This window comes from Ursus arctos, unplaced genomic scaffold (genome assembly GCF_023065955.2).
Source record: "Ursus arctos isolate Adak ecotype North America unplaced genomic scaffold, UrsArc2.0 scaffold_11, whole genome shotgun sequence".
Lineage (NCBI taxonomy): Eukaryota > Metazoa > Chordata > Mammalia > Carnivora > Ursidae > Ursus > Ursus arctos.
The window spans coordinates 7,687,207-7,831,385 of NW_026622775.1; the positions used below are offsets into that span (position 1 = coordinate 7,687,207).

The window sequence follows — 144,179 nt, forward strand, 5'->3', positions numbered from 1 at the left end:
AGCCTGCTCCTTCCTCCCCCACTCACCCTGCTTGTGTTCCCTCTCTCGCTGGCTGTCTCTCTCCCTGTCAAATAAATAAATAAAATCTTAAAAAAAAAAAAAAGAAGTAAAACTGTCTCTGTTGCATATGACATGATATATAGAAATTCTAAAGACAAAAAAGACCTGTTTGATATAATCAATAAATTCAGTAAAGCTGCAGAATACAAAATTAACATACAAAAATCAGTAGTGTTTCTATACACTAATACTAAATTTTCTGAAAAAAGAAACAAAGAAATTGATCTCACTTATTATAGCATCAAAAACAATGAAATACTTAGAAATAAATTTAACAAAGGAGGTAAAAGATCTCTACTCTAAAAAGTACAAGACATTGATGAAAGAAATCAAAGAACAAATAAATGGAAAGGCATCCTTTGTTCATAGGTTGGAAAAATTAATATCATCAAAATGTCAAGACCTACCTAAAGCCATCTATAGATTCAATGCAATCCCTATCAAGATTCCAATGGCATTTTTTTTATCAAAGTAGAAAAAACACTCCTACAATTTATATGGAACCACAAAAGACCCCAAATAGCCAAGGAATTCCTGAGAAAGAATGAAGCAGGAGGCATCACACTTCTAATTTCAAGCTATACTATAAAGCTGTGGCCACTGAAACAGTATGGTACTGGCATAAAAACAGACAAATGGGCCAATGGAACAGAATCAAGAGCCCAGAAATAAACCCAAGCATATACAGTCAATAACTGACAAGGGAGCAAAGAATACTGATAGAGAAGAGACAATCTCTTCAATAAATCGTGCTGGAATAACTGGATATTCACATATGAAAGAAGGAAACTGGACCCATATCTTACAACACTCACAAAAATTAATCCAAGATGGATTAAAGACTTAAATGTAAGACCTGAAATCAAAAAATCCTAGAAGAAAACATAGGAATAAAGTTCCTTGACATGGACTTCGGTAATGATTTTTTGGCTATAATGCCTAAAGCACAAGCAAGAAAATAAAAAACGAGTGGGACTACAACAAACTAAAAAGCTTCTGCACAGCAAAGGAACCAACAACAAAGTGAAAAGAATACTCACAGAATGGGAAACAATATTTGCAACTCATACATCTGATAAAGAGTTAACATCCGAAATGTATAAAAAACTCATGCAACTCAGTAACCACCAAACAAATAACCCAGTTAAAAAAACAGGCAAAAGACCCGAATAGACATTTCTTCAAAGACTTATGAAAGGCCAAGAGGTACATGAGAAGATGTTCAACATCACTAGTCATTAGGAAAATGCAAATTAAAACCACAATGAGATGTCACCTCATGCCTGTTAGAATGGCCATCATTAAAAAAAAAACAAATGCCAGTGGGAATGTGGAGAAAAGAAAACCTTTGTGCACTATTGTTGGTAGGATTGAAAATTGGTACAACCACTATGGAAAACAGTATGGAGTTTCCTCAAAAACTTAAAAAAATAGAACTACCATATGATCCAGCCATTATACTTCTGGAAATATATCCAAAGGAAATGAAAACTCTAACTCAAAAAGGTATCTGCACCCCCACATTCATAGCAGCATTATTTACAATAGTTTAGACATGGAAACAACTTAAGTGTCCATTGATGGATGAATGGATAAGGAAGTTATGGTATAGCTACTGTCTGGCTCAGCCAGGGGAGCATGCAACTCTTGATCTTGGGGTCATGAGTTCAAATCCCACATTGGACGTAGGGCATACTTTAAAAAATAGAAGTCGTGATCGATCTATCTATCTATCTATCTATCTATCTACTATTTATCTTATTCAGCCATAAAAAATGAGAAAACCCTCCCATTCATGACAACATGGTTGGACCCTGAAGGCATAATGCTAAGTAAAATAAGTCAGAGAAAGACAAATACTGTATGAGCTCACTTATATGTGGCCTATTTTTTTCAAGACTTTTTAAAATTTATTTGAGAAAGAGAGTGAGAGCATGAGCAGGGGGAGGGGCAGAGGGAGAGGGAGAAGCAGACTTCCTGCTGATCAGGGAGCCCATCATAGGACTCGATCCCAGGACCCTGGGATCATGACCTGAGCCGAAGACAGACACTTAACCAGCTGAGCCACCCAGGTACCCCTATATGTGACATATTAAAAACCAAAAAACCAATCTCCTAGAAAAAGAGATTGAACTTGTGATTACCAGAAGTGGAGGGTAGAGAGAGAGGAGGAATCGGAGGGAGGTGATAAAAAGGTACAGAGTTCCAGTGATATCATAAATAAGTATTAGGGATGTAATGTACAACACGATGACCATAGCTAACAGTGCTGAATGATATACAGGAAAGTTGTTAAGATAATAAATCCTAAGAGTTTTCATCGCAAGGAAAATGTTTTCCTTTTTTTCCTTTCTTTTTATTGTATGTATATGAAAAGATGGACATTAGCTGAACTTACTGTGGTAATTCATTTCACAATATATGTAAATCAAAGCAACATGCTGTGTGCCTTAAACTTATGCAGTGATGTATGTCAATTATTTCTCAGTAAAACTGGGGGAAAAAGAGTAGTATACATAAGTGAATTGTAGGGCACCTGGGTGGCTCAGGCAATTAAGCGCATGCCTTCAGCTCAGGTTGTGATCCTGGGGTCCTGGGATCAAGTACCGCATCTGGCTCCCTGCTCCGTGGGGAGTCTGCTTCTCCCTCTACCCCTTCCCCAGCTGGTGCGCTGTCTTCCCCCTGCCTCTCTTGCAAAAATAAATAAATAAAATATTTTAAAAAAGAAAAGATAAATGAACTGTAGTTATATTTAGAGTGGAATATCAAACAGGAATGAGATTAAAAACTACCAATATTCAAAACATGTGGATGAATCTCATGAGAATATTTAATAAATCAGATGTAAAAGCATAATGTGATTCCATTTATATAAAGTTGAAAAGTCTGCACATGATGACACACATTACAATTTTCTATGTTTTCAGAAGTTAGGATAACCTGAGGATGACAGTGTAGTAGCAGTGAGGGGACACGAAGGGGGTTCCTCGAAGTTGAAAATAGAGCTACTCTATGACCCAGCAATTGCACTACTGCGTATTTATCCCAAAGATACAAATGTAGTGATCTAAATGGGCACCTGCACCCCAATGTTTATAACAGCAATGTCCACAATAGCCGAACTATGGAAAGAGCCCAGATGGCCATGGACAGATAAATGAATAAAGAAGATGTGGTAAATATATACAATGGAATATTACACATTTAATTTAAAAAATTAAAATCTTGCCATTTGCAAAGATGCAGATGGAACTAGAGGGTATTATGCTAAGGAAATAAGTCAATCAGAGAAAGATAATTATCATATGATCTCATTGATAATGTGGAATTTAAGAAACAAGGCAGAGGATCATAAGGGAAGAGAGGGAAAAATGAAACAAGATGAAACGAGAGAGGGAGACAAACCATAACAGACTCTTAATCATAGGAAATAAACTGAGGGTTGCTGGAGGGGAGGGATGAGGTAACTGGGTGATGGACATTGGGGAGGGTATGTGTTGTAATAAGCACTGGGTATTATATAAGACTGATGAATCACAGACCTATACCCCTGAAACAAATAATACGTTATATGTTAAAAAAAAAATAGTAAAAAAAATTTAAAAATAAACTAAAAAAAAAAAGATTCTGATAGAGCTATGGTTCAGAAAGCAGTGCACTGATATCACTGTAACCATGTTCTAATAGATGAGTTTTTGAGATATTTACTTATTTTTGAAGTAACACTCATATTCCCCAGGAAGCCTTTTCCATGCCCTTTGTAAAATTTATTCCTTTAGCAAACAGAAGCCATAATTTTTAGAGAAAAATTTATTTTTATTAGTAAGATTTTATATTACCTTCAACATCTGCCTATCTAAACATAAGTATGTATATTTTTTTGAAGAGCAAAATTTTTATATGTGGTTATTTAATGTTATTTAAATACTTTAAAGGTTTTTTGGATAACAAGGTTTTAGGATAATTAAAAAATATAAAAAATGTATAGTGTAAAATGAATTTGAATTTATATAAATACAAATTATCTATACCATGTCTTTTTGTGAATGAGATTTATCTTTAGATTTATCTTTTTCATTCTTTCTCTTCTGTTTTTCTTCTGCTTGTTTTTCAAAATAATCTTTAAGAAGATGGTTCAGCTGTGGTTCATACTGGCTTGCATGTTGTAATCCATCTTCCCTTCCTTAAAAAGATACAAAATGAGACAACAATATTTCATAGTGGTCCCCTACTATTTCAGTCATCTCCCACAGTGGCAAATCCAGAACTGTTCCCACCTGAACCATTCCAAGCACCAACTCAAAAGTCAGTTTTAATTCAAAATGCTTGAATTAAACATATTTTTATTTTACCTTCACAGTGTTGGATTACACGTCCCCAGAGCTGATTTTTCCGCAAACAGGCTAAATTTCCCACGATCAATAAATGCCTCCTTCCTCTGGTCAGTGCAACATTCATTCTTTTTTCTGAATCAATAAATCCTACTTGTCTTGTCCTTACACAGGACAGAATAATGATCTCCTTTTCAGCTCCCTGAAAAGCGTCTACTGTGGATACCTGCACAGCTTTAATATCAGGATGGTCAAAGTCCACAGCACCGAGTAAATGACAAAGCTACGGAGGAAAGAAAAGAGATCATACAGGGCAGGGACTATGAAGAACTTAAGACCTGAACCTATTCACAGCAGCCATTTTTATTTAACTGGTGGTGGATAATTTTCATTTTCTTTCTTTATGACTCACAAAGATTTGGTAGATAATTTCTAAAATGATACAAAAATAACTAGAGGACAATATAAATTAGGAAACAAAATCAAAAGTGATGATTTATCTATTGCTATGGAATTCATCTGGATATGCTAATTCAGAGTTGATAAAGAAACAGATGAAAAATATTTTTTAAAAAAAGCAAAAACTAGTTAGAAGTAATTGGCTTATGTGTACGTTAATATCTGGCATCTATCTTTGATTAATAAAATGAAATGATAATGAAAGAACATTTTGGAAAACAAAGATTGAATCCCATCTGTTCCAAAACACAAAGCATACACAGTATTTTCTTCCCTCTAATTTGTTTATTTGCATTTTTGCCCCAACAGCTGTAAACTGAATTTAATTAAACCTTGTTAGGTTTACATTTAATTATACAGAAAAAAAGCCAGACCAGACAAAAATCAGAATTTTTTTAACATGTTAACTATACTCCCAAAGTTTTTTAAGCACCAAATCAAACCACTGCAAATGTAATATCAAATATTGTAACATGAAATTATAATATTTAAGTATCATAATATGTAATACAAACCTTGTACATCTGGGATTTGTATAATGTTATCACCCCAATCATAGAGCCTGCTATTCCACTTGCAATCAGTGATTGAATCAGCTTGAGTGTAAAAGCAGCTTCTGCCACATTATGAAAGCTGTTATCTCTTTCAATCTGGAATAAGAAACAGATCCTAAATTATATTTCCCAGAAAGGCTATGGAAAGACCAAGAAAACCATATAAAAAACAACAGTAAAATTAAACCAGGAAACTAAACCATGTTGACTCTCATTAACATTAATGTCATTTACCTGTTCCAGTCCTTTAACGTTATAGAAACACAGGGTTGGGAGCCATTCCAATAAAGGGCTCCTCTCTGTTTCTGAAATGCCATTCATGAGGTTTCCTTCATAAAACAGATCATTAGAGATAGCACTGATTGCAGGGTGACAACGGTATTGGGTTCTCAACAGAACTGGCTTATGCCCCTAAGAAATTTAAATGCAGAAAAATAAAAAATTGAAGCATTTTGGAATTTAAAAGTATCACCATATTGTATTCTTAGTAAGTGAATTACAACCATGATGAAATAGACTATAAATAAAATTTTTTTTAATTACTAAAAATATTTTCATGGTAAACTATTATTACATCACAAAATTATAAACTACAAGACATGTCAAATCTTCAAATTATTATCTAATAAGTTTGGCACCTAACATTATGCTTTCATAATCTATGCAGAGTTGGCCTGACACTAAATTGAAAAGGAATCTTCAAAAAAAATTAGAAAGTATTGTTGATAACTCATTTCTTAATATTCCTCCTTGGGTACAAGGCATCTTTCATTTTGAATCTTCAAAGAAGTTTCCAGTTTTGTTAGTGCATCATAAAATCCACATTCCATCTACTTTAGGGCCCTTCTGGAGCACATTCTTTCTTTGCAAAATGTTCTGTAGCACTGTTTGAACATTTTGAATAACTACGAGGTACTCTAATAACAAAAACAAAGTAAAAGGGAAGATTAATGATCACATAGACAAGGTATTTTTTATGGGAGAAAAACAATAAGTAAAAAAAACCAATCCTCAGTACTATTTAGGGCATAAGATTGTGGATGAGTCTAAGTCAGTGGGCATATGAAATCTCTGACAAAAATACACAATATGCTCAAGGTATAAAAATGCTCAAAAGCGGGGCGCCTGGGTGGCACAGCGGTTGGGCGTCTGCCTTTGGCTCAGGGCGTGGTCCCGGCGTTGTGGGATCGAGCCCCACATCAGGCTCCTCCGCTGTGGGCCTGCTTCTACCTCTCCCACCCCCCCTGCTTGTGTTCCCTCTCTCGCTGGCTGTCTCTCTCTCTGTCGAATAAATAAATAAAATCTAAAAAAAAAAAAAAAAAAAATGCTCAAAGGATCTAGGGCACCAGGCTGGCTCAGTGAGTACAGCATGCAAATCTTGATCTCGGGGTTGTGAGTTCAAGCCCCAGGCTGGTCATGGGGCCTCCTTTAAAAAAAAAAATGCTCAGGGGCGCCTGGGTGGCACGGCGGTTGAGCGTCTGCCTTCGGCTCGGGGCGTGGTCCCGGCGTTCTGGGATCGAGCCCCACATCGGGCTCCTCTGCTGGGAGCCTGCTTCTTCCTCTCCCACTCCCCTGCTTGTGTTCCCTCTCTCGCTGGCTGTCTCTATCTCTGTCAAATAAATAAATAAAATCTTTAAAAAAAAAAAAAAAAAAAAAAAAAAAAAATGCTCAAAGGATCATGCTTGAGTACTAGAAACGGCTAAATTATGGTATATCCACATTACGTATTGGTGATTAAACATATTTATGACAACAGTGACGATTACAAAGCTAGTTAGTAACACAGGGAAATGGATTATTATAATGCAAAGTTTAAAAAAGGCAGGATAGAAACTATATAGTATGGTCTCAATTATGTAAAAAGTATGTATTTTTTCCAGCCTTATTGTGGTATAATTGACACAAAAAATTGTTTAAGTTGAAGGTATACCAGGAGTTGATTTGATACACTTATATATTAAAAACTGATTACCCCCATAGCATTAGCTAATAGCTCCACCACAACACATAATTACCATTTCTTTTTTTTATAGTGAGAATATTTAACATATACTCTCTGGGCAATTTTCAAGTATGAAATATAGTATTATTAACTATAATCACCATGCTCTTAATTAGATCCCCAGAACTTATTCGTCCTATAACTGAAAATTTGTACCCTTTAACCAACAACTCCCTTTTCCTACCTCTCTACCTCCCAGTTCCTGGTAACCACCATTCTACTCTTTGTTTGTACAAGATCAGCTTTTTTAGATTCCATATACAAGTGAAAACATATACTATTTGTCTCTGATTTATTTCACTTAGCATAATGCTCTCCAGATACATTCACGTTGTTGCAAATGGCAGGATTTCCTCTTTTTTTTTTTTAAGATTTTATTTATTTGTTTGAAAGAGAGAGAGCAAGTGAGACAGCATGAGCAGGGGGAGGGGTAGAAGCAGACTCCCCTGCTGAGCAGGGAGCCCGACTGTGGGACTGAGATCATGACCCAAGCAGAAGGCAGTCACTTGACTGACTGAGCCGCCCAGGCACCCCAGATTTCCTTCTTTTTTTATGGCTGCATGATACTCCATTGTGTGTGTGAGTGCATGTGCGTATGTGCACATATCAAATACACGTATTTTTATAGTTTGTATATATACACATATATTTGATATAAGCATATACGCCAAAGATAAAGGCTGGAAGGGACAATACTAAAATGTTACCAAGGATTTTCTCTTGGGGGCAGTCAGGTTATGACAGATTTTTTTTTTTTACCTTTTAGTTTTCTGTAGTTTCCACAATCCCTATCATGAGTAGTAGATATTATTATTTCTTTTAATTAATTCTGAACTAGTTCAAATATACAGAAAAGCAAAGAAAATATAATACTCATGTATGTACCACACAGATCTGACACTAGTATTTAGACATTGCTGCTTCAAATCTCTCTTTTGTTAAGACATAAAATGTGATATATATAGCTAAAGCTCCCGCTTCATCTATTTCCTCTACCACCTGCTCCAGAAATAGCCCCAAACTAAATTTTCTTATGGCATTCCCATGCAAGTTATATGTTTACTACATAGGCATGCATCTATGATTAATACATATTATTTGTTATGCTTCTGAAATTCACATAAATTGTATTTTACACTATATATCCCTTTGCTCTTGCTTCTCTCAATATCCACTATGTTTATAAGAACTATCTATATGGATCAAGTTAATTCACCTTAACTGTTTTATATATTCCATTTTGTAAATTCTATTCCATTTTATTCTGTAAATAAATCACTTTTACGTCCTTTATTTGCCCTTTTAAAATTCCCTCTAAAAATCTACTTCATATTTTAAAAGTCATCAACAACAAATAAGTGAAAGAGCAGAGAGCATTAACAGCATGCATAGATGCTAGCATTTGTTAAGAAAGGGGGGAAATATTTTATGTATTTGCTTACACTGGCATAAATTGTCAGTAGAAGGATACAAGAAAAAGACGACAGGTGCTTTGGGGGAGAGAAACTGAGTGGTTGGGGGACAGGAGTGGAAGTCTTCATTCTTCTTTTTAGTTCCTCTTAAATTCAAATTCTGAATCCTCTATGTTACCTCTTCAAAAATGTTTTAAGAATCTAAATAATTTTTTTAATTAAGATTTTTTAAAAAGCCACTGGAAAGGTCTGATTCAAAAGAATCTGGACACTGACATTATGGAAGGGATAGAAAGTTATGCAATTTAATTCACTTACAATTAAAAGCTCAAGATAATTGAAAGCTTGAGTCGTCACAAAATTGAGAACAACTCAACTCAAAACTCAAATCAATTTGAAACTCAGTGTAAGGGGAAACTTCTGAAGAAAGGAAAATAGAACTGTCTTGCAGAATCCATTCTCTGATATCTAAAGGAACAAGAAAATACTAAAATAACAAAATACTAAAAACAACGGGAAAGAAAAAATTCAATAGCCACGCAACAAAGAAAGGTTTATAGCCAATCCAATGTCAAACTTTAAAAAGTACTTATCAAGAAAGAAACAAAATTTTAAGTGGAAGGGAGAAATACAGTACAGATCTTCCTTGACTTATGATGGGGAAACATCCTAATAAACCCATCATAAGTTGAAAAAATCATAAGTCAAAATGCGTTTAATACATCTACTGTATGAAACATCATACCTTAGCCTAGCCTACTTTAAACATGCTCAGAATACTTACATTAGCATGCAGTTGGGCTAAATCATCTAACACAAAGTTTAATTTATAATAGAGTGTTGAATATTTCATTCAATTTACTTAACACTGTACTGAAAGTGAAAAACCGAATGGTTGTTAAGTGTATCAGTTGTTTATTCTTATGATCATGTGGCTGATTGGGAGCTGTGGCCTAGCATCATGAGAGAGGAGGCTACCACATATCGTTAGCCTGGGAAAAGACCAAAACTCAAGATGCAAAGTATAATTTCTACTAAATGTATTACTTTCACACCATTACAAAGTTGAAATTGTTAGGTCAAAACATTGTAAGTCAGGGACCATTTTATATTGAGATTCCTACCTTCTCTGCAAGTCATAAAGTAGAAATGGCTCCTAAGAATAATAATGAAATAGAGAAAGTGAACTGGGCAGTTTTTAATAGAAGTGAAGGCTCTGAGGATGAAACATCAAACAGAGAGGACGCTTGAAATCCAAGAATATTCCTCATCTGGAAAAGGGACAATACCTCCAACCATGTGGAGTGAATCCTGGTACAGAATATTTCACAAAACTTTAGAATTGAGAGAGTGCATGTAAGCTAAAAAAGATAGCACACATTCTTAATTTAGTTCTATTCCAGTCCCACCCCTACCCCACTCCCCTACCATCATATTTTCAGGGTACTAAGAAAATAGAGAATACAGAATACAAATATGAGATGGCTACCCAAGCATGAACATAAAGAAATCAAGTAGGAATGGCAACTATGTAAACATACTACAGCCTCTCCCCCCAAATTAACAAAATAAAGGAAGACAATGCAAACGATATGCATAGAGTCCAGCCTAGACAAAATACAACCAAAAAACAGAAGAAAAGTTTCCTCAAGTATTTAAGCTTTAGGATATAATCAGAATATAATTGAGTGAAACAAAATCTCAAGGTGAGATGATAAAAAGATGAGATTAAAAGGGAAATTTCAGTCCTAAAGAAACAGACTAATTTTTTAAAGAGTAACATTAAAGAACAAATAAACTAAAAGCAGCAAAGAACAAATAGGATTTCTTCATAAAACTTGCTATAACCCAACTCAAAACTCAATGCAACTTCAAACTCAATGCAAGGGAAACAGACATAGTAGAAAGGTTTCACAGATAATGAAGATGAAATTAAAGTAACATAAATGGAAGACAGATAAAGACACCCAATACAAGAATAACTGGGGACCTCTGTGTTTTAGACTGAATGTGTCCCCCACCCCAATTCCTATGTTGCAGCCCTAAACCCCAAAGTGATGGTATTTGGAGGTGGGGCCTATGGAAGTTAATTAGTCTTAGATGAGGTCATAAGGATGAGGTCCTCATGAGAAGATTAGTCTCCTTCTAAGAAGAGGAAGAGGCCAGAAATTTCTCTCTTTCTACCATGTGAGGATACAGCTGAGAAGAGAGTTCTTATCAGGAACCAAATCTGCAGGTACCTTGACCTTGGCCTTCAAGCCTCCAGAATTGTGAGAAATAAATCTGTTGGTTAAGCCACCCAGTATATGGTATTTTGTTATAGCAGGCTGCACAGACAAGCTACTGATAGAGAATTCAACAGGTGGAATAAAAACCTTTCCTAAAAAGAGAAAAGAATCTCCACTTTGAGAGGACTTATATTACAGAATGATTAGTTAAGGAAAGCTCCACACAGATATACTGTAATAAATTTATCAACTTTAAGGTTATAAAAAAGAGTTCTTATATCCAGTTAGACAACATAAATCATTACAAGGGGAAAATAATCAGGCTGGCCCTAAAATTCACAGTAATAGCAACAATTCAATAAGCCAATGTGCCCTTTACACTTAAAGGCAATGGACTCTTGAAACAAAAAGAACTCAGTAAAGTAGGCATCTATGAGTCACTTTTTTTTTTTTAATATTTTTTTAATTTATTCATGAAAGACAGAGAAAGAGAGAGAGAGAGAGAGAGAGACAGAGGCAGAGGGAGAAGCAGACTCCCCGCTGAGCAAGGAGCCTGACGTGGGAATCGATAACAAGACCCTGGGATCATGACCTGAGCTGAAGGCAGACACTTAACTGACTGAGCCAATCAGGCACCCTCTATGAGCCATTCTTGAAAAAAAAAAAAAAATGATGATGAAGCCCAAGGCACCCAGATGAATGAAGAAGTACTGAATCTTATAAATACAGAACTGATTCTAAATAGTTGTACAAATTATGATTGTAGAACAAAAAGAATAATGGTGTAACTAACAAAAATAGGAACATGGGAAGGGATTAGAAAAGGGGAGAAAGCATAAGAGCACTAATATCTCTACTTTTAGAGCAAAGAAATCAATCCATCTGTCTAAAATCTGTTAGAGGATCTCAGGAAAAAATATCTATTATGGGTGAAGAAATATTTATTTGAGATTTAATCATTTCTAGTTTCATTTCAGTTTTTCTTCCTCTGTTAAGAAAGTACAGATTGCTGAAAGCTCAAACAGCAAAATAACCCCTTAAATGCAATTTAACCTGGCAAGAATGGGGGTGCCTGGGTGGCTTAGTTGGTTAACCGTTTGCCTTCAGCTCAAGTCATGATCTCGGGGTCTTGGTCTTGTGTCCTATATTGGGCTCCCTGCTCAGTGGGGAGTCTGCTTCTCCCTCTGCCCCTCCCCTGGCTTGTGGTCTCTCTCTTTCTCACTCACTCTCTCAAATAAATAAAATCTTTAAAAAAGAATAAACTAGCAACAATGAAAAAATAAATAATTTAATTAATAATAAACTAGTAACAATGATAAAATTTTTCTTTTGGCAATACATTCTCTATAATTCTTTTGGCTGTAATATTTTAATCTTCTGCTTGTAAAACTAGCTTGATTTAGATTATTGCCTCAAAACAATAGTAATAATAAATAGGTAAGCAAATTGTGGTATATACATACAATGAAGTATTATTTGGCCATAAAAAAGTAATTAAATCATACAGACCAATAGAGGAGGGCTCAGAAATAAACCCGTACATAGTCAACTGATTTTTGACAAGGGTGCCAAAACCATTCAATGGGGAAAGGACAGTTTTTTCAACAAATTGTGCTGGGAAAACAGGATATCTGCATGGAAAAGAAAAAAGTTGGTCCGTACCTTATACCATATATAAAAATTAACTTCAAATGGATCAAATAATTAAATGTAAGAGCCAAAACTATAAAATTCTTAGAAGAAAACATTGGGGGAAATCTGTATGACACTGGACTGGGCAACAATTTCATGGCTATGAAACCAAAAGCACAAGCAACATAAGAAAAAAATAGATAAGTTGGACTTCATCAAAAATACGAACTTTTGTGCATCTAAAGATAGTGTCAAGGGGCGCCTGGGTGGCTCAGTTGGTTAAGCGTCCAACTCTTGCGTTTGGCTCAGGTTATGATCTCAGGGTCGTGAGACTGTGCCTCATGTCAAGCTCCACACTGGCCTGGAGGCTGCTTAAGATTCTCTCTCTGCCCACCCCTCAACTTGCTTGTGAGAGCTCTCTCTGTCTCTCTCTCTCTCAAAAAAAAAAAAAAAAAAAGGATACTGTCAAGAAAACAAAAGACAGCCTAAGAATGGAAGAAAGTATTTGCAAACAATGTATCTGATCAGGGTTTAATATCCAGAAAATATAAAGAACACATACAACTCAACATCAAAAAAACAAACATCCCGATTCAAAATTGGGCAAAACACTTGAATAAGCATTTTTCCAAAGATAAGAGCATGGGAAAATGCCCAATGTCATTAGTCACTAGGGAAACGACAATGAGATACCTACTTCACACCCATTAGGAGACCTATTATTTAAAAAACCCAAAAAACATAAAACAAAAAAAAACAAATATTGGTGAAGATGTGGAAAAACTGGAACATTTTGTTGGGAAATTGCTGTTGGGAATGTAAATGGTGCAGCTGATATGGAAAACAGTTTGGTAGTTCCTCAAAAAGTTAAAAAAAATCATCAAGGATGTGGAGAGAGGGGAACCCTCTTGCACTGTTAATGGGAATGCAAACTGGTGTAGCCACCCTGAAAAACCATATGGAGGTTCCTCAAAAAGTTAAAAATAGAACTACCCTATGATCCAGGGTATTTTGCATTTCTGAGTATCTATCCCTAAAATACAAAAACACTAATTCAAGGGCATATATGCACCCCGATGTCTGCAGCAGCATTATCTACAATAACCAAATTATGGAAACAGCCCAAGTGTCCACTGACTGATGAATGGATAAAGAAAATGTTGTGTGTGTGTGTGTGTGTGTGTGTATATATATATATATATATAGAATGGAATATTATTACTTATTTGCAATGACATGGATGGAGCTAGAGAGCATAATGCTAAGCAAAATCAGTCAGAGAAAGACAAATACCATTATTTCATTCATATGTGGAATTTAAGAAACAAAACAAATGAGCAAAGGGAAAAAAGAGAGAGAGAGGCAAACCAAGAAACAGCCTCTTAACTACAGAGAACTGATGGCTACTAGAGGGGAGATGGGTAAGGGGCTGGGTTAAACAGGTGATGGGGATTAAGGAGAAGCACTCAGTGTTGTATGGAAGGGCTGAACTACTGTATTGTACACCCGAATTTTAACTAACTGAATTTGAATAAAACTTAAAAACAAAAAAGAGAATGGATTTTAAAAAACCATAAAATTATTACATGACCCAGTAGTAGCACTTCTGGGTGTATAATCAAAAGCACTGAAAGTAAAGACTTGAACAAGTATTTGTATACCAATGTTCATAGCAGCATTATTCACAATAGCTGAAAGATAGAAACAACCCAAATATCCATCCATAGATGAGTGGATAAAATGTGGTATTACACACAATGGAATATTATTTGGCCTTAATAAGGAATGAAATTCTGACACATACAACATGGATGAACCCTGAAGGTATTATGCTAAATAAGCCAAACACAAAAGGACAAATATTGTATGATCCTATTTATATAAAGCACCTAGAGTACGCAAATTCATAGAGGCAAAAAGTAGAATAGAGGTTATTAGCTCAGGAAAGAAGCATATTAAACAATGGGTACAAAGTTCCTGTTGGGATGATGAAAAAGTTCTAGAAATGAGTAGGGTGGTGGCTGCACTACATTGTGAATGTACTTATAAAAAAATGTAATATAGTACTGACATATGCTCAGTGTGGATGAACCTCAAAAACATTGTGCTAAGTGACAGAAGCCAGGCACAAAGGGCACATGTTGTATAGAGTCCAAGTTGTATGACATGAAAGTTGTACGACTGTACGATATAAAATCTGCTGAATAAGTAAACCTATGCAGACTGAAAACAAGCTTGTGGTTGCCAGGGCTGGAGGAAGGAAGGAATGGAGAGTACATGCTAAATGGGTTTGGGGTTTATTTTAGGGTGAAAAAAATGTTTTGAAACTAGAGAGAGGTTGTTACACAGTATTGTGAATGTACTAAATGCCACTGACTTACTTTAAAATGGTTAATTTCATGTTATGTGAATGTCACCTCAACTTAAAAATATATTAATAATTAACTTAAAAAATTCTTTTAAATGTGAAGCAACACTCTACAAGAGATCTACAATAGGGGGCAGAGATAATAGAGACATTATAGAGTTTTCTTAAACTTTAGAGCAAAAGCAATGTATTTACTACCCACTACTAAAGTACATGGGGAAAAGATTCATTTTATAAAAGGGCACTTAAATTACAGGGTTTTACTTATCTTTAAGAGGGGTATTTACTAAACAATTTCACTTAAAATTATTTTAGGGCATGGAGTAGTTCTAATATTTTCATTTTCTATCAATCTACACAGTGTATAATCAATAAATGATAATTCTGAATGAATTTAGCAGTAGTACCATTAAGCAAAGCCGATCAAAAAGAGTTTGTTCTAGTCCATTTTCATGAGCAGCATCAGAACCCTGAATAGTAGGAGGAAGCTGTTTGGGATCTCCAACAAGAATCAGCTTTTCACACTCAAACCTAAAAACAGAATTCCAAAAGTTAATCTCAGCAACAACAACAAAGCATACATTGACATCACTTGTACTATTTTCTTTTTTCTTATTTTTTTAAGATTTATTTACTTATTTATTTGAGAGACAGAGAAAGAGAGAAAGAGAAAGGGTGGGAGCTGGAGGACAGAGGCAGAGCAAGAGGGTGAGAGAAACTTAAGCAGACTCCTCACTGAGTCTGGGGCTCAATAGGGCTCAACAGAGCTCAACAGGGCTCAACGGGGCTCCATCTCACAACCCTGAGCCTAAACCAAGAGTCAGAGGCTTAACCAACTGTGCCACCCAAGTACCCCTTGTTGCACTATTTTCTAACATGTATTTCAAAAAACTAGAATACCACAAAGAGTTCTGGAAACTGGGGTGCCTGTTTAGCTCAGTCGGTAGAACATGTGACTCTTGATCTCAGGGTTCTGAGTTCGAGCTCCACATTGGGTGTAGAAATTACTTGAAAATAAAAAATCTTTAAAAAAAAGAGTTCTAGGAACTAACAAGGCTTAATAATGCTAATAAATGTACTAAAAGAATTTGAAGTTATTCAGTAAAAAATTCTTTATAACTTTTTTCCACATAAAGCTTGCTAAATGTCCCCTGCCTGTGCATAGAATTAGCATTTTGCCGAACACATTTTGAGAAAAAATGACTTTTAAATTCTGTAAACTGAGAGACTTTCTTAGAATTCATCTGGCTTAAACTCTTGTTTTAGAGATGAAGTAAATTAGGCTCCTGGGGCTAAATGTCTTTTTTTTTTTTTTTTTTTTTTTTAAGATTTTATCCACTTATTTGACAGAGAGAGAGACATCAAGAGAGGGAACACAGCAGGGGGAGTGGGAGAGGGAGAAGCAGGATCCCTGCGAGGCAGGGAGCCTGATGCGGGGCTCAATCCCAGGACCCCGGGATCATGATCCAAGCCAATGACAGACGCTCAATGACTGAGCCACCCAGGCACCCACTAAATGTCTTTCTAAATAGGTGGGATATCATGGGAAAATGTCCAGTTTTTGTAGAAAAATCTATATCCAAATCTCAGCTCTATTATACTCTATGGACAAGTTATTCAACTTCTCCAAGCTTCAGTACTCTTACCAGTAACCTGGATGTGTTAATACCTTACATAACTGTTGTAAGGACTTAGTAAAGTATATAATGTGTTTAGTATATAGTAGGTGCTCCAAAGTATTACTCCTCTATCCTCTATGCAGGGCCTTAATGTTCCTCCATTCCTGGTTCCTGAGTAGGGTGACCAACTCATCCTGGTTTGCCCAGGATTGTCCGAGTTTAAACTAAAATTCCCATGATGCAGGACCTCCCGAGTTCCAGGCAAATCATGACAGTTGGTACCCTACTCCCTCATTAGCTGGGGATAGAGCAAGGACTAGAACTCAGGCCTAATGAGTCCAAGTCTAGCACTTTTTCCCCCTCCTTTAGGATCCCTCAATTAGAAATGCTTTAAAAGCATAATGTTACAAATAGCTGATACAGCTTAGAAGATGTCATAGTCTTCTAAATTTTATTAGACAAATTTTCAACTTATTTTTCTTTATATATTTTATATCCTTTCCTAATTTTAATATTTTCAGAACCTAAAAACTGGAATTTTATCAAGTAAGCAACTGAAGAACATTCTTCAGTAGGCTTACGTTCTCAAAGTCAGACTAAACTGGAACCTTTAATCTAGTTGAGAAATCTGCAAAGTCCTAGTAGAATCCTAGCACTAGAGCTATCAAGGCTTTAAAAATTATGTAATCTAGGGTGCCGGGTGGCTCAGTCAGAAAAGCATCTGACTCTTGATTTTGGCTCAGGTCCTCATCTCCAGGTCCTGGGATCGAGCCCTGCACTGGGCTCGATGCTCAACAGGGAGTCTGCTCTCTTCCTCTTCTTTCCCTACTCTCACTTGTGTTCTCTCTCTCCCTCTCTCTCTCAAATAAATAAATCTTTTTAAAAAATGTGATCTATCATTAGGGAAATAAAAACCAAAACTATAATGAGATACCACCTCATTCCTGTTAGAATGGCTAAAATCAACAACACAAGAAACAATGGGATTGGTGAGGATGTGGAGAAAGAGGAACCCTCATGCACTGTTTGTGGGAATGCAAACTAGAACAGCCACTGTGGAAAACAATATGGAGGCTCCTCAAAAAATTAAAAATAGAACTACCCTATGATCTAGAAATTGCACTACTGGGTATTTACCCAAAGAATACAAAAACACTAATTCAAAGGGATAATGCACCCTTATGTTTATAGCAGCATTATTTATAATAGCCAAGATATGGAAGCAGCCCAAGTGTCAATCGACTGATGAATGGATAAAGAAGTGGTATATATATATATATACACACAATGGAATATTATTCAGCCATAAAAAAAGAATGAAATCTTGCCAATTGCAATGATATAGATGGAGCTAGCGAGTAAAATGCTAAGAAAAGTAAATCAGTCAGAGAGAGACAAATACCAAATGATTTCACTCATACGTGGAATTTAAGAAATAAAATAAAGGGAAAAAATAAGAAAGAGACAAATCAAGAAACAGACTTTTAATTATAGAGAACAAACTAATGGTTACCAGAGGGGAGGCTGGTGGGGGCCAGGGGGTTAAATAGGTGATGGGGATTAAGAAAGGCACCTGTGATGAGCACACGGTGATGTGTGGAAATGCTGAATCACTGTATTGTACACCTGAAACTAATATAACACTGTATGTTAACTGGAATTAAAATTAAAACTTCAAAAAAAAAGAATTATGTGATCCAAATGTCTCAACTGTGATCTAACAAAATTTTGACATATTAACCAACCCCCCCCCAAAATGTTCCTCTGCATTCTTTTAAATAATCAGTTTAGTACTTAAATTACTAAGAATTTTCACAAAGTTTGGTAAGAGTTTAAAGTGTGAAATTATTTGAAATAATTGTGATATCTGAGTGCTTTTTGGAAAAGAAATTTTTAGATTACCTTGCAATAGGAAGGAGAGAGGCCGGTTCAGTTATTTGACTACATTCATCCAGCACAACTATAGGAAATTTAAGATCATTCATGCAGGTGAATGGGCAGGCTGCACAGGTAATTCCAACTACTCGCACCTTTATTACAACAAGAATAGTATTAATTAACAACTTTTTTAGAAAATAAGATAGTGTTTTTACCAAAGAACTCGTAAAGCTAAAATTAGAAAAGAGCTGTCCTAATTTAATTATTGGCAATCAGGAATCACAGGTCACTTTATCTTCACATTTTTATTAGTCCCACATAGGAAATGGAAATCACAGAACATAGGCTACTTAAGCCACAAGGCCCTTAAAAAGAACAAATAAAAGACACACTTTGATATTCACAAGGAAGGTATTATATTATCAAGGATTTAAAAAATATTAAGGAGGACATAATTTATTCTTCTAGATGAAGCTGGATAAACACAACATGCATTATTATCAACACAGGCCAAATTCTCCACAAAGAGCACTGAACATGCTAATGAACTATACTTTGCCTAACCGTCAAGCACACTAGGATTTTGACTTACTTAAGAAAGTAAAGATGGCTATTTCTAAACAGTGAATTTTAGTGTACTTGTGGCCTGTAAGCATATTTGAATTTTATAATTCTCAAATATTATAGCAGAATACCATTATTCTCAAGGCAAAAAGCCTGATAAAAAAGCTAATATTTAATCTCCGTAACTAAATATAAACAAGAGGAAAATCACTGAATTTTCCAATTAGATGTGGCCAATTGCCCTAGTCGTCTAATAGATACACACAAGCACACACACACACACACACACACTCGTGCACATATATAAACACACATACAAACATGCATATATAATTTTTTTTCTCTCCTAACAATCTAAAGTATAATTCCACTTCTTGGTAGCAAGGGCAATCCACACAAATGGACCATACTTTTTGTCAATAAATGTAACTGACAAAAAATACGCCTTAGAAATTAAATACTGCCTCCACAGATCTTGTGAGACAGGAAATATTATATACATTAATAATAACATTCATCACGTATAACAGCCCTCTGTCAGATTTTCCTTTTGTTAAAAAAAAACAAAAACAAAAATCTCAAAGCCACTTTTATATTAGAAACTCCACACTTTTTAAATATTCAGGTCTTTTAAAATGATCCAGCAGAAGACACCACTGTAGCAATATACACTGCTCATGGTACCATTCCTAAATATTGTTCATTATTTAATTTCCAGAAACTATACCTGATGAAGACAACCTTAGAATGAGAACCCGAAAGTTGTGAACCAGGAAGCAATTTTTTTAAAAAGAAATATCTAATACAAAAAACCTAAAGAACTAAGATTTCTTTAAAATGTTATATGATTTGTATCTTCTAACTTGTCATCATATTGCTAAGATTCTAACCACAGAAGACATTTTATTATTGATCTAGGAAACAGCAATTAACTTTGAAGCATTTTTAAAATTTAATTTTATTGTAAAGACATGTCACTTTAAAAATGTGTTCGCTCTGAATGCCTAATTGGACCCTGTAGACAAGACTTTTTAAAAAATGTTCCCTTTAAAAGAGTTTTCATTTGGGGCACCTGGGTGGCTCAGTCAGTTGAGCATCTGACCCTTGGTTTCAGCTCAGGTCATGATCTGATGGGTCATGAGATCGAGCCCTGCATCCAGCTCTGAGCTCTGCGGGGAGTCTGCTTGAAGATTCTCTCTCTCTACCTCTCCCCTCACACATGTGTGCATGCGCACACGCACACACGCTCACTTTCGCTCTCTCTTTAAAATAAGTAAATAAATCTTTAAAAATAAATAAATAAAAAAGCTTTCATTTATGAACAGATAATACCAATGAGCAAGAGATTATGCTATCTGGCCTTTCACTTAGAAAATTATCAAAGAAAAAAAAGAAAATTATCAAAGAAATCATTAACAATTATTCTTACATATCAATATTACGTTGGATAAGTGAGTAAAATAATAAGCAATTTACATAAATGACTAATTTGCATTAATTGAACACAGTCAAACTAAGTCCTTCTGGATTTAATTGGGGAAAAGGAAGTAGAGTTAACTCTATAACTCAAAATAATAGAAAGCTAGTCTGAAGCCCTCTGAGGACTTCTGTAACCAAAACTTGTTGTAACTTATTATTTCCCATTTCTCCCTCCCTCCCTGTGAGAGTATTACACATCCACACCCTTTGCCATGGGACTTTGTAGTGCTTCTCCCCAGAGAGGTAGGGGGAGTATATTTCCCTGTCCCACTAAAGGTTAGGCTTGGCCATATGACTTGTTGCAACAAATGCAATATTAGCAGACATGATAGGAACAAAAGCTTTAAATGTATTTGTGTGATCTAGGCTGCCTTCTTGCACTTCTGCCATCTGTCAGGAGAAGACCATCATGCCCTAGACAACTGTTTTCAGAATGAGAGACCTGAACCATAGCCTCAAGCTGGGCCATGCCAACTGACCTTTAGAGTCATAAGTTTGTTGTCTTAGAGTACTGAGATTTTGTTTGTTAAGCAGCATTATTTCTGAAATAGCTACACAATATGGGGTTGATTTTTCCAAATCTCTTGCAGAAAGTAACCAATGTCCACGTGGTCCAAGAAGTCAACAACCCTCTTTTCTTCCCTTCCTCTTTCTTTTCCTCATGCTCTCCTATCATTGGAGGAAGTTACTAATTGACTTATTTCTCATCAGCTACTGACTGAAGGAAGCTGCCCTGGATCAGAAGCTAATAGAGGGGATGCTGCTACTTGTTACAGCTTGGGATCCTGTATGTCCAGTCTTGGCTTCCAATACTTAGAAGCAAGTATCTGGGCCTCCTAGAGTCTCAGATATAGATAGACCCTAAAAGTCTTGGCTTTCTAGGAAGGCATTAAAGACAAATTTCACTTGGGTATTTTGTCCGGGGTCAGACCTTCTTTTCCTACACCATTTCACCTAGAAAAAAAACCAAGTTTCATTTAACTTGCCAGGAAATCTATTCCCACCTCTTCTTTTTCTTCGTTAAGCTTATAGAAAGATATACAAATATGGAAAAGGAGAAAGGATAACTCAGTCATGGTAAGTTGGATCTGTTCACAAATTTGAAGAATGTTTTGCGATAAGATAAAAACATGCACTGGATAGACATACACACACCTTATTTGAATCTAAGCTATCACAGTCATTTGTTTTATTTAAAGGGAATATTCTCCATTGACAGGAATAAAAGAATTCTGAGTAGTATACATAAATTAAGAAACAAACTTACCTGCTTCAGCAGGGTTTTATTGGTCCCCAGTTTATGCTGTTCAATACTTTTTCTGACATAGACCCTTTCCAGAGGAGTCAAGTCTTCTTTCATTAGTGCATGTAGTTCTTTTAGTTGTTCATTTTCATTTTCTGAGCCAGCATGCAAACTAAAAAAAGAATTACATAAAAAATTACATTTTTACAACATTATAAAAAGTAAAATACAGATTTTCTAAGTTAATAACAACAAGAAAAAAAGATACAGCTTCCGCCATTCTTCTTTAAAAAACAAATTTAAAATTACATAAAATTATTATACTTATTTGAGCACTGTGACTTTTGGACTTCAGTGTTCTTACCTATAAGGTAAAATTGGCTTGGCAATCTTCCTGACACTCCCAACTCTGACAAACTTTTCAAATCCAAGGCTGAGAAGCCTTTAAAGAAAACAAGGTAAAATAGATTCTGATTATTTAGAAGAATTTCTAAAGCAAAGTTTCACCTAATATTTATGTTATTAAGATTAATTTTGTGCAACAGTGTATTTTATAGTTATAGAATTCAATCTGATATGCCTAAGCTCAGTAAATGCAATGTAGCTAAAAGACTTTTTTATATAATTCATTTTATAGAGAATATTTAAATTATATTGAAGGTTCATTAAATGTTTATAAAATATTGATATTAGTATTTATCACAAATAAAATTGTCTCTAATGACTTAATAATATGGAAAACAATAGTTACCATACACTTAGCATCAGGATTTATTAGGAATGCATGCCTTATCTTTACATACATTATCTCATTTATTACTCATTACAGCTCTGCATGGTAGTATCTCATCTTAGAGATGAGGATTCCAAAAGTGAGGTATTTTGCTGAGGCCACAGAGCTAATAAGTAGAGTCAGCCATGATTCAACCTAGGCAAGTCTGTCTACCTCCAAAGACTATGGTTATTCTTCTACATACATCACCCCCAGTTAGGGCTTTGTGAAGAAGCAACTCTCTCACCTACCTTTCCCTCTCATGTATCTTACAGCTCTGGCTCTAGGCTAGGAACAGAACAGGGAGCTCAATGAATATCCAGTGCTCTCCAACATCTTCTGTCACCTCAAATGGGAATTTAAAGAGCTAGAAAACTAAATAAACTATAGCTTTCCACAAACAGTTTTCCTAAATAATTTTGAAGCAGTTTGTTTAATGTCAATATATGGATAGAATTCAACTTCTGCATATTTCATAGTCCTCATCTTGGAGACAGTCAGCTACTTTTCAGTCTCAAAACATAGATTACAATTTTTCAATGCAATTTTATGTTCATTCTATGATAATAGAGAGTGCAATATCCTCATCATACCACTAAAATAGGGTAAAAAGTATGTTTTGGGGCACCTGGGTGGCTTGGTCAGTGAAGGGTCCTCTTGCTTTGGGCTCAGGTCATGATCTCAAGGTCATGAGATGAGCCTCACGTCGGGCTCCACACTTAGGGTAAAGTCTGCTTGTTCCTCTCCCCCTGCTCCTCCCCCCACCTCATGCACTCTCTTTCTAAAATAAGTAAAATCCTTTTTTAAAAAAGTACATTTCAGGGGTCAGAAAAAGATGGCGGAGGAGTAGGGGACCTTTTTATACTGGTCTGCTGAATCGAGCTGGATATCTACCAGATCATCCTGAACACCCATGAAATCAGCCTGAGACATAGGAAGACACATCTGGATCTCTACAAACGAACATCTCCAGCACTGAGTATTGAGGTACGAAGTGGGGAGCCGTGAATCCGCGCACAGACATCAGAAGATAAATGGTAGGGGGAGGGAGCCTCCATGCTCGGGCACCGGGAAGCAGTGGCCACCTGTGCTGGGGAGCGGGCCAGACTTGTGGACCGGCACCCGTGAGAAAGCAGACTGAGACCGTGAGCCCGGGAATGCGTGCGTGACCAGACTGAAAATCGGAGCTCCGGAGTGCATACTCAAACCACACTGAAACAGGGAGGTCAGGAGTGCGTGCGGGAACCAGGGACAGCTGGCAGTGTTAGAAGCACAAAGGACAGAGACATGCCAGCCCTGGAAGTGAGGGCTGGGAGAGTGGCTGTAGGGCGCACAACCCAGGACGCTGCGGGGTTTTTAGCAAAACTGACAGAAGCAGAGTTAAAGTGGCCAGGAAAGCTCAGTGGAGAGCAGACTGCGATCTCTCTGTTCTGAGAGGGTAGGATACGGCCACTGCTGCTCTCTCAGAAGAGTCACAGAAAACCGCCAGAGAAAGTCACCAGAGAACAAGAGCCCGGAAATACCAGTTCACATTGCGCCCATCCCCACCCCCCCCCTTGCAGGGGACAGGGCAACTCTACCCAAACAGGGTTGCCTGAGTATCAGCGCGGCAGGCCCCTGCCCCCAGAAGGCGGGCTGAAAAGTCAAGTAGCCCACATCCCTAAGGTCCCTATAAAACAAGTGCATATTGCTTGGGTCCCGGTCAATAATTTGGCCTCTGTACATCCCTGCAAACTCTCCTCATCAGAATGACAAGGAGAAGGAACCCCCACCACAACAAAGAAAGGATACAGAGTCTGTGGCCTCTGCCCCAAAACTAATGGATATGGATATAACCAAATTGTCAGAAATGGAGTTCAGAGTAATTATGGTCAAGATGATGTGCAGGCTTGAAAAAGATATTAACAAAAATATTAACGGGAATATAGAATCTCTAAGGGTGGAAATGAGAGTGAATCTGGCAGAAATTAAAAATGCTATGAATCAAATGCATTCTAAACTAGATGCTCTGACGGCCAGAGTAAATGAGGCAGAAGAACAAATTAGTGAAGTGGAAGATGGGATGATAGAAAAGAAGGAAAAAACAGAAACTCGGCTCAAAAAAACCCAATCTCAAGAATGTAGATTATGGGAGATTACTGACTCAATGAAATGTTCCAATGTCAGAATCATCAGCATCCCCGAGGGGGTGGAGAAAGAAAGAGGTCTAGAAGAGATATTTGAACAAACTGTAGCTAAGAACTTCCCTAATCTGGCAAAGGAAACAAGCATTCGTTTCAAAGAAGCAGAGAGGACCCCCCCACCAAGATCAATGAGAACAGACCTACACCACGTCACGTCATAGTGCAATTTGCAAATATTAGATCCAAGGATACAATCTTGAAAGCGGCCAGGGGGAAGAGAATCCTCACGTACAGAGGGAGGAATATCAGAATAATGTCAGACCTGTCTACAGAAACCTGGCAAGGTATATTCAGAGCTCTAGGAAAGGCTGGCAAGGTATATTCAGAGCTCTAACTGAGAAGAATATGCAGCCAAGGATCCTTTATCCAGCAAGGCTGTCATTCAGAATTGATGGAGAGACAAGGACCTTCCAAGATTGGCAGAAACTGAAAGAATATGTGACCACCAAGCCAGCCCTACAAGAAATATTAAGGGGGGTTCTATAAAAGTAAAAAGGCCCCAAGAGTGATACAGAACAGAAATTTACAATCTATAGAAACAAAGACTTCACAGGCAACATGACATCATTAAAATCATATCTCTCAATAATCACTCTCAATGTGAATGGCCTAAATGCTCCCATAAATGCCACAGGGTTGCAGATTGGATAAAAAGACATGACCCATCCATTTGCTGTCTACACGAGGCTCATTTTGAACCTAAAGTTACATCCAGACTGAAAGTGAAGGGATGGAAAACCATTTTTCATGCCAATGGATCTCAAAAGAAAGCTGGGATAGCAGTTCTCATATCAGACAGATTAGATTTTAGACTAAAGACTGTAGTTAGAGATACAGAAGGACACTATATTATTCTTAAAGGATGTATCCAATAAGTGGATATGACAATTATAAATATCTATGTCCCCAACAGAGGAGCAGCTAGATACATAAGCCAACTCTTAACCAGAATAAAGAGACATATAGATAATAACATGTTAATAGTAGGGGACCTCGACACTCCACTCTCAGCAATAGACAGATCACCTAAACAGAAAATCAACAAAGAAACAAGAGCTTTGAATGACATACTGGACCAGATGGACCTCATAGATATACACAGAACACTACACCCCAGAACAACAGAATACGCATTCTTTTCGAATGCCCATGGAACTTTCTCCAGAATAGACCATATACTGGGTCACAAAACAGGTCTCAACCAATACCAAAAGACTGAGATTATTCCCTGCATATTCTCAGACCACAGTGCTTTGACACTGGAACTCAATCACAAGGAAAAATTTGGAAGAAACTCAAACACTTGGAAACTAAGAACCATCCTGCTCAAGAATGATTGGGTAAACCAGGAAATTAAAAATCAGTTTAAACAATTTCTGGAGACCAATGAGAATGAAAACACATTGGTCCAAAACCTTTGGGACCCTGCAAAGGCAGTCCTAAGGGGAAAATACATAGACATCCAAGCCTCACTCAAAAGAACAGAAAAATCTAAAATGCAGTTTTATATTCTCACCTCAAGAAGCTGGAACTGGAACAGAAGAACAGGCCTAACCCACACACCAGAAGGCAGCTGATCAAGATTAGAGCAGAGATCAATGAATTAGAAACCAGGAACACAATAGAGCAGATCAACAGAACTAGAAGCTGGTTCTTTGAAAGAATAAATAAGATTGATAAGACACTGGCCAGACTTATTCAAAAGAATAGAGAAAGGACCCAAATTAATAAAATTATGAATGAAAGGGGAGAGATCACAACCAACAGCAATGAAATAGGAAGGATCATTAGAAACTTTAATCAACAACTTTATGCCAATAAATTAAACAACCTGGAAGAAATGGATGCCTTCCTGGAAACCTATAAACTACTAAGACTGAAACAGGAAGAAATTGATTATTTAAACAGACTGATTAATTATGAAGAGATTGAAGCAGCGATCAAAAACCTTCCCAAAAATAAGAGTCCAGGGCCTGACAGATTCCCCAGGGAATTCTACCAAACATTCAAAGAAGAAATAATACCTATTCTCCTGAAGATGTTTCAAAAAATAGAAACAGAAGGAAAACTACCAAACTCATTCTATGAGGCCAGTATTACCTTGATCCCCAAACCAGGCAAAGACCCCATCAAAAAGGAGAATTACAGACCTATATCCCTGATGAATATGGACACCAAAATTCTCAACAAGATCCTAGCTAATAGGACAGCACATTAAAAGGATTATCCATCATGACCAAGTGGGATTCATCCCTGGGATGCAAGGGTGGTTCAACATTCGCAAATCTATCAGTGTGATAGATCATATCAACAAGAAAAGAGTCAAGAACCATATGATCCTCTCAATTGATGCAGAAAAAGCATTTGACAAAATACAGCATCCTTTTCTGATTAAAACCCTTTAGAGTGTAGGGATAGAGGGTACATTCCTCAGTTTCATAAAAAACATCTATGAAAAGCCTACGGCGAATATCATTCTCAATGGGGAAAAGCTGGAAGCCTTTCCGTTAAGATCAGGAACACGACAAGGATGCCCATTCTCGCCATTATTATTCAACATAGTACTAGAAGTCCTTGCAACTGCAATCAGACAACAAAAAGGGATAAAAAGTATTCAAATAGACAAAGAAGAAGTCAAACGGTCTCTCTTCACAGATGACATGATACTCTATATGGAAAACCCAAAAGACTCCACCCCCAAATTACTAGAACTTATAAAGCAATTCAGTAATGTGGCAGGATACAAAATCAATGCTCAGAAATCAGTTGCATTTCTATACACAATGAGACTGAAGAAAGAGAAATTAGGGAATCCATTCCATTTACGATAGCACCCAAAATCATACGATATCTCGGAATTAACTTAACCAGAGAGGTAAAGGATCTATATTCTAGAAACTACAGATCACTCTTGAAAGACATGGAAGAAGACACAAAAAGATGGAAGAACATTCCATGCTCATGGATCGGAAGAATAAACATAGTTAAAATGTCTATGCTACCCAGAGCAATCTACACTTTCAATGCTATCCCGATCAAAATACCAATGACATTTTTCAAAGAACTGGAACAAACAGCCCTTAAATTTGTGTGGAACCTGAAAAGGCCCCGAATCACCAAGGAATTATTGAAAAGGAAAAACAAAGTTAGGGGCATCACGTTGCCCGATTTCAAGCTATACTACAAAGCTGTAATCACAAAGACAGCATGGTACTGGCACAAAAACAGACACATAGACCAATGGAACAGAATAGAGAACCCAGAAATGGACCCTCGGCTCTATGGGCAACTAATCTTTGACAAAGCAGGAAAAACATTCAGTGGAAAAAAGTCTTTTCAATAAATGGTGCCGGGGAAATTGGACAGCTATATGCAAAAGAATGAAACTTGACCACTCTCTCACACCATACACAAAGATAAACTCCAAATGGATGAAAGACTTCAGTGTGAGACAGGAATCCATCAAAATCATAGAGAAGAACATAGGCTGTAACCCCTTTGACATCAGCCACAACAACTTTTTTCATGACACATCTCCAAAGGCAAGAGAAACAAAAGAAAGAATGAACTTGTGGGACTTCATCAAAATAAAAAGCTTCTGCACAGCCAAGGAAACAGTAAAAAAAAATTAAGAGGCAGCCCACGGAATGGGAGAAGATATTTGCAAATGACACTACAGATAAAAGACTGGTATCCAAGATCTACAAAGAACTTCTCAAACTCAATACACGAGAAACAAATAATCAAATCAAAAAAATGGGCAGAGGATATGAACAGACATTTTTCCAATGAAGACATACAACATGAAAAAATGTTCAAAATCATTAGCCATCAGGGAAATTCAAATCAAAACCACACTGAGATACCACCTTACGCCAATCAGAACGGCAATAATTGATAAGACAAGAACAACAAATGTTGGAGAGGATGTGGAGAAAGGGGATCCTTCTTACACTGTTGGTGGGAATGCAGGTTGGTACAGCCGCTTTGGAAAACAGTGTGGAGGTCCCTTAAAAAGTTAAAAATTGGGGCGCCTGGGTGGCACAGCGGTTAAGCGTCTGCCTTCGGTTCAGGGCGTGATCCTAGCGTTATGGGATCGAGCCCCACATCAGGCTCCTCCGCTATGAGCCTGCTTCTTCCTCTCCCACTCCCCCTGCTTGTGTTCCCTCTCTCGCTGGCTGTCTCTATCTCTGTCGAATAAATAAAATCTTTAAAAAAAAAAAAAAAAGTTAAAAATTGAGCTACCCTATGACCCAGCCATTGCACTACTGGGTATTTACCCCAAAGATACAGACGTAGTGAAGGGCCATATGCACCCCAATGTTCATAGCAGCATTGTCCACAATAGCTAAACCATGGAAGGAAACAAGATGCCCTTCAACAGATGACTGGATTAAGAAGTTGTGGTCCATATATACAATGGAATATTACTCAGCTATCAGAAAGAACACATTCTCAACATTTGCTGCAACATAGACAGCACTAGAGGAAATAATGCTAAGTGAAATAAGTCAAGCAGAGAAAGACAATTATCATATGGTTTCTCTCATCTATGGAACATAAGAACTAGGAAGATCAGTAGGAGAAGAAAGGGATAAAGAAAGGGGGGTAATCAGAAGGGGGAATGAAGCATGAGAGACTATGGACTCTGAGAAACAAACTGAGGGCTTCAGAGGGGAGGGGGATGGAGGAATGGGATAGGCTGGTGATGGGTAGTAAGGAGGGCACGTATTGCATGGTGCACCGGGTGTTATACACAACTAATGAATCATCGAACTTTACATCAAAAACCAGGGATGTACTGTATGGTGAATAACATAATATAATAAAAATACTATTATGGAAAAAAAAATTAAAAAAAAAAAACCCAAAGCAAAGACTGAATGGGAAAAAAAAAAAGATGTGGTCCACATATACAATGGAATATTACTCAGCCATCAGAATGATTACACAACATTTGCAGCAACATGGACTGGACTGGAGGAGATTATGCTAAGTGAAATAAGTCAAGCAGAGAAAAACAATTATCATATGGTTTCACTCATTTATGGAACGTAAGAAATAGCAGGAAGATCAGTAGGAGAAGGAAGGAAAGAATGAAGGGGGGGTAAACAGAACAGGGTATGAACCACGAGAGACTATGGACTCTGGGAAATAAACGGAGGGCTTCAAAGGGGAGGGGGGTGGGGGATTGGGATAGGCTGGTGATGGGTATTAAGGAGGGCACATATTGCATGGAGTAGTGTTATACGCAAATAATGAGTCATGGAACACTACATCAAAAACTAAGGATGTACTGTATGGTGACTAACATAACATAATAAAAATAATTATTAAAAAAATAAATAAAAATAAAAAAATAAAAAAGTACATTTCATTTCTACTCAAGAAACGCCCTGTACCATCCTGTCCATTACAGTCAGAGTACAGTGTCCAAAAGCACTGCTAAATGTTATTTTAATGTGAAGAAATGTGAGTCTAGCCTATATGAGGTTGAGGTATATATCCTAATTATAGATCCATATTTCTCAGGTCCTTATCAGAGGCTTAAACACTGAAGAATTTCTCCTAAATGTTTTAGTATTCAGTACTTAACTTCCTTCTTCATTCTAACTTTATGATTTTTCTAACTTTTCTAACAGGCTACAGTTAAATTTTCATCTCAAGCTGAGCAATCTAAAGCTTTTTCCTGTTTAGCCCCCAAGTTACTCCTCATTGTCTTGAATCGAGAAATATATTCAGTTTCTGTTTTAGATTACTTAGAAGAGTGTACACTGGCAGATCCTTTCTGAAGGACAATTTTGAAAAATATATTAGGAAGCTTAAAAATATTTATATCTTGGGGTGCCTGTCTGGCTCTATTGTAAGCATGCAACTCTTGATCTCAGGGTTATGAGTTATGCCCACACTGGTCACAGAGCTTACTTAAAAAAAAAAAAAAAAAAGTTTAGGGGCTCTTGGATGGCTCAGTCAGTTAAGCGCTGACTGTTGATTTCGGCTCAGGTCATGATCTCAGGGTCATGGGATTGACCTTGAACTGGCTCTTCATTCATTGCTCAGTGTGGAGCCTGCTTAAGATTCATTCTCTCCCTCTTCCTCTGACCCTCCCCTACCCTCACGCACACAAACATGTGTATGCTCTTTCTCACTCTCTCAAGTAAATAAATAAATCTTAAAAAAAAATGTTTATATCTTTTATTCTAGGCTTAAGATTTTTTCCTAAGGAAACAAGCAGAAATGGACAGATTTATATTTTAGGATTTTTATCACAATATTATTTATAATGACAAAAATGTGAAAAAAGTTTACTGATCAAAAATTGCTTAATTAGGAGTGTCTGGCTGGCTTAGTTGGAGAAACGTGGGACTCTTGATCTCACAGTCCTAAGTTCAAGCCCCATGTTTGGTGTAGAGATTATTTAAGTAAATAAAACTTTTAAAAAATTGCTTAAAGTATAAGCAGATCATTGAATATGACAGAGCTAAGAAAATTATATTTTCTAAGAAGATTTGATACAATAATTTAAGATTTTATTCATTTTAGAGAGAGCGAGAGTAGGGCAGAGGGAGAGGGAGAAAGTATCTGAAGCAGAATCCACACTGAGCGCAGAGCCCCATGTGGGGCTGGTTCCCACAACCCTGAGATCGTGACCTGAGCCGAAACCAAGAGTCAGATGTTCAACCAACTGTGCCACCAAGGCGCCCCAATACTTAATCTTTATGTGAAAAAAACAGGACACAAAATAGTACATTATGTTGAATGCTAAGTTTGGAAAATAAATGAGTATGTGTGTATGCATAAAAAATCTGTAAAGAAATATATTATCTGTAGAGTCTGCATATTTTCCACCTTACGCATTCATTTATGTAATTATAAAAGTCAACTTTTTAAAAGCCGACACATTTTGGGGGCGCCTGGGTGGCTAAGTCATTAAGCGTCTGCCTTCAGCTCAGGGCATGATCCCGGCGTTCTGGGATCGAGCCCCGCATCAGGCTCGTCCACTGGGAGCCTGCTTCTTCCTCCCTCACTCCCCCTGCTTGTGTTCCCTCTCTCGCTGGCTGTCTCTCTCTCTCTGTCAAATAAATAAATAAAATCTTAAAAAAAAAAAAAGCCTACACATTTTGAAATAATGAGTTATTTTTCCTAATCAAACTTTGTCATTTATGTCAAAATTCAGATCATTAAACATTGGGATATTGGTAAAATATGTAATATTTTCTTTGCATTTAAAAAATTATTTTAAGATTTATTCATTTTATTTTAGAGAGAGAGAGAAAGAGAGAGAGGGCGAGCTAGTGGGGAGAGGGGCAGAGGGAGAGGAACAAGCAGACTCCACATTGAGGGCAGAGCCCAAGGCAGGGCTTGATCTCATGACCCCGAGATCACGACTTGAGCGGAAACTAAGAGTCAGACACTTAACTGCTTAATTGAGCCATACAGTTGCCCCATTCTTTGCATTTTTAATAAAGTTTTATGGTCACAAAAATTTTATACCTGCAGGACAGACTGTGATTGCATTCCTTGGATCCCTCTTATTAAAGTAAAAAATTTAATTTGACTAAACTGATCAGCTCTTTTACTAGTACATGTTCATACAGACAGGTATATAAGAGAATGACCTGTAAGTTCTGCAATTTGAGCCTGCTTCTAAGGTTTTTGAGTCAGAGACAAAGGACTTTTGTTCATGGCACGGGAAACAGCATAGGCATCCACAAATATGCACTCATTTCCCTTGGTCCTCAAGTCCAGTGGAAAGACACAGAAGGTCCAGATGGATGCCTGCACATGCAATGTGTTGAGCTGCAGAAAAGGAACACTGAACTTGGAGAGCCACTATTCTTATAATGATCAGTAAACAAACCTGATCTTTGTCCTGGAGGGAGACACTACCGTCCGTCAAGGTTGCCTGCTGCAAATATAACACTGAGAAATGCCTTGGGTAACAGTGGCCAGGGCCCTGCCTCCTTAGCATCCCAGTAGGGATGCTCAGGGTCCCAAAGCAGATTGCCTTCCTCAACAATATATCTTTTAACCCTATATGTTCTTCACTGAACTTAATTTTAATGTGAGTATCCTATCTTTGTGCCAAAATTGTCAGGTTTGGTATTTGATTTTATCCTACTTACAACCTAATATGTTAGTTTATTATTGTTTCATTAATGCTGGCTCTTGAGTCAGAGATCAAGGCCCTGAACTTTTGACATACCCAGCAAAAATGTGCATAGACACTCAGGGCCTATGATGGATTGCCTCTCTCAACAAAAAACCTAAAATATTAACCACTTAGGGGTGCCCACTTGGCTCCATCAGAGGAGCATGTGACTCTTGATCTTGGGGTCCCGAGTTTGAGCCCCATGTTGGGGGTAGAGATTACTTAAATAAAACTTTTTTAAAAATGAAAAATAAAATAAAATAATAAAATAGTAGCTACTTAAACACACTAGTCATACCTACCCAAGAAGTACTCTGTCCACAGCTACATTAGTGGAAGAAGAAATGAGAAGTTTCCATGGTCTTGCATTTCCAACGGTAGGAACTTCACTCTTTTCAAATAGCTGTACAAAAAACAAAATCACCACTGCCAGCAAATAACTCTTTCCTGCTCCAAAAACACCTAATTATTTTGAAGGAAGGGGAAAAAAATAAAGGCAATATCATAAATAAATTTCTGAAAGCACAAGAAACATTTCATCCATTTGCCTTCCTCTCTCCTTTGTTTAATTTATGCAAAAAACATTCATTGAGTGACAACTATGCCCTTAGCACAAGGGATAAGTAAATAGATAACCAAAGACCTCCACATTTAATGAGACCCTAGTCTACTTAGGAAAATAGATAAAGTAGAGGAACAATGATAAAATAATATGGTAAGTAACACTGTTCTGGTATCAAAAAAAGAACATTCCTTTCTGCTTTGGTGGAGATGCGAATGTTTCCTAAAAATAGGAAGTAGCAGAACTAAGTCTTCTGGCATAAGATATCCAGACTGCTTAAAGAAAGGGTCATTCTAGGCAAAGCCATGACAAAGTATGTAGATGTTAGCTATTTCTATACAGCCTATAGCAAATAGGCAAGAGACGAGGCTGACAAGATAGGCAAAAAGAAAAATCGTGTAAGAGTTCTGCACGGTACGGCTAAAAAGTTTAAGTTTTGTCTTGTAGGCCAGGGACAGTCACTGAAGGATTTTAAGCAATAGAACTGACTTAGGCGGATTATATTTTGTAAAAACTACTTGAGTGAAAATATTAAGAAAGGTAAAACTAAAGGTAGATCAATTAGAAAGTGGTATGACAATGATTGTTACAGTACTGTTATAATACTCTAATACATGCTAAATTTCCTGAGTGCCTCCCATGTGCCAGGCACTGTTCTAAGGCCTTTACCAACCAGTTAACTCATTTAATCTTCCAATCCTAAGAGACAGATGCTATTAGCAACTCCATGTTACAAGGCAAGAAATTAAAGACATAAGTAACCTGCTCAAGATCATACAGCTAATAAATACAAGAGCCAGGATATATATCTAGGATTATAGCTTGAGAGCCTACCCTCTCACCGGTAGTTATATGAAGATCTGTCGAAGGCTTGGATTGAAGGATGCTAGTGGTGTGGAGAGGAGAAAACTGATATGAAAGAAAGGTAGACACTAGAAAGGAAATATCTCAGTGACTGATCTGATGAGGGAAGATAAACAGAGAGTAGGAGGAGGATTAAGAGAGTTACTTCATTTAGGGAGAAAGAGTAATCAAGGATGACTCCCAGATATCTAGCTTGGTCAACAGGGTGGATGTGATGTAAATCCTCAAAGTAGCACAAAACAGCTCTGGAGTGGAGGTCTGTGAGGGGAAATGAGCTAAAGGGGTGACAGAATCCAGATAGAATTATTAGCTCTAAGAGGGGAAAGTAAAGCTCCCTTATGGGACAGAACCAAACGAGGTTAAAAACAGATTCAAACTTGGGTACATTGGAGGAGGGCAGGATGTTAAGAGGAGTTTCTGTTACAAGCTCCATTTCCTGTTTTAGAGGCAAGATCAGTTTCAGAGAGAGTGGGGCAGGGGCCAGGAGAGGTTATGAGAATGAAGGTTTGGAAGAGCTGCTGGGGGAGGATGAGAGAGCGAGCTAAGAATTAATAAAAGGCTCTGCTGCTCAGAGTTGACGTTCACTGTGATAGTGCAACACGTGGATACCTAGATCACATCTGGATGCTGTGAATGAGTGTAATGCTACTCACTCATCAGATCTGCTGCCTATTCTCCCTTTCAGGGGGGCCAGGTCTGCTCTCATCTAACAGTTTACTAAAGTAGGTTCAGATTCAAAATAATCTATGTAGAGCTTTTCTGGAATCTTTTCTGACTAGGAAATTACAAGCAGACTGAGTTCAAAAGCTTATATAACAGTATATTTACCAGAACTTTCTTACTTCTTACCGTGTATGATCGTGATAGGGAGGGTATGGATTTGCAGTTTCATTTCTTCAACATTTTCATGGGATGCCATCATTTGAGCTATCTGAATTAAAGCTGTAGCTTGATCCTTATTTAACTTGTGAGCCTGAATTAATTCACTAGCTAACTGCAATGTTGCTTCTAGGCTGAGAAGTTCAAATTTTGTGTTGGTATTTGAGAAGGCTGGTGGGATGAATTTTCTCTTATTGACTCTCTTGTTGCTAACTATAGTTGATGAAGACCTAGTAGGAAGGCAGCAAAAAAAATCAAAGGAAAAAGAGGGGTTTTTGAAATAGGTAAATAAACCTATTCATAACTTAGCCTTCACTTCATACACATCACAGAGAACATTTTTTTTTAAAGGCACAAATGGATATATGCCCAATTTGAAGGAGGGGGAGAGAAAAGAGAACTAACATTTGTTGACCACCGACTATGTGCGGGCACTATGCTAAGCATTTTACATATTATTTAATGTGATCTTAAAAACAACACTAGGAAGTAATCACCCCAAATAGAGATACAGAAATATTAATTTTTTCCCCAAAGAGCACACAGATAATAAGTGGTGTACTGACTTTAAAGCCCATGTTCTACTATACAAGGCTGACTTAGATAATTATTATAGCCTCTATTTCAGGTAATAGTGCAATAAATAAATTGGTTATATTTCTATTTCTATAAAGAATGAATTCATTTCAAAATTAAATAACATTGTCATTTGCAAATATCTTTTCCCATTCTGTCGGTTTCTTTTGGTTCTGTTGACTGTTTCTTTTGCTTGCAAAAGCTTTTTATCTTGATGAAGTCCCAACAGTTCGTTTTTGCCCTTGCTTCCCTTGCCTTTGGCGACGTGTCTAGGAAGAAGGTGCTGCAGCCGAGGTCAAAGAGGTTGCTGCCTGTGTTCTCCTCCAAGATTTTGATGGGTTCCTGTCTTACATTTAGGTCTTTCATTCATTTTGAGTCTATTTTTGTGTATGGTATAAGGAAACAGCCCAGTTTCATTTTTCTGCATGTGGCTGTCCAATTTCCCAACACCATTTATTAAAGAGACTGTCTTTTTTCCGTTAGATATTCTTCCCTGCTTTGTCATAGATTAGTTGACCATAGAATTGAAGGTCCATTTTTGAGTTCTCTATTCTGTTCCATCGATCTATGTGTCTGTTTTTGTGCCAGTACTATAGTCTTGATGATTACAGCTTTGTAATGGAGCTTAAAGTCTGGTATTGTGATGCCATCCGTTTTGGTTTTCTTTTTCAACATTCCTCTGGCTATTTGGGGTCTATTCTGGTTCCAAATAAATTTTAGGATTATTTGTTCCATTTCTGTGAAAAACAGTTGATGGTATTTTGATAGGGATTGCACTGAATGTGTACATGGCTCCAGGTAGCATAGACACTTAAACAATATTTGTTCTTTCAATCCGTGAGCATGAAACATTTTTCTATTTCTTTGTGTCTTCCTCAATTTCTTTCATGAGTATTCTTTAGTCTTCTGAGTACAAATTCTTTGCCTCTTTGGTTAGGTTTATTCCTAGGTATCTTAAGATTTTGGGTGCAATTTTAAATGGGATCGACTCCTTAATTTCTCTTTCTTCTGTCTCATTATCGGTGTATAGAAATGCAGCTGATTTCCGTGCATTGATTTTATATCCTGTCACTTTACTAAATTCCTGTATGAGTTCTAGCAGTTTTGGGGTGGAGTCTTTTAGGTTTTCCACCTAAAGTATCTTATCATCTGCAAAGAGTTTGAGTTTGACTTCTTCTTTACCAATTCGGATGCTTTTTATTTATTTTTGTTGTCTGATTGCTGAGGCTAGGACTTCTAGTACTATGCTGAATAGCAGCGGTGATAGTAGATATCCCTGCTTGTGTTCTGATCTTAGGGGAAAAGTTCTCAGCTTTCTCCATTGAGAATGATATTCAGTGTGGATTTTTTCATCGGATTTTTTGATATTGAGGTATGTACCCTCTATCCCTACACTGTGAAGAGTTTTAATCAAGAAAGGATGCTGTATTTTGTCAAATGCTTTTTCTGCATCTATTGAAAATATCACATTGATCTTGTCCCTTCTTTTATTAATGTAGTATATCACATTCCTTGATTTGTGGGTGTTGAACCAACCTTGCAGCCCAGGAATAAATCCCACTTGGTCGTGGTAAATAATCCTTTTAATGTACTGCTGGATCCTATTGGTTAGTATTTTGGTGAGAATTTTTGCATCCATGTTCATCAGGGATATTGGTCTGTAATTCTGCTTTTTGGTGGGGTCTTTGTCTGGTTTTGGGATCAAGGTAATGTTGGCCTCATAAAATGAGCTTGGAAGTTTTCCTTACATTTCATTTTTTGGGATAGTTTCAGAAGAACAGGTATTAATTCTTCTTTAAATGTTTGGTAGAATTCCCCTGGGAAGCCATCAGGCCCTGGGCTCTTGTTTGTTGGGAGATTTTTGATTACTGCTTCAATTTCCTTGCAGGTTTTCTATTTCTTCCTGGTTCAGTTTTGGTAGTTTATACATCTCAAGGAATGCATCCATTTCTTCCAGATTGTCTAATTTGTTGGCATATAGTTGCTCCTATGTTCTTATAATTGTATTTCTTCAGTGTTGGTTGTGAACTCTCCTCTTTCATTCATGATTTTATTTATTTGGGTACGTTCTCTTTTCTTTTTGATAAGTCTGGCCAGGGGTTTATCAATCTTATTAATTCTTTCAAAGAACCAGCTCCTAGTTTCATTGATCTGTTCTACTGTTCTTTTGGTGTCTATTTCATTGATTTTTGCTCTGATCTTTATTATTTCTCTTCTCTTGCTGGGTTTAGGCTTTATTTGCTGTTCTCCAGCTCCTTTCAGTGTAGGGTTAGGTTGCGTATTTGAGACCTTTCTTGTTTCTTGAGAGAGGCTTGTATTGCTATATACTTCCCTCTTAGGATCACCTTTGCTGCATCCCAAAGATTTTGAACAGTTGTGTTTTCATTTTCATTTGTTTCCATGAAGTTTTTTCAATTCTTTAATTTCCTGGTTGACCCATTCATTCTTTAGTAGGATGCTCTTTAGCCTCCATCTATTTGAGCTCTTTCCAACTTTCCTCTTGTGATTGAGTTCAAGTTTCAAAGCATTGTGGTCCGAAAATATGCAGGGAATGATCCCAATCTTTTGGTACAGGTTGAGACCTGATTTGTGACCCAGGATGTGATCTATTCTAGAGAATGTTCCATGTGCACTAGAGAAGATGTGTATTCTGTTGCTTTGGGATGGAATGTCCTGAATATATCTGTGAAGTCCATCTGGTCTAGTGTGCCATTCAAAGCCCTTATTTCCTTCTTGATCTTTTGCTTAGATGATCTGTCCATTTCAGTGAGGGGTGTGTTAAAGTCCCCTACTATTTTTGTATTATTGTTGATATGTTGCTTTGATTTTGTTATTAATTGGCTTATATAATTGGCTGCTCCCATGTTAGGGGCATAAATATTTACAATTGTTAGATCTTCTTGTTGGATAGACCCTTTAATAGTGTCTTTCCTCATCTCTTATTACAGTCTTTGGTTTAAAATCTAATTTGTCTGATATAAGGATTGCCACCCCAGCTTTCTTTTGATGTCCATTAGCATGGTAAATGGTTTTCCACCCCCTCACTTTAACTCTGGAGGTGTCTTTGTATCTAAAATGAGTCTCTTGCAGACAGCATATCAACGGGTATTGCTTTTTTATCCAATCTGATACCCTGTGTCTTTTGATTGGGGCATTTAGCCCATTTACATTCAGGGTAACTACTGAAAGATATGAATTTAGTGCCATTATATTGCCTGTAAGGTGACTGTTACTATATATTGTCTCTGTTCCTTTCTGGTCTATGTTACTTTTGGGCTGTCTCTTTGGAGGACCCCTTTCAATATTTCTTGTAGGGCTGGTTTGTTGATCACAAATACTTTTAGTTTCTGTTTGTTCTGGAAGCTTTTTATCTCTCCTTCTATTTTCAATGACAGCCTAGCTAGATAAAGTATTCTTGTCTATATATTTTTCCTTTTAGTACCCTGACTACATCATGCCAGTCCTTTCTTGCCTGCCAGGTCTCTGTGGATAGGGCTTCTGCCAGTCTAATGTTTCTACCATTGTAGGTTACAGACCTCAAAACTAGACTTTTTCTACCATTTTAGTGACTTTAATAGAATATCACTTCCAATATTTTAAAAAGGGGTATGGTACTTGAAAAATTAAAAGTTCTAAGAATAAAGTTAGTATCAATATACATTACTGAATTCAACCTGTAAAAGGATTCTTTTAGATATTAAATAATTTGTGGCATAAAAATACAAATGAATAAAAAAAGTCAATACTCAAAAGATCCTTAAAATATTATTCCTTGACAAACGGAAAAAATTTACAGTAATCATCCTTTTAACTACTGACAAACAGTAATCTCTTCATCTCTGAAAGATAATAAAAATATTGTTGGCAAAAATTCATGTAATGTACTTTGATTGCATTTTCATATTCACATTTAGTCACATTTTGGAATACCAATGATCCAAAGGTAAATAATGACTTACATTGTTAACAAGTACTGTGTTAGAGGTAGAGTAGCTGGATTAAAGTTGTCCTGAATGTTTTTCAAAGTGGTCAGCTCTGTGCTAGCATTACAAACCAACAATGCATGGACCACTACTGTAGAGAGAATGCAGAAAATGAACACTTAATGTAAAGAAAAACAGATCATAAAAAAACTATTAAAAATGTTCAGTTGGGTGGCTCAGTTGGTTAAGCATCTGACTCTTGATTTCAGCTCTGGTTGTGATCTCAGGGTTATGGGATCGAGCCCCATGTTGGGCTCTATGCTGGGTGTGGAGCTTGCTTAGGATTTTCTCTCTCTCCCTCTCTCTCTGCCCCTCCCGTCCCAAATGTTCATATAACTCAGAGCTCAGCTACTGAATTAATCACATAACATAAAATAAACCCTTAAGCACATGTGGAGTTTTATCCATTAAACTACTATACTACCTGCTTATGCATATTTTTTATATTGGTATCCATAAATTGCATAACTTAATTCAAATTTGGACTTCTATATATCAGCTAATGAGCAAGAACAATTGTTCTTTTTTTTTTTTTAAGATTTTATTTTTTTGACAGAGAGAGGGAACACAAGCAGAGGGAAAACAAGCAGGGGGAGTGGGAGAGGGAGAAGCAGGCTTCCCACTGAGAAGGGAACCCGATGCAGGGCTCGATCCCAGGACCCTGGGATCATGACCTGAGCTGAAGGCAGATGCTTAATGACTGAGCCACCCAGGCGCCCAAGAACAACTGCTCTGAGTTAGTGCATGGAGATACTGCTCAACAGTTCCAACTAATTAGCATACCATCTTGTACTGCACAGTAAATTTGTGTCATTTCTGAACACTTTCTTTCATTTCTTCAACTCTTTCATAGAAATATATGGAAAACATAAGGTTAGAATGCTGATATGTAGAAAACAACTGCAACAAATATGAAAATATCCATATGAAAGTGACAAGTAACAAATGTTTATGTAATTAGGCTTTTACTAGACCAAATTCAACCATCAGGAATTATTCCAGAGATCAAGATGTATAGAGAAATCTATAGATTTTTAGAACTGGATAGGGATTCAGCCTACTAAAACTTCCTTTATTAAAATAATAATAATAATAAGGCTGCTAGTCTACTATCTTATTAAAAATTTCTCAAAATAAAAATCATTCCATTCTGTTCCTCTGCTGGCAAAATCCCTGCAAAATCTAAAAGACCTTCTCAATTAAAAATAAATGATGTGTTTACTAAACATACCCTATTAGAAAAATAAACCAAAAGAATTAAAAAACCAAGAGAATCAGAACTTGATGTAAGAAATTATTTGAGAAAATTCTTATTTACACTTTTAATGTTTATATTTTAAAAATCAGTTATATAAAAATCAACTTTAGGGCCGCCTGTGTGGCACAGTCGGTTAAGCGTCTGACTCTTGGGTTTGGCTCAGGTTGTGGTCTTGGGGTCGTGAGTTCCAGCCCCCCATCGGGCTCCATGCCAGCAGAATCTGCTTGAGAGTCTCTCTTCCCTCTTCCTATGCCCCTCCCCCACCCCCTCCTTTCTCTCTCTCTCTCAAAAAAATGGATGGATATTAAAAAAAAAATCAACTTTAACAAAATACTTAAGTGAGGGTTCAAGATTTTATTATATTTTTAGCCCTCTGAGACTTGAACTGCAGAAATATTTATATATTCAACTTTTATACATATTTTCAGGAACACATTGCATACAATAGTAGGAAGTACAGATGGATTTTTTTTTTTTTTTTTTTTGAAAGAGAGTGTGTGTGAGCTGGGGACGGTGGTAGCAGGGAGGAACAAAGGGAGAGGGAGAGAGAGAATCTTAAGCAGGATCCAAGCCCAGCATGGAACGCCAGGTGGGGCTCAATCTCACGAAGCTGAGATCATGGTCTGAACTGAAATCAAGAGTCAGACACTTAACCAACTGAACCACCCAGGCACCTGGTGGTGGCTGGCTTTTTGTTGGCCTTAATCAAATAATCCCACACACAGTTAGCATCCTTGCTCACAAAGCATCTTATGTCTATCATTCTTCTTTTAATGTAAATTAATATGGGCATGATAACACTTACCATTAGTGGGCCAGTTAGAAGGGAAATAACCTTTCAAAGGTAGTAGCTCTACCTCATTGATAGATGATGGTCCAAAGAAAGCACTACATGCAATAAAAGTATCCAATTCAAAGTCCAGGGTTTTTGAAACTACCCAAAGATCATCTGAAGAGACAAACATTTTTTAAAGAACTCAGAACTATGCTCAATTCAAAACTACTTTGGATTTCTTACATGCTTAGTTATATATTATTTCTCAAAAACCAAAATTAGTTCTTATGTACTAGATTCCACCCAAACTAAGACCTAAATAAGTAACACTTTATTTTCATGTTTTAATGCAATTACTTTTATGTTTTTGAAGTTATTTTATGATTATATTAAAAAACAACATAAATAGGGACACTTGGGTGGCTCAGTCAGTTGAGCAACTTCCTTTGGCTCAGATCATGATCTCTGGGTCCGGGGATCCAGCCCCACATCAGGCTCAGTGGAGAGTCTGCTTCTCTCTCTCTCCCCCTACCCCTTCTCCCTGCTCATTCTCTCTCTTCAAATAAATAAAATCTTAAAAAAAAAAAAACAGTGTAAATAAAGCAACATATCATCTAACTCATCTTTCTTATAAAACAACTTTATAGCTATATCAAACTTTCCCAAGGTAGAGCATCAGTCTAAAAAGATGCTCTGCCATATAATGGTTTTCATGCTCAAATAAAGTTGGCAATCTGTAGATAGAATACAAGTTCTCTTAACAGACTTCTACTTAACTGATGCTCTAGATTAATTAATGTTCTTCTTCCTGTATAACACACCATCTCCACAGCATATTGAGTACTCACAGCTAGTAGGCTATTTCCACAATACCTGTACACCATTTCTACCACCAGCTGAGCTGACACAAAGAGTCAACTGTATCTGTTCTAAAACTTTTTTATACCAGTCAGGTTAGTTACAATTATATAACTTAATCAAGTATTATTTGAACCATTATGAGGATGAAGAAAAATAATTGCTGTTTTAAGAAAATTAAATAATTTAGAAAGACTTAATTAAGATTTGCTTTAAAAAGCCACACACAAAAAATTGTTTTTGACTCAAGTATAGATAAGATAAATGTAAAAGATTAGAAAAGAGATTGAAAAAACTTAAATCACTCTCCACTTAGATTGTTTCACAAGTTCTTACTCCATGTTTAAGAATTCAGTATGGTAAATCTTTATGGGTGGAGTATTTGTGGGTATGGTTCATACAAGATAAAAAAAGATTTCCAATCAAAAAACTCATATTCTAAGCAAAAGCCTTAATTCTTTTTTTTTTTTTTAAAGATTTTATTTATTTATTGGACAGAGATAGAGACAGCCAGCGAGAGAGGGAACACAAGCAGGGGGAGTGGGAGAGGAAGAAGCAGGCTCATAGCAGAGGAGCCTGATGTGGGGCTCGATCCCATAATGCCGGGATCACGCCCTGAGCCGAAGGCAGACGCTTAACCGCTGTGCCACCCAGGCGCCCCAAAAGCCTTAATTCTTCATCAAAAGATCATTAAATAAAAACATATTCAAATATTTTAAGTTTAAATGTTTAATGTTCATATGCATTATTTATTATATTCCCTAACTTAAACCAACTTTGAAAATTAACTGACAAGTCACAAGTCTCAACTGCATCAGAAAAGATCATTTACTGGGCTACATTCCCATCTTGGAAAGTCCAATGCATATCAGCACATTTAAGGTTCTGAAAAATCTTAGATTAAACTTATTTGCTTAACACAGCACTTCCCAAATTTATTTAGCCACAGAATCTATTTTTTTACATTGACTTTTATCAATACCCCTATAGAACTATTATTTTAGAAAATGTTTACGCTTTAGAAAAAGCTGATTTATATTATAGTATTATTATATATCTAATTTCAAAAAAAATATTTGCCGGGCTCCTGGGTGGCTCAGGTGGTTAAGCATCTGACACTGGATTTCAGCTCAGGCCATGATCTCAGGGTCTTGAGATGGAGCCCCACCTGGGGCTCCATGCTGGGCTTGGAGCCTGCTTACGATTCTCACTCTCTCTCTCCTTCTGCCTGTCTCCTGTTCTCTGTCTGTCTCTCAAAAAAAAAAAAAAAAAAGCCAACTGAGGAAACATATAAACAATTTATTCATTCTTTGCTAATATTTATTTAATACAACCATCGCCACAATTATTAAAAAGATCTCCAATTCAAGATAGTTGACAGAAAAAAAAATTGTTCACCTTTCCTTTCTCTATCCCACCGAAATGACAGGAAAACTTTAAAATACAAATCCAACACAATGTTAGAAAACAGCTAGTGGGAAAGGGAAAGGCACGTCTACTTCAGAGCAGTGATATTCTTACAGAAGCCACAAAGAGAATGCGAAAGGATGATGATAAAAATTTTACAAAGCTCAGAAACTCCTAATCCTTTATAGATGATAGAAAGGAATTCTGAGAATGGGGAAGAGAGGAAGAATTTTCCCAGCAGATTCCCAGGATAACCCCAACCTCACCAATCAAGGGGACAAAGAGGAATTTTAAGTGTCGAAGGTCAACTGGAATATTAACTAATGGATGATGGAATAATCCTATCACTCTTGGAGCAGTTGACTCCAGGATTTGTTTTGAAGCTAATTTCATCTTTGGCTAAAACAAACACTACCAGGAGGACCTTAAGATAGAGAAACAAGGCAGCAACTCACATAACTACTGCCACCAGGGATAGATAAATAGATCAGAATCTATTGGCAGGTCATGTATCTATGGGAATTTTTTTTTTTTTTTTTATAAAACACAATTAACCAGGGGCGCCTGGCTGGTGGAGCCTATGACTCTTGATCTCAGGGTTTTATGTTTGAGTCTCACGTGCTGAGATGACTTAAAAAGTAAAATCTTAAGGGGCGCCTGAGTGGCTCAGTCATTAAGCGTCTGCCTTCGGCTCAGGGCGTGGTCCCAGAGTCCTGGGATCGAGCCCCGCATCGGGCTCCTCCACTGGGAGCCTGCTTCTTCCTCTCCCACCCCCCCCCCCGCTTGTGTTCCCTCTCTTGCTGGCTGTCTCTCTCTCTCTGTCAAATGAATAAATAAATAAAATCTTAAAAAAAAAAAAAAAAAAACCCACACAGTAACATATATTATATTCTGGGTCAATAGACATTTTACATGTCAGATAGATGTTATTACTATCACCATTTTATTGATGAAGGAAGACTGAGGCCCAAAGAAGTTAAATAAATTATCCATAGATATAAGGCCAGTAAATGGCAGATCTGGGACTGAACCCAACTCCCTGACCTCATTGGCGCTGACTAGACTTGGGTCAGCCTTCACCCATATGCATTGCCAGAAAGAGCAGCTGAAACCACCAGGGGAAAATTAGTTTACAGGCCAAAATAATGAGACATTTAAGGAGAACAAAGACTTCAAAGAAAAACGTACTGGATTACAGAGTCCTACAGAAAAGGAAATACCAGAACAGATGGACAAATAATTTAAATTTAGCCTGAAAAGAGATTTTTTATAACAGATAAGAGATGATAGTAGCAATGCAAAATAAGACCAAGAAAATAATGAAAAAGAAATCAACAAAAAAATTAGGTTTAAAAATATATGGTAGTTGAAATAAAGTTATAATTGATGGGATAAATAGCAGAATGGACACATCTGAGGAATAACTAAGCAATTTAGAAGACCATATTGAGGATATTTCCCAGAAAGAAGAAAGGACAAAAGCCCAGACAATATAAAAGAAATGTTAAGAGAGTCAGAGAGGCTAATATTGGAATAATAAAAGTCCTAGAGAGAGAAATAAAAATAAAGTGAAGATTATTTGAAGAAATAATGATAATCAATTTCCCAGAATTAAAAAAAAAATAGAAAAAATAAGACTTTAATATTCATTTACTTTTTTTTTTAAAAGATTTTATTTATTTATGTGAGGGAGGGAGAGAGTGAGAGAGAGCACAAGCAAGGGAGAGGGGAAGAGGGAGAAGCAGGCTCCCCACTGAGAAGGGAGCCCCAGCAGGGCTTGATCCCAGGACCCTGGGAATGAGACATGAGCTGAAGGCAGATGCTTAAGCAACTGGGCCACGCAGGTGCCCTGACTTTAGTATTTTAAAAATAAATAAATAAATAAATAAATAAATAAATAAATAAATAAATAAAATAAACCTTATGGAAATATGACTGACATACAAAAAGCTATACATATTTAATGCATATGCTGGATGAGTTTGGAGATAGAAGACTTTAGATTTAAAAGGCCAATGGTGGGGCACTTGGGTAGCGCAGTCGTTAAAAAATCTGACTTTGGCTCAGGGCGTGATCCCGGCGTTTGGGGATTGAGTCCCACATCGGGCTCCTCTGCTGGGAGCCTGCTTCTTCCTCTCCCACTCCCCGCTGTGTTCCCTCTCTCGCTGGCTGTCTCTCTATCACATAAATAAATAAAATCTTTTAAAAAAATAAAAAATACAAAAATAAAAGGCCAATGGTGTGCCCAAGAGGAGAAAAAGGAAAAACTCATATTTAGACACATTATAGGGAAATATAAGACTATAAAATTCAGAGAGAAAAATAAAATTCTAAAGCTTCCAGACAGAAAGAGCAAATAACCTATAAAGGAGTAAGAATCGTAATGCCATCAGATTTTTCAACAGCTAGAACATAACCAAGTATATTAATATTTGTTTAAAACATATAAAATTGCTGCTTCTGTAGGTCAAAAGTATTAAATGAAAAGAATTTAAAACCTAGAATTCTAAATGTAGTAAAACTATCATTCAAATATGAATGTACAGTAAAAATATTCTCAAGTATTCAAGGCTCAGGTGGTTTACCATACAAAGACCTCCATTCAAAACAGTTTTTGATGAAATACAATAAGAGAGAAAAATCCAGAAGATGCTAAAAGGGAAACATGAAATAAATGTAACTAAATTACCTTGGACAAGTTTGCAGTCATCTTTTAAAAAGTAGTTATGCTCAAAGATAGGAAATAACACCATACTAACCTAAAATTTATGCTATTCAAAGCAGCCTGTCTTAAATAGTTTTGTTATTGGTCTGCAACATGAAGTTTGTGCTAGAATGCAATCAACAAGTCAACATGCTTCCTTCATTCAGAAAGTTTTAGTACAGACAAAATAAAGCAACACACAACTAAACTAGTCTGTTTATTAACAAAGGGTATTTACACTCTAGAGCAGCCCCACACCCCTCTTTGGGAACCAGTAACAGTTTGTGTACTAGAACCAGTCTGCCAACAATACTTTGCGTAGCACTATTCTAGATAAGATCAACAAGATGTGAGGGAGGGGAGAGTGAAAGAAAAAGTAAAGAGGAAGAAACAAGCCATGTGAGTTCCTGTCTTACTGGAGGGTAAGATCTTAAGTATCAATTTTTTTTAAAGCAAGAAAGGATTAAAAAGAGCACAGATAAAGTGGGATAAACAGAAATAACTTAAGACTGTAAAAATATACCCAAGCATATCAATTATTATAATTAATTTAACCACTGGGCTTACTCCATTTACAAGTCAAATTTTAAAAATTCAGACATACGCTAATTTTATTTTTATTTTTTTTAAAGATTTTTTATTTATTTATGTGACAGAGAGACAGCCAGCGAGAAAGGGAACACAGCAGGGGAGTGGGAAAGGAAGAAGCAGGCTCCCAGCGGAGGAGCCCGATGTGGGACTCGATCGGGGAATGCTGGGATCACGCCCTGAGCCTAAGGCAGACGCTTAATGACTGCGCTACCCAGGCACCCCCAGACATATGCTAATTTTAAAAAAGACTTTATTATTTGAGAGAGAGAGACAGAGAGAGCACGAGATGAGGGAGAGGGGAGAGTCATAGGGAGAAGCAGACTCCCTGCTGAGCAGAGAGCCCAAAGCAGGCTGGATCCCAGGGACTACAGGATCGCCACCTGGGCCAAAGGCAGACGCTTAATGGCCTGAGCCACCCAGGCGCCCCAAACATATGCTAATTATGAGGGACACACCTATAATGTAGGAACACACAAAGGTGGAACAAAAAGATTAGAAGACTTATTGAACAAATATTAGTCAAAATAAAACACAGCTATATTGATAACTGGATTTTAAGAAAAAAGTATTATTAGAGATGAAGAGAGCCTCTACATAATAATAGAAGTTCAATTTACCAAGAAGATAACTGTAATTTAAAATATAAACTGAAAATGCACCTAATAAAATAACCTCAATGTATAAGATCCAAAAGTAATAAGAGCGCCTGGGTGGTTCGGTGGATTAAGCGTCTGGCTCTTGGTTTTGACTCAGGTCATGATCTCATGGGTGGTGGGATTAAACACCTTGTTGTCGAGTTCGGGGAGTCTGCTTCCCCACTCGTGCACTCTCTCTCTTTCTCAAATAAATAAAATCTTAGATCTGTTTCTGGGCTCCCTATTTTATACTACTCTTCAATTTGTATATCATTGTGTCCGTTCCATACTGTCTTAATTATTGTAGCTTCATCTATGATATACTTTCATCCTGCTATCTCATTACTCCATATTTTTAAAGATTTTATTTATTTATTAGACAGAGAGAGAGCACAAGCAGGGGGAGCAGCAAGTAGAGCGAGCAGGGAGCCCGATGCAGGGCTAGATCCCAGAACGCTGGGATCATGACCTGAGCCGAAGGCACACGCTTAACGACTGAGCCACCCAGGCGCCCCAATATATGCTACTATTAAGCAGTATTTTATAAAGCCTCTTTAATACAAAGAATTTACAGTTACGTAACTGAGATACAAGGCTAGACTTAGTCACCAACATGATCAATCAACTTACTTTTGCTGTAAGTTGAAGAACTTTCCTTCCGACTCAGCTTAAGATAAAGTTTGCTTTTAGGTTCACTATAAAATTCAGGATTTACAGTAGTAAACTTCTTTAGTTTGCCATACTGTTTTCTTTGAAAATCAAATCTTCTTCTGAAAAATGAGTAAAAAATAAAAATGAGTTTAAATATTAAGGTACAAATTTTTAACTGAGATATAATTGTCATATAACATTATAGCAGTTTCAGGTGTACAATAAAATGGTTTGCTATATGTATATATTGTGAAATGATCACCACAGTAAGTCTAGTTAACATCAGTCACCACAGAGTTACAAATTGCTCTCCTTGTGATGAGCACTGTTTTTTAAAGATTTATTTACATATTTGAGGGGGGGAGTGGCAGAGGGAGAGAGAGAATCTCAAGCAGGCTCCCCGCTGATTGCAGAGCCAAATGTGGGGCTCGATCCCATGACCCCAAGATCAAGACCTGAGCCAAAATCAAGAGCTCGATGCTTAACTGACTGAGTCGCCCAGGTGCCCAAGATGAACGCTTTTAAGATATCCTCTCTTACCAACTTTTAAATATATTATACAGTATTATTAACTACAGTTATCATACTGTACATTATAATCCCAGGACTTACTTTATAAGTGGAAGTTTGAAGGTACAAATCTTTTTCTTTTCATCTTTAAAATACAATATTAAAAGGAAAGAACCAGGGTGAGTGTATCTTTATATACTTTCATACATGTACACAAAATAAAAAAAATACTGTGTCAAAGGAAGATAATAGCAACCATTACAGAATTATCATTAGTTTTAAAAGAGACTGAGATAGGAAAAGTATCTAAGAAGTATATAAAAGATAGAGTACCTCAGTTTCAATAACTATAATAAATTATCCCCATTATTTCCATATTTTCTAGGTTATTATGATTAAATGAAATAATACATGCAAAGTGCTTAGAAGAGTGCACAGCATGTATAAACTCCCCATAGATGTTATTAAATTACCATGCAAATATTCATTATAGCTACTTTTTGGATAATCCCACTTTTATAAAACATGTTTTCAAAATGTAGCATTTTATTACCTAGTTCAGGCTTGTGAATGACCACTCTTATCCTGCACTGATAAAAATTATTCTTGTGGTTTGTTCAGCAGGGTTTCCCTTAGGATTGTGACCATATATAAAAGTGATTAGAAAAATAGCGTGCCTGCCAATCATTGCTTGATGCTTAGAAGGGGCCAAAAATAGCTTTAATAATTATTCCCATTTTACAGTTAGAAAAACTGAGGTTTTAGATACTTTTAGATATTTTTCCTATCTCAATCTTTCTTAAAACTGATGACAATCAGGGCCCCCGGGGTGGTTATTGGTTAAGCATCTGACTCTTGATTTCAGCTCAGGTCCTGATCTCAGAGTCATGGGATTGAGCCCCACAATGGAATCCATACTCAGTGGTGAGTCTGCTTGAGATTCCCTCTCCCTCTCCCTCTCCCTCTGCCCCACCCCCAACTCTTTGTCTCTCTCTCTCTCTAAAATAAATAAATAAATCTTAAAAAAAAAAAAAAACTGACGACAGTCATGTGAGGTTATTATTTTCTGATATAATTAATATAATTACAGGCATTATTTGGTACCAAGAAACGTACCTCACCAAAAGCTGGCATTCCTCAAAGAGGGGTATCTTTTGACTTCTTAAATACAGGCCAATACTCTTTATATCACTTAAAACCATGCTAGGTCGAGAGTCTTCCTGTGTTAAATATCCTGGGGTCACTTCTTCAAGCCACTTGAAAAATTTACATCGGTCAGCTTTGGGTCCATCACAGGTATAAAAGAGACGACCCTAAGAGGAAAAAGATAGTACAATTTAGTAAGAAAAATTTTATATTTTACTGTTTTTGTATTATGTTTGTCAAGACATATAAAAAGCTGGGGCGCCTGGGTGGCACAGCGGTTGAGCATCTGCCTTCGGCTCAGGGCTTGATCCCAGCGTTATGGGATCGAGCCTCACATCAGGCTCCTCCGCTATAAGCCTGCTTCTTCCTCTCCCACTCCCCCTGCTTGTGTTCCCTCTCTTGCTGGCTGTCTCTATCTCTGTCAAATAAATAAATAAAATCTTTAAAAAAAAAAAAGATATAAAAAGCTGTTTGGCATTAATGTACTGCAATCAATTATTCATTATTCAAGTTAATCTTTTTATTAATATCAATTAAACAACACATTAAAATTAAAACCACCTACTTTTCCATTTATTTTCTCCTTATCAAAAAATTACATTATTCTGAGCATATAAGCTTAATTGAAAAATAAAATTTATTGTTTTCCCAATTTAAAATGTTTACTATAAAAAATCAGAAAGCTACCCAGAAACAACTACAAGAAATATCTTCTGCATTTCTCTTTGGCCTTTTTTGTCACTCACATAAGTGTGTGCACATGCACACGAAGATACACATACGTATACTGATTTTTAAACAAAAATAAAACTCAGATAATGTTTTCTACTCCATAACCTAACCTTCATATACAACATACTGTACACATGACAACAATGTCATCAAATTATCTTAAAAAGAAAAAGACTTTTGATGGTTCTATAATATTTTATTCTATGGTTATATTATTTATGAATTCTTTTGACAACTGAACTTACATTTAATTTTATATATGCAATACATAAACATTTTACTAACTTGACTTCTTCCATAATAACACATTATCAGCAATGTAAATTAAATCACTATGCTTTTATATTCCTAGGCCTTATCTGTTAACTCATACTGGGGATCACATAATAGACTACTTCAGCTTTCACTTCTTTCAGGCTCATCTCTGCATTCTCTAAGACCTCAGGATGGGACATATCCCTTTCTCAGTGTTCTAACTGTAACTTGGGCATATCCATCCTGCTGTATCAATTACAGTTTTATGCAAAATTTCCTTTGATGTTTCTTCCTCCATCCACCACTATGTAATAAGTTCCTAAGCAATTTAAAGGATGATCTTAACTCACAGAACACAGATAATCTTTCAATAAAAATTTCCTGGGAATTTACTGTATGTTAGTTACTAACACCTCAAGTGACTCCTAATCAAGACTTTAACTAAGCTTGTCATAAAGCATAAACTTTTTACAAGTATTTGGTGGGCAACAGGCAAGGAAGAGGGAACAATACCTTATTTGGACCTTCCTTTTTAACCGTGACAAGTTTTGCAGGTTGATGATGATGGCAGGACGGCACATTACTTTCTACATTTTTCAGTTTTTCTCCCTTTAATGATGTGTAAAATGATATGTCAACTTTTGAAAGAGCTTTTTGCAACCTCTGTGCCAACCCAAACAGCAATATATTTAGATGCTCTACAAAATAAAAAAGATAAGTACAAATGAAAATTAAATACGAACTAATTGTGTTTGTATCATGTGTACTGTTAGCTAAATTTTAAAAAAGCCTTTTAACAGAGTAATCTATAACCTAATGCTAATATCCATTTTTAAAGGCAAGTTTTGTTCTTGTATAACAAAAAGAACGATCAAAACTAATCATGCATCATGTTTAGAATTTCTTAACAGGGGCGCCTGGGTGGCTCAGTCGTTAAGCGTCTGCCTTCGGCTCAGGGTGTGATCCCAGAGTCCTGGGATTGAGTCCCACATCAGGCTCCTTCGCTGGGAGCCTGCTTCTTCCTTCACTCCCCCTGCTTGTGTTCCCTCTCTCGCTGGCTGTCTCTCTCTGTGTCAAATAAATAAATAAAATCTTTAAAAAAAAATTTTTCTTAACCATTAAACCACTTCTAGTTTAAAAAAAATGAAAAATTATAACCAGAAAAAGATAATACTGTCATTTCCCACTTATGAAACTCAATTTGACCTGAAATTTGAATATAAGTTATTGTTGAAAGCTGGAGGAAACATATGGAAAATAACAAATCTCAAGTAGAGAATTTAATATAAAAATTCTCAGTATACAATGCTTTCTCATAGCTATACTACTTACATTAAGCAGTCGATCATAATAAAATAGAAAGATAACAGTCATACCTATAAGACAAGATGTAAAAATCTGCTTATAATGAGCAGGAGACTGAAAAACAGCTGGTATATGAATCTGCCTTTGGGGAAGATAAGCAGATTTTATTTTCTGCCCACTTGGGAAGCATAGCTCAGAGCCATTTATCTCCTGAAATGGAGAAATTCAAGTTATTATAACAATGCCAGAAACATACTGTTTACTAATGAGTAAATTATTTTCTATAGATATGTTTAACAAACACATTTTTCTTTTAATTTTCAGGATTCTTAAAAATCATTTGCTAATTTTAAATGAGACAGTGAATATAGCAAGAATGGCTTTGCATGGCACTTTTAATCATATAAATAAGACTAACTGTTTTTTGTCTGTCCCTTAATCAGTTTTTAGTTTTTGCTAGGAAAAACTTAGCTGATAAGAACAACATTATGTGTTTCAGTTCCTGGTTGTAATTACAATAATTGTCCACAACCAATGCATAATTAGATGTCACTTTACCTCAACAATGATCGATTGGCAAAACTGAACTGATAGTGAAAAATGAGAACAATCACAGAAATAGTAGTAGTGGAAGTGGAAATAGTTGGAACTATAATTTATTAAGTACTTATGTGCCAGATACTGCACCAGACACTTTTGAATATATAATTTTGTTTAATGCTCACAACTACTAGGAAAGATTTTAAGTCAAAGAAGGTATGACTATACCTAGAGTTCTGGAAAACTCAAAAAAGGAAAAAAAAAAAGAAAGCCATCAGCTCCAAGAGTAAAATCATTGCTCTTATATGATCTTGGTAATTCTTTTGTTAAAATCCGGACAATAACTATTGCAAAAAATGCACCAAGACACGTTGGTACATTTCCTCACCTGTAATTCTCCTGTTACACTGTAGATGTAGCAGGCTGACTCTCCTAACATGTTTTGAATTATTTCAGTCTTGGAAGTCTGCTTTAAATTCAAAGAGAGTGTTTTCTTCCTGGAAACCAAATCTTGACTGCTAAAATCCTGCTGCTGTTGATGGAGCATGCCTTTTAACATTTGCAAATGCATAGAGTCTAAAGAGCTTTCATTTACAACATCATTCTGTCTTTCACCTGTGTCACTAAAATGTGTCCCAGAAATAACCTTAGCAGAGAAGCCATCTGTTACTTTCTTATCGACTCTGTTTGGAGTAGTCAAGTTGCACTGGGGTATGTTCTGATATTTCAGCCACTTGCTTTGAGTAGATACATTATTGAGAAGTAAAACGTCCCCTGGAGTCACTTCTCTAGATTCTTTACAGAAGGAAGTTTCACTTTGGTCCTCAAGCCCAAAGCTAAAAGAAAGAACTCCTGATTCTTCACACAAGTTGAATATGGGGGTGGAACCAGAAGATTCTTGCCTATCACAGTTGACCACGTATGAACAAGACTCTAAATCAGGTGACTTTTCAGCAGGTGGCAAGGTAATAAGTGGAACTCGGGTTCTACTTACTAATGGAAGCCTTTGAAAGTTACTCTCCAGAGAACTGGATTTTTTGATAACTGGAAAAAAAAAAGGGGCTGATTTAATAAAAAATGTATTACAGTCATTACCTAGGCTCTAAAAGCCAGGAGCTTACAAAAAAAGACAGGTACCAACTTGCCTTGAAAAAAAATTAGATAATTTTCTTTCCTTTTTCATAATAAAATTTTTAATAATTTTAGTCTCAAAAAATAAAGATTTCAAAGCTTAAAAGACTCAAACTTTAAGGTTAATGAACTTGCAATCCTTCTCTTTTTCTTTTCCCCCTTAGCTAAGGACTTCCCCCCACCACCAATCACTAGATTATATTTACATAGTGCTTAAGTTTTCAGAGCACTTTTCAGCCAAGAAGGGATTTATTATTTTCATTTTACAGATGAGATTACCAAGACCTAGAGTAACATGAATACTGATTGGCAGAGTCGGGACAAAAACTCAGAATAGTTGTTTGTTCTCAACTTTACATTCCAACTCCAGAGACTAAATTTTATGGTTTATTTATCTAACTATGTGACTGTAACTTCCTTTATATTTACTATACTTATGAATTAATATGTTAACCTTCAGGGTAGAGAAGATATTTAGCTGTATTCTGATCTTTTGGTATGTGATAACAGTTCAATTCTCATAAACTCAGGTTATGGCAGATTTTGGCTCAGTTTTAGAATTCCTTTTGTCAGCAGTATTAGTAACAGATATATTCCTGAAAATGTAAAAAGCAATAATAAATATTTGTTGAATAAATAAATGAATGAATAATGCTACATGGGAAGTATATAAGCTTAAAATTTTTATCTGACGGGCGCCTAGGTGGTGCTGTCGTTAAGTGTCTGTCTTTGGCTAGGGTGTGATCCCAGCGTTATGGGATCGAGCCCCACATCGGGCTTCTCAGCTGGGAGCCTACTTCTTCCTCTCCCACTCCCCCTGCTTGTGTTCCCTCTCTCACTGGCTGTCTCTCTCTGTCAAATAAATAAATAAAATCTTTAAAAAAAAATTTATCTGACAATGTTATGGTTTCCTATTTTATAATAATGTACCTTCTTGACAGACTTACTATTTGTTGGAAATAAACTGTGGGGATCACTTGGGAAAGTAGTAGAACAGTAGGTGAGCCATGATATTCTTCTGTAGTGTTAGATTATAATTCTAACAAGTCAATCGAGCAACACTGACAGAAAAGTTAAAACCTCATTAAAGAGTAAAAGATCGTCACAGAAATGGACATATAGATCAATGCAAGAGAATAATAGGGAGTCCAAAAATAAGCCCACACTTATATGGTCAATTTATCTATAGCAAAGGAGGCAAGAATATACAATGGGGAAAATCTCTTCAACAACTGGTGCTGGGAAAACCAGACAGCTACACGCAAAAGAATAAAACTGGACCACTTTCTTACACCATAAACAAAAATTAACTCAAAATGGATTAAAGACCTAAATGTGAGACCTAAAATCATAAAACTCCTAAAAAACAACATAGGCAGTAATTTCTTTGATATTTGCCATAGAAGCATTTTTCTACATATGTCTTTTCTGGTTAGAGAAACAAAAACAAAATTAAAAACTATTGGGACTACACCAAAATAGAAAGCTTTTGGACAGCAAAGGAAACCATCCACAAAGGAAAAAGGCAATCTACAGAACGGAAGAAGATATTTGCAAATAATATATCAGATAAGGGATTAATATCCAAAATATATAAAGAACTTCTACAACTCAACAAAACAAAACAAACGAACAAAGAAAAAGGAGATAAACAGGGGCGCCTGGGTGGCTCAGTCGTTAAGCGTCTGCCTTTGGCTCAGGGCGTGATCCCGGCGTTCTGGGGCCGAGCCCCACATCAGGCTCCTCCACTGGGAACCTGCTTCTTCCTCTCCCACTCCCCCTGCTTGTGTTCCCTCTCTCGCTGGCTGTCTCTATCTCTGTCAAATAAATAAATCAAATCTTTAAAAAAAAAAAAAAGGAGATAAACAAAAAACAGACTCTTAAATGCAGAGAACAGACTGGTGGTTGCCAGAGGGGAGGTGGGTGGGGGGAGGAGTGAAATAGATAAAGGGGATTAAGAGCACACTTATCTCAATAAGCTCTGAGAAATGTATAAAATTGTTGAGTCATTCTATTATACACCTGAAACTAATATAACATTACATGTTAATTATACTTGAATAAAAATAAATAAATAATTTTAAAAATAAAGAGTGAAAGACTCACGGTCTAAGAAAATCATCTATTATTCCATTGTCACTTCACTTGTTTAGATACCCACTCCTCCCACACTGACTCTTCCCTACCTTGTTTTCTCTACCAACCACACCCACTAAACCTTTTCCAAACCAACTACTTATTCATTACAAAGTTTTTCTTTTCTGTATCATCCACCTGTGACCAAAAAAATCACCTACGACTTCACCCCTTACCCAACATAGCTTCGGAATCAGAAGATCCATTGGTGAAATTATAAGAAAAGAGAGAGAAAAAGAAAAGTTAGTGTAAAGAATCCTACAGAATATACTGTACTTATCAAGAAGCAGGAAATTACTCACAGGGAAGAGTCAAAACGTATGAACAAACGGAGACCTGAAAATGCAACTGTGGAAGCAGCAGTTGAAAAGCCCCCTGAGCAAAAACAGAGGAAAGGAAGAGGTTAGACCAAAGTCAACCAAGGGTGTAGATGAGACGTTCCCCTGGGAGGGGGAGTGGGCAATAGGGGGTCCTGGCTCTGGAGATACAGCTGTGAGAAGAACTGTAATGACAGAAGACACTTTCAGAGGTCCATGCTGAGAATCTAACAGGAGAAGAAACAAGGAACCTGTGAGTACGAAGAGAATATGGCATTTGGAAGTAAGAGCCATCTGAAATAGAAAGAGGGTATGGGAAAGCTTGAGGGGTATGACATTGAATCTGGTCCCAAGATACTTTTAGCTTAGTAACAATTGCTCAAATAAAAAACTTCATTTTACACAGAGAGATATTAGAGTACTCTGATAGTAACGAAGTTGAGGAAGTGAAGATCACCAGGTAAAGTTCTTTCTTTCAGGGACTCCTCAGAGAATTCTAGCACAAAGTCGTCATCTCTTGAGTTCAAAGAAAAAGTAGAAACAGGGTTTACTGTAGAGATCTTTTGTTCTGGTAATTTCACCTATTCAGAAAGAAAAAACAAAACTATTGACCAAAATGTTATTACATTTTTTTCCCTATAGCTTGAATGAATTCTAGTAAACTACATTATAAAAATAATGCTTTCAAGCACATTATGTAGAGCTACGGTAGGGCAAAGATTCTTCCCAAAGGGGCAGGATAGAATCTGGGGCACCTGGGTGGCTCAGTTGTTAAGCGTCTGCCTTTGGCTCAGGGCGTGATCCCGGCGGTCTGGGATCGAGCCCCACATCAGGCTCCCCAGCTGGGAGCCTGCTTCTTTCTCTCCCACTCCCCCTGCTTGTGTTCCCTCTCTCGCTGGCTGTCTCTCTTTGTCAAATAAATAAATAAAATCTTTAAAAAAAAAAAAAAGAATAAACTCACTAAAGTCAATAATAATAATAAAAAGTAAAATACAGAGCATAAAAACTATTGGATTTATGGGGCTCGGTCAGCGGGTGGCTCAGTTGGTTAGTGTCTGTCTTGGGCTCAGGTCATGATCCTGGGGTCCTGGGATTGAGTCCCGCATCGGGCTCCCTGCTCAGCAGGGAACCTGCTTCTCCGTCTACCCCTTCCCCTGCTTGTGATGTCTCTCTGTCAAGCTCTCTCTCTCTCAAATGAATAAATAAAATCTTAAAAAATAAATAAATAAAAAACTATTGGATTTATTTGAAATGGGTCAGATTCTTATTTAGATTGATCTGGGTTATGGGGATTTGGTTCTGAAGATGAATTTCCAGTTGATGGGGCTTAAGATTAACTCAGACCTCATGGTTTAGAGCTGTCAAAGTAAAACTTCCTACAGACTCAAGGATGAACAGCTTTCTCTTATGTCCTCAGGTCTAGGATTTATCTACAGTTGACATAAATTGCAAAATATTGCCCCAAATGGAGTAAACTTTTTTGATATATTCCAGACCTGAATAGTCATATTATTCATTATATTATTCTTCTTATAACAGTATTTAATTTTCTTGCTGCTTCCAGAAATTAATCACCTTAAAAATCTAATATGATGATCACATTTTATATATTTGTATAACAATAGAATAAAAGAATAAAAGTTTGGAAGAATGCATACCAAACTGTTAAGAATGGCTGGTTTCTAATGGAGGTGGAATTAGGGGAAAGGGTTCTTCTAACTTTATATATTTCTGAATGATTTAATCTTATTAGAATGCAACCGTGTATTTTTTTAAGTAAATTACAATAAAGATAAAAATTTATATTTAAATTTTAAAACACTTTGTTGTTTTTTTTTTTTAAGATTTTATTTATTTATTTGACAGAGATAGAGACAGCCAGCGAGAGAGGGAACACAAGCAGGGGGAGTGGGAGACAAAGAAGCAGGCTCATAGCAGAGGAGCCTGATGTGGGGCTCGATCCCATAACACCAGGATCACGCCCTGAGCCGAAGGCAGACGCTTAACCGCTGTGCCACCCAGGCGCCCCTAAAACACTTTCTTGATTAGCCACTTGGTTCTAGGTGCTGTGCTAGGAAATAAGGATGTGAAGGTGAATACTCATGATCCCTACACTCAAGGAATTCAGTCTAGCAGAAGAAACGAACTAATGAGAAATTACATTCAATCATCACCATAGTAATAGTCTTCTGTATTTATGAATCCTTACTGTGTGCCAGGACTATCTTAAGCACCTTATATTTTTAACTCATTTGATCCTTACCACACCATATGAGATTGGTACTACCATTTTTCTTATTTTACCACTGAGAGAACTGAGAAAAAGAGTAGTTAAACAATTAAACCTGTTTAAATTACCCAGCTTATTAGCAGCAGAGTTGGCATTCAAACTTAGGCAGTCTCCATTATATTGTAGCTTCAACAAAAGTAAAAATAATAGGCAGTACTTACGGAGTATTACACACTGAGTATTACACCCACAGTGCATTCTCTACACACCAGCCACAGAGTTCTTTCTAAACATAAGTTCAACAATTTCCTTCCTCTCATTAAAACTCTAAGGGTTTCCAAACTCTCTCAAAGTACAAGAAGGTTCTGAAAATGTCCTATGCAGCTGCCCTGGAAGATCAGGCCCCTTACTTCCTCTTTGACCTCACTTCTACCACTCTCATTCATTCATTCATTCATTCATTCATTCATTCATTCATTCCAGGGCTATCTCCTTGCTGTTCTACAAATTGGCCAGCAGTCCCCTGCCTCAAAACCTCTACACTTGCTATTCCTTGTGCCTGGAATGCTCTTCCTCCAGATATCTGTATGGCATGTGTGTGCCCTCCCTCCCTCTCTCTCCTTCTAGATCTTTACTCTGGTGTCATTTTATTAGAGGCCCTATTTTACCTATAAAATAGAACTCTAGCCCCTGAACACAGCTTTATTGTTCTCCACAGCACTTAAAATCCTCTGAAGTACTATATACTTGCTTACTGTCTGTTTCCTTTCATTAGAGTGCAAGTTCCAGGAGAGCAGATCTTTGCCTGTTTTATTCACAGGCCTATCACTAGCACTTACAACAGTGTAACACACAATAGTTGCTCAAATATTTTAAGAATGAGTGACTGATTTGCTAAATATGCTAATCTTTTAAGGAGTTTTCCACATCTACAGTCACTACTTATCACCTCTCATTTACTATTTAATACACTCTTAATTGGTTTCTACCCTCACTATTTCACTGAAACTGCTCTTGCCAAAGTCACTGATGACCTCCACATTGCCAAATGAACATGTTTCTTTCATTTTACAACAATAACTGACATAACTAACCCTCTCACCTCCCAATTCTAGAGAATGAGATGTTAACACGTTCTCCTTTCTCTACACATTCTTGAAATGAACTCCTCCATTCTCAGTGCTTTAAACTTTGCTAGTGCGAATGACCACACAAACTTCACCGAACCAGACCCAGGTCACCAGCTTCTAACTTCACATCTCTACTTGACTGACTCACGGGCATTCCTTGTCTGTGTCTGTATATTCACCAAACATGCTCCTTCCTGCTGTGGACTGAACCGTGTCCCCCACAAATTCATATGTTGAAGTCCTAACCCCCAGTGTAACTGTATTTGGAAATAGGGCCTCTAAGAGGTAACACAGTGTAAATGATAAATGAAGTCATCATAAGAGTGGGGCCCAGATCTGACAGAATCGGTGTCCTTATAAAGAGAGCTTGCATTCACTTGCTCTCTTTCTCTCCATGTGTACACACCAAGGAAAGGGCATGTCTCAACATAATGAGAAGGTAGCCATCATAAAGAGAGTCCTCACCAGAAACCAAATTAGCCAAAGCCTTGATCTTGAACTTCTAGCCTCCAGAACCATGACAAAATTAATTTCTGTTGTTTACGAGACCCATCCCATGGTATTTTGTTATGGCAATGCCAGCAGACTGATACACTCCTCCATCTTACTCCACCAGTGAAAACCACCTCAGTCCACACAATGGTTAAGTCAGAGAGCCAGGAATCTTTCTTCTCCCTTTTCCTTCAGCTGACTCTCTACATTCAATCCAGCAACATCCATGCTTCTAACTCCTTTCACTGCCACAATCCCTATGTTCAAGTCCTTATTAATCAAGGCTTCTCTTAACTGGTTTCCACCACAGCACCACTAAACCAATCTTCCATAGAGCAGCCAGGAAAACCTTTTAAAAATGTAAACTGTAAACTAAGTCATGTAACTTTCTGCTGAAAATGCTTCATGGAAATCCCAGTGGAAACAGAGTACTATCAAAATTCTTAATCTTGTCTGCAAGACTGTGTTTGGTTCTGCTGACTTTTACAATCTCTAATTACCACTTTCCCTTTCACTCACTGAAATCCCATTACTTTGGCTTTCTTCCACTTTCTCTAGCCCACTCAATTTTTTAATCTCACTGTATTTACACTTGCAGTTTCTTTGCAAGGTATGTTCTTCCCCTCACTGCTGCCATAGCTGGAGAAACCTTCCTAATTACCCATAGATTCCCCTATAATTTCAGAGGACTTTGACAGCTTTCCTACATAGCAATCATCTCAATTTATTTGTTTGCTTGTTCTCTTGATTAACATCCCTTTCCCTCCTTTAAACATCTCAACTTTTGAAGAAGGGATCAGAGGCACCTGGGTGGATCAGTCGGTTGAGCATCCAACTCTTAATTTCGGCTCTGGTCATGATCTCAGGGTCATGAGATTGAGCCTAGCATCAGCTCTGCACTTAGCAAGCAGGCTGCTTGACATTCTCTCCCTCTCCCTCTGCTCCTCCCCCTACTCACTTGTTCTAAATAAATTAATATATAAAATCTTAAAAAAAAAAAGACAGAGATCATACCTGTTTTGTCCATCACTCTATACCCAAGTCTTACAAGTTCTGACCTACACAGAGCATGAAGTATTGTTGAGTTGCTATTTATTCATGAATTTTATATTTCACAGTAAAATTTCATAGTCTATTTCACACATGTTCCACACATTTCCAATTAAGATTATGCCTAGGCATATCTTATCTTACATAACAAATATCATTTGTTACTATTGTTGGGATTCTTAATCTATTATATTTTCTAATTGACATAAGAAGGCATTTAACATTTCAAGTTTATCTTGTCTTCAGCTCCCTTACAAAATTCTTAAATTTCTCATTTTTAATTGATTCTTCTAATTTTATTTCTTCCTCTCTAATTATGTCTACCTCTCTTATCATGTCATATTAGAAAATTCAAAATACCTTTGAGTAATAAGATAGCAGTCATCCACATTTTGTTATTTATTCTAACAAATTATGCTGCTGTTTTATCACTAAAATAATGTTGGTTGGTTATTAATAAACTTTCTTGATCATGTTAAAAAAATTCAAAGATTTTTATCTTTTTAGTTTTTGCTGGATTCATTTCTTCTAAAATTACCAAGATTTGTTTTTAAAGATTTATTTATTTATTTGAGAGAGAAAGAGAGAGCATGCATGAGCAGGGGGAGAGGCGGTAGGAGAGGAGAGAATCGCTAGCAGACTCCCTGCCAAGTGCAGAGCCTGACTCAGGCCAGATCCCAGGACCCTGAGATCATGACCTAAGCCAAAATCAAGAGGCGACCACTTAACTCACTGAGCCACCCAGCCATCCCAAAATTACCAAGATTTTTTACTCTCAAGCATTAAAATTTTCTTTACATTATACCTTATTTGCTTCCCATGAAGTCTTCTCTGCTGATTTAAAATTATAATCCAAATAATGATATGAATGTTCTGAATTTTTAGGAGAGAAATCTAAAATAGCTGTGGGGAAGAAAAAAAAGCATGGATTTTTACACAACAGTTTGTTCAATGTCAAATAACTTTTTAATGTTATATTTTACTTATAATTTACTTACAGTCATTTTCAATTAAGTCCTTATTAGACTCAACTCTCACTTGAAAATTATCTTCAATATTAAAGCTAATACCTCCTTTTGGAAAGTTTTCTTCATCTGGGAACTAGAAAACAGAGATCCACTTATCAGTTTATTCAGTAAAAAAAGTATGTGTGTACATAACTATATCTACCTCCATATATATACACACACACACGGTTCATGGTTATAACTTGAGACACAGAGAACGGAAGCAATACGTTATGAAGCCAATTCTATTCAGGGAAAGCAGAGTGCATTATATATCATCAATTCTTAGGATTCACATTTCTTATATTTTAACATCATTGAACTAAGGGATGCACCCTAACAGTGATGACATTGTTACATCTCTATAGCACAGGCAAGAGTCATAACATAGCTGGCACTGCTGTGCAAGTGAAACCATATGCAAGTTATCATACTGTTCATATAATAATCACCTAAGTATGAGTTTGCATTAACATTATACATGTTACGTAATTTTGCTGTTTAAATGTCTTCAAAAAGATAACATTACCATTTGCCATTGAACAAAAAAGTATTGTGTTCACAGAAGGGAAAGGAAGCAAAGCAGTGCGATGTATCATAAAAAAAATCTACACCCAAATAAATCCAAGACTTTTTTCTTTTTTAAGATTTTATTTATTTATTCATAGAGAGCGTGAGCAGGGGAGAGGGCCAGAGGGAGAGGGAGAGAGAGAATCTCAAGCAGACACCACACAGGGTCCAACGTTGGGCTGGACCCCACACCCCAAGATCATGACCTGAGCTGAAATCAAGAGTCCGAGGTTTAATGGACTGAGCCACCCAGGTGCCCCAAATCCAAGACTTCTTACAACAAATATAACATCAAAAATCTAAGTGAAAGGGGAAAAGTTCTAGAGATGTATTTCACAACATTGTAAACATACTTTGCATGACTTAACTGTACACATAAAAATAAGTAAGATTGTAAATTTTATGACTTTTTTACCAAAATAAAAAGGTTTTTTGTTTTTGTTTTAAGTAAGCTCCACACCAAGCACAGAGCCCAACATGAGGCTCAAACTCACAACCCTGAGATCAAGACCTGAGCTGAGACCAAGAGTTGGGTGTTTAACCAACTGAATCACCCAGGCGCCCCACCACAATAAAAAGGGTTTTAATAAAAAAGTCAAAGTAATAAAGCATTGCATAATGTTAACTGATCTTCTTTCTTAGTGGTATAAAATGGTGCTTTTAATCAGTGATAGTACCTGGGAATTTGATGAAATACAGAATATCTTCTCTGGGTCAGAGACGACTATATGCAATCTGCCACACTTATATCAAAAAGTTCTTCTCTCTGTAGGTAAGCCTAGTCATTTTGCCTTTAAATATATCTTATTAACTCATGATATAAAACATGACCATACTGATGCATGTTAAAATAATTAGAAATAAAACAAATGGACACAAATTTTTTTCAATATGAGTATCTCTCTAATCTATACTCCTCAAAAAAACACAAGAAATAGGGGCACCTGTGTGGCTCAGTTGGTTGAGCAACCATCCAGCTCTTGGTTTCAGCTCAGGTCATGCTCTCAGGGTCGTGGGACCGAATCCCGTGACGGGCTGTGAGCTCAGCACAGAGTCCGCTTGGGATTCTCTCCTTTTCCCTCTCTCTCCCCCTCTGACCCTTCCGCTATACACACGTGCGCTCTCTCTCTTGTAAATAAAATCTTTAAAAAAACACACACAGGAAATAAGACATAGAAACATCTTTTATCTTTGGTGAAACTAAGAAATAATGGTAACCCTTAATTACAATATAATATTAAGAGGAGGGGGAAGTAATATATACTTGGTTAAGACGGAAGAAATTCAAACCAAAGGACCTACTACAGGGGAGCCTAATAAGAAGTAAAATGATGTACTCTTATAGCCATGGAAACGCTTAGAAACCATGGCATCCTCAGGGGATCCTCAGCAGAAAAAGTAGGCTACAGTAGGTTGAAAACATTTAATAGAAGTTCTAGAAAGAGAAAAACCAAGAAAATAGGGGGGAAGAAATTACCCCCCCCCCAAAAAAAAAATCCTGGGTGGCTCAGTCAGTTAAGTGTCTGCCTTTGGCTCAGGTCATGATCTTGGAGTCCTGGGATGGAGCCCCACATTCGGCTCCCTGCTTAGTGGGGAGCCTGCTTCTTCCTCTCTCCCTGCTCTCTTTCTTGCTTGTTCACTCTCTCTCTCTCAAATAAATAAAATCTTTAAAAAAAATAAATAAAAGCAAAACTAATATATGGTATTGTAAGTCAAGAGAGTGGTTATCTTTGGAGGGAATAGAAAGGGGTAGTGGTTGAAAGGGGGCCAGGGGACTTCTGGGATGCTGGTAATGTTCTATTTCTTAAGAGTGGACGTTACATGGGTGTGTTCACTTTGTGGTAATTACTGAGCTGTGTACTTATGGTCTGTGCACTTATTTTGTATGTGCATTATGTTTTAATAAAAAGATGTTAATCTCTTTAACAGACACTGTTTCAAATACATGCATATCATTCTGTTATGACCTCTATTTGGTAGCAGTTGAGAGGTGCTTGGTGTCATACTTAGAGAAGTGGGCTTAGGGATAACTTATATTTGTTCAAAGATTTAAATATAATCTCTTCATAAAATTTTGTATTGACATAAAGAAAATGATTTGGCAAGGTGCAACTATAAAAAATATTTTTACCTGCAAGAAATCAATCTGCATACAAGCACTAGTCGATTTTGGTGTCGATAAACAAGTGTCTGTCGTGCAGTTTTCATACTCAATTCTATCTGGAAACTGACCGCATTCTAGCTGTGAGCTGTGTCCTCTGACCATCACAGCACTAGTAGCTGATCCTTTCACTGGGTGCCCTTGAAACTCAACAGGCTACAAGTAAATTACTAAAAATGAGTACTGCAATAAGTATATATTGATATATAGTCACAATGTATATATACACCAGAAATAAATCACAATTCAGTTTTCTATTAAATATTACTTAATGTAAATAACTACTAAGTGACTAATACTGAAAACCAGAAAAACTCCATTATCTTAACACATGCTAATTATAAAACACAATTTGGTTATTGATTTAATTGAATTCAAGTTCAACATTAATAAATATGAATTTTTTATTATGAGCATAAGAAGTATAGTTCTAATGGACTAATTAAACCAGAAAGATACAATTGCTCCTTCCTCTATGCTTGCCCTGCACATTATACAACTTTCCATTATAGATTTATCACATTATACTACAATGAAGTTTCTTCTCATCTATATCCTAAATGTACTGTAAGCTCCTTGAGGGAAGAGACCTGTTTGTTTTATCAGGGTATCACGGGCATTTAACACCATGCTTGGCATATAGGAGGCAGGCAATAAACATATGATAATAGGAAGTAAGGGAAGAAATACAGGAAGCATTTTCCTTTATTCGGGCATTTTGTAAACTATCAGTCTTCACAGAAGAGTTTGGTGGCCTCTCTGTCTCCCAGAAGATCTGATCCTATTGCTCTGAGAACAAAGGCCTAAGAAAATGATGCCAATACAGGCATGTACTTCAGAGAGGTACTGTCATCTCCTCAGAGACCTAATCAGCTCTCAGGACAAATGGCTTTCTCTGCTGCCCCCTTGAGGATTTTTATTCCTCACAGGGTGACAAAGCCTACCCAGAAGGTGGAAAATCAAGATTGCTAAATCGAGCCAAAGGAAAGTACATAAAAGATGAATTTATTTCTAACTAATAAAGTAACAAGATTACGATAGTAAATAATCTGAATATTCTCTTATTTAAAAATGAAGATTCTAAATCTCATATTTGAAAGGAAAATCAAATCTAAAATGTCCCTTATATAGGACTTTTGTTGAAAATATTCTAAATTTTAAAACATATACATCTCAATTTAAAAAGTCTCAACTGGGGCGCCTGGGTAGCGCAGTCGTTAAAGCGTCTGCCTTCGGCTCAGGGCGTGATCCTGGCGTACCGGGATCGAGTCCCACATCAGGCTCCTCTGCTGTGAGCCTGCTTCTTCCTCTCCCACTCCCCCTGCTTGTGTTCCCTCTCTCGCTGGCTGTCTCTATCTCTGTCGAATAAATAAATAAAATCTTAAAAAAAAAAAAAATAAATAAAATAAAAAATAAAAAGTCTCAACTGTTAGGCTCTGTATATTTCTGATTCATTTGATGGGGCATACACATTCTCCACAAGCAAATAGATGCCTCGTTTTCTATGCTTCTGTGTAGATCTCTTCTAAAGGTCTGTTGGGTTTTAGGAATAGTATTTATAAAAACTATTTACATGCTATTTTCTCTACGAATGTTTGATATGGAGTAGATGGCACTACTTAGAGTTTGGGTTATATAGACTTCTATAGAAGTAGGAGTGGTAGAGTAGACTATAATATGTTCAAGGCTATAAAGACCTTCATTTTGTTCTCCACGGAACATTCATTATTTATACTTTATTTATCTTCCTGTCCAACCCCCCTAGGGTATGCATCATATATATGCATGATGCATTATTAGTTCACTAGTAAAGAGAAAGGGCTCAAGATCAAACAAGGAGTAGCAGTCATTAGTTTTTCTTGTTCCTAAAACCAGGTTAATTCACTATGCTCATTAACCTGCCTATGAAAACTCTGATAGTGGTATAAAAAAAGACAGTGGAATAGAAAATCAAAGTTGTTCCCAAATTTTACCTTAGGGTCACAGGTTTTTCTCTCTAATTGTTTAGGGATAACATCTAGAAAAGCAGTCTCTTCATCTCCCATGGAAAAGAACTAGAATAAAATATCAATAATTATGTCAGCTAGAAGAGTTTTGTAGGTGGCTCATGAATTTGATGGGAAAATACTCCCAAAACTTAAAGTTTGCCATTTGAAAATACACTTGCCATTTCAATCTCACTTCTGTACATACATACATATAATAAGCTACCTCTGGGAAAGGAGTTCTCCAGCAGAAAAGGTACTATGCTAATTAATTTTAAAACTCAGCAATAAAAAATACTGAAATTCTAAATTTTTTTAAAATTTATTCATTTTGAGAGAGAGAGAGAGGGAACACATGCACACACAGGGGTAAAGGGCAAAGGGAGAGAGAGAATCTTTTTTTTTTTTAAGATTTTATTTATTTGAGAGATCGAGAGAGAGTGCAAGCATGCCTGTTAGTGGGGGGAGGGGCAGAGAGAGAGGGACAGGCAGACTCCCTGCTGAGCAGGGAGACTACCCTGGGGCCTAAGATCAAGACCTGAGCTAAAGGCTGGCGCTTAACCAACTGAGCCACCCAGGTGCCCCAGGAGAGAGAATCTTGGGCAGAGTCCCCACTAAGCGTGGAGCTGGACTCGGGGCTCAATCTCACAACCCTGAGATCATGACCAGAGCTGAAATCAAGAGTTGGACGTTTAACCAACTAAGCCACCTAGGCAATCCTAATTCTAAAATTTTAGCTAAATATTTTAACACTAGAAAACATTGTTGCATACCTAATAATCACCCACCTAACCAAATACTTAATGTTAATGCAAATTATTTAATTCAAAAATTAGTATGAAACCAAAGGAGGAAAAATTGTAAACAGTGTTAACAGTTTATTTAAAGAATGAATCAGAGTGCCTGGCTGGCTTAGTAGAGCATTTGACTCTTTTTTTTTTTTTAAGATTTATTTATTTTAGAAAAAGAGCAAAAGCTAGGGGAGGGGCAGAAAGAGAAGAGAGAGAATTCTCAAGCAGACTCCCCACTGAGCACAGAGCCTAACACAGGGTTTGATCCCAGGACCATGAGATCATGACCTAAACCAAAATCCAGAGTCTGCCACTTAAGTGCCACCCAGGCGCCCCAGTAGAGTATGTGACTCTGCATCTTGGGATCATGAGTTCAAGCCCCATGTTGAGCACAGAGCCTACATTAAAGATAAAAATAAAAATAAAAAAAATAAAATAAAATAAACCATTTTCTAGCAACCATAAAAACACAAGATATAGACAACGGCAACTAGACATTTTTAGTTCATCAAGTAACTATATAAAATAATCATAATTTCTACTATGAATTAGATAGACTTAGAGAAGGAATTTAAATGAAAAAACAATTTTTATGTTTAAAAAATATAGAGAAAAAAATTTCCTCAATAGAAGAGGTAAAGTAGTATATTTCTTCAAATAACGGTTACCTTCCATTAATAACACAATATATTAGCACATCTGCCAACTACTCTTGAAAACATGCAACTCATATTTTAGAATTAGAATTTTCTCATACAGTGAGTTTAAAAATCAATTAGCACAGCACCTTCTCTTCTGCTTTGCTATGTGTAGCTAATTATAGAAATAAAATTAGCAGAAATGAAATAGCTGTGCCATTAAGTACATCCTCAAAGAGCACCCTAACTTTAAATTTGGAAGTTTTTCTATCACTAATGTACATGAAGAGGTTGCTTCAGAAAGTTATAGTACAAAAGGTATTACAAAAATGCACATATACTCCTATATTAATGCTAAAAAGATTTAAACAAACATTTTTTGTAAAAGATTATAAGATCTTTTTCATTCCTGTGAGATTACAACAGACTTTTAAAAATATATTATATTTATTTTAAATGGCAACTCATAGGAGCGCCAGGGTGGCTCAGTCAGTTAAGTGTCTGCCTTTGGCTCAGGTCCTGATCCCAGGGTCCTGGGATTGAGCCCTGAGTTGGGCTCCCTGATCAGCAGGGAGTCTGCTTCTCCCTCTCCCTCTGCTCCTCCCCCTGCTCATGCTCTCACTCTCACACCCACTCTCAAATAAATAAATAAAATCTTCTAAAAACATAAAATAAAAATAAATGGCAACTCATTCTGGAGAATGATAGTGTTTATTTGCAGTTTATACTTTGTGATAACTGTCCTTGAAAGAGTTTAAACCCTATTTTTCAAGTAAAAAAAAGAATTAAGAATGTGATCATTTGAAAGCTAAATAATGCAGTTGCTAATTATGATTTTATCCATTTGATTTATTACATAAGGATGAAAAATGATTGAGCCACCACTATATGAATTTTATTTGTTGTGTTTTGTTCATTTAGGCAACAGAGTTGCAGGTACAGCTGTAATAGTCAATGACAATTCTTGGATTAAGTAATAATTGCAAATTTACAAACTTATTTGTGATAAAAGATTTGTCATTTAACTACTGACCACATAGGCCATTTATACAAGACAGTAGGCTCATCTAAATAAGTATAAAGGGGTAACTAAGTACAAATGATATTGAAAACTGACAATATAAAATATAAACATAAAATTATATGCCATACCTATATATACAACTATAATTCTGGCTACTTTATATTTTAAAAAATAACTCTCTGCAAACACTGAAGTGGTTCACTTTGTTCAACTTCATTTTCTGTTATAATCTTAGGAACAGAATATTAATATAAGAATAACTAAAAGGTATTAGTAAGTTACAAAATAAAATATAAATTTCTATTAGACATAATAAATAAAAGAACACTATCACTAATAATCAAAAGAGCAAAAACTAAATGTCAAACACTATTCCGACTTAGCAAAAATTGAAAAATGTCTTTTTTTTTTAAAGATTTATTTATTTATTAGAAAGGCAGAGAGGGCACGAGAGTAAGGGGAAGGGGAAAGGAAAAGAGAGAGAGTCTCAAACAGACCTTGCACTGAGCAGAGAGCCCGATGCTGGATTCAATCCCATGACCCCAAGAACACAACCCGAGCCAAAATCAAGATTCGGACACACAACCAACCAAGTGACCCAGGTGCTCCAAAATTGAAAATATCTTAGTACTGGTGAATGTGAAGTGAAATAAATATTCATACTGTAAAAGAGTAAGATTTTTAGATTTGACAATATAAATCAAGAAAATTGTTCTTAGTCTTTCTAGTTATCAGTTCCACCTGTGGGACTCGTATCTGAGGAAAAAACTTAAAATGTAAACAATAATTTATGTGCAAAAACATTTACTAAAGTTTTATTTATCCTAGCAAAATGGTGGGAATAATTTAAATGTTCAAAATAGGACACTGCTTATCCAAAGCATAGGATATCCATAGGATGGAATAGTAAGTAACATCTGAAAGATATTTAACTGCTCGTGAGCCACCAAAATGATCTCTGTGCTGCAGGATGGGGTTTGTTAGTTGTCAAGAATAGGCTTACTTTAAGAGATACCAAGTGAAATTTAGATGACGAGAGGACAAAACTCATTACTATGCTTGGAAACACTTGGTAATTCAGGATAAAAATAAGTACAATACACCTTAATACAGGATGATAGTTTGTGTAGCCAGCAGAGATATCATTTGTCAGATTACCTATGCCCACATAGAAGGAGACATGATAGTTTGTGCAGCTTAAGCTCATGAACCCCCAGAGTATGGTGTGAAGGTTGGCCTGACAAATTATGCTGTAGCATATCATACTGGTCTGCTGCTGACCCACAGGCTTCTCAATAGGTTTGACATGGAGAACATCTATGAAGGCCAAGTGGAGGTGACTGGAGATGAATACAATGTGGAAAGCACTGATGGTCAACCTGGTACCTTCACCTGCTATTTGGATGCAGGGCTTGCCAGAACTACTCCTGGAAATAAAATTTGGGGGGCCCTCATGGGAGCTGTAAATGGAGGTTTGTCTATCCCTCATAGTACCAAATGATTCGCTAGTTATGATTCAGAAAGCAAGGAATTCAACGTAGAAGTACATCAGAAGCACATCATGGGTCAGAATGTTGCAGATGATAAGCATTACTAATGGGAGAAGATGAAGATGCTTACAAGAAACAACTCTCTCAATACAAAAAGAACAACGGAACTCCAGACATGATGGAGAAGATGTGTTAAAAGCTCATGCTGCTATATGCGAGAATCCAGTCTGTGAGAAGAGGCCTAAGAAAGAAGTTAGAAAGAAGAGGTGGAACCATCCCAGAATGTCCCTTGCCCAAGAAGAAAGACTTGGTAGCTCAGAGGAAGGCAAGCTTCCTTAGAGCTCCAGAGCAGGCTGCTGAGAGCTAATACACCAAATCACAATTCTCTGTGAAGACTTTCAGATAAAGACAACCATGAGCTTACTCACCAAGCAGCTAAAAAACTAAACAAATAAATAAGTAGAAGATATATTTAAGACGTGTTTTAATAATGTGAGAAACATAATATATTAAGGGGAAAAGATATAAAACTATTTGTACACATCAATCTAACCATATTTTTTAAATGGGCCCAAAAATGCTTGAAACTAATAATTATCAGTGGTAGGATAGCTTTATTTTCCTTCACTTTTTTTGTGTTTAAAAAAGAAGAAAAAAATAGTAACATGGAAAATAGACTAAGATACAAAATGAGGGCAAATGAAACATTTTACTTTCATTTGTTTCAAACATATCTTCTAGAAAGAGCAGTGCCATATAATAAATACCCCTCCCAATATGCTAAACGCATCCCCAAGAAGAAACACTAATTTAGAAGATTTATTCTAGAATTTCAATGTATTCTAATTAGTACTATCATTTTTACAGTATTACCATGGTTCCTAAATTGTTCAACAAGGTACTTTGGGGTGCCAGAGTGAACTCAACAGTGTCTCTATGAAATGTTTTAAACTTAAGGGAAAGGGTGCCTCGGTGGCTCAGTGGGTTGAGCATCCAACTCTTGGTTTTGGCTCAGGTCACAATCTCAAGGTTGGGAGACAGAGCCCTGCATCGGGTTCAGCGCTCAGCACAGAGTCTGCTTAAAAGATTCTCTCTTCCTCTCCCTCCCCCTCTGCTCCCCCTCTGGCTTGTACATGCTCTCTCTCTCTTTCTCTCAAATAAATAAATAAAATCTTCCAAAAATTATAAAAATTGGGGCACCTGGGTGGCTCAGTTGGTTAAGCGTCTGCCTTCAGCTTGGGTCATGATCTCGGGGTCCTGGGATTGAGCCCCACATGGGGCTCCCTGCTCAGCAGGGAGTCTGTTTCTCCCTCTCCTTCTGCCCCTCCACAGTATTCGTGCTCTCTCTAGCTCTCTCTCAAACAAAAAAATAAAATCTTTAAAAAAAAATTATATTGGGGCATCTGGGTAGCTCAGTTGGTTAAGCATCTGCCTTTGGCTCAGATCATGATCCCAGGGTCTGGAATCAAGCTCTGCCTCGGGCTCTCTGCTCAGCAGGGAGCCTGCTTCTCCTTCTCCCTCTGCCTGCCTCTCTGCCTACTTGTGCTCTCTCTGTCAAATAAATACATAAAATCTTCTTTTAAAAGTTATAAAAATTAAAAAATTTTTAAAAATTTAAGGGAAGTACAGTGTCACTTGACGTCTGTTGATCACTGAATGAACTACTAACTCAAGGTAGTTCAGTTTCAATATCAGATCTTATGTCATTTCTTTCAATAGCATCATATCTTTGTAAAGTTGAGTTCTCAGAAATTGCTATGATAAAAATCAATTATGACCATGCAAAAATCAATGTGAACAAGAAAACTATTCTAAGGTTTGAGAAGTTGTGCAGTGCCCAACAAGTGCATGCATTCCATTAGCAATTGTGTTTATTTAAAAATAAAATGCTTACATTGGGCTCCACGCTGGAGCTGGAGCCTACTCAAAAAAAAAAAGGCGGGGTGGGGGTGCACCAGGGTGGCTAAGTCAGTTAAGCAGCGACTTTTGATCTCAGCTCAGGTCTTGACCTCAGGGTCAAGAGTTCAAGCCCCGCACTGGGTTCTGTGCTGGGCAAGGAGTCTACTTAAAAAGTAAAATAAAATAAAATAAAATAAAAGGCTTACAGTAATCATTTCACAATTTTTACATATATCAAATCATTATGTTGTATACCTTAAACTGATACAATGTTGTATGTCAACTATATCAATAAAAGTGGAAAAAATAAAAAGCTTACTAGGACATAATGCTTATTAAGTTGTTTAATACTACTAACTACTTAATAAATGGAACTGGTAGGCTTTTTTTTTCCCCCAAAGGATGTAATGAAAACAATTACTGAAATACAAAGTGGCAGGAGGGTCATGAGATATCTTAGGACCCTCTATATTACTGTAATCTCATTACGAAGAACAGAACATTCTATATCAAAATAAAAGAATATAGGATAAAAATGTACCTGTTGAGAATCCTGGTTCAGATGAGGCAACTTTGGTAAAGCTTGTGAAACTCCTGAAGTCAATGGTTTCCTAACTATAATAGATAAAATAAAATGGTTTTATTCATCATACATAGTGGGTTTTTGTTTTGTTTTTTTTTTAAGATTATTTATTTATTTATTTGACAGAGATAGAGACAGCCAGCGTGAGAGGGAACACAAGCAGGGGGAGTGGGAGAGGAAGAAACAGGCTCACAGCGGAGGAGCCTGATGTGGGGCTCGATCCCACAACGCTAGGATCATACCCTGAGCCGAAGGCAGACGCTTAACCGCTGTGCCACCCAGGTGCCCCCATCATACATAGTGTTTTAAACTGTTTAAAAACTTATTTCTAGGGAAGCCTGGCTGGCTTAGTCACTGGAGCATGTGACTCTTCATCTCGGGGTTGTAGGTTTGAGCCCCACATTGGGTATAGAGGTTATTTAAAAATAATAAAACCTTAAAAAAAACCCAAAACCCTTATTTCTAAAACTGAAAGAAATGAATACAACTTAAACTTGAAGATGAGGTAGTCTTGATAATTGTTGAATCTGGAAATAATGAGAATCAACTGTAATCCTCTTTCCAACTTGATGAGAAAAAAGATTTCTTAAAACTGTAATTCCTATGTCTTCATATTAGGAATTTATATCCTTATATATTACATAATTATATCTGCCCCTACTTGTTTTTCATGAAATTTTTTTTCCTTTTAAATTTTTTAGAAAATAAATTTTCAATTGCCATTGAACTTGGGATGCCTGGGTGGCTCAGTCAGTTAAGCGTCTGCCTTTGGCTCAGGTCATGATCCCAGAGTCCAGGGATTGAGTCCCACACTGGGCTCCTTGCTCAGTGGAGAGCCTGCTTCTCCGTCTGCCACTTTCCCTGCTTGTGCGCACACTTCCTCTCTCTCTCATTCTCTCACAATTATATAAATAAAATCTTTTTAAAAAGATTGCCATCAAACTTAACTACATTTTTTTTTCTAAAGATTTTATTTATTTATTTGACAGAGAGAGACAGCAAGAGAGGGAACAAAAGCAAGGAGAGTGTGAAAGGAGAAGCACGGTTCCCGCATAGCAGGGAGCCCGATGTGGGGCTTGATCCCAGGACCCTGGGATCATGATCTGAGCCAAAGGCAGACACTTGATGGCTGAGCCACCCAGGCACCCCCAAACTTAACTACATTTTAAACAAATATTTTAGGAGGTACAATAATTTATTCTTATCTTTCTCAGGAATCCCTTGAGATATTTAAAAAAAGAATTCAATTTTAACTTTTGAGTATCCTAAAGTACATTGTTCATTCACATTTATATGTTTCTAATTATAATATTTACTAATATGTTCTATATTGGTTTTCTTTAAAAAAAAAAATGCTATTGGCAACATACCATAAGCAAAGTCAAAAGACCAGTTACATACTGAAAGAAAAAGATCTGCAACACACATCACAGATAAAGGGTTAGTATCTCTAATATATCAAAACACGCTTAAAAATCAATGAGAATAAAAAGACCGACAGCCAGTAAACACCTGGACAAAAGGGTAGAAGAGTTCATGGAAAAAGATGCACAAATGATGCTTAAACATATGAAAAGATGTTAAATTTCACTTGTAATAAAAGAAATACAAATTTAAATACACTGAAATGCCATTTCTCACCTACCAGATTAGCAAAAATTCCAAAGTTTGGCAACACACTCTATTGGCAAAACTAAGAAACAAGCATTCTTGTACATTACTGGTGGGCATAAGAAATGAAGGGAATTTTGAAGTATCTAATAAAGTCACACATTTACCCAGCAACCCTACTGCTAGGAATTTGTCCTAAAGACACACCTCAAACAATATGCAAACACACACACACAGCCACGTATATGGCTATATATGGCTACTTACTATCACATTATTTGTAACAGAAAAGTATTGAAGACAGGTTGCATAAATGATGGTTCATCCACACAGTGGAATATTACAGAGATGTAAACAAATAAAATGAGGATGTGACCTATTAATTGGTATGAAGCGATCTCCAGGGTATATTAAGTGAAAAGAAGGTGCTAAAGAATATATAGAGTATACTATCTTTTGTTGAATAGGAAGGAAACAAGAATGTAAATACAGAGGAATTTATTTTTGCAAAAAGAAACACAGGTATGACATTGGCTACGTCTAGCAGGTAGGTAAGAACAGGATGAAAGGAATAAGGAAGGCATCTGAGTTAATGTTTTATTAAGCTTTGATTCCTGAACTAGGTTAATATTTTACATAATCAGAAATAAAAATAAATGCCCAAAGATGGGCAAAAAAGTCCTCAAACTGAATATAAACAGTGAATTTAACTATATTTACATCAAATTATAACATAATCACACTAAAGAAAATAACCCAAGTAACTTTTTAAAAAGATTTGAGAGAGGGGCGCCTGGGTGGCTCAGTCGTTAAGCGTCTGCCTTCGGCTCAGGGCGTGATCCCGGAGTTCTGGGATCGAGCCCCACATCAGGCTCCTCCGTTGGAGGCCTGCTGCTTCCTCTCCCACTCCCCCTGCTTGTGTTCCCTCTCACGCTGGCTGTCTCTATCTCTGTCAAATAAATAAATAAAATCTTAAAAAAAAAAAATTTGAGAGAACACACACACACAAACACACACACACACACACGTGTGCATGCCCAAGTGTGCACACATGATCAGGGGAGGGGGCAGAGAGAGGGAGAGAATCTCAAACAAAACCCACTGAGCACAGAACCGGATGTGGGGCTCAATTCCGTGACCCTGAGATCATGACCTGAGCTGAAGCCAAGAGTCGGATGCTCAACCAACTGAGCCACCTGGATCCCCATCCAGTAACTTCTGAATTTTCTAAAACTATATATTTTCAGTAGGATACATTGCAAAAACAAGCCAAAAAGTGGTGCCTGGGTGGCTCAGTCAGTTAGGTGTCTGCCTTCTGTTCAGGTCTTTATTTCAGGGTCCTTGGATCAAGCCCCAAGTTGGGCTCCCCGCTCAGTGGGGAGTCTGCTTCTCTCTCTCCCTCTGCCCCTCCCACCGTTCGTGCTCTCTCTCTCAAATAAATAAAACCTTTAAAAAAAAAAAATCACAGGATTTGTGAGCTTTACAAATTTGTAAAGGTTTTTTCTAGTAGTGACACCAGTGTAACAATTTGGAAGCCATTTGATGTGTATTGTAGAATTGAGGAAGTAAACATACGGATGGTGTTGGGAACCAGGGCCCTTTCCCATTTCATACAATATGAAATGGAGGAAAGACAGAAAGAACCCAATTTAGAATTAGAATTAGAGATATCAATATGAACTTATGATTATTTTTTAAAAAGTAATTCCTAACAGATGTCCAAAAATGTATGACAGGAATGGATTTTCACATACATACTTTCATATATTTGCCTGTATATGCTTATATACACAAAATATTTCCAGAAGGATACCCTGGAAGAAAACTATGGCTAATTCTGAGGGGTGGACTGAAGTACTAGAAAGATAACTTACTTTTCACCTTATTATCCTCTATTAGAATTGATTTTACGGGTACACGTATTACCTATTTAAATAAATACTATGTAATTCTGAGGCACCTGGGTGGGTGGCTAAACATCTGACTCTTGGTTTTGGTTCAAGTCATGATCTCAGGGTCATGAGATCGAGCCCTGTGTCAGGCTCTGTGCTGGGTTGGAGCCTGCTTAAGATTCTCTCTCCTCCTTCTGCCCCTCCCCCTGCTCACACCCATGTGTGTGCTCTTTCTCTCCCTCAAAAAAAAAAAAAAAAAAGAAAAGAAAAAAATTACTATGTAATTCTTTAATGTAGCCTCCAAAGCAAATACTTTTCATCCTCTGAGCTATACAGAGAACAATCCAAAACAAACATGTCAATCTAACCTTCAGGATTGCTATCTGGCTCGTAAGTCTGCAGAGTTCCTTGTTGTTTAAAGGTAGTATTTTTCTTTTTCAGTATTTCCAAGCCTTCTAAAGCTGTACTGTGTTCAGATAATGATTTTAAAAGGGAAATGTCATTTACTAATCCAGAGAGCTCCGAAGGATTTCTAGGACTATTCCAATATTGTTTGCTTTCTCCATCAGTTTCTCCTTCAATATGGTCATGGTCTAAACTTCTAACCCTTCGCAAATCTTCAGATTCAGGAATACACGCTTCTATGTCTTTGGAAATAGGATGATTTTTTCCCAGAGAGTAAAACAAAGAATTGGAAACTTGGGTATTTGATTTATCAAGAGTAGTACATTCTTCAGAGTGATTAGGATTAACATTGAATTGTTGGATACTGATGTCGCTGCTAGAAGTTGACAGTAAAACCTGCTCATCATTTTTGTCTAAGTTACTTCCCATAATAAAAGGCTGAGGCTCAGCCTGTTCTGACAATGGGCTGTTTTCAGGAGTCTGATTAGTGGCTATGTTTAAACAAGGAATATGTAAATTCGAGCTTATACCTTTAGATTTATTCAGTGGTAAAGCAATATCAGAGCTAATTCTGACCTTTTGAATAGATTTATTAGCATTTTCATTATTGTCTATATATACATCATCAGTCTCCTCTAAAGATGAGTCAAAACTGCTTAATGTGTCATTATACTCTTCTATTTCTTTTCTAATGTTTCCAGCTTTCCAAGGTCCTGTGTCAACACCTATACAAGCTTTATCACAAAACTGTGATAGCAGAGTCTCTTTAATAGGAAATGTCTCTGTAGGTTTATCCCCAATAGATGTTAAATGAGACAAATATTCACTGCCAACTTTCTTACAGTGTATATCTTCATATCTCTTTTGAACACTTAAACTGCTGTCATTTTGGGTAAAAGCTTCCTTTACCCAACCCTCTGAATCCTGGGAAATTGTGTTGCTTTCCTGTGATTCCTCCTCAGTGTCGTTGGTTTCAAAATTGTTCAGACTAAAAGTCACCTCCACAAGTGGCTGTGTTACATTACTCATAGGTTGAGGAATACTATCAGGACCTCCACTATCAGTATTGCTTTTAGACAGCATGTTGGTAAAGTCATCCGAGAGCCTAGAATTGTTACTTGTAGAAGACTCCGTTTGCAGCTGCTCAGATTCGGGCAGGAATGACATTGGCTGGTCATACTTCTCTTCCGGTGTTCCACAGAGATTTATCTCCTGAGCATTTTCTCCCATGAGAATTGATTCTTTTACACACATCTGGTCATTCTGACTAACAGGTATTTTATTATTTTTTTGAATGTCAGATTCTGATAATAAGCCCTCACTCTCCACACTGCTACAGGAAACTGGTAAGCTGTTGCTTTTACAGAATGAAGGAATTTCCAATTTTACTTCCTGATCCAAAGATGGATCATTATCATCTACTGGCTTGTCTTCATTATACTTTTTACACTGTTCAGCACAAGTTTCAAAGAACTGTATCCTTTCTTGTACCAAAAGGTCTTTCAAATTTAAATTTGTATTATCTCCCTGGGCCTTAGGTTTTCTTTCTGTATTATTTTCATCTTCAGTAGAAGAATGTACAGGTGAACTCTGTGAGGATAAATACACGGCCCATCGGCTTTTATTTCTCATGGTATTTTCTGATTGATGCTGGTGGTGTAAACTGTCTGTGCTCTTCGCCTCAGCACACTCTTCTTGTTCAACTATGCACTTTGGTTTGGTAGGATTATTTACACTTCCTTGTAGCTCTATCTGAGGGAGATGTTCTGTAATCCCAGAATTTAGTTCTTTACACGTACCAGTTGATTTGGACTTCAGAAGAGCTAATATCTGTGCTTTGCTTCTGATGTTTTGGGAAACTCCTAAACAGTGAGATGTCAAACCATCTTTTTTTATGGCCTCATTGGTCAGTACAAAATCTGAATTATTTACAGAATAGACAGGAGAGCAAAAATAATTTTCTTCACATAGCATTTCTGAATTATTCTTGAAGGATGGAGTAGACACAACGGAAGAACAATGTAAGCCATTTGTCTCTCTGTTCTTGTAAGTGACACTGTTCTTAGGGTCTGTTGGCATATTATTTATATCTTTCTTGCCAGCAGTAGAAAACAAAGGAGGTGTGCTGCAGAAGGGAGAAACAAAAATAGAGCCAGGTTTCTTAGCCTCAAGTGATGCAGCTGGTTCACCATTTTCTGTAATAATCATTTTCTTTGGCATTTGACGTGGTCCTCGAAAACCCTAAAAATATTAAAACAATTATTAGCTGTTCCATTATCTATAAAGAAACTCTGAAATGAACCGGCTAAAAAAAAAGGAAGAAAAGAAAAAGGAGTGTGTCTATTTTACAAGTTAAAAAAATAAAATTTGCAAGATTAAAATGTAAACACTCATTTGTAATAAAATTTTTCTAATTAGGGTTTACTTCCTCTCTACCTAAACATATATTATGAAGTACCATTTTAATGATAGAGTACAATAGTTTCAAATTCACTACTTCTTGAAACAGCATTATAAATATATATTGATTTATTATTTTCAACAGAGAAACTTACAGTAAACTTCCTTTTTAAGCCAGCAGGCTGACATCCAAGGGACCGGCCAGAGGATATAAATCTCCTTGGATTTAACTCTGGTGCTTCTTTAATGACATCCTGTTTAATAGCTATGCTTCCAGCAACTTTAACTTCCTCAACTGTGATTAAGTACCGATCACTTTCTAAGTCATCTCCAGGCTTCACCTAAATTTTAAAGAATAAATTTTAAAAAACAAATAAATTTTTAAAAATAAATTTAAAATCATATACATCTAATTATTTGATTATGTGTTCCAGTAGGCCATTAGCACTAGCAAGACACAAAAGATAATAATCATTAAATGTATGAATCAATAACTAAATCTTCATTTATTATTATAAACCAGTTAACTACCAATAAGCACAAAAAAGGATAATTATATAGCAAAAAATTTTCACTAATTTGCTTATTCAGTAATACATATATGAGACCCCTGGTTGCATGCAGGAGGTACAAAGACAAAAAAAAAAAGAGGGGTACAAAGACAAGCAAAACAAATATACCCCTTCCCAAGGAGTTCACTAAGAATCCATACAACTAAATGTAATTTTTAAAATTAGAGCTATCGGGGCACCTGGGTGGCTCAGTCAGGTGTGTCTGCCTTTGGCTCAGGTCATGATCCCCGAGTCCTGGATTGAGTCCCACATCTGGCTCCCTGCTCAGCTGGGAGTCAGCTTGTCCCTCTCCCTCTGCCCCTCTCCCCATGCACGCGCACGGTCTCTTTCTCTGTCTCAAATATATACATAAAATCTTTAAAAAATAAATAAATAAAATTTTAAAAATTAGAGCTATCAAATACCAATCATATCTTTATAAATTCATGTCAACTACATGCTCATAATTACCACAAATTAAAAATTAGGTAAATTATTACTATTGCTTAAATCACATATTCCAAAAGCATTTAAATTAATAAACAAAATATTTTTAAAAATGGGGTGCCTAGATGGCTCAATCAGTTAAGCGTCTGCCTTCAGCAAAGCTCATGATCCCAGGGTCCTGGGATTGAGTTCCACATTGGGCTCCCTGCTCAGCAGGGAGTCTGCTTCTCCCTCTCCCTCTGCCTCTCCCCTCTGCTCACACTCTCTCTCTCTCACTCACTCTTTCTCTCTCTCAAATAAATAAAATCTGTAAAAAAAAAAAAGATTATCAACCTAGTTGGTGATACACAAAATCTGTGTATTATCACAGATAATATGCTTAGTTTTTCCTAATGAAATGATTTAAAACAAAATAACAACAGTAGTTATGCCCAATTAAGCATCTACTAAGATAATGCTTTTCATAGACCCTTTTGATAAATGCAAAAATACCACAACCACTATTAATGCTACAAAAATTTTTAAAGATTTAACACCATAGCTAAAATCAATACAATGATAATAAGAATATTCATTTTAACACTTTTAGAATCACCAGACTGAACTATACATAGATTATTTCTAATTTTTAGACCAACACAATAAAGTCTGTGTTATGGTCTATGTTTTACAGTACAGAATTTAGACACAGAGAGGCTAGGTTAACTAGGAAGCATTTGAAAGTGGGAAATGAACCCAGAATGACCAAACTTTAATATCCTTATTCTTTACACTAAAATAAACCTTTAGTTCCCTTTCTTTTTCCAAAAGGGGAGAACAGAGGATATCTGAGAAAATATTTATAGGTATAATTTCCCAAAATATTTCCCATTGTAGTTCTCAGCCTGTCAAGGCCACATTATACAATTAGGTTACAGAGCCACTCTCTGGTGTCAGATAGCAGCCCTACCACTGTAATTCTATGAACATGGGCAAGTTATTGAACCTTTCTGTACTGCACACCTAATCTAAAAAAAATCACAGTGTTGTGTAAAGATTAAATGAAACAATACCTAAGAGTTTTTAGAACAGAGTGTGGCTAACAATAAATGTTGAAGAAGTACTAGTTATAGTTAATATTATTAATACCATGACTACACTCTAACAATATTCACAAAGGAAGTAAAGAAATTTTTTTAACTTAGAGATTTAAGTAACTTAAAAATAGGATAGAAACATTAAAATACCTCAAGACACTTAAGGAATATACTCTCCAAACATTGTCCTTTGTCATCATATAAAATTGCCTATATTAAAACAAAATAAGTGTTAAAAAGAAACAATAAAATTCTGCTTTTCTTAAACATCTTCAAAGAATAGCAAATCAAAAATGGTTATATAAGTAAATCCTATAATGAAAGAATTACCCACTTTGTTTTGGATTAGAAAGTACATCTATTTCAAATTCCTAAGCAACTATTCAATCTGTGCAAGACAGCAAAGGTATATGCATAAGAAATTCATGAACTTAATTTCTGCCAGGAGGATCCTGGAATGGAACTGGGAAGAAAACAGAATTGGAATGCATCAGAGGGCAAAACAGGAGGAGAGATGAGTAAACAGGGGCACCTGGGTGGCTCAATCAGTTAAGCGTCTGCCTTTTCGGCTCAGGTCACAATCCCAGGGTCCTGAGATTGAGACCCAAGTTCCGTTCTCTGCTCAAAAGGGAGTCTGCTTCTCCGTCTGTACTCTTTCTTTCTCTCCCAAATAAATAAAATCTTAAAAAAAAAAAAAAAAAAGGATGTGGCATGGAGGATTGGGGAGATGATCAGTGCTTGAAATAAGTCATCAGCATTGGGATAAGAGACTTATATGAAGTAAAAGGAATAACACTTGTTGAATGGAAGCAATAAGGAAGAAAAAGGGAGTTAAGGTAATTATAATTTTCTGGCTTTCTCCTTGTGTCTTTAGCGATTTTATATAGCAGTTTCTCCACTAGCCCCGTCAATATTGCTGTTTACATCACTTCGGAGAATAGTTTGGCAGTTGCTTAAAAGGTTAAAAACAGAGATGCCATGTGATCCAGCAATTCCACTCCACTCTGTATATATTCAGAGAAATGAAAACATATGTCTTCACAAAAATTTGCACACAAATGTTCATAGCAGCATTACTCATAACAGCCAAAATTGGAAACAACTCAAAAGTGCATCAATTGAAGAAGAGAGAAATAAAATGTGATCTATTCACACAATAGACTATTACTGAGCAATAAATGGAATAAAGTATTGAAGCATGCTTCAACATGGATGAACCTTGAAAACATGCTAAATGAAAGAAGTCATTCAATGAAAGACCACATATTGTATAATTCCATTCATGCGGAAAGGTCCAGAATAGGCAAATCAATGAGACAGTAAGTAGACTAGTGGTTGCTTAGGGCTGGGAGGTGGGTACTAAGTAGTGACCAATACTGAGTATGGGATTTCTTTCTTGGATGACAAATGTTCTAAAATTAGATTGTAGTAATGGTTGCAAAATTCTGTGAATATACTAAGAAACAATGAAATGAATTCTTTAAATGGGTGAACTGAAAAGCATGTGAATTATTTCTCAATATAGCTATTTAAAAGATTGGTGTTTAAAAAGGCACTATCTTGGGGCGCCTGGGTGGCTCGGTCGCTAAGCATCTGCCTTTGGCTCAGGGCGTGATCCCAGAGTCCTGGGATCGAGCCCCACATCAGGCTCCTCCGCTGGGAGCCTGCTTCTTCCTCTCCCACTCCCCCTGCTTGTGTTCCCTCTCTCGCTGGTTGTCTTTCTCTCTGTCAAATAAATAAAATCTTTAAAAAATAATAAATAAATAAATAAATAAATAAATAATAATTTAAAAAAAGGTGCTATCTTTTCCCCTCTGTTCTTTACATTCTATACTCCATTATTTTTTTTAAAGTAGGCTCCACATCCAGTATGGAGTCCAGTGTGGGGCTTAAATTCACAAACCTGAGAGCGAGACCCAAGCTAGGATCAAGAGTTGGATGCTTAACTGACTGAGCCACCCGGGCACCCCTCTATACTCCATTCTTGAGTGATATCATCCACACAAACCCGATCATATCATGCTTCTGCTCAAATCCTTCCAATGTCTCCACAGCTTATAAAGAATAAGTACTAAAGTTCTTACAATGACCAAAAAGGCCTACATAATCCCCTTGATCTCCATTCTCATCCTTGCTCCCTCTACTCCTTGTTGTCTGCCAAACCCACTAGACAAACATATTCATTTAGTTTACTGGTCTGTCTCCTCCATGTTATTTCCATGAAGTCATGGGTTCATGTGTTTTGTTCCCTCTGCATCCCCTAGAACAGTGTGTAACTCATAACAGGTGCTTAAAAAACATCTGTTAAAGAAATAAATGTAGGGGTGTCTGGGTGGCTTAGTTGGTTGCACATCTGCCTTCAGCTCAGGTCATGAGCTCAGGGTCCTGGGACTGAACCCCACGTCGGGCTCCCTACTCAGCAATGAGTCTGCTTCTCCTTCCTCCTCTCTCCCCTTTTTGCATGTGTGTGCTCTCTCTCTCTCTCTCAAATAAATAAAACCTTAAAAAAAAAAGAAAAAAAATATAAATGTATGAATCCACTCCAGAAGCTTCAAATATCATCTAAATGTCACATACTCCCGATCAGTATTAGTAGCCCAGAACTTTCCTGAATTCCAGGTCTCTACAGCCAATTACTTAAATGTTCCTATGACACTACAAATTCATTAAGTTCAAAATGGAACTCGAAATCTTAATTTTAAGGTGCCTGGGTGGCTCATTCGGCTAGGCATCCGACTTTTGATATCGGCTCAGGGCATGAGCTCAGGGTCATAGGATCAGGTCCCAAGTTGGATTCCACACTCAGTGCAAGGTCTGCCTGAGATTTTTCTCTCTCCCCCTCTGCCCCTCCCCCTGCTTGCACAAGTGTGTGTGTGCACACTCTCTCTCTATGTACATATATGTATATATAATAAATAAATCATTTTTAAAAATCTTAATTTTTTCTCCTAAACTTGCTTTTTCTTTTTGAGATATCCTATCTCAGTACCATAATCACAATACAAAACCTGAAAGTCATGGATTCTTCTCACCCTTCATGTCCAAGACCTCCAGGTTCTATAATATTTATAATTATAAATTCTATATGTTCTATAATATTTACATTAATATGTTAATATTAAATATAGTGAATATAAATATTAAAATATTATTTAATATCAATGTTTAATATTTAATATTCTATAGGTTCTATAATATTTATATTTATTACATTTATAATATAAATATTTTCACAATTTCTCTCTAATCATCCTTTCTCTCCATTGTCATTGCTAATGCCTGGTCAGACCCCCATCACTTTTTGTCTACATTATTCTTTAGCCTACAGTCTTCTTAAATTTAATCTTTCATCCTACACAGCTTAAAAGTTATGTTACACATTGCTGCAGAATGATCTAAAACAGAAATATGATTATGTCACTCTTCTGCTCATAATTCTTCACTGGCTCCTAAAGCTGAGTATACAAAGTCCGTTGTGATAGGACTCCTGACTACCTCTTTAAGCCATATATTCTACAATTACCCAATATGAGCCCTTCATTTCAGGCATATTTAACTGATTATGGTTCCCCAAATGTTTAATAGTTTCATACCTCCATGTTGTGGTAGCTATGACACCATCTTTAGCTCCCCTCCCTCCAACTTATCAATTCTGTTTACAAAACAAAACGAAAAATACTCAAAAAATACTCTTTACCTAGAAAGACCTCTCTGAACCAGAATCAGACTTTGATATCGCTCCCATAGAACCCTAAGCATATCTCTATACGTGTTATAATCCTATATTCTTAGATAAAAGCTGCTTGAAGACAAAAACTGTAAGTTACAATTTACTGCATTCTTACAATGTGCCAGGTACTTTGTTAAGTCAAATAAATAAATAAAATCTTAAAAAAAAAAAATAGATGACATGACTTAAACCCAAGATATCAGCAATGAGACCAACCCTTTCTAAAGGGCATGGACTTGGAGATACTGTTGTTACTCCAACTAAACAAAAGGCTCAACATGTACCTTTATGATACTGGTAAGTTTACAGTGATTATAACCCTAGGTCTCAACTCTCAGCCCAGAATCTAATCTGTAACTTCCGTTCACTGGTGTAACTCCAATTTACTTGGGACAGTAACATTTTTATTTAAAGTTTACTTATTTATTTATTTTTAAAGTAATCTCTATACCCAATGTGGGGTTCGAACTCATGACCCTGAAATCAAGAGTCACATGCTCTTTGGACTGAGCCAGCCATGTGGCCCTATGGGAAACTGCCTTTTAACTCCTGAAACATTTAGAACTAGACCATGATAAGGCAGTAATTCAAACCAAAATTATCAATGTTTTGAATTAAGGTCATGAATAGGTTTTAGTAATTATGCAATCAATGATTTTAAGGTATTTTGTGTTATTTTAATTTTCAAAAAATATTTTTTACTTTTATTTTTTATTTTTTAAAGATTTTATTTATTTATCAGAGAAAGAAAGTGTTGCACAAGTAGGGGGAGTGGCAGGCAGAAGGGGAAGCAGGCGCTCCATTGAGCAAGGAGCCCAACGCAGAACTTGATCCCAGTACCCCGGGATCATGACCAGAGCTGAAGGCAGACGCTTAACCAACTGAGCCACCCAAGCATCCCCATTTTTTACTTTACAAGGTACTTGTAGGGGTGCCTGGGTGGCTTCGTCTGTTAAGTGTCTGACTCTTGATTTTGGCTCAGGTCATGATCTCAGGATCATCAGATCGAGCCCCACATCAGGCTCTGAGCTGGGCATGGAGTCTAAGATTCTCTCTCTCCCAGGGCACCTGGGTGGCACAGCGGTTAAGCGTCTGCCTTCGGCTCAGGGTGTGATCCCGGCGTTATGGGATCGAGCCCCACATCAGGCTCCTCTGCTATGAGCCTGCTTCTTCCTCTCCCACTCCCCCTGCTTGTGTTCCCTCTCTTGCTGGCTGTCTCTATCTCTGTCAAATAAACAAATAAAATCTTTAAAAAAAAAAAAAAAGATTCTCTCTCTCTCTCTGCCCCTCTCCTCGCCACCCCTGCTCCCTCTCTCTCTCTCAAAAAAAAAAAAGCACTTGTAATGCTTCAATTTACATTTTACATGCATCTAACAGATTAGACAAATTACACATTAATGATTCCAAATGTGTAACTGAGAAATTGATTTTGGATATGCTACTTTTCAATTGAAAGAGAAGGGTAAGTTAATTTTACTAAGTTTATAAACAACATTAGAATACTTACAATATTTTAAGAATAATAACTATGATTATGTTTAATTTCTTAGATACACTAGAAGGATTTAATTCGGAGGTTTTTGCTTGTTAGGGCAACTAAAATGCTAAAGAAAGAAACAGGGGCAGCCGGCTGGCTCAGTCAATACAGCATTCAACTCTGGATCTTGGAGTTGTGAGTTCAAGCCCCACCTTGGATGCAGAGGTTACTTTAAAAAACAGGGGGCAGGCTGGCACCTGGCTGGTTTGGTAGGAAAGTCTGACTCTTGATCACAGGTTTGTGGGTTCAAGCCCCATGCTGTGAGTAGAGATTACTTAAAAATAAAATCTTAAAAAAAAAAAAAGAAAATCAAATAAATTTATAATTTAAAATATTTAAAATTTTATGTTTGTTGATAGATGGATTATTAAAAGTATCTAGCTTGGGGCAACTGGATGGCTTAGTCGGTTGAATGCCCAATTCCTGGTTTTGGCTCGGGTCGTGATCTCAGGGTCATGAGATGGGGCCCTGCATTGAGCTCTGCAGTGGGTGTGGAGCCTGCTTGGAATTCTCTCTCCCTCTCCCTCTGCCCCACTCATGCTTACATGCTTGCTCTCTCTCTCTCAAAATAATAATAATAATAATAATAATAATAAATCATTTTTTAAAAGTACCTAATGGGGCACCTGGGTGGCTCAGTCAGCTAAGCATCTGCCTTCAGCTCAGGTCATGATCCCAGGGTCTTGAGATTGTGCCTCACATCGGGCTTCCTGTGCAGTGGGGAGCCTACTTCCCTCTCTCCCTCTGTCCCCCCCAACTCGTGCTCTCTCTTGCTCTACACTCGCTCTCAAATAAATAAATAAAATCTTAAAAAAAAAAATTTAGCTTGTTAAGTTGACTGAACACTAAACCCACTGAAAGTTAAAGTTAATAGGATTTGTAAATTGAACTTGAAGCCTTAAAGCAAAACTAGTTTTTCTTTTTTTTTTTTTTTAAAGATTTTATTTATTTATTCTACAGAGATAGAGACAGCCAGTGAGAGAGGGAACACAAGCAGGGGGAGTGGGAGAGGAAGAAGCAGGCTCATTAGCAGAAGAGCCTGATGTGGGGCTCGATCCCACAACGCCGGGATCACGCCCTGAGCCGAAGGCAGACGCTTAACCGCTGTGCCACCCAGGCGCCCCAAAACTAGTTTTTCTTTTTTAATTTTCTGTTTTAATTGTTAATTCACAAATAATAATAATAAGTAGCCTTTTTACATGGAGAAGCTTCTCTTACTGATAACTTCTCAATGATATGTGGAGTAAGAACAAAATATGGAATAAGTCAATCAGAGAAAGACAATTACATGATTTCACTCATATGTGGAATTTAAGAAACAAAACAGGATCACAGGGGATGGGAGGGAAAAATAAAATAAGACAAAATCTTATTGTCTGGGGAGGGACACAAACCATAAGGCACTTTTTTTCTTTTAAGATTTTATTTATTTATTTGACAGAGAAAATAAGAGCACAAGCAGGGGGAGCAGAAGAGGGAGAGGGAGAAGCAGACTCTGCTAAGCAGGGAGCCCGATGCGGGGCTTGATCCCAGGATGCTGAGATCATGACCTGAGCCAAAGGCAGACGCTTAACCAACTAAGCCACCCAGGCACCCCAAAAGACTATTAACTATAGGAAATAAACTGAGGGTTGCTGGAGGGGAGTTGGGTGGGGGAATGGGGTAATTGGGTGATGGGCATTAAGGAGGGCACATGATGTAATGGGCCCAGAGTGTTATATGTAACTGATGAATCACTGAACTCTACCTCTGAAACTAATAATACACTATATGTTAATTAATTGAATTTAAATAAAATTAAATTAAAAAAAAAAACAGAATATGGAGATCTACAAATGCTAACTGAGGAGTAGGACTCCTAACTGCATATATTATCAACTCAAGTGTAATAAAGTTGTTCATTTAAATTTGTAGTATTAAGAGAGACAATAGACTGGTTAGGAGCCCTGGAGCCAAAAAGCCTAGTGTCACATATGACTCCTTCACTCTCTAGCTGCGAGATCTGTGAACAAGCTACTTTATCTCTCTATGTGTCTCAGTTTCAACCTCAGTAAAATACAGACAAAAATAGTACTCTAAAAGGGGAGTTATGTAGACTAAGTAAGTTGACACACTTAAAGCATGCCTGGCACATGACAATATAAGTTTTTAAAAAATCCATTTAGGGGAGGGTGGTGGGGGAGGGGGTTGCTAAACAGATGAAGGGAATCGAAAGATACAAAACTCTAGTTATAGAATAATGTACAACACGATGACCATAATTAATAACACTGTATTGCATATTTAAAAGTTGCTAAGCGCTAATCTTAAAAGTCCTCATCACAAAAAATAAAAGAAAAAAATTTTTTTAACTATGTATGGTGACAGATGGTTAACTACACTTATTGTGATCATTTTGCTAGTATACAAATATCAAATCATTATGTTGTATATTTGAAACTAATATTATGTTAAATGTCAATTATATCTCAATAAAAATAATAAGCAAATTGAGCAGATTGCTCTCCCTAATTGGCTGGGCCTTATCCAATCAGTGGAAGGACTGAAGAGAACAGGAAGATTTAGTATGAGAAAACTCCTCCTGCCTGTCTCTGAGCTGGGACATAGGTGCTGTCCTGTCCTTTTGATTCAAACTGAAACACTGGCTCTTCCTGAGTCTCAAACCTCCCATCATTATACTGAAACTACACAATTGGCTTTTTTGGGTCTCCATCTTATCAACTACGATCTTGGCACTTGTCAGCCTCCACAATCACATGATCCAATTCCCTAGAATAAATCTCTTCTTTCCCTCTCCCTCCATATATATATATAAATATATTTATATCTATATATATCTATATCCACATATATCTATATATATGTGTATGTATATATATATATATATACACACACACACACACATATGTATGTATACACCCAGAGATTGGGGCATCTGGGTGGCTCAGTCAGTTAAGCATCTACTTTTGGCTCAGGTCGTGATCCCAGGGTCCTGGGATCAAGCCCCGCATCGGGCTCCTTGCTCAGTTGGGAGCCTGCTTCTCTCCCTCCATCTGCCCCCCAAACTTGTGCTCTCACTCTCTCTCTCAAAATAAATAAATACAATCTTAAAAAAAAAAAGACAGAGATTAAAGAGAAAGATTTATATATATTTATATATTTCTGTGTAAGTACATATATGACTGAGTTCTAAGGAATACTTCAAAGTTTGAGAAGAGAATGAGCCCACAGAAAATACTTAGATGTCAGTAAGCAACCTCAGGAAAGTGTGGTGTCACAGAAGTCAAATGAAGAGTTATTATGAAGAATGGAGGAGCCAAGAGTGTTGCATAAGGTCATGAGAACTGGTAGGAGAAGACTACAATTCGGCAGATGGAGATACCTGGGGTGAGAAAAGAAACCCATAAAGAAGAATCACCATATCTAGTAAAGTGAAAGATCACCCCAGTAAATAAGTCTCTCAAGACTGATAGGATCATATCATAATCAAAGTAAATGATTCAAAGAAAACGGGAAAATAGAAGAACGCTATACATAATTTTAGGAAGTGGCAGCTTTCCTAAAATGGTGTGTCAACTCTATATGTATCATTTCACTGTGAGCATTATGGTGTTAGAAATATATCGTAATAGAGTTTTTTTGTATCATTAAACTCTTACTGCCTGCAAAGAAAAAATGTGCCAAAATAACTAAAAAGTTTTACAGAAGATCTCATTGAAATTTTAAAAATCAAAACGGGGCGCCTGGGTGGCTCAGTCGTTAAGCGTCTGCCTTCAGCTCAGGGCGTGATCCCAGCGTTCTGGGATTGAGCCCCACATCAGGCTTCTCCGCTAGGAGCCTGCTTCTTCCTCTCCCACTCCCCCTGCTTGTGTTCCCTCTCTCACTGGCTGTCTCTCTCTGTCAAATAAATAAGTAAAATCTTTAAAAATTTTTAAAAATTTAAAAAAAATCAAAGCAAATTAAATAATATTTACTGAACTTTTAAAATGCACAAATTAATCACCGTAATGTGGCAGTCATTTGACAACTTCTGTTTTCATACTATATTAGCTTATGGACATATCTAACATTTTATCATCTACAGAGTCTTCTTAATATTCAATCAAAAGGCAAGAATCTAGCTTTTGGACCCCATAGTCAACTGCTTGTACTTACTTTGTTTCCTAAGTGAGTGATCTTCAGAATTCCATCTTGCCACACTTTTGACTTCTTCATCTTTTGGTGAGTATACAATACCTTATTTCCAAAAGCACAAAAGAAATGGTTTCTGTTTACATGTATTAAATGTTTATTGAAATGAAAGATACCATAACAATAACAACAAAGCATCAGGCCCCTGGATGACTCAGTTGGTAGAGCATGTGACTCTTGATCCCAGGGTTTTGAGTTCAAGCTCCATGTTGAGCATAGAGCTTACATTAAACAAATAAATAACAAAAACATCACTTTTAAAAAAAGAAACTTAGTAGTAGGAGGCAAGGCAAGGGAGGAAGGAGAGGTAAAATCTAAGGAGAAAACTGAAAAGTTAACTGAACAACAAAAATCATTTTGAGCTTCTCAGTTCTCAGCGGGAAGGAAAAAATTTGTTGTGTTACACAGACATCATGATCTGTGCTCAAAATGCAGTCCAGAGACTCCTAGAGGTTCCCAAGACTTTTTCAGGGGTCTTCAGGTCAAAACTATTTTTGTGATGTTATTTGCCTTTTTACTCTCATTTCTTTGAGCATGCATAGTGGTCTCCCAGGGTTATGTATGTGCAATGTTGCAAGATTCAATTTCATACTATATGCAGAGGCAAATCTGAGAATCTAGCTGTCTATTAAATGCTAAGGGGATTTGCAAAAAAATGTATAGCAATGCTACTCTTTTCAATGTGTTTTTTTCTTTTGTTGTTTTGGAAAATATAGTTATTTCCATTTTTAAAAAGTAACTTATGTTCAATGTAATGGTTTTTTTTAATGTATAAATATTTTTTAAATTTCTGTTACAATTTCTCATATGAAAGACATCAATAGACATAAGCCCCATAATCAGAAATTTTCTGGGCTCCTCAATAATTTTTAAGAGTATAAAAGCATCCTAAGACCAAACAGTTTAAGAATCACTGATCTAGATAGAAGAGGCATGGCAATTCTTCAAAAGAAATCATTTCCTGATCCTAACAAAGAGCTTACAAAGGGTTTGTTCCAAAGGATTTTGTATAACTAATGTGAGTAGTAGGCAAGAGATAAAGTTGCCAGAAAAATATAGGGCAGTATTTGAGACATATATACTTATACCAAAAAAAATTATTCACTGTTTATCTGATACTCAAATTAACCTTAGTGTCCTGCTTTTAAGTTTTGGGGTTTTTTGGTTTTTGTTAAATCTGTCAACCCCAGTGAGACATTTGTGAAATGTGGAAGGAAGAAAGAAAAAAGGAAACAGTGGGGAGCCTGCTTGGCTGGCTCAGTCAACAGAGTATGTCACTCTTGATATCAGGGTTGTGAGTTCAAGCCCCACATTGGGTATAGAGATTACTTGAAAATAAAATCTTTAAAAAAATTGAAAATAGAAGACTTAAAAAAAAAAGAAAAAAGGAAATAGAGAAAACTGTAAGACTCACAATAAATTCCTGGCTTTCCATTATTTCTTCTGAAATTATAAACCAGTCATGTCCAGAAAATAATGGTGGTTATTCAATTATTTATATGACCTAAAATAAAAGTAGACAAAGAATATTCAACCCTGATGAAAAGAATATCAAATATGACTGTTTCCCACAAACTCTTGACAGGAGAGAGGAATCTAAGAGTTCTAAAACTATGTGATTACCAAGGGAAACCCAGGGGTAATCAAATTATCTGACTAAGTACACAATAAGAGTGACCCCACCTGGTGGAAAAAGAATTTACCAAGTAAAGCAAAACTAAGAAAAATATATAAAATAATTAGTAGTGCGCTAAGCTTTTTTCCAAGCGCCATAACATGTATCAGAAAATGATTCCTCTTCCCCCAACATTTGAGTTCCTTATGGAAAGAGCTTCAACTTTCCATTTTTTGAATTGCCATGGCCACCACAAGATGGCCCCCTTGCTTTTTGAATTTTTCCTTTTATAGCCCAAAGTCAAGATATCACAGTATCCAGGATCTAATACACAAATTTCCTCTGCAAGGAATAATCTTTTTAATATCACTGCAATGAGTACTGTATTTATTCTATGCTACTGGATAAAACTGCTATTGTGGGCAAATTTGGAAATCTAAAATTACTGATGGTGAATTGAAGAAGTAAACAGAGAAGCCAAACAAAAAATTTCTTTTCTAAAGCAATGGTTCCAAAAGTTGATCCCTGGATCAACAGCATTAGCAGCACCTGGTAACTAGTTAGAAATTCAAGTTCTTGGGTCCTACACCTGACCTTTCAAATCAGAAAGTCTGAGGCTGGACTCAGTACTTCATTTTAACATGCCCTGCAGATATAGTGATACATGCTCAAGTTTCAGAACACAGGGCTAAAAGACCTAGGATGATTTAATAAAACTATAATTTGCAATTCTGGATTCAATTCCCCCTTCATACATACAAGATATACCACATACATATTATTTATAAATTACATGTATTTATTTAGTACTTCCTTTAGTATTTGCCAGTACTGCTAGGCTGAGGTACTATAATGAACAAATACTATTTCTAACCAAGGAATTTTCAGTATAGCAGGTTGATAAACAGTAATTACAATAAAACATGACAGAAATAAGCACAGGAGGGGCACCCAACGGGGTCTATGGCATCAAATAAGGCTTCCCGAAGAACATAATGTCTAAGCTGTAAACTGAAATAACCATAACCAAAAGAAGATGCCAGGAATGTATTTCCAAAAAGGAATCAATATATACAAGGGCCTGTGAAAGAGCAAGGCATGACCAAGGAACTCAGTACAATTAAGGGGTCAATTTAAGATAGTGAATAGTGAGAGAGAAGACTGAAAAAATGAGCAATAGTAGGAGTCAGAGGGCCTTCTATGCTATGCTGAGTTGTTTGAACTTTATTCTTTTTTTTTTTTTTAAGATTTATTTATTTATTTATTTATTCGACAGAGAGAGACAGCCAGTGAGAGAGGGAACACAAGCAGGGGGAGTGGGAGAGGAAGAAGCAGGCTCATAGAGGAAGAGCCTGATGTGGGGCTCGATCCCATAACGCCGGGATCACGCCCTGAGCTGAAGGCAGACGCTTAACCGCTGTGCCACCCAGGCGCCCCTGAACTTTATTCTATAAAGGCAGTACGAAGGGTAGGGTTTTAAGAATAAGATTACATAATCTGACTTGGGTTTTACAAAGATTGCACTGGCTGCTGAGATAGGAGAGATAAGGGATTAGGCAAATGAGATATGAATACTCACCCCATAACATAGTTCACAGGACAGGACTCAAGTCTACAGACGCACTGCCTTCCAGAAATAAAACTCCCATATCCCTCCCCTCAAACCCAAAGGAATTGCTAAATGCCTCATGAATGCCAAAAAGATAACAAGGGCCCAGAGAAACACATCATTCACTACTGCTTTTAGAGCAACTTGCTCTCAACACTGAATGTGTTGGACATATTACATCTGTATGAGACTACATGGTGTAGGCACAGTGCTTGGCATGTGACAGTTATTGATATGAGATCTCTTTAATAACAGCTATCATTTATTCAGTGTAATTTTATGCTAGACACCTAACATGCTTTAAATGCTCACAACCTTATGGTGTACATATTATTTTTTACATTTATTTTACAAAAAAGGAAACTGAGGTATATAATAGTAAGTAATTTGCTCAAGATCACAAAATAAATAAATGGTAGATTCAGAACTCAAAACTAAGTAGTCTATGGGGCGCCTGGGTGGCACAGCGGTTAAGCGCCTGCCTTCGGCTCAGGGCGTGATCCCGGCGTTATGGGATCGAGCCCCACATCAGGCTCTTCCACTATGAGCCTGCTTCTTCCTCTCCCACTCCTCCTGCTTGTGTTCCCTCTCTCGCTGGCTGTCTCTATCTCTGTCGAATAAATAAATAAAATCTTTAAAAAAAAAAAAAAAAAAAAACTAAGTAGTCTAGAGGTCCCGGGCTGGCTCAGTCTGCAGAGCATGCAACTCTTGATCTCCAGGTCATGAGTTCAAGCCCCATGTAGGGCATAGAGTTTACTTAAAAAGAGAAGAATAAATTTTAAAACTAAGTAGTCTAAATTCTGGTGCTCATACTCACAAATATGACATGACTATTTATTGAGTACCTAGTATGTCAGGCAAAAATTGGACTACTTTATTTTATGCATGTTACTTATATATAACATTTGTCAATCTCAGGATCCCGAAGAGTAGACATCACCACAACATACAGAGTAGTAATCCAGTATTTACTAATTTAGGATTACTTATATTCTATTTAGGAACTGCAAGATAAATTCCCCATTGTTTTCCTAAATTAGAGATATTACTTGCAGGACTTACAGCTTAAAAGGAATTGTGAATACCCATACCCTCATTAAGTGGTAAATTAGATTATAATAAAACAAAGCCTAGCTAAAAAAAAAAAAAACTAACTTTATTTAAAAATGTTTAGAAGAGGCCTAATTCCTGCTTTCAAAGGAGTCAACAGCCTTTTTTTTTAACCATTAAATAGGAAAAACGGTATTAGCTAACAATGACATATTTAAGTGAAGTGCAAAATAAAAAAATTTTCTTAAAGTCTTCATCTGGCCATCTCTAGTGTTGACCCACCTCTAACGGGTGAAAGTTTAAGGTACAAAGTTTTTAAAGCGGTACGGAGACCTCATATATCGTGATAATTATATAACCACAGACATGCACACATAACCCCCCAAACATATATATCCCCATACGTCCTTACGCTGCTTTATTCATTCATATATGAAATTTGGTGTTCTCAACAAAATATGAGCCATTCTTCTTTTTAAGTACGAGATGTTTTTGGTCTTTTTGTTTTGGAACAAACAAGAATCTATAAATGGTTCACAGATTTAAAAGTTCCAGAGTCTCGAACCCAATATCCTGTTAAGAAGCCATTCAGTCCAAATAACCAAGAGAAGCCCACATTACATTTGCCAATAATTACCATGAATCTGTGTAACCAAATGGCAATGAGACTTGACCCTCTGTCAGTCCTAAATGCAAACAGCAAAACCCTCTCCGGTCCTTACACTTAGGCGGGAACTGCAAAGTAGAGGCTGGGAAAAGCGGTAAAGAGGAGGCACCAATTTTACAGAGATTCGGAGCAAGGTGTGACTGTCACTATCCAAACCTGGTTCCATATAGCACCAGCAACGGTCCGCTTCTGGCGGAATAGATTCTTTCAACCCTTTGCCCTAAACTGCGACGCCGCCTCTCCCTTAAATCCCTTTGTCTATCCACCCTCACTCCGGGGAAACAATTGACTTTACCTGTCCATAAAATCCACTTTCGAATTTCTCCCGCGAAAGACCGTGACGTCATTAACCCGGGACCGCACCAGATCAGGACCCAAAACTCAGCCCGCCCACCACAACCGGCGTTTTCAAACCGCCAATCAAACATTTCATTGTCTGCGAGGCTCTTTGGCCAGCCGGGTAATCCGACGCCCCGCCCCCTGCGCCAGCTAACGCCTGTGACGTAAGCGACGGACGCTTGGTCTCCGTGCTAGTCTTTTCCAAGGCATACCGGAGAACGGTGTCGCTCAACTTATGACGCGGAAGCCAGGATAAGGTTCTGGAGACGAAAAGGTTGAAGGACGCGATCACCGGCCTAGTATTTTGGGAATTGAGCGGAGTAAGTTCCAAGTAGACTGTAGATAATGTCTCTCAGGTTGACTGAGGTTTCAATTCCTCTAAGTCCTTTTTCACGCAGTCCGTTCTATCATCTCTCGTCCTTTTTTCACTTCGTCACCTCCCGCAAACCCATCAGTTTGCTTTTCCTAGTTCTCTGCGCATGCGCAAAAGTTTTTTGGCAGCCCTTGTAGTTCCAGTTTTCAGAGATTGGGGGCGCGTATTGTCCGGCGTTGGGAGATTGGGGGCCCGCCCGGCGTTTGGCTGCGTACTTGGGAAGGGACGGGTGCCGAGATGGGCCGTAGACAAGGATGAAATTGCCTTCGTAGGTCTGAGTCTTGGCGGCCAAACGATAGCGAACGTGAGGACTTGTTTTAAAGTTAGTCGTTTTCTTTTTAAGGATTCTAGTTTTTGTCATCAAAGAATCGAAATCCAGTTACGGAAGGGAGCTAACAAATTATAAGTGTCAAGTGAAGTGTACTGAGCGCTCTAATAGATGTGCTTGAGGGAAAATGGATAAGGAGATAATAAATTAGGGGAGACATGGTGGTGGAAAGCAACAGAGTAAGATGCCATTTAACATGGGCCTTGAAAACTGAATAGGGGTTTGTAGGGGCTTGTAAGGCAAGTAAGACAAGACTAATTCAAAAAAGCAAAAGCACAAAAAAGCAGGGGTGTTCTGGTACCTTGAACGGTCAGCCGTGACTAAAACAATGACTTAACGTTTTTGCCACACCATTTCCTCTAAAAACGATGAAGGCTGTGGATGAGCTTCCCAGGAAGATTTATGCACATGTCAAGACATGTTACGTATAATTTTGTTGGGAAATTGTGAAACACTTTGAAATGGCCAAGAAAAGAAATACTGGATATTTTGTCTATCTCACTCTCCCAGGTTATCTCTTTCATTGTCATTGAGCTATTTTACATTTGTGGAAGTTGTAGAAAATGATTATAATGGAAATTAGTCTTGCAGTTAGTTTTGCAATTATTGCCCTAACCAGTTTTGCATCTATTGACAAATTCCTTTCGGTGTTCCTGATTGTTTATGTATTTTAATTCTCCTTTGAACTAGTTTTTTTTTTAATATAATATCTTTAAATTTATTATTTATTTATTTTAAGTGGGCCTCACACCCAATATGGGCCTTGAACTTAAGACTCTGGGATTGAGTCTCATGTTCTACTGACTGAGCCAGCTAAACGCCCCCTCCTGGAACCAGTTTGTAACACTTAACTAGTTCCGTGATTAATTACTTAAATAAAATATTTGACATGTGTTCATTTTGTATTAATTTATATACAAAGTCCTTTGTTTAAAATTTATCTTTTAACAGTTTCACAGAATTTACAAGAATGTTTGAAACTCGCCCAAAATTCCATGGACTTTAGGTTAAGAATATCTGAGTCAGAGGGGCACCTGGGTGGCTCAGTCATTAAGCCTTCAGCCCAGGACGTGATCCCAGGGTCCTGGGATCGACCTCCGCATCAGGCTCCCTGCTTTGCTGGGAGCCTGCTTCTTCCTCTCCCACTCCCCCTGCTTGTGTTCCCTCTCTCGCTGGCTGTCTTTCTGTATCTGTCAAATAAATAAATAAATAAAATCTTTTTAAAAAATTTTTTTTAAAAAAGAAAAAATATCTGAGTCAGAACGTAGAATGCATCATGACAGGCTATAAAAGGTTCTACGAAAAGGTAGGCAAATATGAGGGAGCCAGACTTAACTGGAGCTTGTTTGCTTACCCAAGCTTGTTTTTAGCCAGCTAGTTTTGGCCAGTTCACTTAATCTTTAAGTCTCTGTAAACAAAACAAAACAAAAAAAAGTTGGAAGAAACTACCTAATTGAGATTGTGAGGATTTAAAACAATATATGTAAAGTAACTGGCATTGTTACACAGTACTTTTATTGTTTGTTTAAAGTCCCTGCTTAGAAGCCAGTTAGATGTCACTGACTCTAAAAATTTTTAAACTTACGTATTATAGGAAGGTGCTAAGGAGAAGGTGGTCGTGAAAAAATCAAGTCTGGATCTCCTAAAGGTGCCTCATTCAGCTCTGATGACAATTTCTTGGCCTTCATACTCGGCTTCCAGGAGTAAGAGGCAGAGGCAAGCTCCTGCTCTGGAAAGGCCTGGACCATATGACTCACCCCTAGGCAGGGGGACATGAGTCTGTGCATTACGTGCTTCAGTCTCACCATCAAGAAATCCCGACCATTGATGGCTATGAAATAATTACATATAATGTTAGTTAGGGATTCCTCAAAACTAACAAATCAGCCTGCAGTCAGCCTCCACAGCCAAACTGTCTCAACTTCTATGGGATCCACCACAGGTTTTTATTCCGTTTAATACTAAATAGAAACCATGAACATAGCAATTTGGTTATTCCAGCTCATGAAACATGTTATGGATTAGAAGAAGATAATCATCATTAAGGAGGGCACGTGATGTAATGAGCACTGGGTATTGTATAAGACTGATGAATCACTGACCTCTTTGTATGTTAACTAATTGCATTTAAATTTTTAAAAGGTGCTAAGGAATTTTTAATGTTGGAAGTTTTAACAAAATCATAAAATTAGATCCGTGTTTTAGACAAGTTTACAGCTTATGAGAAGGATAAATGACTTCTAGAACAGTTTATAAATTGTTCCCATATAATAGTGACACTCGTGGAAAATATTGGAGGGAGATAAAAGCCGTCTCAAAAGTTGAATTGGTAGGACTTAGTGACTGATAAGTGTTTTAAAATGGTAATAATGTTACATTTTATCAAGTGTGTGAGAAAGTAAGACTTAGAGGATCAAGACTAACAAAAGTAACTTCCTAATTTTCGCACAGCCTTTGCGTTGGTAAGTTAAATTGTACCATATCTTGTTACTTTGTGTTAATCAGAATCTTCCTCATATATATATATACACTTATATATGTGTGTATATATGTGTATGTGTGTGTGTGTATATATATATAAAGGTATATTTGGTTATAGAATATATTAAGATCACAAATTGCAGACATATTTTAGGCACACTAGATAAGAGTTTTAGAACTTAATTTTCCAAGTCACAAAAATAATCCTTAGGTGAGGGGATGAAGGAAGAATGATGGAAAAAATCTGATTTCAGGAAAATTTTGACTTTCTGCACTTCTGCAGTTTTGCCCTCTATTTCCTTAGATGATGGCTGTAACAAGGAAAGGAATTGGAGAGCTGGTGGTCTGTCCTTTATAATTTGGAGTTTTTACAGAAGGGAAAGTTAGCATTGGATCCTTCTGTATTGATAATTTGTAGCTTCCATTTGTGTTTTATATGTAAACCTACTCCCTTTCAAAAGAACTTGAAATGCTTAACACTTTGCAGTATGAGATCCTTTAAATACATTAATTATTTAAGAAGTGTTTAGGCTGTGATCACGCTAAAGTTCCTGCCTTCATAGTTTTTGCATTCTAGTGGGGTAGACAGACACTAAAATTATAATTACAGGTAGCAACAAGAGGATACAAGGATACAAAGTGGTGATGGAATGAGTAGGGTTAAGACTGTCAGTTCAGAAATGTTTTAGATTGAGTGAAAGAAAGGCCTCTCTGGGAAAGTGACATTTATAGATAGAGACCTGAATGAACAGAGAAGTAATCCCTGCAGATGTGGTGGGGAGGGTGAAGAGAACAGCAAGAGCGAAGGCCTTGAAATGGGAATGGCCTTAGCATGTTTAAAGGAATGGTATATCATAGTTGGAGTGAGCCTGTTGGAAAGAATTTTAAGAAATGAAGTTAAATATCCCCAGGCCAGATCGAATAGTGCCTAGTAGGCCACAGGAAGGACTTTGGATTTTGAGTATGGTAAGAAACCTTTGGAGGATTTTGTCCAAGACATTGATATGCTCTGATTTATGTATTTAAATGATTATTCTGGCTACTATCTGGAGAATTGATAATGGAAGATAATGGAAGTTCCAGTGTTCTTGCAGTAGTTCAGGCAAGACACAATGATAGCGTGGACCAAGTGGTTGTGATAAAATAAAAAGTATTCTTATTCAGGATGTATTTTATGTAGAGCTAACAAATATGCTCCTGGATTTGTTGTGGTGTATGAGGAAAAGGAGGAGGATTTCAGAATTTTTGGCTTTCACCAATATTGTGATTGGTGTTTTCTGAGATGGGAAAAACAGGGCAAAAACAGGTATGTTAAAATTTGAGAGTTCAATTTTGCCATTTTATGTAAGAGAAATATTTAAGGTAAAAAAGTGGAGGTGTCAAATGGACAACTGAGTATTGGAATGGGGGGAGCAAATGGGAGAAGTCAGCGCTGAAGAAGAGAGATTCATGAAACATCAGCATGGAGCTAAAGAGCTTAAAGCCAGAGACCCTCAGAAAGGGTATGTGTGTAGGTAAGTAGGGAGCCCAAGACTGAATGCAGTTCTGGGTAGCATATAAAGGTAGAGCAAAGTGGGATGGTCCAGAAAAGGAAATTGAGAAGAAGGAAAATTCTGGAAGCCAAATGATGAAAATACTTTCAAGGAGGGAGTTTAATTGCAGATGCTGCTGAGGGGTCCATTAGTCAGTGGAGATCACTGTTTTCAGTTTCGCTAGAATGGTGGAAAGGGAAGCCTGACAGGATGGGTTGAAGGGAGAATATGGGGTGACGAATGTGGTTATTCAGCACTAAATGGCACCTGACTGGTTTTTTTTGAATGATTGATTCGGACGAGTAGCTCCATTTTATATGCATTTCAATGAGTACTTTACTTGCATATTTTCAAAATTGGCACTTGGTTAATCAACTGCAGCGTGTTTTAAAAGTGCCAAAATACTCTTTGGTTGATTTTGGTGAGAATGGTGAGAATGGTGAGAATGCGTGTTTAGTTGGAGATTTGAAGTGAAATGGCATTAATGGCTTTGTACTCTCATACTGGATGTAACTTTGAAATACATTTTCTGTTTCTGTTACTCTGCAGCATTGCTCCTGGAGTAACTGTTTGTGGCCCACAGGCTGAAGGGGATACAAATAGGCTTTGGTATTATGTTTACTGAGTGTTGGAGGATGACGCAGGGATGCCTGGGTGGCTCAGTGGGTCCACGTCTGCCTTAGGCTCGGGTCATGATCCCAGGGTCCTGGATCATCATCAGGCTCCTTGCTCAGCGGGGAGCGTTTCTCCCTCTGCCTGCTTTTCCTTCTGCCTGCTGCTCCCCCTGCTTGTGCTTGCTCACTCTCTCTGACAAATATGACAAAAAAAAAAAAAAAAAAAGGAGGAGGATACAAGGCAGACTTCTTCATCTCATCTGGAGCCCCAGCACTTACCCGAACTCCGCAATTAATCTGGATCTACTTTCCTCCTCTTTACCTACAACAGACATGTGTGACTTCTATAGATACGGGCCACAGTGTTTTAGGTCACCTTGATATGTAAAAGCCTTAGCAGCATTTCCCACCAATCTTGGATGTCATCTCATTGCATAGGCCCAAGGCCTGCATACCAACCAAGAGTGGCTCCCACTGTGGTGCAACAGAGGAGACAAAAAACTCCCCATATGTCTTAACTCTTCTGTGTCCAAGAAGACCATATTTTAGGAGCCTGGGAAATACATGTTTAGGGTTTTTCTGAGGCAGGCCTGCACCATCCTGGGCCCTATGTTAAGCCTTTGTTCATTTACTTTTTTGTGTATATGTACCCCTAATGATTCAATGAAGATGACACAATTCATTCAACCAATTTTTGAGTGACTACTCTGTGCCAGGGAATAGGAATGCATCAGTAAACAAAACAGACAAAAACCTGATTACATTCTACAAAGGAAAAAGAATAAAATTGTACAAAAATGTTGGAAAATAAGTGCAATGAGAAAAAACAAGACAAGGGAGATAAGGAATGTTTGTCCAGAAATTAGCAGTTTTAAATATGGCTGTGGTAGGGGACTTCGTTGATGTGACATTTGAACAGGACTTCAGCAAGTGAGGGACTGAGCCATGTTATCTAGGCGTTAAGTGTTCGAGAACAGCAAATTCAGAAGGCCCTCAGTTGAAGATATGACAGCTGAATTTTAAGAAAAAGGTAGTTGACCAGTATGGCTGGAGCTGAGGGAACAAAGAGGCATGCAAAGTGACTCAAGGAAGGAAGAGCTCGGGAATTTCTGTCCAAGAAATAAACACTGGGATGGGAATGTGCCCCAGAAAGAAAAAGCCAGTTCTATAGCTTACCACTTGAATTCTGCTTCTAGTGAACAGAAATTAACAGTTAAGGGGCACCCCGGGTGGCTCAGTAAGTAGAGCATGGGGCTTTTGATCTTAGGGTTGTAAATTCAAGGCACACTTTGGGCTCAGAGATTACTTTAAAAAATCTTGGAGCACCTGGGTGGCTCAGTTGGCTAAGGATCTGCCTTCCGCTCAGGTCATGCATGTTCCTGGGATCCTGGGATTGAGCCCTGCTTCTCACCTCTGCCCCCCCCTCCTTTCTCAACTAAATCTTGAATAAAAGACCACACCTATTCAATTAAATAAAATCTTAAAACATTTAAAGAATCAAAAACGAGAATCAGCTTATTTCATTGCTCCTTTCTTGAGTCTGTTGAGATGGAGGATGACTGAATCCCCTCTTCTTATACTTCAAGTAGACATTTTGATACTCTATGAATACAATCTGGTAAAGTGCAGCAAAAACTAAAGCTATAATTTATGACAATGGAGGTAATTTTAAAAGTAAAAACAAGGCCAATGAAACGTAAACAGGTAAGAGACTGGAAAAGATCAAAAAATTTAAAAAACACAAGGCTGATGAAAATTCCCACAGCTAATTGCCAAGTGTTACCCCAAAGTTTGTCAGACTTTGTCTATTAAACTTTCAGGCAATTAAAGGCTAATGAGTATTTTCCTGTTATTACTTGGGATGTAAATATTTACTTTTTTTTCAATGAACAGGAATGGAAACTGAAAGTGGAAATCAAGAAAAGGCAATGGAAGAAGAAAGCACTGAAAAGAAAAAAGAAGTAGAAAAAAAGAAACGATCACGAGTTAAACAAGTGCTTGCAGATATTGCTAAGCAAGTGGACTTCTGGTTTGGAGATGCAAATCTTCACAAGGATAGATTTCTTCGAGAGCAAATAGAAAAGTCCAGAGACGGATGTAAGTTCACTTAACTGTACAGTGGAACCAATTTACAGCATGTGGCACTTGACGTCTGGGTTAAGTTGTGCCCAATACTGGGCTTAGAGGTTACTATTTTATAATAGTTTTGCCTGTGTTTATTGATTTAATTCACACAAGGCATATTATTGAGTCCAAATCCAAAAAGTTTGTGAATGTGATTACTTAATTTTTATGCATGAGTAAAGTCATGGGTATGCCTACCCAAATAAATCTAGAGAGGCAGATTTAATTACCAAAATACATTTGACCTCTGTCTAGCAGTTAATTACATTTATATTCTATATTAACTTTTGCATTTGTTAGATGTTGATATATCACTCCTCGTGTCTTTCAACAAAATGAAAAAACTGACCACAGATGGAAAGTTAATAGCCAGAGCACTGAAAAGCTCATCTGTTGTGGAGGTAATAATTTATTACAACTTATTGTATCAATTATATTAGTTTGAAATGTGATTATTAACCTCATGTACCCATTTCAAAGCTGGACTTAGAAGGCACGAGAATCAGGAGAAAAAAGCCATTGGGTGAACGACCAAAGGATGAGGATGAACGGACAGTGTATGTGGTAAGCCATTTTTAAGAAAAGCTCAAAGCTGGCGAGTGCAGTCAAAGAATGACAGAAATATTTTTATATTACAAGTAAAACTTTATTGACCTTGAAAAAGTACTTATATTTAATTTTGTTTCTAATTATAGGAATTGCTTCCCAAAAATGTTAATCACAGTTGGATTGAAAGAGTATTTGGGAAATGTGGCAATGTTGTTTATATAAGCATACCACATTATAAATCTACTGGAGATCCAAAGGGATTTGCCTTTGTAGAATTTGAAACAAAAGAACAAGCAGCAAAAGCTATTGAGGTAGGTCCAGAACCTAAAAGGAAAAGCAAAAAAAAAAAAATCAAGTTGTTTTAAATAGTAATAAAATTAGGTTTTAATTTATTGATTTTTCAGTTTCTTAACAACCCACCAGAAGAAGCACCAAGAAAACCCGGTATATTTCCTAAGACAGTAAAAAATAAGCCCATTCCAGGACTTAGAGTATCAGGTAATTAAATTTAATATAAATATTTAAGTAAACGTAGTTGAAGGAAAATGAAAACTAATCATAATATTGTTACAGAAGAAAAGAAAAAGAAGAAGAAGAAGAAAGGCCGAATGAAGAAGGAAGACAATATCCAGACCAAAGAGTCAAATATGGACACAAGTAAGGAGAGCGTCGGTAAAGTGAAAAGATCCAGGACCACATCTGAGGGATCAGAAGTAGAGATAACTGAACCCCAAAAGCCACCCTCGAAAAAAAAGAAAAAACGGGAAAGACAGGAAGTAACCAGCTTACCTGTAGTGAGAACAGGGAAGAGGAAGAGAAGCATCTCCGAAGAAGCAGAATACTCAACTCCCAGGTCAAAAGTAAAGAAAATAACTCAGAAAGACAACATTAAAAAAGAAGACTTAGAAATTTCCAAAGAGAACAAAGGTATTGACAACTTTAAGGTAAATGTTAGATAAATAAATACAAGGATTTTCTTACACTTAACTGTTTATTTTGGTATTTTAAGATTTGGAAGTCTCTACTGAAGAGGAAAAGGATACTGGAGATGTAAAAGATGGATCCCTTTTAAAAGCAAAAAGGAAACATAAGAAAAAACACAAAGAGAGACACAAAATGGGAGAAGAGGTTATACCATTAAGAGTCCTCTCCAAGTAAGTAGATGATACAATTCTGTTGAAAACTTGACACTCTCCATCACCATTGCTAAAGTGCAATTCCAATTTGTATTTAACAGAGTTGCATATTAGCAACAGTCATGGCATGGGGCCAATATCTGCACAGGTGATGGGTTTAAGGTGACTGAGGAATAAAAAGGAACCACCACACTAAAACATGGAAGCACTTATTTTTATCATGTCACAGCAAGTGCCTCCATGTTAAAGTAGAGGGCGTTCCTTAACATAATTAAAGATACAGAAGTTAACAGCTTAAATATAAATATACCAGAGAGGCACTTCCATGAGGCGCTCTTAAATCTTGTAAACTTCAAAAACGTAAAAGTAAGACTTACCATCACTAAAACATGGAAGCACTTACTTTTTTAGTATCAAAGCAAGTACATCCACGTTTAAGTGGTGGGGAGCCCAGTCTTGGAAAAAGGTGAATCGTGAACATTCTTTAACCTGTAAAGTAAGATTTGTAATAAAATTGTGTCCATTTGGAGACACCTCCACTGAAACATGGAAGCACTTACTTTTGTTTTACACAGCAGGTACCCCCATGTTAAAGCAAAGGGTTCCCCCTTAGGCTCTATAAATTAACAAACTTGTTGTATTACATTTGGAAGAATAATTTGGGTTCACTTCTACTAAAACATGTAAGCACTTACTATTTCAAAAGTCAAAGAAAGTACTTCCATGTTAAAGTTAAAGGGAGTCCAATCCACTCGAGGGGTGGAAGCCAAATTAAAAAAAAAAACAAAATCACCAAAACACCATACCTTTAGGAAGAAAGTTTTTCTTTTTTCAATTGTACTCCCGAAGTGTGCTGTCCTCCCCGTGAAGGTTAAAAGGCAAGGACTTCAGGCACTTGTATTTATACTATTCTTAACTGCTGAATTCCTTTTGCCTTTTTATCTCAGAGAATCATTACAAGAGCTTTTTGTTATTCTAATGTATCAGCTCACAGGGAATGTATGATCCTGGGTGGGTCTGGATACTTTTTTTTTTTTTTGAAGTATACAGATGTCAATAATAACTGCTAAGACCATTACCACAAGATATCCTCCTCTTTAAGAAAAAAAAATCCCCTATCTGCTTGTTTGATGGCATAGATTAGAGTAACAATGAATGCTCCTTGGGAGCCTGGAGAGGCATTGTGTTTCTATCTGGAGGAGCTCTAGCTGTTTGAAGAAACATCTACATGTTAAATGTATGTAAATAAATAAAATGCTTCCATGGGGAGTTTTTTTCTTCTTAGAAATTCCTTTTGATTCAAGTAAATACTAAGGAATGTTATCTCTCAAATTGGAAGCAGTTTAACAAATAATCTTTAAATTACAATCGGCCTTTATTCCTCCATAGATGACTAATTGTTACCAGTTAATTAATTCAAAGCTTTTATTTTCATAAATAAAAGCATTTGAAGCATACTCAAGAATTGAATTGCCAAATTTAAAACATTTAATCTGAATGTTGGGTCAGGGGAACCTTCCATTTTCATATTTCCTGGATCACTTGGGACTCAAGAAGTAATTTGAATGTATGTATTTAAAGAAGGAAAAGTTAGGAGGAGTGGTTACAAGATACTGCGAATGTATATTATTTAGATAATTACTTTTCATTTGCTCATTTGTGTTCACTACTTCAAAAGTACATTCTTTTCATTACAGGAGCGAATGGATGGATTTGAAAAAAGAGTATTTAGCACTGCAAAAGGCCAGCATGGCTTCTTTAAAAAAAACAATATCCCAAATAAAATTGGAGTCAAAAATGGAAACAAACGGCGTACCTACTACATCTGAGATAAAAAATGAAAAAAGTAAACAGCACTATGATAGTTTTTGTAGCATTTTATTGTATTTATATACTAACATACTATTTCTGAATTATTATAGGATAAACCTTAATTTTTAAATACTTAAATATACAGTGGTAGTTATTAGAACAATTACTGATTTGTCATGGTGTCCAGATGTGCTATTTATGCTTGCTATAAGAATATTTGAAGTGGTGGTTACAAAATCTTTTTTTTCCGGAGCTGACCCAGAAGAGCATGTGACTCTTGATTTCAGGGTCGTGTGTTTGAGACCTACATTGGGTATGATTTAAGTTTTCAGTCTTAATCAAATTTAGTAATGAGGACCTAATTTTATAAATTGAGCAAGTTTGTAGTAACAAAAATTGTAATTTCTCATCTGTAATTTTATCCTAATATATTAAGGTGTATTTTGAATTCTTTTATGTTAAAAATACAAATTTTCACATTTTAATCATAATGTTTATGGAATACATATTATTTTGTTACTGTTTATTTCTTTATTAACTAAAGTACTTTATTATTTGATTAAGGGAAAGGGGGCCCAGTTTTTTTGTTTGTTTAAGGTTTTACCTGTGTTCCTCTAACAACACTTTTCAATTAGAGTGATTAAAGTTTTGGTATTTTATTTCATGGTAATCTGCCATAAGCAGTATGGCATCCAGCATAACTTACTAAATTACTTTAATTATTTTACAATTAAATTTAAATCAAGTAAATTTGAATTAATTATTTAAATCAGCCTAAGAAGTCATTGTTATTCCCAAGTGGGCCTACTAAGTGTTAAGTGTAAGAGGCTTATTTCTGGTCTTTCCTTTTCAAATCAACAGCAAAGAGTGAAGAGAGTTGTCCCCAGGAAAAAGTTAATGCAGCAGGACCTCAGTTTGTGAGTGGCGTGATTGTGAAGATCATTAGCACTGAGCCTCTACCTGGCAGAAAACAAGTCAGGGTAATGCTTTTGTGTGTCAAGGGTAGTTGTTGCTCTTTCCCCTTTAAAATGTCCCCGTGTGAAAATCTTTTGCCTTATAGAAAACAAACCAAATCAAATTAGGTTTTATTCTTCTGTGGAAAAATACTTGTAGGATTTGATTCCACAGTAACTCTTGTGTTTGACTTGAAGCAAAATCTGAAGTCCGAAATTCTTCACTGGATCAGATTTGCAACAAGTACAGTTAACATCCTTCTATAGAACTGCACTTTGTGCTTATTTTTCTTGGTGCCCTTAATGGTTGATTATTGTGTAGTTGAATGAGCAAGCCTTACTGTGGCCATTATAACTTAAAAGAATAAAAATAGTATGGTGCTGTCTGAATATTACTTATTTAGAGGACTGACGTTATCTGTTTTCAGAGAAAATGGGTTTAAAAAATACTTCATGTGAAAACGTTTTAAAGATTTAATCGAGTTCATCTGAAATTATTTTGAACTTTTAGTCATCTGCTGTCGTCTGATTTTTGTAGCAAACTAAAGAGTTTGTAATTTTTTTTTCATTAGAACTCTTAGCTTTCAATAGATTCCTGAAAGATTTTGTGACTTAAAAAAGTCAACTATTTTCATATAAAAGGGATAATATACTTACTTTTAACTTAACATAAACTGTTTTGTCTGTTAGTCCTCTTAGAAATTGAAATTTTTTCCTGGGAGAATTCTCGCAGGATTTTTGGAGAAAAGGGCTTTTGTTAATTTTATTTTTTTAATGTTTTTGTTATTTTCAGTTTGTGCTGTTTTAAAAATGTGAAACAATTACAGAAAAGTTAAAATATTTTGAAAAGCTACAAAAATTTTGTATGGGTGTGGAAATAGAGTTTTACGTAATTTACAAATTATTACATTACTGCTCTACAATGTTTTTTTACTTAACATATTTTATCTTCGAACAACCTTTTGTACCAACCCAACAGTATTTCTTTCTTACTGACATATTACCGTGTAAAATGTCCTATGGCATAGCAAGTATATTTAAAATTGTTACACTGGCATTCGTCACCATGTACTATGTTTTGATTTTGCATAAGACTTCTACCAGTCGCAGTTTTTAACTTGCATAAATGAGGTTGTTCACTGTATCTGAATGAAATCCTGTTTCTATCCTGTAAAATCCTGTAGCTGTCACTAACACAAAAATTTAGATTCTGTTTAAGATTTTGGTGAGGGATTTGGCAAATGCCAAATTGGTATTACCAGCTTGAATTTCAGAGTATGGTAGCAGCATAGAATTTCAGGTCAGAAGGATTAAAAACCGAGGATGTAAATGATGCTGTGGTTAGTCAGGTTGCAAAAGATTTAAACATAAAATTAGGCAAAGTTTGCTATTTGGAATAATTGTCCATAGACTTTAATTATATTCATCAGAGACTTTTTATTATCTACATAGTAAGTATATCAATTAAGCATTTGTCATTTATCATCATCAAAATCATAAAATCAAGTTAGTAGTTACTTATATTTTCCTGGCACAAAAACTGAGTTATAATGATGGTTACTGCTGTCTGACTTACCCTTTTGATTACCAGGCTAATTTGTCTTTTAAAGAAGGGTTTTTAGTCATGAGATTAGCCTAAAATTGTAATGTATATGTGGTAAATACCTTTTGAATTGTAGTAGTCTATCTGATAAATCAGTTACAGAATTTACTACTACCAGTTAATACATTCAGATTTCATCAACTTGGTACCAATTATTTATCTTGCTTTTTGTCTAAATTTAGTACTTAATTATATAGAGAAATGGGATGGATTGACCAGTATATTTCTCCCCACTTATATTTTTCATTGAATTGGCAATCATTTATTAAGTGCCTATTTTGAGATAGGCAGTATGTGAAGAGTAGGGATGAGTTAAGACTTAGTCCCTGGCTTTGTAGGTTTTTACTGCTTATTGTTTATTATTAATAAACTTCTTATTTTATGATCAAATAATATTTTCACATATTGCTCAGTTTTTCTCTGTAATTCAGACATTAAAAATCCAGTATCTAAAAGTAATCTAAATTTCTTGTGGCTTGAAATTTGGGTCAAAAAGAAAGGAAGCCAGATGGGTTAAAACGCTTTTTTTAAGGTTGGGAATCTCCAGTAATTTCTTTAGCTTTCGGAATGGAAGTTGATGAATGAAGAATTATGTAACATTCCTGCATAATTGCTTTGTTTACACCTCAGAACATGCTGGGAAAAAATGATTAGAAATGCAGGAATCTTGTTAATTTGCCCTCACAGCAGGCATTATAGGTAAAACTTTTCCTTGCTGTGTGCCCACTACTTGTTCCAAGGAGATTGTTTAAGTATTTCATCAGAAACTATGAGCTCTTGAACTATATTCCTATAGCCGGAACCTAGGATTTTTGTAGGTTCCCAGGAAACCTTTTTATGAGTTCGAAAAAGTTGAATGTTTTTTTCATGCATTTTACATCATAAGTGATTTTCTACAGATGAGCCTAAACACCTTGTCCACCAACCTATTGTGGGTTTTTTGTTTTTTATTTTTATTCATTATTGTAACTACACCAGGACATGGAACCCTCTTCTTGTTTTTCGGGGATTGGGGAAATTACTTGTACATTCTGCCCTACAAATCTGTTGTCCTTGTGGAGTGTTCCCATTCTAGCTAATATTTTAGGATTGTGCTTGATTAAAAGAAAGTTATGGTCAAAGTTCCCAACGTTGTTGAAGTCAGTTTTTAAGAGTATTTGTGTTTTACGTGTGCCTTGCTGACTCAGTCAATGGAGTGTAGGGCTCATGATCTTGGGGTTTTGAGTTCGAGCTCCACATCAGATGTTAGAGATTAGTTAAAAACAAAAAATCATTAAAAGAAAATAGTTGTGTATATTTTAGAAGAAATGTTTAACGTAGGTTAGTTACTCATTTTAAACTGTATATGGTTTTTTTTATATAGTACATTCTGGCACAACCATGGGAATAATTTTAGAATTATTGTGAAACATTTTAATTATTTATTTATTTAAAGTCTTTTTCAATTCTAATACAGGATACTTTGGCAGCAATCTCAGAAGTTGTTTACGTTGATTTGCTAGAAGGAGATACAGAGTGCCATGCTAGATTTAGAACTCCTGAGGATGCTCGAGCAGTAATAAGCGCATATGCAGAAATTAAAAAGAAACACTGCTGGAACCTCGAGATCCTTTCTGGTAAAAATTCATAGAATCCTCTTTTTTAATAACTCTTATTTAGGGGTGATAGTATTATATTTGCTGAGTTTGGCTACTAAAACTAGTTTTCTTTTCATATTCTGATACACATAAAGTAGTATTAAATATACTCAGCTACAGTTTTTTTAAATGTGATTAATGCCTTGAATATGTTTTTTCATATTATCAGTGATCATTGTTTTTGTTTTTAAGGTGACCATGAGCAGAGGTATTGGCAGAAGATTTTGGTAGATAGGCAGGCCAAACTTAATCAGCCTCGTGAAAAGAAAAGAGGCACTGAGAAGGTAATTCAATTTTTGGTGTTTGTTGTTGTCCTTCTTTGGTAGCCTAAATTCAACATTCCATTGAAGTTTTCTGAAAGTCAGTAACGTGTACCCCTAAAATAACTTTGGTTTTGCTAGACACGACAAAATTTTACATGGTATATACTGCATTTTAGATTGTGAGAGAATACTTGTTTTTCCAGATTTTGAAATACATGAAATTAGAATTATTTTCCCCATAAGGATATAATTTAGAGTCTTCTTGTTTTCTGTTCTATTGTAACTAGTGGTGGCAATTTAATTTAAACAGTACTGATTTCTAGCTTCTGTGTTTTATAGTTTGATACTAAATGATTATTTAAAGATTGTCTTAATGGTAAAACACAATGTGTTTAAGAGTGTAGTTTTTAAAGATATGAGCCTCCACAGATAATATTGGTAAACTTTATGCATAAGGTTTGCTGTAGCAATGATAAGCTTTATTCCTTTTTCTCTAGAATACTCAACAAGTGAAGGCGATAAGCTTAAATACATTAAATAATTTAAAGCAAGACTCTCAGTAATTTTGTTTTAAAGGACAGTGAGTAATTTATCATACTTATTGTTGCTTGTGAGCTGTCACGTTTATGCTTTTAAAACAAATTATACGCGTAAAGATTAGTACATCTTACGTGCTTTTAGGACAAGTTAGGACACATAAAAACTAATACTATTATCAAAATTTTTTAATGCGTATTAGAAGATAAAAATATGAAAAGTTAAGCATTCTTCTATGATTCGTTAGCACTTGAAATCATCCTTCTGTAGTTCAGGTTTGTTGATTTGGGATTCTATTTATATAGTTCCTTTGTTTTATTAAATAAAAATCAAGTGCTTTTTCATCAGCCTTGCATTGCCTAGGATTCACTAGAATTTAAGATTATTTGGGGGGAGGTTTCCTACTGTTCTTTGTTAATCTGTTTGCATGAATACAGACTGAATTTGCTGAAATGTGGGAAGACCTCCTTCCTCCCTAAAGACTCTTTCACGTCTATGAGGTGTTAATTTCAAAGCCTGCTTGAGATTATTTAAATGTTAAAATCATTGATCCAGAACTCACAACTAAAACCAAATCACTTTGTTAAGTAATAGTTATCCTTCTAATTGGTGTGAAGTTTCATTTAAGTTGTATATGTTTTTAAAAGTAGGAGTTAGTCATTTTGTTTTCCAGAAAGATCGGACCTCCATAAATTTAAGGGGAGGAAATAAACACTGACTAGGGAGTTTTATAAATTGGGTTGGAACACAATGTTGTAGCTCTATTCAGTTGGAAAGTTGTTTTCTGAATTCATTTATCTCTTGCATGACCAAGCTTTTTTTTAGCATGATTAGTTTCATAAACAATCTAGGATCCTAGCGGAAACTATGAAAGTAGCTAGTTGGCTTCTGTCACAAAGTGAAAATAAGGTACCACACAAAGTGGGTATTGTACAGGCTTTTCAGAGGAGGCAATTAGTAAGTCAATCGACTTTTTTGATAATTCATTTAATTAATGTTTTTTGAGTGGTCATTTTTGTTGCCCACTATTCTAGGAACTGGAGGTAGAGCCACGAGTAACAAAAGTCCCTGTTTTTATGAAGTTTACAGAGGAACAATTTAGGTTAGGTGATGACAGGTGCTGTGTAGAATAATCAAATTAAAGGATATCATGAGATAGCTTTCCATCAGGTGAGGTTGTCTGGGAAGTTCTCTGTGAAAGTGACATTAAGACAGATCTTAGGAAAGTGACCAAGCAAGCGGGAGAGTTTAAAGGCACATCTTTCCAGGCACAGGAAGCAGAAACTGCAGAAGCCTTGAAGGGAAGGAGGCCATTATAGCTAGAATCCTGGGAGTAAGCACCTTATTAAAGGAAGTTAAATATTTAGAAAAAAATTTAGCAGCCAGAAGTATGACATTAGCAGTTTGCTCATGACAGCTCAACATTTCCACAGTAATATTCCATTACTTGGTCCATAATTGAATTAAAGAAAAGGACTGAAATCAAATCCTGGTTCTTAATTTTCACCTTATGAAGCAGGAGACTGGGGACAGTTTCCTAAGCCCCAATCAGTTTATACAGAATTAAAAGACAAAAAAGAGGAATAGGTGAAGGAAAAAGTTATTTTCTACATATGGTATTTTTACATATAAAAATCAAGTGTGGTAAAGATCTCTCACAAAAGATCAGTAAGATGAAGGAAGTATCTGCCAGATAGGGTCTCTCTCATTCTTGCTAGACCCAGCCTTTGTAGTCTTCCCTATCACTCTGAGCACATTGGTAAAATTAGATAACAGCTACTGGAGACAGAGTGAGTCTTCTCTCATTTGTCTTTATCTTTTAAAGCATATTTGAAATGTTTTTATCAACAAGGTCTTTTCTCTACAAATTACCAGTAGTCAGATATTCAGCAGGTAAAGACAGAATTCACAAAATCTGTGAACAGAGTTATAAATTACTTAAATTTTGACTCACTTCACTGATGAATAGGCTTTTAGTTTAATCTTAAAGTGACTCCCTAGAATAACAACAAATACAGGGTCCCCCTATTTTCGTTTCCAAAGTAACCAGACCTTAAATATATCCCATAAACCTGTACTTGCAAGCCCTGATTCTGACTTTGCTGAAGTCTAGAGACCTTTGAAATGACCTTGGTGAATGTGGTACTCATGTGGCAGTCACTGTTTTCTATCATAAACAGACAATTTGGTGACCTGGGCAACTTCTGAATTTTTTTTTCTTTATGCTTGTTTTTTTAACTTGTCCAGCCAGTCTATCTGTAGACTGACTCACAGTCTTTAACTTTTAAGTAAACTTTTAATAATTTAGTAAACATTTTAAGAAACTAAAAAATAAATAAATAAAAGTGACTTCCTGCCAATGGCCACAGTCACCAAACACTAATGAAACTCTAGTGAATACTTACTAGAATCTGTATTTTTAAGAGAACAAGATTTTCATTTCTTCCAAAGCTACAGAAGATATTTAAAATTTTTACATCAAGAAAACTTTTGGAATATTTAGCCATCTTAAATGGTCTTCTACATTCTACATAATTTCATTTGCCTTCTTTAAAAATATTAAAGGGGCACCTGACTGGCTCAGTCAGTGGAATGTGTGATTCTTAATCTTGGAGTTGTGAGTTCAAGCCCCCACATGGGTATAGAGATTACTTAAAAATAAAATCTTTTTTTAAAATTTTAAAAACGAAAATAAAATATTAAAGTATTTATATAAGGGTATAATAAATAATAAGTATTCTTAATAGCAGATCCATAGTTGAAATATTTTGATTTCCAAATTTGTAAGCAAACTTTTGTGTAGTACTCAGCGCAAAATATACTGTCTCATTCAAATAATGATTATTCAAATAATTAACACTCAAGCCCAGGGGGATATGAAACAGCCAACAAATGTGTGTGCTAAATCCTCCTAAAAGGTTAAAAATTGCCAGCATGGAGTGGCTGTTTTTAATTCAAAAATTCTTAGTGATGTGGAAGGAAAGCGGGAGTGTTATAGTAATTCTTAGATTTAATATCTATTATACTTAATAAACCATAATCCTAAACAGTTCTCTCTGTAATTGATATTTGGGCTAAGCTTCATTTATCTGATTCGTCTACCTTTCCCTCTTTTAAAAAAATTTTATTCAAACTGATAGTTGTGAAATTTTTTTTACTCATAATTATCTTTTTGTTTTAGGTATCCAATACATTATAATTTCTAATTTCTTTCTCCGCAGTTAATCACCAAAGCTGAAAAGATTAGACTCGCAAAAACGCAACAAGCAAGTAAACATATTAGATTTTCTGAATATGATTGAGAAACAGTTTTGGTTCACCTCTTAAGATTTCACTGGATACTTGAACTTTTCTTAGGAAATCCATTTTATTTTGGTAGTAATAAATAGTGTTTTTCTGAAACCTAAGTTAATTAGAAGAAATACCTTTGTTCTTTAACTTGTAAGACTTTTCTTCAGACAAGTACATTGTATACCACAGTTTTTCATTAAACATTTTATTTGCTGAAATTATCTCATATAAATCAACCTCAGAGTGATTTAGTAAATATGTTTTGAACATTATCATTAATTTTGTTGTCTTTATATTACAAAAACGATATTTGCAAAAATACTACATAGTTTAGAAAAAAATGCTTGACAGTGGACTCACTGTACTTCTTATTTTGTAATTTGCTTTTTTCTTTTCAGATATCTAGGATGTCTTTTCATGTTGACTTATACGGAGACTAATGTGTGATATTTCATTCTGTTCATTGCACATTGCTTATCTGAGCTTCCACTGAATGGGTCATATGAATTGTTTCCAATTAAAATGTTAAAAAAGTATTGATTTGTTTCTCATAAGTGAAATTAAACATTTTATTTTGTCTAACCAAAATAAAAATTACCAGATGCTGTGAACACGGGGAGAAAAAAATCTAAGAATTAGCCTTAGACATAACTGAACTCTATCATTTTATTCAGAAAAATCTCAGACCTGGAGTATTTAAGGTGTTAGAACTGAACCTATAGGATGTATTCATTACTGGATCTTAATCCCCTATCAGAATATGAAAAACATACTCTGGACAGCCAAGGGGTTTATTTCCTCGGGCTACAAACTATTTGTAGTTCCATCAGCTTTGTCCAAAAGTAGGCCTAATTTGGTGCCCTTTCTGTGCATTGTGGAAGACCCAAAGTCAGGAAACTATTTACTTCTGTGGGCCAAGGATTTGAGGAAATTGGCTACCTCACTGCTTGGGGTGACAGTAGCTTATTACTAGTAAAAATAGGTATCTAGCAAGTTGCCACTGACTCCTTTTTTTCTCTGTGAAGGAAATCTAATATACACACTCTAATGGAGGAAAAGAAAGATCTGTAAGTAGTTGCTAAACCGTATTATGAGGATTATGACCACATAGGCTTCAGATGTTCCGTAATAATCAAAAGTTAGACGTCTGTTTCAAGGATTCAAGTGATATCAGTGAGGACGATCTTAAGGTGACTTTGGAAAGGTTATCGAGTAAAATTTCAGAAATTTTCCCCTTGGCAGTTTTTAAACAAGATAAGTGCTCATTCAACAACTATCTTTGGCTGCTTTTAGCACTTGGGAGATATTAGTGAAGCAAATCAGACAAAGATCCCTCTCTTCATGGGCCTTATAATCCAGGGATAGATGGAGACAGTAAACAAAAATAAGTAAAAGTTACATACTTTGTTAGGTAACTCCTCAGGACAAACAGAAAAGGTGAAGGAGGAGACACCGCATTTGTTTGTTTATTCTTCTGTTTATTCTTTATTTCATTTAATTAAAAGAATATTTAGCCCCTACTACATATTAGACCCTGAAACTATAGACTTTAGAGATACAGAGAAAAGGTAAGGTGCTCTGCCCTTGAGGAGTATACAGCCTTGGGGAAGACAGACAAGCCAACATAATTATAATACAAGGTAAATGACGTGACAAGTAGCTCCAGATGATCTGGGATAGTTCCTGAGAGCTAAGTCACAATTTTGAAGAACCTTCCAAGGTTTCTGTGAACCTTTGATCTTTTGGGTAAGTGAATTTCCTTTTTCTCCAACACTTAGCACATATTAATTGCTTGATAGATATTGTTTCCTTGAGTTGAACTGAATGTATGTTTCCGGTGGTTCCCCAAGGGCAGATGTTATGATTGACTTGCATGAGGGATCCGTTGTTTCTGTACTTGATGATTCCTCTATTCACTTTCTTTTTCTTTTTTTTTTTTTTTTTTCTAAGTGCCTCCTTGTGTTCCTGTCTTTGTGCATTTCGGTGGGATTTGCTTTCGTAACTGCAAAAATAATTTTATTTGAGCATCTTGCATTAGCTCAGTACCGCTCACTCGTTGGCCATTGTCTATTGTTAGTAGTTGTTGAACCTGAAGTGCTTATCAAAGATTATAATAGCTAGCTAGTCTGAGATTTAAGCTCAGTTTCTCTTACTCTAAAGACCACACATTTTTTTTAAAGATTTTATTTATTTGACAGAGAGAGTGAGAGAGCACAAGCAGGGGGAGTGGCAGAAGGAGGTGGAGAAGCAGGCTCCCCACTGAGCAGGGAGCCCAATGCAGCTTGATCCCAGGATACTGGGATCATGACCTGAGCCAAAGGCAGACACTTAATCTACTGAGCCACCCAGGGGCCCCTAAAGACCACACATTTAACAACTATGATACCTCCCCTCTTCCCTGGCCTCCCGCCTTCCTTCCTTCCTTATTTTATTCTTTCCAGCCAATGTTTTGCATCTCATGGTAGTGATGAACTGTGGTTTATATAACAATGCTTCCATTGAACTTGTAGTAGTTGTCTGCTCTTTTTTACTACTAAGCAATGCTGCAGTGAACATCCTGTCCTCCTTTGTTGAAGTGAGTTTATTTACAGGATAGATTTCTGCAAAAGGAGTTGCTGGGCAAAGATACCTTTTAGGGGCACTTGGTTGGCTCAGTTGTTAGAGGATGTGACTCTTAATCTCAGAGTCATGAGTTCAAGCCCCACCTTGGGCATGGAGCCTACTTTAAAAAGAAAAAAAAAAAGTTGCCCGATGCAGGGCTTGATCCCAGGACCCTGGGATCACAACCCAAGCTGAAGGCAGACACTTAACCAACTGAGCCACCCAGGTGCCCCAAAAGTTATCTTTTATATAGTGTGTCTGAAATAATCCAAAATGGTATGTAAATTTTCATTACCAACAATTAAATTTTCCCTTTTTTTTGTACTAAAGTCTTACCTTTTTTTTTTAAAGATTTTATTTATTTGACAGAGAGAGAGCATGTGCAGGGGGGAGGAGCAAGGGGAAAGGGAGAAGCAGGCACCCTGCTGAGCAGGGAGGCCAATGGGGTACTCGATCCCAGGACCCTGAGACCATGACCTGAGCTGAAGGCAGAGGCTCAACAAACTGAGCCACTCAGGCGTCCCTAAACTCTTATTAATACAGAATGTGGAGTGCCAGGCTGGCTCAGTAGGGCATGCAACTCTTGATCTCAGGGTTGAGAGTTGGAGCCCCATGTTGGGCATAGAGTTTACTTTAAAAGAAAGATACAGGTTCTAATCAGTGTTTTCGTTTTTGCTGTCCTGAGAGGTGAAAATGTATCTTATTGCTGCCTTCATGTGCATTTCCCTGATTACTCTGAGACTGAGTAATTTACACATACTTGTTATATATATATATATGTATATATACACATATGTATATGTATATATATATGTATATATACACATATGTATATGTATATATATATTTAAATATATATATCTCTTCAGCAAATTGCTTTTCTTAGTTTTTATAGGATGGTTAATTTTTTTCTTTTTTTTTTTTTTTAAGATTTTGTATCTTTATTTGACAGAGAGTGAGAGAGTATAAGCAGGGGGAGCGGCAGGCAGAGGGAGAGGGAGAAGCAGGCTCCCCATTCTTCCCAGTGCGGGGGTACCTGGGGGGCTGTGGGTTAAGCGTCTGCCTTTGGCTCAGGTCATGATCCCAAAGTCCCGGGATCCAGCCCTATGTTAGGCTTCCTGCTCAGCAGAGAGCCTGCTTCTCCCTCTCCCTCTGTCCCTCCTCCTTGCTTGTGCTCTCTCTCTCTCAAATAAATAAATAAAATCTTAAATAAATAAATATTGTCAGGGGGGAACCACTTGGGTGACTCAGTTAAGCATCTGACTCTTGATTTTTGCTCAGGTCCTAATCTCAGGGTCATGAGATCAAGCCCCACATCAGTATCAAGAGTCTGCTTGAGTTTCTCTCTCCTTGCCCCTCCCACTCATGCGCTCACCCGCTCGCTCGCGCGCGCTCTCTCTCTCTCAAATAAGTAAATCTTAAGAAACATTGTCAGGGATGCTTCATAGAACGTGTGACTCTAGATCTCAGGATTGTGAGTTTAAGTCCCATGTTGGGCATATAGCTTAAAAAATTGTCAGGATTTAAGGGTTTTTTCCCCCCTATTCTTGAAGAACTTTTCATGGAATTACTTACAAAGTAATCACTGAAACACACACCTGCCTAATCCTTATTTTAAATAAAGTGATATATACAAAGATTGAGTGGATGTATTAAAATTAATCTTGATATCCTATTGGTTAACTAGCAATTTCATTATATGGTTGATAAATTAGATTTTGAACCCAATGGATATGGTCAAATAATAATGTATATCCTAAAATAATAATAATGAATATCTTCTGGTACTTAAGTATTATAAAATCCATTATTTCTATTACAGTATAAATAGTTCACAAACTAAGGTATGCAGAAAATACAACTTTATTAAAATTCAACTTAATCTCTATTTCAAGCCTCACATCCCACAAAATTCTTAATCAATTTAGGGTTCTCTCCCTTTTTCTTAACGTTGAATCAGCATTCTAGGTGCTTGAGCAATACCAAGTGAGGGGGCACCCATTTGTCTCTAGACATACTATCCGAGAAGGCCACTATCCCAGTTAGTTCCAGGTCGTTCGCTTATAAGTTCCTGCTCCTGCATACTTAGCCCAATAATTCTCATGCTACTTCTCAGGTATGCACAGGACTCAAAAATAACTACACAGCTTTTGTGCTGTGCTGTAACTCGCCCAGTTCAGGAAGTAAACAGTGATTGTTGATTCACTTCTCTTCACCTGTCAGAGTAAGGATAGGTCACTATGGGATCCAGCAATATATGTACAGAATAAGTATGCAAGATGAGAAAAATAAACAAAAAAAGAGTAAGTGTTCAAGAGCAAGTGAGAAATTGTATTAGTTTTGGTTTTTTTTTTTCTTTTTAAGTAGGCCCTACACCCAAAATGGGGCTTGAACTCAGGACCAAGTCACATGCTCTACTCACTGAGCCGGTCAGGCGCCCTTGCCTCTATTATGTACTATTCTTTGGTTGCAAGAAATAGAAACTAACTCCACTAGATTAAGCAAAGGAAAAAATTATTGTAAACGTGTGTGAGACTTGTGAAATCTGAGGAAGTAGATGAATAATAAGCCTCATGCAGTACAGGAGCCCAGGCAGCTGTGGATTTCCTGCCGAGAGTTTTTAGAGAGGCCACTTCAGGTTACTGGTCAGTTGATTCAGCAACTGTGTTCTTCAGGCTCATGGACTCTCAGTTTACTCCCATTTCCCCGAGGAGACAGATTCTGATGACCAAGCTTGAATCGGGTGCATTCTTGCATCAACATTTATAATAAGTAGATACCCTGATTCTCGCACTAGAAGTACAGGTTTGGGCTTCATTCTCAAAAAGGGCAAAGGTTACCTGACCTTTGTTAACATCTAACCTGCTAATTCTTTTCTATCAGTAGAGTTAAGAAGACAGCATGTGTAAAAATACTAAAGGAGAAATGTGACTGGTGTGTTTAGGACACAGCAAAAAATCTCAGCAGCTGAAGAAAGTTGATAAAAAGAAAATGAGACAAGATAAAGAATGGGATATGTTGATAAGGATCAGTCTATAGAAATTTTTTGAATGTCAGATTCAGGGATTTGCCCTGTAGCGACTGTAGATTTTAAACAAGGGAAAGATAACAAAATATGAGTCTAAAAAAAAAAAACAAAAACAACCCAGCATCAATATGTCAGCTATTGGAGGGGAAGAAGAAAGAAACAGGTTATCAGTGAATCAAGGTTAAAAACGACTAGAGGGGCGCCTGGGTAGCGCAGTGGTTAAGCGTCTGCCTTCGGCTCAGGGCGTGGTCCCGGCGTTCTGGGATGAGCCCCACATCAGGCTCCTCTGCTATGAGCCTGCTTCTTCCTCTCCCACTCCCCCTGCTTCTGTTCCCTCTCTCGCTGGCTGTCTCTATCTCTGTCAAATAAATAAAATCTTTAAAAAATAAAAATTAAAAAAAAAAATAAAAACGACTAGAATACTTCATGAAGAAATGGAGTTCAGTGAAAATAAAAAAGATGCTATGAATGCAAGGCCTGGGTCAGAGGGAGAGCTGACAATCCCTGGTAACTGATCAGATAAAACAATGTTGGTGGAAATGGAAGAGCCAAAGCTATCTAGGAGATTTCAGGCTAGGTGATAGAACACACCAGTTCATTAAAAAAAAAAAAAAAGTTTAGGATTAGCATTGACGTTTTCAGGAGGTGGGCTGGAAGGGTGAGGATGGTAATTGTAAGCTTTTTAATATGTATTAATTTGGGGGTGGAGTTCTACCTGAAAATGTTGGACAAATAGAAACTATAATCAGATAATAGCAAGAGGCCAAATACAAGGCCTTGGGTCTCCCCCAAATAGCTGTGCTATTGAAGCTGTGCTGTCAGATACTCTGAGAGTGGGAAGTTATATGTGTTAATCATATATTTGTAGCAGTTCTATACTTAGTCATTTAAATATGGAAAAGCACAGCAAAAATTCAGTAAAAGTAACCTAACTAATCATTTCATGTTGCATAAACCACCAGTGTATATTTCCAATAAATAGCAATTGCACCAACAACTACCTTGTCAACTTCTTAAGTCATATAACATGTATAGAAAACTGTACTTTGGGGGTACCCGGGTGGCTTAGTCAGTTAGGTGTCTAACTTCAGCTCAGGTCATGATCCCAGGGTCCTGGGACTGAGCCCTGTGTCAGGCTCCACGCTCAGTGGGGAGTCTGCTTATCCATCTACCTCTCCCTCTGTCCCTCCCTCGTTCTCCTGCTCTGTCTCTCCATCTCTCTCTAAAATATATGAATAATCTTTAAAAAAAAAAAAGAGTGGTGAAGATTTCTAAAAAAACAAACAAGAAAACCAAACTCTACTTTGAAGTTTTGTAAAGAGCAATGAAATTTTACAAAAGGAACACATGGATAAACAGCACCCAAATAAAAAAACATAAGCACCCTAGGAGCCCCTCTTCAGTCACTCCCACTCCCTCTGGAAAGGGAGAAGGCTTAAAAGCATAGATTAGTTTCACTTGATACTGTACTTTATATAAATAGAATCAAATGTTTAGATGTTCTTTTGTGTCATTGGTTTGCTTGTTCAGGAAAAACTCTAAATCATCAAAAAGGAAACTAGTTCTTTACATTAGCATATATCTATACAATTGAATGCTCTGCAAAGGTTAAGATTGAAGTGAAAGAAAGATGTTACAAGTCACTAATATATTATGAGTCCATCTGGGTAAATATATTAATGTGTCTACTTTAAAAAAGCATGTATCATATGTGTGTTGTTACATACATTAAACACATTTTAAATACACAGGAAATTGATAGCTGATCTCTTTGGTGAAGAAGAACTGAAGATAGACTTTTATGTTTTCCTGTCCTGTTTGCATTGTTTTTTAAAGATTTTATTTATTTGAAAGAGAGTGCCTTTGATTGGGGGTGGGGGGGGCGGGGAGCATTAGCCAAAGCAGAGGGAGAGGGCAAACAGAATAGAGCCCTGCGGGGGGGGGGGGGGGCACTTAGGACCCTGAGATCATGACCCCAGCTGAAACCAACAGTAGCCTGTTAACCAACTGAGCCATCCAGGCGCCCCTGTTTGCATATTTTAATAAACATGAATTTTATTCAATTTTTAAAATATGAGTAGAAAGTTGAAGAATCCTTCAAATACAATCCTCACATTTAATTTGAGAACCCTTGTTGACAGCTGTTCAGTAAGACATTGGCCCTTGAACTTAAATTACAGTGTTGAAAATGGTCTGAAAATTCTAGGAGTAAGTGGTGACCCACTTAAAATTGTTGACTTAAACTGTTAAAATTGTTGGGTTAAACTTTGAATCAGGCCATTTTCACAGTCATGATTTTCAAGCTCCCTAGAATAAAATCAGACTGATAATTAGTATGCATATCTATTACTCAGGAAATCCAAACAGTTTTAAAAGAAAGTAATGGAAAAAACAAAAAGAAAAGAATGTTTGGGAGCATTAGCTGCTATTACTAAGGAAACCAACTCTATTTGCCCTGTCACTAGATTTAAAAAGAAAAAAAAAAAACAATGAAAAGCCAAAAAGCTAGCCAGGCACCCCAATAATGTTAAATTTTTATATTTTTAAAATTAAAATTTATTTAAATAATCTCTACACCCTACATGGGGCTCGAACTCACAACCTTGAGATCAACAGTCACATGCTCTACTGAATGAACCAGCCAGGCCTTACATTGGGGTTGTGAGTTAAAGCCCCCAGGTTGGGTGTGGAGCCTACTTAAACACTCTGAATGTCTCAGTTGGGCATCTGACTTTTGGTCTCCGCTCAGGTCTTAATCTCATGGTCATGGGTTTGAACTGCATGTTGGGCCTACTTAAAGAAAGAAAGAAAACATTTTTCCTAAAAAAAATTCTTCCCCTATTATTATATTTGAGATACATAAATAACACAAATTCACTAAGAAAAAAAAATAGAAAATATATGAGAACAAAAAAGAAAGTCACCAAAATTTTATGTGTTATTATACTGTTTCATAGCTTCCCATGTTTACTGAACAGTATACTGTAAAGATGTTTCTGTCAATAGATACAATTTTGTCTGAGTCAAGTTTTTATTTTTTTATAGATTTTTTTTTTTAATGTCTACACCCAACACAGGGCTCAGACTTACAACCCTGAGATCAAGAGTTGCATGCTCTTCTGACTGAGCCATCCAGTTGCCCTTCCAAGGCAGGTTTTTAATCTGCAAAATATAGATAGTACTATTATGTACCATCTAGCACATGCTTGGCATATGGTAGTAGTTGTGCATCTTTCAATAATAGCATCATTATTTTTAATAGCTACTTGGTACACCATTATGTTATCTACTATAGTTCATAAGATTTTTATTTTATTTTAAAATAATCTCTACACCCAACATGGGGCTTGAACTTACAGCCCTGAGATCAAGAGTTGCATGCTCTACTGACTTGAGCCAGCCAGGTACCCCCTCCTATAACTTATTAATCCACCCATTATTGCTTAACAGTTGGTTTTCTAATTTTTTATTATTATATGTGTGCACTTAGGACAAATTCCTAGAAGTGCTGGGACACCTGGGTGGCACAGTCAGTTGTACGACCAACTCTTGATTTCGGCTCAGGTCATGATCTCAGGGTCCTGGGCTCAGGCCCAAATCAGGATCCACACTCAGCATGGAGTCCGGTTGAAATCCTCTCTCCTTCTCCCTCTGCCCCTCCCACTCATGGTCTTAATCTCTCTCTCTAAAATAAACATTTAAAAATTCCTAGAAGCTGTTCGTGACAAGCAAGGGGTGGAATACAAAGGAGGTGGTCCATGAATTCCTAAGTAAGAGCCTGCTAAATATTTCTCTTTTTTTAGAGATTTATTTATTTATTTGAGAGAGAGAACAGGAGCCGGGAGAGGGGCAGAGGGAGGTGGAGAGAATCTCAAGCAGACTCTCTGCTGAGCAGAGAGCCCAAGGTGGGGCTGCATCTCACAACCTTGAGATCATGACCTGAGCCGAAGTTAGGAGTCAGAGGCTTAATCAGCTGAGTGACCCAGATGCCCCAAGAGCCTGCTAAATCTTTCTAAAAGCATTTTTTTTTGCCCATCCTGTAAAGTTCATACGTTTTTTGCCATGCATGTGAAGAACCTACCTTGCTACCATGACCATGACTGACTAGACCAGTGCCAAAGGCAAATGTGTGGGCTGGACCTAGGAGAGGCCAGGAGTCTCTGGGCTGTCTCGTCATCAAATCCTATCCAGCTGGTTTGCCACTGGACCCAGGATCATCATCTCTCTTGGGTGGTAGGTCTCGCATGAGCAAGCTGAAGTCCTGTGGTGGTACTCCAAGGGAATTGCTTTCATCACAAGGTTGTCTAAAGAGCTGAGTTGACATATGTGTTTTACACTGCAGTAATGTGGGCATGCCTCTCTCCTACCACTTTATAGAACCTAATCTTCCATCTTCAAAATGAAATAGGAGAAACTGGAAGGAACACATTATTAGACACTTTTAAGGCGGTGTAATTTTTTCTTTGTTCCAAATACACCTGTCACCTTCGGAGCACCAGCTGAACTGTTGCTCTCTATCCATGCCAGCACAAATACTCATACATGCTGTTTCTTCCCAATTGTGGGTTTAGTGCTTTAGTGAGCTGATTCAAAATACTGCCTTTCAGGGCACCTGGCTGATTCAATCAGGGGAGCATGTGCCTCTTGATCTCAGGGTTGTGCGTCCAAGTCCAAGTCCCCCATTGAGCATAGAGCTTACTTTTTAAAAAATATTTTAAAAAACCACACACACACACTGACTTTCTACAAATAAGCTGTCTGCAAACCTCTGATCACATCATACTATTCACTTGAATTCCCCATTGATCCTACCCAGGATTCAAATCCTCAAGACTGTTCTCTGCTTCTACGGACATATTTTGATTTGGATGATGCTGGCATTGGTCTCAGCTTTAATATATCATATATCAAATTCTCTTAGATTACTTTTGTAGGAGAAAAGCTGACCCCAATGTCAATGAATAAATAGATTTTTCAGTTTAACAATGGATCATATTCTCGGGGCGCCTGGGTGGCGCAGTCGTTAAGCTTCTGCCTTCAGCTCAGGGTGTGATCCCAGCGTTCTGGGATTGAGCCCCACGTCAGGCTCCTTCGCTAAGAGCCTTCTTCCTCTCCCACTCCCCCTGCTTGTGTTCCCTCTCTCACTGGCTGTCTCTCTCTGTCAAATAAATAAAATCTTTAAAAAAAAAACCCAAAAAACAATGGATCATATTCTCTATTACACATTTATCCTCTCTAACCAGAAACTATCCACTTTGATTTTCCAGGTGGCCTGAAGTTCATCTCCCTATCCATAATTGATTTTGAGTGTGTGGGAGGAGGCGAGGGGCCTAATCTATAGTGTATTTTTTAAAATTATTCATTTTTTTTTAAGATTTTATTTATTTTATTTGAGAGAAGGAGAACAGTGCAGGGGGTGGGGGGAAGCAGCAGAGGCAGAGGGAGAAGCAGACGCCCCCCGCTGAGCAGGGAGCCCAACGTGGGGCTCAATCCCAGGACCCTAATATCAAAAGCCGAGCTGAAGGCAGACGCTTAAATGACCGAGTCACCCAGGTGCCCCAAGTGTATTTTTTTTTAAGATTTTATTTTTAAGTAATCTCTACAACCAATGTGGAGCTTGAACTCAAAACTCTGAGATCAAGAGTTGCATGCTCCACTGGCTGATCCAGCCAGGCACCCACTATAGTGTATTTAATCTTAGGTAATACATAGTTTATTTCTTTCTGATTATAAAACACTATAGTTAAGTGAAAAAGCAAGTTAAGGAGTAGAATGATTTCACTTATATAAAACAAGTGTGTACATACAGATAAAAAAATTTGTATATACATACAAAAAACATGGACAAATATAAACCAAAATATTAACTGGTTATATCTGCAGAGCGAGATGGGGTGTGGATTTTCACATTTTACTTTATATATCTCTGTATTAATTAATAGTAAAAGCTAATACACGCGTTTACTGTGCCAGGCACTGTAGCAAGCACTATACATGTACTAAGTCATACTTTCTTATAACAATCCTATGAGATAGATACATTTTACATATGAAGAAACTGAGGATCAGAGAGATTAAGAAATTTGTCCAAGACCACACAGCTAGTAAATGGCAGAATTGGGGTTTCCTTTTTTTTTTTTTATTTTTTTTTTTAGGATTTTATTTGAGAGAGAGAGTACATAAATGGGGTTGTGGGGGAGCAGAGGGAGCCAGAGAGAAAGAGGGAGAAGCAGACTCTCCACTGATCAGGGAGCCCAACTTGGGGCTGGATTCCAGGACCCCGAGATCATGACCTGAGCCTAAGGCAGATGCTCAACCAACTGAGTCACCCAGTTACCCTAGAATTGGGTTTTCAGGTCTCCCCAGTGCCTAGATAAGTGCCCGGCGCATAGAAAGCATCAAAAAGGATATGTTGGTCATCTCAATAAATGCAGAAGTATTTGACAAAATTCAACATCTTTCATGATAACACTCTCACCAAATTAGATACAGAAGGAATATATACAACCTAATAAACACTTCTATGACAAGCCCATAGCTAACATCATACTCAGTGAAAAGCTGAAAGCTTTTCCTTTAAGATGAGGAATAAGGCAAACGTACCCACCCTTACCACTTCTATTTAACATAGTACTGGGCGTCCTAGCCAAAGCAATCAGGAAAAAAAAGAATTAAAACGCACCCAAATAGAAAAGGAAGAGATAAAATTATCGGGGCGCCCAGTCAGTTAAGCATCTGCCTTTGGCTCAAGTTGTGGTCCCTGGTTCCTGGGACTGAGACCTACATCAGGCTGTCTGCTTAGTGGGGAGACTGCTTCTCCCTCTCCCTTTGCCTGCCGCTCCCCCTGCTTGTTCTCTCTGTCAAATAAATAAATGAAATCTTTATTTTTTTATAAATAAAATCTTTAAAGAAAAAGAAATAAAATTATCTGTTTGCAGGTGACATGCTCCCATATATAAAAAGCGCTGCAGACTCCACCAAAAACTGTAAAACTAATAAATGAATTCGGTACAGTTGAAGGATAAAAAATCAACACACAAAAATCAGTTGTGTTTCTGTTCACTAACAATGAATGATATATACTTAGCATCAAAAAGAATAAAACATGGGGTTCCTGGCTGGCTCAGTCAATAGAACATGTAACTCTTGATCTCAGGATTGTGAGTTCAAGCCCCACGATGGGAATATAATTTAGCTTAAAAAAATGAAATAAAATATTTCAGAAGAAATTAAACCATGGAACTGAAAGACGTACATGGAAAACTATAATGCATTGTTGAAAAAACAGAAGAAGGCATAAATAAATGGAAAGATGCCCTATGTTTATGAATTGGGAGAATTAAAATTGTTAAAATATCCATACTACCCAAAACAATCTATTAGATTCATTGCAGTCCCTATCAAAATTCCAATGGCATTGTCCACAGAAATAGAAAAAAAAAATCCTAAAATTTGTATGGAACCACAAAGGACCTTGAATAGCCAGAGCAATCCTAAGAAAGAAAAAGCTAGAGGCATTATGCTTCCTGATTTCAAACTATATTACAAAGCTGTATTATGGTACCGGCATAAAAACAGACACAACGACCAATGGAACAGAATAGATAGCCCAGAAATAAACCCATGCACACAGGTAACTAATCTTTGACAAAGGCACCAAGAATACACAATGGGTGAAGTATAAACTTTTCAATAAATGGTGTTGGGAAAACTGGACAAATACATACAAAAGAATGAAGTTAGACCCTTACACTGTAACCTCAGTGTGGAGTCTACTTGAGATTCTCTCCCTCCGCCCCTCCCTCCTGCTCACACATTCTCTCTCTAAAATAAATAAATCTGTAAAAAAGTAACAATACTGTACTGTGTACTTAAAATGTACCATGAAAGTAAATCTCCAGTGTTCTCACCACAAAAAAGGGAAAAATAAAACATTGGTGAAATACATGAGGTGACGGATGTGTTAATTAACTTGATTGTGGTTGGGGCGCCTGGGTGGCTCAGGCGGTTAAGCGTCTGCCTTCGGCTCGGGTCATGATCTTGGGGTCCTGAGATTGAGTGCTGCATTGGCAGGGTGTGTGTGTGTGTGTGTGTGTGTGTGTGTGTGTGTGTGTGTGTCCTGCTCAGCAGGGGGTCTGCTTCTCCCACTACCTCTGCTCGTCCTTCCCTCCCCCCTCCCTAATTGTGCTCTCTGCTCTCTCGCTCTCTCTCAAATAAATAAATAAAATCTTAAAAAAAAAACCTCTATTGTGGTTATCATTTCATAATGTATACATTAAATAAATCATTGTGTTGTCCACTGTTAAAAAAGATAAAAGATTATAGCTTAAATTTATTTTAATTATAAGAGGATGAACTATTTTTACTACTTAAAAATATTCACATATAATATTAACTTCAAATTATTCCTATTTAGTGACATTTTCTTACACTGAGTCCATCTTGAAGTACTGCTAAGGAATATATGTCAAAATAGAGAATGTAATTCTTTTCAATTATTCTTTAAATCAGATTTTAACTAATTTAGACATCTTTTTCCATTGGTTTAGTCTGTAAGGCCAACATCTGTGAAATCACATAGAAGTATATTAACTGTAGACCTAGGTTCTACTGAAAATGTTCCTCATCATAGACAGCAACCTTGGTAGAATATTTAGGGAGTATTTCATGATGTTTATGACTCTGTACTCAAAAACCTATCCTACCACTTACTAACTAACTACTTTTGCTAAGTTACTTTACCTTTTTGTGCCTCAGCATGTAAGTACTCTGGCATGTAGTAAGGGCTTTATACATGTTCATTACTAGAAGAATCAAAATTGAACCCCTATTCTTTTCTTTTTAAGGACATTTTACCTATATTAAAGGTATTATTTTTATATTGCAATTACCAATAACTTACAGACATTAATAACTGATATTTATATAAATGATAGAACAACTTTTAAGGAGTAATATGAGAAAAGTAAGCTTTCCATGCCATAGTCCTTGTGAAATTTATTTTTATTTATTTATTTATTTATTTTAAAGATTTTATTTATTTATTCCACAGAGATAGAGACAGCCAGCGAGAGAGGGAACACAAGCAGGGGGAGTGGGAGAGGAAGAAGCAGGCTCATAGCGGAGGAGCCTGATGTGGGGCTCGATCCCATAACGCCGGGATCACGCCCTGAGCCAAAGGCAGACGCTTAACCGCTGCGCCACCCAGGTGCCCGAAAAAGAGATTCTTAAGCAGGCTCCACATCCAGTACAGAGCCTGACAGAAGGCTCTCTCTCATGACCCTGAGATAATGACCTGAGCGGAAATCAGGAGTCAGACACATCTGATTGAGTCACCCAGGTGCCCCTATTTTTTAAATTTTAAAGAATTTTCAGGTCTCAAAGTAATATCATTTTGATGTGCACAGTGAAAGAATGACAAAAAATGCACATTGATTCACCTATAAGCAAACATGAGTAATGTTCCTTTTTTTGACACATTTTGCACATTTCTTTGGCCAATTTTTTCCTATTCATTCTTTTTACTCTTATGTTTTAAGTCTTCGGTTTCTTATCTAGTTCTTTGTATAAGTTCCTCATTTTTGTTATTTATTTTATTTTCTTATATTTTTCCTTATACAAGTTTCCTTTTTTTTTTTTTTAGATTTTATTTATTTATTTGAGAGAGAGAGAGAGAGGGAATGGGAGCATGAGCGGGGGGAGGGGCAGAGGGAGAGGGGAAGCAGACTCCTGGCTGAGCAGAGAGCCAACTCAGATTGCTCTCAGGACCCTGGGATCATGCCCTGAGCAGAAGGCAGATACTTAACCTACTGGCCATCCAGGAGTCCCAAAACACAGTTTCCAGTAAGAATCAATAAAGGAAGCACAAGGGGCACCCGGGCGGCTCAGTTGGTTAAGCAACCAATGGACTCTGGATTTCAGCTCGGGTCATGATCTCAGGGTTTTGTGATGGAGCCCTGAGTCAGGCTCTGCGCTCAGTGTGGGGTCTACTTGACATTTACTCTCTCCCTCTCCCTTTTATCCCTCTCCCCACTCGTTCTCTCTCTCTCTCAAATAAATAAATAAATAAATAAACAAACAAATATATAAAAATCTTAAAAAATAAAGGAAACACAAAAAACTCATAGTCTCAAATTATGTAGGTAATTAATTTAGAAAATTTCTTTAAGTTCTGTAATATAGGAACTAAAAATCCCTTGAACATAGAATAGGCTCAACAGGTTAAACATTTTATTTTATTGATGTTCTAAGAGTTCAAGTTCTTTCCGAAGCAAGGATAGGTGGGTCTGAGAAAGGAGGGCTGCTCTTGGAATAATCATAGATGAAAGCTCTCAAATGCAAAAAAGACACACAGGCATCATCTGGTGTGTTACAGATGAGAAACAGAAGCCCTTGGGGCCCCTTTGTAGCTCAGTCGTTAAGCCTCTGCCTTCGGCTCAGGGTGTGATCCCAGGGTCCTGGGATCGAGCCCCACATTGGGCTCCTGCTCCGCTGGGAGCCTGCTTCTTCCTCTCCCACTCACCCTGCTTGTGTTCCCTCTCTCGCTGGCTGTCTCTCTGTCAAACAAATAAATAAAATCTTAAAAAAAAAAAAAAAAAAAAAGAAGAAGAAGCAGCCCTGAGTTATTCAATCACTTACCCAAAGTCACAGGACAAATGGAGTTGTCCCAGATCCTGGAGGTGCTAAAGCCAACACTAGGAGAAACACCACTAATAGTCCAATTTATCCTGGGGAAAAAGAATTCCCCAGGAATATCCCTTATTAGAAAAATTCTTTAAGCTCAACAGAGCCAATTTTCCCATTATTAGAAGCAGTCCCTCTTCTTTCCAGTGGACTCTGATGTATGTGGAGGTCATGTCACATGACAAGTGAATCTTATTATTTATTTATTTTTTTTCGGTAAGTAATCTCTACACCCAATGTGGGGCTCAAACTCACAGCCCTGAGATTAAGAGTCACATGCTCTACCCACTGAGCCGGCCAGGCACCCCAAGTGAATCTTTAAATGCTAAATCAGACACAAGTGTAACTTGATGTTCACACTCAGAAAAGAATTTGGAAAATGAAGCCTGGGAAGAGTATATTCCTATTTCCCAATGAAGACTTTCCCATACTAATTAAATGATTACACTTCCCTTCGTCTCCTCTTCTTCCTTTGCTTCTCTCCTTCTTTTTCTCCCTCTCTCCTTCCTCAGGTTGAAGCGTTCGTTATTTAAGGCAAATGTATATATTTCCTGACTCCACGATGTTGATGGGCCCATAGGAATACAAGAGGTTCTGGAACAGTGGGAACAGAGAGGAAATTTTAAGAATAATAAGCACCTGCTATCAAAGAATCTGCCTGGTGATTTTCTTTGGTTTATATCAGGTAGGAAGTATTTACCCTTTTTTTCTCACTATTCCAATGACTTATTCTCCCAAACCCCAGACCTCATTTCTCAATACTTAATACAATTTTGGCCAAAAAAACTGGTGCTGCTATTTAAACATGTTGAACTAAATCTACGGGTTCCACTTTTCACTACTTTGCTCTGCCTAGCTCCTCAATGGGTTTGAAAAAGTTTCACTTGGAAATCATCCCTCCCGAGGCTATCAAGCCTTGGCAAAATTCCCACACTGATTTGTTACCCATCAGCTCTGCTCTTGATTTAAATTCACCACAGTATCCCGGAGTTATGTGGACCCTGGAGTGAACAATTACGGCTCAATTATAGATTGCTTCTTATATATGTAGAATATCAAAATTTAAAAAATAGAATTTAGGATTAGAAGAGGACAGTGTAGCATCAGATTTTCCCTTTTATTTCATATACTTGGCATATCTAAAATATTAAGATTTTTAAGAGTTACTTGCAGCCTTGTTACTGCTCGGGATAAAGGCTGTGAAATGTGAGTAGAGATGCAATTGCGCTAAATGAAGCTGACAGCCTATGCAAAGGATCTTGCAAGCAAGGGCTGCACTGGTTTGGCTGAGGTTAAACACTGCAGCCTCCACAGCTCCGTGCAGGTGGAGTGGCTTCAGAAATGTATTGCAGAAGTACAGTGCTGAGATTGCTTCCAGAAAACTGGAACTACTTTTGCATTATAGAATTCGGGGTATCCGTCAAAGCCTATTCTTTCTAGCACAAATTTACAATAAAACTATTTTATGCCGCGATGCTGGAGGAAATAGGACAGGGAGCTTTGAAAGCGCATTAAGTATACAAACAACAGGAGAAAGGGGATAATAGTGCAAATTATTATTATATATCTTATTCACAATAATTCTTGCTTTAAATGGTTTATATTGTCAACAACATAACTCATGGATTTTACTTCTATATCAATACTCATTTTGGATGTCAACTTTTTTCTTTAATTGTTTTTATCACATCACTGCCTCATTTGTGAATCTATCAAGATTCCTTGCTTACTGATTACCATATCTCTTAGCTTAGCATTCTGGCTCACTGTCAACTCCCCAACCTCATCCTTTGTTATTCCCTAACATGACCTTCTTCTGGAGCCAAGTTAATTGGCAGATAGCACCCAGCACATGACTTGCTAGTTCCTCTCTGTGGGCCCCTGGAAAAGCCATTCTTTAAACCTGGAATGGCTTTCCCACTCTCTGCCAATCCGTATCCATCACTTCCTCTCAGTACTAATTCCAAAACTTCATTTCTGAAGGAGCCTTCCCATTTGATCACTTCTTTACTGCATTTTCCCCAATCACTTAAGCTCTGAGGTGCTTCTTACTATGGTCCTTGTTAATTGCCTTAAATTACTTCCTGTGACTGTTGTCTCTACAGCACTGGGACTGATTCTTTGTTTCTTTGTTATTTGAGCTGAACTTAGCCCTGGGTAGCACTAACTGCTTCTTCTGTAGGAGATTCAAATGCTATCGCCACTGTTTGTCATAAATGTCAGAGTTAATTGCTTAATATTTGTAAGCCAGTGAAAAGGAAACACAAAGAAAGGTTGTAAAGCCTAAAAATAGCAAGCATATCGGTTAAACTGATACGTGGAAGTGTGCACATAAACCAAGTGGGGGAGAAAAAAGCAATAGCCTCAAATCATTTAATAGATAAAGCTAAAGCTTAAATTAAAAAAAATAAATAAATAAAGATTGTATCACAAAGTAGTATGTATATACTGACTTCGACTCAGTAAAATATTATGGTGTTAGGGATTAATTTTTGTTCTTTAAGTTTGAGTATAATAAAAACCAAAAAGTAAGAGATAGTGACGGAAGTTGAGTAGCTCTGCTTCTTCAATTTATGTGACTATGCTCCCTGTTCCCCCCTTTCCTGTCGTCCACGAGCCCACAAGAACTGATGAAGAACCGGTTCTGGACTGGGCCCTGGTAGTCGTGATCTCTCAGCAGGTGACTGGCGCTCATTAAATGTCGGAGAATTACTGCACGAGGGCACGCGATCCTGCAGTACGCAAACTTTAGGGTGGCATCAGCATCACCCGGAGGGCTTGTTAAACTCTCCACCTGCAGAGTCTCTGACCCAGTAAGTCTGGGGTAGGTCTGAGAATTTGCATCTTAAACCAGTCCCCAGGTAATGCCGATGCTGCTTGTCCAGGTACCACACTTTGAGAACCACTGTTTTCATGATTATCTGACGCTAACGCCATGGAAGTGCATTTTTTTTAATGATTTTATTTATTTATTTATTTATTTGAGAGAGAGATATCACAGAGGCAGAGGCAGACAGAGAAGCAGACTTGCCACTGAGCTGAGAGCCTGATGTGGGACTCGATTCCGGGACCTGGAGATCATGACCTGAGCTGAAGGCAGATGCTTAACTGACCGAGCCACCCAGGCACCCCCATGGAAGTGTATTATTACCTCATACAACAAATTTTCACATATCATTTGGCTTCTTCTACTCGCTTAAACCCACACCGTATTCCCTTGTGAGCTAACCTATTGTCTGCTTCCATCCGACATACCCCCTCTCTGTTTATATTTAATTTTCTTTCCCCAAAGCCTCTGTGAAAAAAAGACCACCATCCTCTAAAATAGAATTTCCCTCCATCTCTGCTTCCTGTCCAACTTACCTATGCCAAGAAAGAGAGAGCTATAATTGAAAGTTTCCAGAGCACGTTTTTGATGACTCTGCTTTAGTTGACGTCCAACGCTGATGTTTAATCCCAAAGTTGTGAGACTGTGTTAAGGCCTGAAGAAGTGTTAGGTTTCACTATACCTCTGGCCCCAAACTGCCTATCACTGAAATGTCACCTCTTCTGATTATATACTTCTCTTGGGAACAGTTTGAAAAGGTAGGAGGGGACTTATGACGTTCCCTATAGTGTTCTGCTCTGAAAGGTTATTGGCAATTGATTTCACGAAGACCCAGAAACCGTGGCAGAGGCCAGGATACTGGTCTGAGGCTGTGCGTGCTCTCAGGAGCGAGAATGCTGTCACCACATGACAAATGTTCTTGCAGCAGCTGGGAAGGCGAACGGAGCTTCCAATGTGATACAGTATATTTTTGCCTGGAGTCACGTAGTCCCTGCCTTTAAATATCCAGGTTACAGTTTGAAAGGATGAGCCAAATACCAGATCATTTAAAATTTCTGGTTATTATATGCAAAATAGAGAACTGTTATCCGCCGTTTCTTAAACTTTCCTATCTCAGAGTCGAAACCAGGAACAACGTAATGTGTGCCTTCTTGACCAGCTTTTATTTTGGCAGACTTCTGTTGGCAGTCTTTATTTTTTACAGTACAATGTGGCTATATTTAGTCAGTCATTCCTTTCCAGGCCCTTGAAGTAATTTTTCTTTTTTTTTTTTTGGTTTTAGTACCCTTAGGGGAGAAGGAGAGATCTGTTAACATAAATGAGAAATGGCCACAAAAGGGTTTTAATACAGCAGTAGAATTTCTGAAATGAGGGTTGGGTTTTCCTCAATTGCCAGGATTAATGCAGTCTTGTTTCTGGTCGTCTGAAGTGGGTTGGCCTTCTGTAAAATGATCAAGTAGACAGGTTTATCTTCAGATTCCACGACTGCCCCATTCTCAGGCCTCCTGGCTGGCTCAGTCAGTGGAGCATGCAACTCTTGATCTCGGGATCGTGGGTTTGAGCCCCACACTGGGTGTAGAGATTACTTAAAAATGAAATCTTAAAAAAAAAAAAGGGCTGCCCATTCTGTGTCCTTTACCACCTTGGGTGGTATCCATCTGATTCTCAGGCCTCCTTTCATGATTGTACTTTTATTAAAATTTTTTCTTGGATCTTCCATTACAAATGGCAATGTATATGATTCATTTATTCACTCAGCAAATATTTATTATACAGCTATTATGGGCTAAGCATCAGCAATAAAATAATATATCTGCCCTGGCTGAGGTTATATTCTAGTGGAGGGAAATAGCAAGAAATAGATAGATAGATGATAGATGATAGATAGATAGATAGATGATAGATTTGTATATAAATGTACACACGCACACACACACACACACACACAAGCACACGCTATGTTGGGTTATGATACACACCATGGAGAATAAAGCCAGGAAAGGAGATACGGAGTTCAAGTGGGTGGTGTGTATGCAGATATTGCCGTTTTAAATAGGGCACTCAGCGTTGGTCTCACTGAGAAGATGACAGTTGAGCAGAGACCTAAAAGATGTGAGGTAGGGAGAAATCCAGCTTCAAGCTCTGGAAGAGCAAATGCAAAGGCCCTGAGGTGGAAGTGTACCTCAGATATTAAGGTAGGACAAGAAGGCCAGCCTGGATGGTGAGAATGAATAAGGGGAAGAGTGGCAGGAGTTGAGGCCAAGCATGAAGCTACAGGTCAGAGGATAGAACCTTGGGGATCACTCCAAAAAAAAATTATTTTTATTCTGAGGGAGATGAGAAGCCACTGGAGAGTTTTGAGCAGAATAATGTGGTCTAAAACATCTTCAATGTACTGTCCCTTCCAGGACTACAAAATTGTAGAGGTAAAATAATGACAATATGTAATATGTGTGTTACAATGATGTTAGAAATAGCCAACATATATCGAACAATTAATATGCACAGGCACTATGATAAGAATTTACTAAGGAGACAAGACGAGCCATCCAGTGCCCTGAATTTTGCTGGTGGTGTGAGAATGAAACTACTCTTTCAGTGAGAAGAGGTAAAATAAGAAATAAAGAGAAAAGTTTCAGATTACATTGTTCCAGAAATAATATTCTTACTGCAAACCCATCATTAAGGGAAACCCATCATTGCTAACTCATCGAAAAAAAAAAATTAAAAAAAAAAAAATGCTGACCAACTCTTAGCTCTTGGTATTCATTCAATGCTATATGCATGGCTCTCTCCTTTTGAATCCTAAATTCTTTCTAGGATCTGGCCCAGCAATTCTTTCTTCTCTTTTCTTTCTAAATTCTCTGCTTGAATCAGATTTATATCGAAAGTCTCTGAAGCTGATGGCTGATGCAAAGTCCTGTGTAACTTTGCTGCTGATTTATTAGAGCAGGCCCTATGAACATGCTGGAAAATTCCTGAGTGTTCTCCTGGCCACTCTTGCAAATTCTCAATCCCTTTCTTTTCTTTGACATGCACCAAAGTACACTCCTTAAGCTGGGATAAGTAAATGGCAGTGTTGGGCACCATTTTGCAGCATTGAAAGACCAAGGAGCTCTCTCTCCCTTGCAAAAATTCTCAGATGCCTATGCTGGCAAAGAATTGAACTCACGTTTACATGTGCTTGTTTGTTTTCTTCAGTTGCAGCAAATACAGGAGACAACATTCTGGCTGTGATAAGAAATGAAGGTCTAAAAAACTATCTGCCTGGCCTTATATTCATTTTTTTGAATATATTATTGCATTTAAGACTTAAATTTTTAGGGGCGCCTGGGTGGCTCAGTCGTTAAGGGTCTGCCTTCAGCCCAGGGCGTGATCACGGCGTTATGGGATCGAGCCCCACATCAGGCTCCCCCGCTGGGAGCCTGCTTCTTCCTCTCCCACTCCCCCTGCTTGTGTTCCCTCTCCCGCTGAATGTCTATCTCTGTCAAATAAATAAATAAAATCTTTAAAAAAAAAACTTAAATTTTTAGTTAGATATTATTAGCTCCATTTTGTCTAAGTAAATTGAAGCTTGGAGAATTAAAATCCTTGACGAAGTTCTTACAACTAGTAAGTGGCAAAGTCAGGAGAAATATTTCAAGTTTATCTGACATTAAAGTTTACGTTTTATCAACACAAATGGGGCTGATAAAATAGAATATCTATTTTATAAAATAGAATAGATAAATATCAAGCATACAGACCATATATATATTCATTATTCTGTGGAACATTAAACATAATTAAATTATTTAAATTGTGCATTCCTGTGGCAAGAGATGTCTTCTATTTTGTATTGAGGCACCAATGTTACCAAACAAGGAAGTCCCCTAGGGCAACACCAATCACTAGAACTCCTAAGAAATCACTTGGTACCAGCTGGAATGTCACAGGCTTGCGCATTGTAGGGTTAGCACAGGAGAGCAGGGGTTTAGGCTTATCACGTCTTAATGTGTGTCTCCTCAAGGGCAGGATGGAGGAGGGAAGTCAAGGGCAGCCACTTGGTGTTCGGCAGGAGGCCAGCTGCAAGATGAGAAGCAGCAGCAGCTGAGGATCCAGGGCCTCTGAACCTGCTCTTCTTCTTTGACCTTGACTTATTTTTTCCATTTTCTTTTACCTCCAGCATCAACTCTCTCACTTTGTGTTTTCTGTTCCCTGAACTGAATAGATAAGACTTCTGAAATGCCTTAGAGAAAAAATCACAAGAATATGAAACTCCACTCCAAGGATGCAGCATTTATTTATTTTCCAAGATGAAATTTGGGTTTTCTTCACTGTTAATGACAACACAGATAAGTGCAGATGAAGTCCAAGGGGCATATACATGTACATAGACATTTAAAAAAAGATGTAGAATGGTATATTCCAGGAGTTAGCTTTGTTGCTTGGGTTACAGTGTTTTTATCTCCTTTTCCTTGTCTGTTTTATAATATTCTTTCTTTTTTTTTTAAGCGATCGAGTATTGCTTTTTTAATAAAGGAGATGAAGATTACAGTTCATATGCATATATGATGGCTTACCGACATATTAAAAGTGGAAAACCAACAAATACATTGGAAAGCCTATGTAAGGACAAACGCAGCACCAAGATGGAATGAAGGAAACTCAAAATAATGGGTGAAGAGTTAAGGAAAATCTAGCATGGAGACTTCTGCAAACATACCTCCACTCTTTGGGAAAGTCTGTTCAGTGAACATGGGGTGCTAAGGGAGGACGAAAATAATCGCTTAACTTGATAGATTAACCTGATTAAACCCTGATGGATGGGTTAGCAATAGTCAAATATTAATCATATTGATATCCAAGTAACTTCCACAGAACATTATTTCAGTTAAAAAAAAAGTATTTTTGTGAAAACTGGTTGGAAAAATGTCCAATGAATAAGTCAGGATGTAAAATTGTATTTATAGTAGTACAAAGAAGTTTTTTTTAAAAAATAAAATAATCTAAGCATTAAAACAGTAACTGGAAGAAAATCTACCAGCAGTCTCTCCGCGATGGGTAGTGGGACAAAGAGGAAGCTGTTTTTCCTACTTCTTTCTTTCTGTATTTCTAAAAATTTAAAAATAAGTGTATTACTTTTGATATGAAATAACAGTAAAGCCACAGTAACAAAAGTTTTTAAATAACTATCTTTTCATAGATCAATCAAATAATTTGAGAGATTGTTCTTGTGGGATTTTTGACTGAGAATTTAAGAGCTTTGGTCTCCATAAAACGTTGTGTTTGCCAGATTCGATTGAATTTTTGTCTTCGTCATACAGATATTGAAGAGAGAGACATAATTAAAACAAATTTCAATGTATTAGACAAAACATTCATTTTTTTTATTTTTAGTAATCTCTACCTTTAGTAATCAACATGGGGCTAGAACTCAATGACCCTGAGACCAAGAGTCGCATGCTCTACTGATTGAGCCAGCCAGATTCCCTTTAGATCATAATTTTAGATTTAGATTGTTGGATGAAAAATAATAGATGTGGGCCCCTGGATGACTCAGTCAGTAGTGTGTGCAACTCTTGATCTTACGGTTGTAAGTTCGAGCCACACGTTGGGTTGTAGAGATTACTTAAAAAGAAAACCTTAACTAACTAAATAAATAAAATTATGATCTAATACTATAATTTAAAAAAGGAGCACTCCTTAAATATTATTTGTTTATTTATTTATTTATTTGTTCATTCATTCATTCATTCATTCATTCATCAGTGCTACTTATAATGAGGAAGAATTGGAAGAGGATGCAAGGGGAATAGTTATTGAAATTGGAATGTAGATACTTTGTATTAGACAAGCATTATACATGCTACTTCTTCCTCTCAAAATAGCTTTAGTAAATATTAAGTTTATATCAGGAAAAAAAGTTATTGAAAAATATGCTTCTAAAATCTGCTAGGCAGAAAGGTTTTCTTTCCTTGCCTTTCCAGCATGCAGCCCATTTATTGGTATTCGGTCAGCCTGCAGACATACTGGATAAATAAATCTATAAAAGAATCAACACATGAATAAATAATATAAGATGAGGCCCTGTGTAGCTAGGCCACTTTAACTGCTATCTTGTCTCCACATTCACATCCAAATCATTCTCAGATTTTGTCAGCCTTACCTCCATAAACAATCCAAATCTGACCTTATTTGTCGCCTACACTGATGCCATCCTAATCTAAACCACCATACTTGCACAACTGGGCAAGGGCAGTAACCTCTGAGCTGGGCTCCCTTCCTTCATTCTTGCTGCCTACAGTCGAATCTTTTAGAGCAGTAAGCACCCGACTCAGAATGCATAACTCCTGTGCTCCAAACCTCCAGTGATATTCAGTGTCAATCAAAATGATCAAACAGGCCCATCAGGCCCTTTGCTCCCGTCCCGCCCCCCTTCCCTCTAACTTCATCTATCTCTTTTCACTCCATTCTGGCTACATTAGCTTTTTTGCCCCTGCCCAAAGTCCTATGCACCTGCTTTTCTCTCTGCCTGAAATGCTCTTTCCCAAAATAACTGCAAGGCTTGCTCCATCACTTCACTTAGGTCCTTGTGCAAATGTCAGTATGACAGAGGGGACTTCCCAGATCCATCTATTAAAAATAGCACTATTCCCATCCATTACTCTCCCGGCATTTTCTGTGAGTTTGTCTTCCTTTTCTTCTTCACAGCCCCTTTAACCACCTGAAATAATATCTATTTATTTGCATCATCTTTCTACCCTTCCATCTCCCTGGCTAGAATGTGAGTTCCATCAAAGCAAGGGATTTTCAGTACTACCTGGGCTCTCTATCCAAGGGACGCTATTTTATTTTTTAAACTTACTTTACTTAATAGGTACTTTATTATTTTTTAAAAAGATTTTATGTATTTATTTATTTGACACACATTGAGGGAGAGCACACAAGCAGGGGGCAGGGGCAGAGGGAGAGGGAGAAGCAGGCTCCTGGCTGAGCAGGGAAACTATGCGGGGTGGGGTGGGGTGGGGGGCTGGGAGTGGGTTGATCCCAGGACTTGGGACCACAACCTGAGCCAAAAGCAGACGCTGAACCGACGGAGCCACCTAGGCGCCCCTTAATATGTACTTTATAAGGAAGCAGAGGTGCAGGAAGGGAGCCTGTTCATAGTGAACGTAGAAGGACAAAGACCAAAGGACACACACTGAATTCGTGGTGCTACTGTGTGCCTGAAGGTATTCAGTGCTTTATGCAGATTCAGAGCACAGGGGTAAAGAGTGTACGCTCCCAGGTCAGACTACCAGGTTCTAACTCTGCCTTTAAGACTATCAGAGTGATCTGGAGCCAATAGCTTAAACCAGTGCTGTCCCACAGAAGCTTATGAGACCCACATTACTTATGAGACCAATAAGTAATTAAAAATTTTATAGTAACCAAGTTACAGAAAGTTACAGAAACAAGTGTAATTAATTTTGATAACATATTTTATTTATGCCAATATACACAAAATATTATTTGAACATGTAACTAATGTAAACCAATATTAATGACATAATTTACATTCTTCGAATTTGTACTAAGTCTTTGAAATCCTATGTGTGTTTCATCTATACATTTCAGTTCAGAGAAGTCACTTTTTTTTCTTTTTTAAAAAAATAGGCTCCACACCCAACGAGGGCTTAAACTCAACCCTGAGATCAAGAGTTGCATGCTCTGCCGACCCAGCCGGCCAGGCGACCCAGATATGTTTCAAGCGCTCAATTGTCACATGGGCTACTGGCTTACCGTATTGAACACAGTCTTCAACTTCTATCTCAAGATTTTCTCTATAAAATGTGTATGACTGTAATCAGTAACTGTCTGGGGGGTGTGAGTGGGGGATAGGCAAAGCAGGTAAAGAGGGTCAAAAGCTACACACTTCAGGGGTGCCTGGCTGGCACGGTTGGTGGAGCACGAAACTCTGGATCTGGGGGTTGTGAGTTCAAGCCCCACATTGGGTGTAGAGGTTACCTAAAAATAAAATCTTTAAAAAAAGCTACAAACTTCCGGTTAAAAAATAAGTAAGTCATAGGGATGTCATGTACAGCAGGGCAAATATGGTTAATAATACTGTGTTAGTTATATCTGAGAGTTGTTAAGAGAGTAAATTATAAAGTTTTTATCATGAGAAAAAAAATTTGTACCTATGTGTGGTGACTAGATCATTTTACAATATATGTAAGTATTGAATCATTATGTCATACATCTGAAACTAATATAATGTTATTTGTCAGTTATATCTCAATTTAAAAAAAAAGATAACATAAAAGAAAAAAACCCAAAACCATACCTGTCCCATGAAATTAAACGAGTTAATGGATATAAAGTGCTTAGCACAAACTCAGAATTAAGGAAAAACAAAAAACAAAAACAAAGAACAAAACACGAAAACACCTTCTCCAAAAAGGGCCTAGTGTTCAGTAGGGAAGACCTGAAGCTTGTTGACAATCAAATGGAGTAAAGGAGGGGAGATCTCAGGACCCCAGGCTGAGCAAAGCTGGAATCAGGTAAGCAGAGGTTACAAGGTTGTTTGAGAGAGGCACTGATAGCATACTTTTAGAAGGGATTACAAGATTTGCCTGGTGAAACATTAATGATCTACCATTTTGTTGAGGCTTTAGCTTGCTTTCTTTGATTACTGATATATATGCCTATCTGACTTTGGAGGAGTTCGTTTCTGCAAGAGAAAATGTCCAATAAGCCATTGCTCTTCAACTGTTATCTTTTTAAAATTTTTTCATTTTGTTGTGGTAAGTCCACTTCACATGATAGCTGCTCTCTTAAAAATTTTTAAGTGTTCGGTACATTATCGTTGACTATTTAAATTATTATCTTAATCTATTCACAATACAGTAAGAAGAGTGTTTT

General features: G+C 37.0%; 2 protein-coding genes, 1 long non-coding RNA gene and 1 pseudogene across 10 annotated transcripts; 3 read left to right on the forward strand and 1 right to left on the reverse strand.

Moving 5' to 3' along the window:
• Positions 1 to 3,855: 3,855 nt before the first annotated feature.
• Positions 3,856 to 97,010, reverse strand: ZGRF1 (zinc finger GRF-type containing 1). Of its 5 annotated transcripts, XM_057310008.1 has the most exons (29): positions 96,878 to 97,010; positions 93,056 to 93,145; positions 91,606 to 91,686; positions 82,334 to 82,393; positions 80,265 to 80,450; positions 77,673 to 79,950; positions 73,760 to 73,833; positions 67,365 to 67,445; positions 65,362 to 65,547; positions 62,652 to 62,754; positions 62,459 to 62,556; positions 57,209 to 57,332; positions 53,556 to 54,211; positions 52,699 to 52,837; positions 51,836 to 52,020; positions 50,306 to 50,502; positions 48,659 to 48,798; positions 41,864 to 42,007; positions 39,777 to 39,891; positions 35,212 to 35,471; positions 33,239 to 33,398; positions 22,194 to 22,271; positions 21,854 to 22,001; positions 18,568 to 18,695; positions 15,454 to 15,577; positions 5,639 to 5,815; positions 5,366 to 5,500; positions 4,413 to 4,674; positions 3,856 to 4,243 (listed from the first exon to the last, which is right to left on the reverse strand). In XM_057310008.1, the coding sequence occupies exons 2-29, from the start codon at positions 93,074 to 93,076 to the stop codon at positions 4,086 to 4,088; spliced, it is 6,498 nt and encodes a 2,165-aa protein (XP_057165991.1). In that variant the 5' UTR covers positions 93,077 to 93,145; positions 96,878 to 97,010; the 3' UTR covers positions 3,856 to 4,085. The 5 variants fall into 5 exon arrangements, with proteins under 5 accessions (XP_057165991.1, XP_057165994.1, XP_057165992.1 ...); XM_057310011.1 differs by lacking the exon at positions 65,362 to 65,547 and having other exon boundaries at positions 54,162 to 54,211; XM_057310009.1 differs by lacking the exon at positions 65,362 to 65,547.
• On the forward strand, positions 70,800 to 71,686 carry LOC113255584 (60S ribosomal protein L5-like; annotated as a pseudogene).
• A 123-nt stretch (positions 97,011 to 97,133) lies between the features above and the next one.
• LARP7 (La ribonucleoprotein 7, transcriptional regulator) lies at positions 97,134 to 116,426 on the forward strand. Of its 4 annotated transcripts, none has more exons than XM_026499210.4 (13): positions 97,134 to 97,241; positions 104,143 to 104,346; positions 104,674 to 104,774; positions 104,854 to 104,937; positions 105,069 to 105,233; positions 105,327 to 105,420; positions 105,496 to 105,849; positions 105,932 to 106,076; positions 107,756 to 107,904; positions 108,732 to 108,850; positions 111,883 to 112,042; positions 112,256 to 112,347; positions 116,085 to 116,426. In XM_026499210.4, exons 2-13 carry the CDS (start codon positions 104,145 to 104,147, stop codon positions 116,163 to 116,165), a joined length of 1,746 nt encoding a protein of 581 aa, XP_026354995.1. In that variant the 5' UTR covers positions 97,134 to 97,241; positions 104,143 to 104,144; the 3' UTR covers positions 116,166 to 116,426. The 4 variants fall into 4 exon arrangements, with proteins under 4 accessions (XP_026354995.1, XP_044240189.1, XP_044240188.1 ...); XM_044384254.3 differs by having other exon boundaries at positions 105,499 to 105,849; XM_044384253.3 differs by lacking the exon at positions 97,134 to 97,241 and adding an exon at positions 97,441 to 97,616.
• A 15,973-nt stretch (positions 116,427 to 132,399) lies between these two features.
• LOC130543330 (uncharacterized) lies at positions 132,400 to 140,294 on the forward strand. Its single transcript, XR_008958600.1, has 2 exons — positions 132,400 to 133,127; positions 139,788 to 140,294. It is a non-coding gene; the product is annotated as an uncharacterized LOC130543330 (long non-coding RNA).
• The last annotated feature ends 3,885 nt before the right edge of the window (positions 140,295 to 144,179 follow it).

Excerpts from the sequence above, each read along its gene's own strand:
- ZGRF1 (XM_057310008.1), bottom strand. The coding sequence starts at position 93,076 with ATGGAAAGCCAGGAATTTATT. Across the intron at positions 67,446-73,759 it reads TGAACCAGGATTCTCAACAG|TTCTTTTCCATGGGAGATGA; the intron begins GTACATTTTTAT and ends ATTTTATTCTAG. Across the intron at positions 35,472-39,776 it reads ACACAGTACTTGTTAACAAT|GTCTTCATCAACTATAGTTA; the intron begins GTAAGTCATTAT and ends CCTTCCTACTAG.
- LARP7 (XM_026499210.4), top strand. The coding sequence starts at position 104,145 with ATGGAAACTGAAAGTGGAAATCAAGAAAAGGCAATGGAAGAAGAAAGC. Across the intron at positions 104,775-104,853 it reads AAAGCTCATCTGTTGTGGAG|CTGGACTTAGAAGGCACGAG; the intron begins GTAATAATTTAT and ends CCCATTTCAAAG. Across the intron at positions 105,421-105,495 it reads TCCAGGACTTAGAGTATCAG|AAGAAAAGAAAAAGAAGAAG; the intron begins GTAATTAAATTT and ends ATATTGTTACAG.